Raw genomic sequence first — 116,635 nt, 5'->3', positions numbered from 1 at the left:
ATTAGATATATTCAATTTGATTATATTTATTCAATTTGAGTTGGATTTTATAGAAAATAAGAGTGATGTCTGTTAAAAAAAAAGTAGACTGTTTTTTATTTTTTTTTCCGCCATTTGATCAAATCCAGTCAATATTTTACAAATCATGTATTAAATTTATAGGGTTTTGATTATTTGTAGTTGTTTATCATTAGATATATTCAATTTGATTATATTTATTCAATTTGAGTTGGATTTTATAGAAAATAAGAGTGATGTCTGTTAAAAAAAAAGTAGACTATTTTTTTTTTTTTTTTTTTCCGCCATTTGATCAAATCCAGTCAATATTTTACAAATCATGTATTAAATTTATAGGGTTTTGATTCTTTGTAGTGTTTTTTATCATCTCATGTATTCAATTTTATCTGATTTATTCAATTTGAGATTGATTTTTGATATTGAATTACTGATGTTTGTAAAGAGCTGCGTTTTTTTTCCTCAATTTGATTGATTTTATTTAATATTTTGATAATAATGTGTTAATATTATAGGGCTTTGATTCCTTATAGTGTTGTTTATCAAAACATGTATTAAATTTGATGTACTTTATTTGATTTGAGATGGATTTTTGAGTTGGAATGACTGATGTTAGGTTGGTCTGTGAAGAACTGGGTTTTTTTTTTGTTTTTTTTTCATGATCAATTTTTTGAGAAATCGTGATTTTTCGAAAAACTGTTTTTGATTATCATGAGGAATTAAACAATATTTTTAATTTTTATTGTTAAATTTCTAGTTCAAAAAATTGAATGTTGATAGATTATTTATGCAAAAAAATACATGTTATTATATTTTTAATGCAAAACTGTATTTTTTAATTTGTTGTTAATGCAAAAAAATACATTAACAAATACATGTTGTTAAACTGTATTATATTTTTAATGCAGTTTTGCATTAAAAAAGTATTTTTAATTTTTAAAATTTTTAATACAAAAAATACATGTTGTTAAACTGTATTATCATGAGGAATTAAAGTGAATATCATTGTAAAAAAATCGTGGCATGTTGTTATATTTTAATGCAAAACTGTATTTCTTAATTTGTTGTTAATGCAAAAAAATACATTAACAAATACATGTTGTTAAACTGTATTATATTTTTAATGCAATTTTACATTAAAAAAGTATTTTAAATTTTTTACATTTTTAATGCAAAAAATACATGTTGTTAAACTGTATTATCATGAGGAATTAAAGTGAATATCATTGTAAAATATCATGTATGATAATTACATTAGCTTGCAATTATCAATTTTATTATTAAATTTTTAATGCAAAAAATACATGTTCTTGATAATTAAGTTGTAGGCATGTTTGGAGCTTGCTTTTTTTATTATATTATCTTGCATATTTGTAATTGAGATGTATGAATATTTGACATGTGTGACTTATACAGACTTTTTTTTATCTATAATGTTGCATAAATATTTTTATTTTCTCAGTAGGAACTAATTCATATTTGTCGAAATGAAGATTTGTGACAAGTCCATATGTATTGGCATTGTGAATTACTATGCCATTGTAAATATATTTTTTATTGATACTATATCAATGTAAATTTATTGTTCTTTATGTAGTGGCTGATATAAGCTATTTCTATCTATAATGTTGCGTAAATAAATTATTTTTTCAGTCGGAATTAAAATATTTTTGTCAATAAAAGTATTTTGCATTAACTAACAAATATAACTTCATGAACTATCCCAACATATTATCACTACACATGGTGATTATTTTTCATGTTCAACTGTCAGGTTAATTTTAACCTTTTACCTTTTAAAGTTAAACCATGGCACGATCTGTAGAAAACCCTGCATGACAACATGGGGTCAGACTTGAACCCAACAAAAAAGACAAAACTATTTGTAATTACTGCCAAAGAGTGATAAGTAGTGGCGTACATAGGTTCAAGCAACACTTGGCAGGCGTTAAGGGAGATGTTTCTGCGTGCAATAGTGTCCCTAATAATGTAAGAAAGCAAATGGCGGCATTTTTAAATCGTATGTTACTAATTGTATGCTTTATTGTAGTCCATGTATGTTGATATACTTATTCTATGATAATTCTATGTTTATCCTTTTGTGTGACGTAAATTAAATGATAAATAGTAGTTCATGCAGGAAAAGAACATATCAATATTCGCATATTCATACAAAGAAATAAAAATTCTTAATAGAGTACCCTCATTTCTTATTGAATTCCTAAAAAACAATATTTATAATGAATTTTAACAATTTTTTCGGATTTTTTTGAAGCTTTAATCTGACCGATTCAGCTGATTTCCGATCCGGATCGCCGATTCGCCGATCGGGATCGAGAATCGGTTTTTGAGGTGCTCAATCCGGGTCACCAATCCGCTTTTTAAACCATTGGTTAGGGCTATAAATTTTGAACCGAAAAGATGGCTTTATAAATTAATTTAGGTAAATATCAGATAGCATATATATGTGCCCATGTGATGTGCATCAATTAGAGTTGATAGAAGAATAACTTTGAGCCCTATCCAACATACGAGTTATCCAAAGCTCTCACAACAAGGCTTCTTTTTTACATCAAAAGTGAAGACAAATCTAGATGACCGAAGGGAATTTTTGTACCAAATGCTTTTTTTTTCTAAAACCATGACTACAAGGTCGTTCCATAATATTGAAGATTGAGAAACAAAATGAAACAAAACATCATCAAATTCAAAATTTGGATTGTCATTACAAAACTTATGACTTGTTGCATTGTGGTATCAGAGTGCGATGACCCTCTTTTATCAAAACATTCATTTTCTTCCAAGCATATGATCTTTTGAGATACCCTGAAGGCCAAATGAAACCCACTACACAGCATTTGTGTGAAATTCAGTTTGGCTTCTCACACCCAAACAATAACAATAGGGTATAGTGAAGGTGATGCAGTTTAAAATTACCGGCAAAGATAACCATGTTTTAAAGAGATATAAAAAACTGAAAGAAATCTGTAAAAGAAAGCACAAACGTGGGAGTCCGAATCCTTCACCATGCACAACTAGAGTACAAAAAAAAAAAAAAAAGTACCCATAAAGGGCCACTCTCTCTCTCTACACGATATGTAAAAACTTAACTTTTATTTCCGTCCAAAAACAACCAACTTACAATGAGGCCTCCTTGATCTTTTTAAAGTTTCCTTCCTACATAATATAATTCCTTAAAACTTGCCCCTTATTTAACAATAAGCAACGTCCTTAACATATAGTTTTTTGCACTCCCTAAAAAACCTTTCTAAACCAATGCATATAAGAAAAAGTAAAAAAAACGGCTTTACTACAAGACTTATCCCTAAAAAAACGACTACTTTAAATTAAAAATAGACTCCGTAAGAAATTAGACTTAACTAAATAAAAAAAAATCCCTAGTAATCCTATTTCTAAAAACTGATCCTAATAAAATAAATATACAAATACATTCATAAAAAAATAAAGAAATAATTAAAGCCCCAAATATTTAAGAAGAATAAAAAATATTGAATCCATCCAATCTTGTTATGCATCAGAAGGGAACAAAATTATGCACATAAAACCCTCCAACACTGCATCAAACATCTGCTATCTCTTGGTTCTGTAACTTCTTGACTTCTTAATGTTGCCTCTTTTTTACAGTTAATATCTTTGGCTTTACCCCAAAGTACAGCATGTAGGCTGCCTACTACGATGATGGCACCATCCATACTAATAGTATGTTTGAGAATTAAACTTGGGAAATACAAGTAATCAAAAGCCAAAATATAGCATGAAAGTTTACAAGGGCTTACCTTCCTAGATAGAGCTGCTCATGAAGAAACAAACAAGTTTGATTGTCACAATCACTGCGCAAAGTGGACTGAACATGGCACTAAAGACTGGACCTCTTAGTGAGATGCACCATGCTTGGATAAAAAAAGATAAACCAGATCTTATGATCCCCTGTCAAGGTCAACATGGTTCAGCTTCTTGTGGTTCTTTGCAATCAAAGGAAAACATGAATTTCCTTTTTTGTGTTATTCTCATTGGATAATTAAATTAAGACAAAAACTTATTTGCTATTTCTCTCTTGTTAGTAAGAACAACCACCTCAGCCACGGTACTTGGACCGTGGCTGAGGTGAGTTACACGGATCCAAGTAACTTGCCTGAGTCCACCCCAACTTCAAAAAAAATAAAAAAAATGAAAACAAAAAAAGTAACATTATTGTTACAATCACTGTGCAAAGTGGGCTGAACATGGTGCTAAAGAATGGACCTCTTTGTGAGATGCACCATGCTTGGACAAAAAAAGATAAACTAGATCCTATGATCCCCTGTCAAGGTGTACTAGAAAGGCTAATGCCTCAAGATTGAATAGAATCTGTTAAATTTTGTAAGGGTTAGCACTGAGACAAAACTCAAACTGTTAAATTTTGTAAGGGCTGGTTCTGAGACAAAATTCAAAATTTAAATTTTTATTTTAAAAATAATAATCTAGTAATTTTTATGTGGTTTCTAAAATTTTAGACTGAAAAAACACTTCTAAATATATGTTTTGATCAAGGGAGTAGATGCGCAGAATGCTCTCACGGGAACATAATAGACGCGCTCAAATTTTCAAGCTAAAAGGCAAGACCACAGGGGAAGCCGTTCGCCTGTTGGGAAGCGTTTTGAGCGCTCATTGCTCTCTGACCGTCCATTTTAAATGATGTCAGTGGATGGTGGCGATCGATTGAAATGCCTACTTTACTATTTCACGCTCTCCCCTCTCTCCTCCACTTCTCCCTTGTCCTCCCTCTCTCTCTCTGCATCTCCTTCGCTCCACCTCATTCGCCTCTGATCTCCATCTCTCGCCCCCTCATCGCTCTCCTCACCTCTCTGCACATTGAAACCCTAACCCTATTTTTCACTCTCTCTCTCCCTCTCCCTGCTTTCCCTCACGCCCTCTTGGCACTTTCCTTTCCTTCTCCGCACCTCTCTGAGCAGAAGCCCTAATCCCATCCCTCCCCTCGCTGAAGAAATCAAGTCAAGGACGACCAAGCGTGAAGGAAGCGGCAAGAACGGGGCCTTTCTCAATTAGGTTCCTCTTTAGTAGGTCTCTTACTCTATCTTAATTAGGGGTACTGCCACTTTTCCTCTTTAGTGAATCACTTTCTCTATCTCAATTAGCTTGCGACCTTTATTTCTTTGTGATGGATGCTATTGTTTTCCTTTGTATCTTTGTGAAGCATGAACTGGTTAGGAATCTCTCTTTAACTTTGATGTTCTCGTTCCTTTTCTCTCTACTGATATCAATCTGGCTAAATTGAGTTTGAACTCTTGTTCCTCTCTAATGATTTTTGTCTCCCCCCTCTATGAGAGAATTTTGGATTCTTCTCATTCATCAGTCTGCACGAGCTCAAATTTTGTTTAAAACAAAAGGTGCAGATATTTCTTTCAGAGGGGATATAAAAGGGGTAGGGAAGGGGAGTAGACGTCCAAAACTTAAATTTTGGAGGGAACCATGGGGATTTTGTATTCTGATGGTTACAATTGTAGTAGGGCAATCAATCATAAATTTCACTCTCTATAAAAAGAAATTGATAATAAATTTTGTGCGTTAATTATTGGGTCTAGTTTTCATGCCACTTTTTTAGCAAATATGCCCATGTAAACCATTTAGATGATACAGCTCAGAAAACGAAAAAGAGTTGGTCTCCTACACAATTGTATTGAAAATTATTTCAGAGCTTTTTGCTTTGAAGATTATTTAAATTATTTGAAGCTATGTCACGCATGTGGGTCATGGTTTAGACCATTGATTTAATAAACGGATCGCCCAGCGCCTAGGCGGTCCAGAGGGCCTGGGTGCATCGCCCAGGCCTAGGCGGTCCGTCCCTGGGCGGCCGCCTAGGCGGTACGGAACCCACGTAGCGCCCAGCCCTGGGTGGCTGCCCAGGGCCTGCGCCCCGCCCAGAGGCAGAAAACATGTTTTTTTTTTTTTTTAAATATTTAAAGGTTAAGAATGATGGCTTTTAGGTTCATTTGAACCTTAAACCCACAAGAAGCCCCTTTAGACTTAAAAGAACCTCCAAAAAACTACATTTCATTAGATCAATTATCAAATCATCGAAGTGTTTCTCAAAGTTTTGGAGTTCAAGCAACCAAAGTAAGTGCATTTTTTAGATTGCTTGCTTTATTTTGAGATGCCTTCTTTAGGTGTTAGTCGGAGTGGAGATCTGGATTGGAAATATGGATACAACCCGAATCTAAATGACAAAAAATGCGTTAGGTACAATTTTTGTGAAAAAGATAGAAAAGGAGGCATAAACCGGTTTAAGAAACATCTTGCTGGTATTAAGGGGATGTTACCTCTTGTAAAAATGTTCCTGAAGCTGTCAGAGAGGAGATTAAGCAATTTTTAAGTTATGTAAAACAAAAATAAGAACAAAGTCCTTGTCATAGATCTATTTCTGCTACTCTTAAAAAAAGTGATTCGGGTTGGAATTATGGATATAATCCAAAACCAAATGATAAAAATTGTATAAGGTGTAATTTTTGTGAAAAAAATACCAATGGGGTTATTAGCCGATTCAAAAAACACTTTGCTAGTGTTAGAGGTAATGTTGCTTCTTGGACAAATGTTCCTGAAGTAGTTTGAGATGAGATTAGATATCTTTTGAATTTTGAAGAACCAAAAAATGATTAAAATAAGCATTGTTCTATGGAAGTATCTTCTCCAGCTTGTAGTCATTGGAGTGGTGATCCGGGTTGGAACTATAGTTATATCCCGAATTCAAGTGATAAAAATCGTATTAAATGTAATTATTGTGGGAATGATACTAATGAGGCATTTACCCGTTTAAAAAATACCTTGCCGGTATTACGGGGGATGTTGGCCCATGTAAAAATGTTCCTAAGGCTACCAAGGAGGAAATTATACAATATTTGAGCTCAGAGAAGCACAAAAAGAAGGGTACAATAGCCAAGACTCCTAGGGCCTCATCTGCACAGACTACACATACTAGTAAGAGGAAGGTAGAAGAAGAGGAGGAGGAAGAGGCAGATTCAGAAGAAACAGAGGGGGTTGAACATTATATTGAAGAGGGAGATGACTCTGATGATGATGGCCTCGACTTTGATGCATATGATGAGGTTTGCGCTATTGATATTCTTCTTCTTCTTCGGATGATGATGATGATTGAAGACTCATGCCTCTTGGTGCTGAGTGTTGAGTGTTGAGTCTGTTGCCTTTGTTAGACCGTATAGTTTAGTATTGATTCTGTTGACTTTTGTTAGACTGTATATTTCTAAATTTTTGTATATTTCTGTTGTGTTGGGTGTTGACTTTTATATTACTTGTATGGTTTTACAACTTAATGTTTTAACAATATGGATTATCAAATTTTTCCTCTCGACTTCTATTTTTTTTTTTTGCAAGTTGGATTGTTGGAATATGGTATATTGGGACAATGGGATTTTTATTTTTTTTCAACTGGGCAGCCGCCCAGGTTCTGGGCGCCCGCCTAGGCGCTAGGCGGCCTGGACCCCCCAGGCTGCCTAGGACCCACCTAGTGCTTTTTGATACACTGGTTTAGACTTGTGTATCTAAACTTGGATTGGTGGAGTGGATCATTCACCTCACAAATCTGTCTCAGCTTGCTAGATCGGTAGTCCGTATCGGTCTGAATTGGTCCGAATCAGTGGTCTAGAATAATATTAAAAGATAAATAAAATAAAATGAAAATAAAAATATAGGTTTATGGGGAGGAGATTTACGGGGGACTAAGAAAACATTAGAAAAGCTTCTTTTTTTTTTAAAAAAAAGAAGAATTTAGGGGGAACTGTGATGGGAACCATACCATTCCAAAATCGGTTCGATTCCGACTTCCGACTTCTGACCGATTCCCGATTTGGACTGTCCCCATCTGGATCAACAATATGGAGTGGGAATACACGAGTTTTAAAACATTGGTTTAGACTATTCATGATTAGGGAAATTCAAAAATGAATTCAACATGAAATCAGGCAGTTGGAGGTACGCTATTAACTGGGTTTAAAGTCCAAATGAAAATTTTGAAATTTTTGACACACTCCTGGCACGTAGATTGACACCTATGAGAGGATTGGAAGAGTAGTCCATATTTTGAAGAAAAAATTGAACATTCATAACTCTCCAATCGAGCAGTACACCTCTATCTATCTTTTTCTTGGTATTATAATTGCCCAGAAAAATTCATGATAAATGGGTTTTGAATATGAATTATTTTGTTTGAAGTTTTGAAATGATCCTAGGTTTTTTGTTGTTGTTAAGAGCAATAGTGATAATGCTTCACAGTAGGTCTCTGTTAATGAAATATGGAGTTTAGAGTAAAATATTGAGCGTACAACTTGAAGATATTTAACGAGGCATTTGTTTATATTTGTAACTTCAATTTCAAAATCTATACGGTGCTTTAGAAATTTGGGGTATTTTGATAGAGAAAGTTATTGATTGCAAATCTTTTGGGATGGGTTTTATTAGGAAAGTCTGTGGGGATATGGTGCTTTAGAAATTTGGGGTATTTTGATAGAGAAAGTTATTGATTGCAAATCTTTTTGGATGTAGGGATGGGTTTTGGTAGGAAAGTCTGGGGAAGGCTTTGCTGGAACTTAGTCTGCTTCTTCATCATTCTTGTTCTTGATTGCAGACTGTTCATTTGAACCCCCAAATTTGGTTAGGGCTTCAAGATTTCAACAAAACTGTCTTTCTATACTGCAACTAGCTCAGGTATGCGATCGAAACACGTTATTCCATATAGGACATTTTTTGTGAATTGAAATGCCCCAAATGTTTAGGGCTTGTATTTTAAGGAGTATTTACTTTTTGTAGTGTTGAAAATATATATATTTTTCTTTAGATTGCAGCTGTTTCTTCCAAACCACGTTTTTAGGATTATTGGGGTTCAAAACATGTCTCCTCTTCTAGGGAACTAACTTGGTTGTGCGAGTTTCACTTTCACCCTTATATCCATTTAGTGGTTTGTCTTGTTAATCTGTTGACTCAATTTTTATGTGTCAATGATAATTCAAGTATATATTTGTCTAGATGAACTGCACTCTTGTAGTCTATTGAGTATTCTCTAATGTACTTTTGTAGGCTTTTACTTGCACCAACAATTTGGTCTGTCCTCCTTTGTCACAGAGTCAATGGTATCGAAGTAAATCCAATTAGGTTTTCTGAGATGCCCATAAATGAACGAAATTTAGTCCCACGAAAGAAAACCCAGCATTTCATTTCTTTAATAAGAGGCTTTATTTTTATTAATAAAAAAGGAGTTTTAGTCATTAAGTTTACATTTTTTGTGCCTTCATTTGCATCCTTCATGAGTTTAGCTGTAGAAAGATTTCCATAGTATCCAAATATTTGAGAAACACATTTGTTGGAATGGTCGGTGCTCATTATGGAATGATTAGTGCTTGTCATTACTTTTTCAGGGTATTTCATGGGGTTTTCCATTTCTATCTTCTGACCATGTCAGAATGATTTTCTCAATTTTTTTATAAACTAAACTAAAACATTCCATTTTTAAGGGGGAAAAAACTGGCATATTTTCTTTTTGATTGGTATACAACTAGTGTAATTTTGTTATCTACGAATATTATTATGGGGTTTGACGTGACCCTAAGCTCATTTTTTCCAGGTTAGTTTCAGGGATACTTTCTTGAGTAGTTTTTAGGCATTGTATTTGCCCAAAGAGTCGATATGATCTATTTATTTCTAGGGCTGTACACAACATGGTACTTTCCTAAGGCTGTGTTACAGGTTTATAAAATTAATTCTCTTTTGTTATTGTAAATTATATACTGGTTATATCTTTACAGTTAATTTTATAGGCTGTCTGAAAGCTAACAAAGGAAATTATAAGTGTTTAGTTTTATTTTATTTTTTGATTAAAGTGACCTGATACAGGTATAGCATCTAAGTATAAAATCTGTTTGGCGTGTTGAAGTGACATGTAGGAGGTAATGTAGCAACATTTTATCTTGGTAAGGGAGTGGAGACCAGTAGTTCCTGTCTTTGCAGTTTTCACACTCTGCCTAGCCAAAGAATCTGCCAAGGCATTCTACTCTCCGTGCTTACACGAAACTAACTTGAATCTGTCTATGGCTCATTTCTCATCATAGGATTTCTTATGTTGAAAATATTGATTAAGTTATATTGTAAGAGGGGCTTGGCCCTTTTCCACCCATATCTTGATTTAGAATAAAAAATCTAGTTATTTGGCACCCATCAAACATTTTACCCGGTGATTCGAACAATTTTGTTCCCTGTTGTGCTGTGGCATCCATGGGTCCACCATGAAGTTGGTGATTTTGCGTTGGCTATCCATCTCTAATGCTGACCTGGCTCACCCTCTAGGGGAATCCACGTTGTTTGCTGCAAGTCTCCCATTCTCCTTTGCTGGTTTCTCTGCTGATATTTTTGTTCTGTATCTCCCTTCTTTCTAATAACTCTTTGCCAGCAATAGTTGGAAAGTTGGGATTTAGTGTGGTTTTCTGTGATGTCAAGTGAGGTGTTTTGGTTTTGGGGTGATAGGGTGTCTTGTGGTTGGAGATGGTTGTTGGGCTCTGGGATTTCGGTGTGGGCTTCTCTGGTTCTCTCTTGTTGCAACAATAGATATTAATTACTTCCCACCTCTGATGACTAGCTTTATGGGTTCAGGCCATGGGACTGCCTCATTTGCTTCCACCATGTAGCGGACAACCTAAATTGATCCCCTCCAATAGAGCTCCAATCATGCTTGACATTTCATCCACATTTAATGGCTATTGCCTGTTCGTATCATAGTTCCATCCATGTGGCAGGCTACCTTCAGCCTGTACTCACACCTTCTGGGGTTGAATCAAAGAGTTTGATAGATTAGGTGTCCAATGAGAAGCTCCAAAGTGGTTCCCCTGAACTGTCTCATATTTTAGAAGTATCGGTTGAATGAATCAGAGGGTAGTGAGAATAGAACGTCATCGTTTTCCTAATGATAAGCGTTGGTGAGTGACCACTTTGAGATTCCCCTTGGAGCTGTTCTTTTTAGCGAGAAGCATCCCACCAAGGTGGTAAAGGAGATTCACGCTCTATGTAGATGTTTTTGTCACCCAAAATAGCTGGTGCTCCATTCCTTGTTGTTTGTCTGCATCCAGATCTGGTTGTTTGGTTTTCAGGGGAACGGTATTTGATTTGTTTCTATAAAAGGGGTTTCATGTGGGGGTAATGATTAAAGTGTTGGTTTGTGTTAAGAAGTTGCTAACCTGCAAAGGTAATGTTACTTTGGATGTGAGGAATAGGTTTGGCTTGGTTGGGTGGCTTTTGGGCCGTAGGATAGATGTTTTTTCTGTTGTTGGAACAGGTGGTTGAGTTTAGGGTCAAGGTTAAATCAGTTTGCTGAGAGTCTTCTGTGAGGTCTCATGGGCTTGTGGCGATAAGCTGCTCACAATTTTCATTTAATGAGCACTTACTTGTGATGCATTCTTGCCAATGCCATTTCGCCCTGGTTTGCTGATTTGGATGAGCCTGCCATAGCATTACTTAAAGGGTTTTCATGGTTCATGATTTTGGTTTAAGCACCTATTTTAGATAAATTTATGTTTAGACAGTGGGAAAAGATGCAGTATTACCTAATGATCCATTTTATCAGACATACTATGGTGATGTCGAACGTTTTTTTTAAGATCCTTTATTCTCTTTTTTACCCCCTGTTTGGGAGTGTAACGTTCCTGTCTGAAACACAAAAAAAAAAATGATGCATTTGGGCGGTTCAAAGGTCCAACTTTTAAACTGCCCCGAAACATGTGTTTTGGCGGTTTGAAAAGCCCAACTTTCACACTGCCCAAAACACAAAAAAAATTGATATTTTTGTGTTTCGGACGGTTTGAAGTTGGATTTTCAAACTGCCCAAACACATGTACTAGGCTGTTCAAAAGTTGGACTCTCAAACCGCACAAATGCACCATTTCTTTTTGTACTTTGGGCCGTTCCAAAGTTACGTTTCCAACAGGGATTAAATTTAGAATAAAAAAACTAAAAAAAGACCGTAATATAATATGTCCCAAATTATGGACCATGTGGTAATAATACCACATCTTTTCCCCTGTCGGTACATAAATTTCTCTATTGTATTGCATTAGAAATTTTTTCGGGGCCAAGCTTTTTCCTTAGTTTCCAAACTCATTTAATTGTGAAGAAAATTCTTGATGTGTAGATGGTATTTCCGTTTGGCCAATGTAAATCACACTGTCTTTTGGTCGGTTGATGCAAATAAGTTACCCAATTGGTGTTTCAGAATTGGAAGTTGGAACACTTTACATAAGACCTAGTAAAGAAATCTGATCCGCATCCTTATCAAAATTGTTTTTCCCCTATTATAGATCAGGTTATGAGACCCAGTATATTTCCATGACATGAAAGAAAAAGTTACCATGAGATATGGAGGTGAGGATGCAGCAACTATTTCTGACATGTGTCCTTGTTAGGATTGTTTCCTCCCTAACATGAAAAGAAAGTGCTGCTATGAGAAATGAGGACCTTCTCTATTTTGGGGAATGGGTCACCAAATAGCCATTTACCAAACCTGTAGAGAGAGAAAAAGATGGACAGCAAATGGCTATAGCTCTCCACAAATTGATAAAATGAGTCTTACAAAAAAGAGCCATTAACGGTCACACTAGTGGCAAAAACAATGGGTAAACCTTGTAGAAAAAGAAAAACTCTGCCTCACACGCGCGCGCGCACATGCACACGCGCACACACACACAAATGTACCTATTAAAATGGTTAAAGTGATATAAATGTACATATTAAAATGGTTAAAGTGATGATCCTATAAAAAAAGGATCACACACTTTCTAGTTCCTAAAAGAAGAAGAAATGAAACCAATGAAGCAATATTTTGCAAAAACTTAGCTACAGATTCGTAGTAGAGGAAAAAGGAGAACAAAAGAAAAGCAATTGGAAGGTCTAACTTGTTGCCTTGATACCAGTGTTGATCATCATTGTCAAAGCTTTTTCCCAACTAATTGGAGTCGACTACATGAATCCTGGTCCATCATTCTATTAAGGGCAGTACCCTTAGTGAGGCCATAAGTCTTCATATCTTTTCTTACCAATATTCAAGGATGCAGCCGCCTAGGCGGTGGAGGGGGGGGGGGGGGGGGGGGGGGGGGGGGTGCTGGGCCGTCTAGGCGGCCACCTAGATCCAAAAACAGCTAGTGATTTTATTTTCTTCAAAATTTGAATCCTCCTCCCATTTTATTATCAATTATCAACTTAAAACTTAACACCTAAGCCTGAAAATTAGACAAAAAAAACAAGGTCAAACTTGAAAAAACTAGCAATGGTTATCTAAAAAATTACAAATAGGAAGTGACATTGACCCTTCAATATATTGGCTTCTTATTAAGCCAAAAAAGGTAAAATATACACTTCAAAATTGCAATGATATAACACAAAATTGAGAAAGAATATCACACATGCAATTATTTAATAAGCTTTAAGCAAATATTAACCTAACTAATAAAATAATTATGCTTTATGAATCTTACTTCGAAAAAACACATTACACATACAATTATTTAATAAGCAATTAAGAACTAAGCAATTATTAAACTAACTAATAAAATAATAATCCAAATAGACAATAACATATCAAATATGTATCACAAAGTAAGCAAAAATTGACATCATTAGCATTAAGGGAAAAAAATACAAAACATGATGAAACTATTGAAACATACCAACCTTCTTGAAGTGGACTCAATTTTGGGCCAAACCGAAATGTTTAGGATCCCAAATCTCCTCGTTTACAACCCCTATAAGCCTCAAAATGGTTGCTGTTGAATATCCTTTAATATCGTGACCATTCGAGGATTTCGAAAAAAATCTCTCAAAACATCTTCAAATCTAATTTTTTTCGAGTTGTTTATCACTCTCAAGTTCACTAAAATTGTCTTTGGGGGCAAGAATGGCCCCCCAAACCCTTATCCCCCCTTTTAAGGGGATAAAATAACACTTTTTGGCCCCTCTCGAAATTTTTTTTTGCTAAACTCTTGCAGGCTGCTTAGGCGGTGCCTAGTTCTGGCCCCTAATAGTGACCGCCTTAAGAACGCCGAGGCTTTTACTCTAGAAAGCCACCTAGACGGTCGGGCGGACGACTTTATTATCATTGTTCCTCACTATTTCTAACCATGTCCTTTTGGGCCTACCCTTTGCCATTTTTTAGTCTAGTTATTTTTTTTTTTTATTTCTAGTTGCAAATCAAGTGCTTGATAGAAAGCCTAGATTTTGGATGGATCAGAGTTTGTATACCTCTATCAATGAAATATTTGTAGTGATGTTTTTTATTTTTTATTTTAGAAAGGGATTGTGATTATATCTGAGGGCATAACCAGATCTCTAAACCTTTTGTTTTGAAGAGATCAAAGGGTGTAACTTGATCCCGGTTGTTGATTAAGATCTGAGGGCGTAACCAAATCTCAACTATAATAGAGAATGTTTCTAAAAGCATCAATTATGGAGCCTTTTGGACTTCATGTCACCATAGTTAGATTTGATGGCACAAACTATTTAGAATGGGCCAGGTCAGTTAGACTATTTCTTGGTGGAAGAGTGTGAAAAACTTGATCTAAAGGATACTGAATATGCAGACTGGGAGGCTGATGATATGGGAATTATGAATTGGACATTGTCTTATATGCAGCCTAATATGAGTTGATCCTTTATGAAATGCAAATACTTCTGAGGAATTATAGGATGCTGTTTTTGAGTCCTATTCCCAAAAGAAAAATATTGCATGGGTTTATGAATTGGAGCAGCAAACCAGTGATTTTAAACAAGTGACTTATCAGTGAAAGCCTATTATGCTCGTCTATGTTGTTTTTTGGATGAATTAAGCCATTATCAGCCCATTCATTTATGCAAAGGAACAAAGAGAGGCCATAACAAAAGGAAGATCTGCAATCTTTTGCGTAGAGTAATGTGGAATATGAATCAATTAGGGTAAATGTTCTCGGTGGAGAGACTTTGCCATCACTTGGTACTGTTTTCTCCCTTTCTTCAGATAATGTAGTGTCTATAGGTGAAACTGAATATGGCAGTTCTGCCATATTCACAAGTTTTCATGATAATCGAGGTGGATGGAAGTCGACTTGATGGACGTGGCTGTGGAAGCCCCACATCTAATGAGGACAAATTAAAGTGCACCCACTGTAGGAAGACTCAACACACAAGGGATACATGTTCGGATTTGGTTGGACGCCCAAGACAAAACTTTTCTCGTTCAAATTCTGCAACAATCAATGAAGGTACTGCTCTGGCTATTCAAGGGCAGCAAGATACTACCTTCTTTGAACATGCAGAAGAGTTGGTGACTATTCCTAAAAGAGACCTCCTTGATCTCAAGTAGCAAGCTTCCATTCGAGACCCTCCTTCCTTTAACTTTCATATTACCCAATCAGGTATATCTGCATCAGCCCATCATGTCTTTATAAAGACATTGAATTATTTACTTTGGAGCTATTGAACATATGACTAGTATGGCTGTTTCTTCTCCTCTTACATTCCTTGTTGTAGTCATGAATATGTTAAATAACAGATGGTTCTCTTATTCCAATTAAAGGAAAGGGAACTCTACATGTTACTCCGTCAGTTAACTTGTCATCCACCTTGTGTGTTTCCAATCTTTCTAGTAACCTACTATCAGTTAGTAATCTACTAATCTCACAAAGACCCTAAACTGCAGTATAACCTTTGTCCCTTCTCATTGTGTATTACAAGACTTGATGACAGGGAAGACATTTGGGCATAATTGTGAAAATGGAGGGTTGTACCTTTTTTGAGAGTCTTGATTGAGCCTTGACTGCTGCAACCACATCTTGGATAGCTAATAAAGAAAGGGTGTATTTGTAGAACACCCATCTTGGTCATGCGTTGTCTTTTACTTCGCATTCTTTATTTCCCAAAATGTTCGAGTTTCTGGGTCAAGTTCAATTGCAATGTGACATGTGTGAGTTGTCAAAGCATTGTAGAACTTCATTTCCTCTCAATATTAATAAAAAGAGTGATGTTCTCTTCTCTCTTATGTACTCTGACGTGCAGGGTACTTTCCAGTTGCCTCTATTTTTTAATTCCATTTATTATTTGTTACAATTGTGGATGATTGATGTAGACTCACAATTATCTATCTAATGAAACACAAAGATGAAGTTGCTAATATATTCCAAGATTATCACAAAATGGTTAAAACTCAATATGATGCACAAATTAAAGTCTGGCATACTGACAATGGGGGTGAGTATGTGTCAAACCAACTCAGAGATTATCTTATTAATCAAGGGATTGAGTTCCAAACAACGTGTCAATACACATTGTTGAGAGGAAAAACAGACACTTGTTTGAAGGCACTTGAGCTCTTTAACTAGGAATGAAGGTCCCGAAATTTTTTTGGTCTAAAACAGTTCTCGCTGCTGCCTTTTTAATTAATCGCATGCCCTTTCATGTTCTTGAGGGAAAATGTTGCGCTGAAATTGTTTATCCTAACTCACCCTTGTTTCTTGTACCTCCGAAGGTGTTCAGTTGTATATGTTTTGTACATATCCTTGGTCCCAAGAGGGAGAAGCTTGATGCTAAAGGTGCCAAATGTACTTTTTTGGGATATGCATCTCATCAAAAGGGGAATACATATTATGATCTTATTAACAAAGTTCGCTATGTCAACAACTCCTATCTCACCCAACCTAGTGACATTCAACAAGCTTTATTAGAATCTTTTCAGAACTTATACTCTGCTCCCCTTGACGCTAGACCCAGATTCTCGACCCTAGACTTCTTGACTCTCGATGAAGCCCAAGTTGCTTTGCTAGAACGACCTTTCTCTGAACATGAGATCTTTAAAGCCGTTAAAGCGTTGGCAAGTGACAAGACCCCTAGGCCGGATGGTTTCCTAGTTGCCCCCTGTAACGAGTTTTGGGATATTGTCCGCCTTGACTTTGTGAAAATTTCGAGGAATTCTTCCATAGGGGTATTCTAAACAAAGCTATGAATGCTACTTTCCTCGCCCTTATCCCTAAAAAAGAAGGAGCAGAGGAAATCAAAGACTGTCGGCCTATTAGCCTCCTCAATTCTTCCTACAAGATTCTGGCAAAGGTCTTGGCTTCTAGGCTGCAACAAGTCCTGCCTTCTATCATTTCTCCTTCCCAGTCAGCCTTTCTCAAAGGCAGACAAATACTTGATGGTGCTTTAGTGGCCCATGAATGGGTCCACTCGAGACACCTCACCAAGAAACTAGGGCTTATCTTCAAACTAGACTGGGAAAAGGTTTACGACCATGTGGACTGGTAGGTCCTGAACGAGTCTATGGCAAGGATGGGCTTTGGGGAGAGATGGAGGAAGTGGATGAGTGGGTGCTTTTCCAACCCTCATTTCTCTATAATCTTCAACGGTACCCCAGTTGGATACTTCCCTTCCTCAAGGGGTCTCACGCTAGGAGACCCACTTTCACCTTTCCTCTTTGCTATAGCAGCTGAAGTGTTCAGCCGATCCATCTCTCGTGTTTACCAATCTGGCCTCCTATCAGGATTGAAAACCAGTAGGCATGGACCCATAATTTCTCTCTTACAGTATGCAGAAGACACCTTGGTTTTCCTGGATGCCACCCGTATTGAAGTCAAAACCCTCAAAAAGATTCCTCAGTTGCTTCCAATTTGCAACAAGGTTCAAGATCGACATAGATAAATCAAGTATGTTGGGGGTTGCCTTGTCACCTGGTGAAATTAGAACACTCATTCCAGATTGAGAATGTAAAATCAAAGACCTCCCAACCTCCTTTCTTGGCCTGCCCCTGGGATTGGGTAAACCAAGAAAACAACAATGGTCCCTTGTCCTTGACAAGGTTGATCGACGCCTGGCAGGATGGAAGGGCAGATTTTTGTCTATAGTGGGAAGAACTACCTTGATTAACGCTACCATAGCAAACTCGCCAATCTACCTCATGTCGTTGTTCCATATGCCAGCTCAGGTGGCAACTCGACTTAATCAACTCATGAGGAATTTCCTTTGGTCTGGGCAGGCCGATGAGAAAAAATACCATCTTGTTACCTGAGATAAGGTCTGCCAACCAAAAGAGAAGGGTGGCTTAGGGGTTAAAGTTCTTCGAAAACACAATGCTGCTTTACAAGGGAAATGGTGGTGGCGTTTAGCTACTCAGCCGAACGCTCTTTGGGCGCAGGTTGTAGCACAAATATAGAATCCCCACAGATTCTTGGCTGCCAGGAAGAACTTAAGGCCATAATGTGTTAGGAGCCTGGAAGTCCCTCTTAACAGTCCTGGCCACCTGCAAGACGCACATTAGAATCCAACCAAGTGAAGGATCGAGAGTGAGATTTTGGCAAGACGTACGGCTTGGACCCTCCCCCCTTCATGACGCCTTTCCAAACCTTTTCTCTCTTGCCTAAGACTAGGATTCGTTAATAGCCCAGGCCGTAGGGTTTGGAATCCTTCATTTCAAAGGAACCTAACCGAAGAGGAAACCGCTGATTTCCAACAGCTCTTGAATACCCTCCACTCCCGATTTTTCCTTTCACTTGGAAGAGACGAAATTGTCTGGACACTAACTCCATCGTGTAAGTTCTCTGTTGCTTCGTTCTACAAATGTCTCACCTCCTTACCCACCACCCTTGATCCCCTTTCTAGAATTTGGTCCGCTATTGCTTCACCAAAAGTGTAGACCCTCAACTGGCTTGCCTTCTCACATAAGATCCTCACTGTAGATCATCTACAAAAAAGAGGGATCCCCATCCCTAATAGGTGTGCTCTTTGTGAATGTGAGGAGGAAACAAACCTTCACTTGTTCTTACTGTGTGACTTCTCCTTTGACCTATGGGGCAGGGTTTTACAATTATTTGGCATAGAATGGGTCACCCCCCCCCCCCCCCCGGTTAAAGCCCTTCGAACCTACAATCTTGACTCAAGCTGGCCTAAGGCAGGAAGAATCCTGTGGAAGGCGACTATAGCTGCTACTATTTGGATAGTATGGCTAGAAAGAAACTTAAGAATTTTCCGAGGCTCTAAACTTCAAACCATGGCACTTTTGCAAAAGGTAACCACCATGGTTACCTTCTTGGCCTCCAACCATAAATTCTTTGCGGGAATTTCAGGGACGTTCTTCCTCTCACAATGGGGAAACATCCTTCATCACCAACCACTGGGGGTAAGAAGGTTAAGCAACTGGCTACCACCAACCCAAGGCGGCATCAAATTAAATTTCGACGGATGTTCCTTAGGGAACCTTGGCCCAGCAGGAGCAAGAGGAGTTTTCTGAGACCATGAAGGCGATATACTCCTAAGTATCTCCGAATATCTTGGCCTCAAGGACTCTCACCATGCGAAAGTCTTAGCCCTCCTCCTAGCTTTGAAAAAGTTCAACCCTTCTTGGGGCCCAAGCCTAATAGTTGAAGGTGACTCAAAAAATGTCATCTCTTGGGCTAGTCGAACAAGTGATCCTCCATGGTACTTGATCCCAATTTTTTACAAGGTCCACCACATTTGCAGGGTTATGAACGTCTGGCAACATACTTGGCGGACGACCAACGATCTCGCAGACCGGCTGGCGAAGGAGGGCGTTAGAAGTCGGGGTCAGGTTGCTCAAACCGGGTCAACATTCTTTTTTGCATTGGACCAGTGGACCACAGCCAAACATTTTTTGGCTCCCTTTTCATACATATCGCACTGTAATTTTTACTATGTATGGGCACTTATAAGCCCTATCTTTGGCATTTGCTTGTAAAGTGTTGTAAGGGGGTAATCTTATAACCCAATTTTTGTGTACGATCTGCTGACCTACTTTTACCGAGAATCCCGCTAGAGGGATCTCTCGGTTTATCTTACCTTTGTACTCCTCCGTTCTATAGCAATACAAATGTCAACATTTCTCAAAAAAAAACAAACAAAGTTCTCTATGTCTCCATGGATGTTACTTTCTTTGAATCAGTTCCATACTTCTCTTCTACAAGTCATGAGTGCTCTCTTCAAGGGGCGAATAAGATAAAGTTTAGTGAAGAGATCACATCACTAGTTCCCCTTCCTATTCCCGCACCACTTTTATCTAAAGAGAATGGTGTGCACCCAGAGAAGCAGCTGAAGACATTCCCAAGGGAAGACAATGGTACAATCCGAAGTTCTAAACGACTATACCTCAAATGGTAACCTGGAATCAGAAACTGTTCTTAACTCAAGTAATTCTTTCACCCTCTCATAGAATACTAATTTGGACTTACCTATTGCTATTCGTAAGGATACACGTTCTTGCACACAGCATCCTATAGGAAACTTCATATCTTACAATTCTGTGTCCTCTCATTTTGCCTCCATATCAGCTCTGCTTTTTGTTCGAATACCTTCTTGTGTTGCAAAGGCACTTTCACAACTCAATGTAAAGCTACCATAGGTGACGAGATGCAAGCACTTGAGCGGAATAAAACATAAGAATGACCAACCTTCATATAGGGAAGAAGTTTATAGGATGTCAAAGGATATTCACAGTAAAATACAAAGCTGATGGCACCATTGAAAGGTATAAAGCAAGATTGGTCGCAAAAGGTTTCACTCAGACTCCTCGTCTGGATTACCATGACACTTTTGCTGATGTGGCCAAGTCGAACATTTTGTGAGGATCATTCTTTCACTAGCTGCTAATAAATCTTGGCCACGGCATCAAATAGATATAAAGAACGCCTTCTTGCATGGAGATATCCAAGAAGAAATCTATATGGACATGCATCCTGGTTTTCAGATTAAGGGGGACACATGAAAGGTGTGCAGGTTAAAGAGAGCAATATATGGACTTAAGCAGTCTCTTAAAGCGAACCTCCAAAAAAGAAAAAAAAAGAATGAAAAACTTTCTCCTAAAGCATGGTTTAAAAATTTAGTGATGCATTGCTGAAATTCAAAAGGAGTCAAGCCGATCATACACTCTTTGTGAAGAAGAATAGTGTTGGAATTACAACCCTTCTATTGTGTATGTTGATGATATTGTTGTGACAGGGGATAATGTGAAGGGCATTGAGGATCTTAAATCTTATTTAAGCAAGGCATTCGATATCAAAGATTTAGACCCCTTGAGTATTTTTTGAGAATTGAAGTGGCAAGATCAAAGAAAGGGACAGCCATCTCCCAGAGAAAATATGTGCTGGACTTGTTACAAGAAACAGGGATCTTGGGATTTAGACTAGTGGATACTCCTGTAGAAGTCAATCATAGACTTCTTGGAGAAAGGGGAGAGTTACTAAAAAATCCTAACTTGTATCAACGAATAGTGGGCAAAGCTGATATACCTACATAATATACATCTCTTATGTGTTTAGCATGGTTAGACAATTTATGCATGCACCACGTAAACCACATCTTGATTCAGTGTACAAAATATTAAGATATTTTAAGTCTACTCCAAGGAAAGGGATATTCTCCAATCAAAGTTACTTTGATGTTGCTATTTACATTGATGCTGATTGAGCTGGTTGGCAAACTGATAGAAGATTCACAATTGGGTACCTTTGTTTTAGGAAACCTGGTTTCTTGGAGCAGCAAGAAATAAAATGTGGTGGCAAGATCAAGTGCTGAAGCAGAATACAGGGCAATGGCTCATGGTACATGTAATGTGGATCAAAAGTGTTCTTTTGATTTTGGGGTTACAGTTAAGCTTCCCATGACTCTATATTGTGACAATGAAGCAGTCATTCATATCGTCGAAGATCCTGTATTTCATGAAAGGACTAAACACATAGAAGTGGATTGTCACTTCATTAGAGAGAAGGTTTCTGCCAAGATCATTCATACTCCTTATATGAAGTCTAAAGATCAACTTCAGTATCTTCACTAAAGCTGTTGGACGGGACGGACTACACGATATCACAAGCAACTAGGCATGATTGATATCTATGCACCAGCTTGAGGGGGAGCATTGGAAATAAGATAATTAAGCTTTATTGTATTTGATGGGCAAAACTGTCTTATATCTTTTTTTAGGACTTATTTGTCCTATTTATCTAAGTAAGGGTAGTATTGTCCATAGATTGTAATTAGGTTAAAACATAATATAAATAAAAGATGTTGAATGTTGAGGTCACATTGGACCATCAAGCCAGTTTTCTCTTATCCTCTTCTCTATGTATCTCACATGTCTCTCACTCTCTCTGTCCTCTACTTCTTTATCTTCTTTCTTCTCTCTATCTCAAGATCCTATCAAATTGTTCTCTTTACACTCTTTTGATTACTCAAGATTATTTTTTAACTCTACCCTCCATGCCCTCCACTCAAAACTATTCGAACTAATATTAAAGTGTTGGGGGCCAATCGTGCAAACTCTGGGAAGCATGATTTCCAGGGCGTTTCGCCAATCAAAATATCAAATCCAAACCTTACTTTTTCCCCATTTCCCACCCTAAGCCTAATACCCTCCCAGATAGATGAGCTCGCACTCCTAATACCACTTCATAACCCAGAAGTCCTCCCAGACCTGCCTGAGACCCTCACTTCCAACCCATCTCTTGCTTTGCTATACTTTAACCACAAGAGACCTCGCTACTGAACTATCCTCTTCAGTAGCACTCTTCCACAGTTACCGGGCCAAGAGAACTTTATTGGTCTGCCTTGACCTTCTCACGCCCAAACCTCTTAACTCCATTAGACTTGCACACGTATCCCATTTAACCAGGCAGTTTCCTTTCATCACTGTTGCATCCCCCAAGAAACTCCACCTGCAAAATCTTTCTAGCCTCTATGCAATACAATGTAGCATCTGAATTAGGGAAATAAAGATGTCTGATCTAATCAGAGTGTCCCTTCCAACAAAAGAGAAGAATTGTGCCTTCTGGGGTCCAATCGTCATCTGCTTTTTTTCACAACTGGATTCCACAGACACTTCCTGGGGGCTTCCCCAGACTCTTTCATGTCATTCAGGGAACCAAATAAATGTATGTTGTCCTTTTAGATCATCATATTTAATATGCTAACAAAAAAGAGAGGCATTCATCGGGATTATGAGCCTTATGCCATTGGCAAATATTTATTTTCCTTAACATATTCAGATGTGCAGTGGCTTTTCCTTCCCTTGAAATTTTCATTTGTGCAGGTAGTTGGCCTTCCCTTCAAATTATTAGAAGTGCAGCTGGTTTGCCTTCCATTAAAACGTGAAGTTGTTTAGGTGGCTTCCCCTTGTATATCTAATATCTTCCTGGGACTTAATACTTAAGAAAACAGGGTAAATGAAAATTTATCCCTCAGAAGATTTTGAATTGTTTCTCCCTTTACAGGAGCCATCATTCTCTCTCTGTTAAATCCTATGGTTGGATTGGACCTTACTGAACTCTCTTACTGGGGTTTATATTTGGGAGGGAGTATAAACAGTTCGGTTGGTTTAAATACGAACATTCTGCACTCTCTGCTTAATAGTACTTTTGCAGTGAAGTCCTTAGAATCAATCAATCAATGTTTATTATTCAGACTTTTGGATCTTTAGGTTCACTCAGAACAATGAAATGGATACTAAGCAAAGTAGAACAGCTAGAATCCTGTTTAAACTTCTCTTGTGAAAGTTGAGACCAATGTATTCTCTGTCCATCTCCTGCCAAGTGACTGCAGCTGGTTTGCTTGAATGAGTTCATGGTTCAAACAGTTGCGAAAACAGCTATGCTCACGAACCTTTATTTATTTCTTTTTACTGCTGTAAAAAAAAAGTTGCGACCAATATTTTGCAATGGTGTCTGCAATATAACTCTTTTATCTTTCTCAGTTAAGAATACTTGTTAAGATCTTGTTTTGGTATGAAAATTCTTTATTTATTGGGCTAATGTAGGATCAAGATGAACAAGGGAGTCAGTGGAGGTGGTCTTGGAGGTGGAGCTGGTGCTGTTGGTGGTTCTGCTGCAGGTCCCACAGCTACAGCAGCAGCAATTGCCGCTCAGAAACAGAAAACGCTGCTTCAGCGTGTCGACACTGATATAAACAACATGGTGGACAACTTTAATTTTTTGGTTGATGTAGCAAGGGTAAGTTAGCCATCCTTTATTTGTTCTAAATATAGAAAGAGGGAAAAAACCATCCTTTGTTTTTAACTACTGATTGTGATTCTTGGGGATTTTGATGGCCTGATCATTGTGACATGGAGTTCTTCTTCCTGACCATCAGGTTAGGAATTTGATACCCAAATTGTGCAAAATAGTAAGAATAATTCTCTCTTGGAAAAGTTGCAATTCTTTAGAATAAATTGTTGTTTTCTTTTGGCCAAAATTAAGACTTTTATTGTGGGTTCTTTCTTAGGAGGAGCTATTGCACCATGCACTGATTTTGGATGCTTATTGAGGTGTTGCGGATTTAAAATGCTTACCCTTGCTACCACTAGTTTCTGAATCAACCTAAAAAATGAAGAAAGTACTAAATATTTTAAATCATACACAGATCTATTTAGTTTTTCCCTTGGAATCACCCGTGCAGGTTAGTTGATGCCATTCTGTTATCCTTTTTTGCCTTTTCTAGATTTGAGAAATTAAGAGAATTGAGAATTTAAGCAAGTAAGCCTGGCAATTGCTTTATGCTTTATGTCAGATCTTTGTTTAAATTGTTACTCATCTTAAAATGGTTTTGGAGGAAGGTTTTGAGGTTGGATTCAGTGGATGAAGAGGTTTCCATCAATGGGGAGCGAACATCATACTTTAGGAAGGGTGAGACTGAACCAAGCATTCACGAGAGCAAGGGAAAAACAAGAAAAGAAAAGTGGAAGAGAAGAGATTGGCTAGGTTAGGGAGAAAAATGCTAGAGGAAGAAGCAAGGAAATAGAGATGAGGTTCCAAGGCTTGCTGAGGAAGACAGGTGGTTAAGGGCATGACCAAGTATAGGCTATGAAGGCAAAGGAGAGGGAGTCAACACTAGAATGAGAAAAGGTCGGGAGAGAGTAAAAGGCAGAACAGAGACGGCTGGCAGAAACTAGGACAATGGCTCATCCACCTCAGATAGGGAGGATATCAAGAATTCATCTCTCTTTATGTCTCTCTTAATTACTTTCTCCATCTCTCTCAAACTTCTTTACTTGTTTCTGAATCTGATTCTAGCTGTTTTCATTAGGTTTCGGAGTGAATTTCTTTGTTATCAAGTCTTATTCTTTTCATCCCTAAGTCTCTTCATATTTTTGTAACTATCGATTGGAATTCTTTGTTTACATTAACAATGAATGTTGCAACATTGTGTCAAGCTCAAATTTTCTTATTTTTCTTTCAGAGAATTTGAATTCATCCCTCTAATATCTATAACCTACAGAGATGCAAAAACAAGAGGAATTCTTCTCGTTCTTCATCTCTCCAGAATTTTACTTTCATGGAAATATTCTATACAGCTGCAAAACTTCATCAGAATCAGGGCAATTCATAAAGAATTAGGTTTTCTCAGCAAGAAATGTTGAATTTGTGAGATTCTTGGCAAAGATGGTAATGACGGTTGGTCTCCTAAAGCTACCATAAAAGCCCAATTTTGAATGTGTTGAATGTAAATAATGGTTCACTATTTGGCTCTCAAAACTCTAGTTCTGAGAAGAGAGAACCATTGCAATGTGATCATTTTGGTACTTGGCCAATTTGTTGAAAGGATATGCACTCCTAAAGTTATGTTTTTAATAGGATAGCTTTGGAAATTTAGATATGTATGTTAAGGTTAGATGGGTTTGATTGAGATACGTGTTTGATTCAATAAGGATTAGGATAGGCATAGTTTGGATGTCCCTTATCTCATTACATAGATCTGTAAATTGTGGGTTTCATGTGGATGAGAATTGGTTGATTAGATAGAAAAGAAAGGTGATTTGAAGTATTAGGGTGCGAGTCAAAGAGAATAGAGAAAGAAGAGGGCCAACAAGCCTTGTTGCTAGTAAGAATAGAGATTGAAAGAGAGGCCACAGTGCCTAAAAATAAGAGTCTAGACTCTAGAGAGAGTTCTAGAGAGGGAAAGAGAGTGTAAGTAGGACACTGAGGCCAAAAGTTTCAATTTTTTTTTGGAGTTGAAGTCCTCTTTTCTCTCTCCTCTACATTAATCTTCACCCTCCTTTCTTTCTCTCCCCCCATGAACCTTCCCCACCTTTCTCCTTTTTCCCCTGTTAACCATTTCCCTCTCTCACTCTCATGGGATAGAGAGAGAAAATGGGGGAAAAAATTGATGGGGCAGCGAAGGCTAATGGGGGGGGGGGGAGATGACAGGATTACAAGGGGAAGGGATTGGGACTGTGGGGGGTGAATACGAAAAAGAAAATGGCAATTTGGGGAAAGAAAAAGCTAAAAAAAGGAGTGAGGGGGTTACTTGACCAATTTTTCAAAACATTTGGGGGGTTTTTATGGGCTACCCATGGACTCAAGGGTGTGTATAGGACCATAAGTTTAGATTGGGTGGTGGGGGGGTGGGTTATGTCTTTTTCCCAAATTTTTATTTAAGTCGATTTCTTCGAAGAAGTGGAGAAACTCTTAACATGTTAACATCAAGTGCCATAGGTCTTGAAGTTATCACATATGAGAATTATGGAATTGGAAAATATGGTTGGGAAGCTAATTTGATAGGGAAAGGTCTTGTGAGGTGTACTCGATGGTACTGAACCTAGACCAACTGCCCAAGACAAACTTGTGGCATGGAAAATGCATAATGAAAAGGTGCTATGCGTAATCTGAATTTTGTGTGGATCAGATGTGTTCTCTAATATAAGGAATGTTGAGATGGATACAGTAGCCTTAGACCCATTAGCCACTCTACATGAACATGAAGTGATGCGAGAAATACTTTTTAAATCAAAGCTATGAGCACGTAAGGCAATGACTCCATCACTGAGTACTTTCGAAGAGAAGGATCTTTATGATCCATTAGAAGGATAAGCATCATCAACAAGGAGAATGACACTCGAGTTGCCTTGAGTTTGATGCCATGAGGTGTTGACTCAAAAATCCAAGCCAACCATGCCAAAGGCTATAAGCCTATTGCATCGAGAGGTAGCACCCATTGAAAGAAGAAAAATTTGGACCCAAGTGCATGTTCCAAGGAAATCAAGGAATAGAATGAGCCGTGTTTACTTAGTCTTGTATGAGGTTTTCTGGTAGAGGAAGATATTGTGATTCATGAAGGCCCCAAACTAATGAAGAGACCACAACCTCACAATAATGAGCAATGTGAGTCTCATAAAGTGACTAGAGCAACGAAATGGTCCTGCCATACTTGTGGGAAAGTTGGATGTTATGCCAAAGATTATTGGCATAACCAACGAAATTATGTTGCTAAGGGAAAACCAGTGGAAAAAGAAGCTTATGAGGAGAAAATAGAAGAGGCACTTTGTGTTAATCATGTGAATGAAGGAAAAGAACAATGGTTCGCAGATTCTGAATGTTTGAATTATATGTTGGATCTTTAAGATTTTCAGAAGTAAATAGAGCTATATCAACATGTACGTTGGGTTTTGAACTCAATCAGAAATATCCACAAACATATGGCATGCAATTCTTATCAAAATACCCACAAAAAGTTGCTGTAAATTCTTTGGAACTCCAGAGGATATACAAATATCACTAACTTGGTAATCCACTAAAGAATCTCAACCAAAAATCAATTGCAACTATCGATAAACTCTTCTAAGCAATTCCAATAGAATTTCCAGCAAGCATGCACTCATCAAAAACCCATCATAAACCATTCCAACAATATAAGATAATGCCCAATACCTTTTCCCTTGCTCATACAATATTTCTCAATCTTCTTGTAGTATTTCTAGATGCAAAAGACGAAGAAGAAAGTTGGAACAAACTCACCAAAGTCGTATGAATTTACAGGCACGGTTTGATGGCCTTTCTAGAGAGAGAATGTTGCTAAAAATGAGTTTTCCAACAATATATAACACAAAATAGAATACAAGTTTCCTGCAAAACAGCTGTTAGCAAATAATCTAGAGAGAAAAGCTTCTTCGAGATGCAACACGATGCTAGATTGATCCTGTGATACTGGAGGGCTCTTACAGAGATGAGAGGCACGTCCCTTGCACCCAGCTCACGAGGAAGCATAAGAGAGAACAAGAAGTTTTAGGGAGAGAAAGATAGCTCGTTCTTGGTGCTCCAGCCTTCTAAAACCATTTCCATAAATATAGCTACAAAAGGGAAAAAATAAAGAGACACATGTAGAGAGAGAAATAACAAGTGTTGCCTCTCAATAGCCACTTGTCCCTCTCTTCACATGGGTCTTTCTTATTCTCTACACAAAGCACTAGCTTATTTTAAAATATATTTTAAGTAGGGTAGAAAAGAAAAGAAATAAATCAAAATTTTTGGGCCCTTAATTTGTAAATATGTGGAAACACAATTTTCTCTAACATTATATTACACCAAGAGGCGATCACTTCGCCACCAAGGCACCCTTGTCTGACATGCTAGGAGTCATGCCAAGGGACAACCCAACTCTAGAAGTGAAAGGCAAAGGAAATATTATACTATAAGTGCCCAATAGAAATATCAAATGCCTCTCCAATGTCCTGCATGTTCATAGACTTAGGAAAAATCTCATGCCTATGGGACAATTGGTAGATGAAGGCTTTCATGTCGTTTTTGGTAAAAGAGGCTGTGAAATCCAATTAAAGATGGGAGAATCATCACCCACAGAAAGAAATTTGGTCGTTTATTTGCTAACTTATGACACAAGAGAATGGGGCATATATATATATATATATATATATATATATATATATATAGGCTAAAAGACATGACAAGTGAGAGGTAGTTTCTGGGATGCCCATGAATCAATTTGATGGGAATCATATTTGTAAAGCATGTGGTTTTGCAAAGGTTATAAAACAGCCACTTTTCAAATCTTCCTCTACAGCAAAACACCTATTTGAGATCATCTATAGTTTTGTACGCTGTTTCTTTCATTGGCAATTTTTCCAAGGACATGTGGATTTATTTATTTTTGTTGTAAAAGTATTTGGGTACTTTGAAAGAATCCAAAATGCTTGTACAGAATGGGTTCAATTTATCAATTAAGAAATTCATAATGGGCGATGTTGCAAAATTTATGTCAGTGGGATTTGATGATTTCTTGAAAAGCAAGAGGATTCAATGGCAGCTGACATGTCGAAAAAGGGGATTGCTGAGAGGAAAAAAGTGACGGATCGTGGAAGCCACTTGTGCAATGTTGAAGAAAGAACTTGCCTAAAGTATATTGGACTGAGACAATATATAATGCAGTGTACTTGATCAGTTGCATACCATTGAGAGATGGAATGAAGCTGTCATATTAGCTTCCCAAAAAATAAAACTGATATTATATGTCCTTAGGTTTTCAGATAGATAGTTTATATAAAGCGTATCGATATGGGTCATAATGACAAAGCCACAAAATGCATCTTACTTAGGTATCCATTGAAGAGAACAGTACATTGGTGCATTAATTCCGTAACCCACCACACCAATGCAAATTTCTTGATCATGTAAAAGAAATTTGCATTGGATGTACTTAGAACGTTCATATTGATGGGTTCAAAGCCACTTCCTTGATGTGAACCAAAAGTTGTAGGGGTTTCATAGAAGATCTGAGGCCATAAAAATAGATTATGGTTAGAAACTCTCCTAACCTCAGATTTAGCATATACGGTGGGATCGTGACTCAGTTATTATAAGAGCCAACAAAACTACAAATGGATGTACTATGTGAAGACAACCATCAATGAGTGTGTGTTCCATGAGAAAGAACTTCTTATCATGTTATTGGGTTACTATGATGCTGATTGGGCAAGAGAGAGTTTGGGATATAGTTTCAGTCTGGGATTTGAGGTGTATCATGGGCAAACAGGAAGCAGCTTACAGTAGCATTGTCATCTACAAAACCTGAATATAGAGCAGCCACGATGGCCACATGCAAAAGTGTGTAGTTGACCTAGTTGCTCAAGGTGCTTGGACAAGCAATGGTCTATACTGTCCCAATTAGCAACGACAACATTAGTTCAATCATGTTGCCATCATATCTAGTCTATCATGCTCATACGATCACATTGAGGTGCACTATCACTTTGTTCATGAGGTGTTAAAGAAGTCAACTTGATATGCATACTAACCAGTGAATAAGTGGCTGATCTGCTTGTCTATACTGTCCCAATTAGCAACGACAACATCAGTTCATTCATGTTGGCATCATATCTAGTCTTTCATGCTCGTACGAAGCACATTGAGGTGCACTATCACTTTGTTCATGAGGTGTTAAGGAAGTCAACTTGATATGCATTCTAACCAGTGAATAAGTGGCTGATATCTTCACCAAAGCATTGGAGAAAGAGAAGATAGTGAAGTTGGAGCTACCCTCGAGCATGAATAATGCTGGAAAGACTTAGCTCGTAAGGGGGTATTAAAAGGATAAGCATTGTTAAGATTACATTTTTAATAGGATATCTTTGGGAATATATTAGACTTAGATAAGTATGTTAAGATAGGTGGCTTTGATTATAACAAGTGTTTGAGTTCTATAAGGATAAGGATAGGTTTAGTTTGGATATCCCTTATCTCATTTCATAGGTCTATAAATAGTGAGTGTAACATAGATGGAAATTGTTGTGATGAGAAAAAAAAGAGTTTGTATGACATGAGTTCCTAGGGTATGATTTAGAGATAGAAAATAAAGAGAAGAGGGCCCCTTTGCCTAAGGGTCTACAAAGAGAAAAATAAGAGTCTAGAAGGAGATAGTGGTAGAGAGAGAGAGTGTGCGTGTAAGCAGCCCACCGAGGCCAAAGGTATTTTCGCAGAGTAGAAGTTCTCTTTTCACTGGAATTTCCCTTATGTGCATGGTGATAGATCAGGCCGTTAACAGCCAAAGTTTCCGTGTATAACAAAATTGATGAGAGAGGAAGTGCAGTACAGAGAGAATCATGGGATCTCTTACAGGCAGCTGTGGTGAATTATTGTGAAAAAGGCCGGCTACTTGAGTCTCAAGTCAAAGAATTAAACTTAAATGACTGTAATTGTGCTCAAGCTAAATGGGATAAGATGGTTTCTGCCTGCATTTTCCAGCTTTCTTTCTCTATGGGATGACTGTTTCATCAAATAGCTTCCTGTGTTTTCCTGCAATTTTACCTCAAGCATTTGCCGGCATCACCACCAGACTCAGATGCCCCCCTGCCTTTTCCTGCAAATATCATGGCACTTAGGAACTGGGTGAGAGATGATTCTGGCAATTTTTTTAGATGAGAAAGGATAGTCTATTTCCTTTGATATGAAAAAGGCAGGAACTACGCATGAGTTCCATTTTTCGATGCAAGAAGGGGTCTACAGGGGTTAGGTAGACCTGAGGGTCTGTGTGGACTGCAAATTTTACATAGGACTATATCATTTTCCTTTTTTTAAGGGATAGTAGCAACATCTACTCATGATATGAGGCACACAACTGAGACATGCACATTCAAAATGAGTGAGCCACTTTCATCAGCTACAGTGCCATACATGAGCAGGGTCAAATGGTGGATGTGCTGCTGGTCTACCATGCATGATACAGCTATATTTTTGCTGAAATTTTTATTTATTTATTCAGCTTCATGGGCATATGCCTCTTTGCCTTTATGGTTATATGTGTTTTTTCGGCGTATGCACTCCTTGTGACCTAATTACTTAAGCAACCAATCGAACCCGTGTCTTTGTAATTCAAGTTACTTTTCCATCTTTTCTTTGTGCATATAATCATTATGTCAGGAGCTCAGAATATTGGGATTCTCTTGCAGGTAAGCGATCAACCATTCAGAAACTCGCAAGAAGCATTCCAGATGGAGATTCGAGCTGCCAGGGTGGTAATTTTCTTTTACCTCTGATAAATTTTGCTTTATTGATGGAGGTTATTATTTTTGTTATTTATCTTGGCCATGGGCATTTGGAGCTCATCTCAGTTCATGCTGTTACCTAAGGAGGCAAAACAATACATTAATGCCTATGCACGCCTGCATAACTTGTACTCCTGAAGGTTCAAATTTTGAACTGGTGCCTGGAACCTTGTGACTAATTTAGCTTCTGTACAGAACTTAAAATTAAATATTGGGTTATCTTTAAATAAAATGATGTCTCAGGCTGTATTTTGAGATTCCAAGTTTCTTCTTTACTTAACCATTGTCCTGATCATGCATGTATTCCAAGCACTCGTTTGATATTGGTGCCATTGCTGTTGCAATGCTAACAGGTTCAGGCAGCCGACTCTCTACTAAAGTTAGTTTCAGAGTTGAAACAAACTGCTGTCTTTTCAGACCTCGGATCACTGAATCAGAATGTTGAGCAGAGGATATCAAAACTCGACAATCTCTCTGAAGAAACAAACACTTTGGTTATGAGGGTTGGAGAGGAGGCAGCTGCAAGCTTGAGAGAGCTTGAGTCCCACTATTATTCCTCACTTCATAGGACAGGTGATTCACTAGAGTAACATATCAAAATCATCAAGCTCAAATGCGACCACAATTTGTCAATTTAAAGGACTGCTGGTTCAACAGAGTTGTATGTGGGAATTGTATGTGGACTTCTTGGGCTGTATTCCAATCTGTTATTTGAAGGTTCAATACGACATTGCCTAGGAAGCTGGCACAGAGGATTAAAAGAAGATGCTCCATATACAGCAAACAGGAACATAGTAACGAATGGAGAAGTCGTGAAAATGTGTATTAAAGTTCTCCTTTAATTGATGCTTCGCAAAGGAATGTAACGACTGCACTTTTTAGCCAGGGGTTGGATAAAGATGCAAAATCAGCAAATATCCAAAACGTGGTAGCATGAATATTTCTTGTTCTTGTTATATGTAAAATTGAAGAGGTGCACTGATGAGTTCAGTCAGCGTGCTTTGGATTCCTATGAAAGATGAATCCTCTGTGGGTGTATGAAGATCGAAGTGGCTAAAATTGTACCTGGATACGTCATCTGATCCTTGAATGTTGGATGTGAATTGCATATGTTTCCTCCGAAATGTTGTTTTTTTTACAAAAATGTAACACTTTATTGCTTAAAATGCATCTGATAACAATCCAATTGCCAATTAGATATTACATCAAAAAATATAATAAAAAAGCAGCAAAAAATCAATAAAACTACATAATGATTAATCCATCAGCAGTTACTCCCATCTTTGAAGGAGCGTCAGCTCCCATATTGTTCTTTCGATATGCATAAACAATAATGCATTTCATATCTATAAAACAGTCGTTTAGTTCCCTTAATAATCCAGTCAAAACTTATGTAATCCATCTAATTACATTCATTGAATCTCCTTCCACTGTCACCCTCTTGTTGATTTCCTTTGCCACTTCCAACACCCAGAAGGGAGATCTTAGCTCAGCCTCATTAGCTGTATTGACTCCCACCGAATCATAATATTTCTTTAGCACTAGGCCACTGCATCTCTAAGAAGTTCACCTATCCCAGTTAGTCTAGGATTCCTTTGTGAGCTCTCATCAAAATTTAGTTTGATCTAACCATCTAAAGGAACTTCTTGGACTCCCACCGTAATCACTTTTACATATCGGTCCCTGAGTAAAACATCCACATTTTACATTAAATCTACATGAGAAACACCCCACCACTCCTCTCTAACAGCCATTCTACAACTGTTAAACTGATCTTTCCACAGATATGGTTGGCATGAAGATAGTTATAAGAAAGTAGAAATATTCTCCATTTGCCAGTTATGTGGTGAGGTTGTCGAAGTGAGCTCGCCAGGATATATTATGAACAAAAGAAGTTGTATTTGGCCTAGGATGGTTAGCATTAGAGAGACATATTTTGCTAGTGAATCAAGGTTAGATAAAAGATTCCTAGCAAGTTAATTTTAGAGATCTACGGTTGGCCAACAAAAGATCCTTCAAACAATCCCATTCTACAATTTAAATGGAACGAGAATAATCCTCATTCGTAGTCATAACCTGTGTGCTTTCATCTAAAATTAACTCCGAGGGCCTTGATTCACCTTGACATGTCCCTCTAAAGGCGAGTTTGGATTCACTGAACAGGTAATTGAATTTGACAGAACACAAAACGGCATTCCCTCTTGTAATCAAATTTAGGGGCTTCTTGGATGTTTTCTTCGGCAGACCAAGGCTTTGCCGTTACTGTGTAGTTTGCGCAATTCTCACAAACTAGAAATTATTGTGCTAGGTAGTCAAACCCAACAGCTCATAATACTGTTAGTAAGTAATTGACAGTGAGGATATTAGGCAGCAGTTTATATCTTAAAACTCCCATTTGATATTGAACAGTACGTCATTCCTCAAAACTCCCATTTGAAAAAGTCTTGCTTCCTACTTGCTACGACCTTTAGAATCTTACTAGCATTGCGGTGGACGTGGGTGAATACTTTTTGCTAGCATTGCTGCGTAGGACGTTGAAATGTGGATGGTTTCCTACTTTTTGCTCATCAATTATTTATGCTAGTCTCTACTGAATTCGAAAAAAAATTGATTCTAACCAAGTGATCATCTTGACTTCAAGATGTATGGATACGAAAAAAAATTGATTCTAACCATTAAAATTAGTACATTTTTAAACGCATTATCTAGACCTCAATTTTTAGGTTTTCAACTATTTATATATCTGCTTGATTTGCATATTTCAGAAGCTTTAAATTTTATAACGAGTGAAAATTGGTTTTTAGGCCATTGAGGTGACCAGGCACCGAAAATACATTTTTCAAACATGATTTGGAGATGCACCTTGTTTTACTTGTTTAGGGTTTGAGGCCTCATACAAACCACGCCCAGTAAGTGCTTGGGAATGCCACATTGATTCTAGAATGCTGAGCTCTATTGGGGAGCCAGTTATACAAATATTCTAATACAAATAAGATGCCTGGAATCTTCCTTCTTTTCTTTTTTTTGTTTAATACAAGATTCAAGCAACCGAAGTGGGTTTCTACAAATTTAATTTCCTGAGCATTTAATGAAGATTTATTTTCAATCAAATCAGTGTATTCAATCCTGTTTTACGTAAGAATGAAATGGAGAGATGCAAAATTGTCAAAGGCTTAGAGGTTCCCTGTGCCTCTGAAAATACATTATTTTATTTGGACACTGACAATGTTTTATTTGGATAATTTAATGATGGATAAACTGTTAACATTTAAAGAAGAAAAATACTTATGAATATGCAGGAAGATGAAGAAGGAAGTCGATATACTGATGCCTTAAACTCGCAATGCAGCAAATATGTTCACTCAGAGTTGGTAAATCTATCAAACATGTTCACTTGGAGTTGGTAAATCTATCAAAGAATGCCATAATGATGTGGATTACAATAAGGCAGTATACCGAATATCACCTCGGACTTGGCCGAGTGCTGCACACAGAAGGAAAAGGAGGAAGATTGGGAGACGTAATGTGGGGAGAGAGAGAGAGAGAGAGAATCATGGGTCCCTTTTTCTCTTTAACTACTTCTTTCTCAGTACTGTTTATAACTCACAGGATGTCTTGCTTGAATTTTTGAATCCCAATGGTAGGGAACGCCGGGAGGAAAGAAAATGGGAGTTATACAGTATTGGAAAAAGATTCGGATGATTGGAAAGTGGTTGGAAAAGGAGAAAATCATTTGGTAACTTTGGTTCAGTCTTTTTTTTCTTTTTTTTTAGGTTTCAACTTTTATTTTTAATTCTTTTATTAAAGAATTTTTACTCGCCTAGCCATTAGGGGAGGCCGAGTCACAATGCATCGTTATAAGGCGGGTTGAACTATGGGAGATATGTAAGAAAGAAATAGACTGACATTCGAGAATAAGACCTGAAAAGTTTGATGCAGGGAGAAAATAATAAATAAAATTAAAAAGATTAAGAAATTAATCCTTCTTTTTTAGTCTGTAAGGGAGGTTATCCTAAAATATTTTCACGAGATCATCTTAAGATATTTTCACAATATCAATTTCTTTTTTTATTTGCCAGTAACCTCTCTCCATAAAGAAGATCTTCGTTTTGTTCCCTCATTAAAGTTGATGATACTTTCATCAAAGTCATAGCGTAGCTGATTGAGCCGTGCATAAGCCCTTTGGATGTGTAGACAAAGATTGCTTGATGTATAAGATAAAAAAAAAGGTTTCTATAATGTTGCAACCTTATACTACATAAATAAGGTATATCTCAAACCCAAAAGGAGAGACTATTCTAAAGTTGGAAAATCTTCAAGTTGACCATCTAGGCCTCAAGATCTATAGAGAAGAAGAAAAAAATAAATTGGAGTACTAAAGATAATGCATCTTGTAATATATTATCTGGACCATCTAATTTTAAGTTTCTCACGTGCTTATAGATATTCTCGATCTGCATCTTTCTAAAAATCTTAAATTTCATAATTAGGAATAAACATAAATCTTTAAGTTGTCTTAACGTTTCAGACACTAAAAGTCCATCTTCTAACAAAAATTGAAGGTACACTTTGCTTATACAATGTAAGGTAGGCACCTTATGCAAAGAAGTTTGTACCACCATGAAACAACAGAAGAAGAGCAAATAAAACAAAGAAAGGAAAAAGACATATACCTCCCTCTTTAAGAACATAATCCAAACATATCCCTCTCTAAGAACATAATCCAAGTAAAACCCTTGATCCTATAGAAAGCCCCCAGAACCCCTCAAGTTAATAAAAAAAGAAAAGAAAAAAAAGGACTTTTAAGAACACATCTCTATTCAATAGTTTTATTATGATAGTTTTATTCTCCAATGAGCGAAGATTCAATAGATGAACTGTAAAGCTACAATGAAGCTATTAGCTCACATGAATCAGTTGAGTGGATTCAAGCCATGGATGATGAACTTGATTTTATTAAAAGAAATCAAGTTTGGGAGCTGGTTGACCTCCTTAAAAATAAAAAAGTCATTAGTTGCAAATGGGTCCTAAAGAAAAAGCTTAAAGCAAATGGATTCATTAATAAATATAAAACTAGGTTGGTAGCTAAAGGATTTATTCAAAGAGAAGGTATAGATTATGTAGAGACTTAGTCTCTAATAGTAAAATTTTCATCTATTAGGGTTATTCTAGTATTAGTTGCATATTATGATCTATAGTTATTTCAAATGGATGTTAAAACAACTTTATTGAATGGACAATTAAAATAAGATATATACATGAGACAACCAAAAAAATATGTAATTAAAGGCCAAGAAGACAAAGTATACAAACTAAAGAAATTTTTATATGGTCTAAAACAATCTTCTAAGCAGTGGTATTTTACTTTTCATAACGCAATCACTGAAATTGGTTATGAAGCCAATATATTGTACCTTGGCATATATGTCTGAAATAGTGGGAGCAATTTTGTTATCTTATCATTATATGTGGATGGCATTTTTCTAGCTGGTAATGATATTGACATGATTAACCATACCACAAATCATAGTTAAGTTCTCATTTTGATATGAAAGATATGGAAGAAGCCTCATATATATTAAGCATTAAGATAACCAGAAATAGAAGTTCGAGACTTTTATGTTTATCCCAATAAAATTATTTTAAAAATTATTTTAAAGACATGTAAGATGAAAAATTACAAGCCCATAGATACACTTGTTTGTCAAGGCTTAAAATTGTCAAAGAAATTGTGTCCATTAAATGATAGTGACAAAGCTAAAATGGAAAGAATTTAATGTGTTCAAGTTGCAGGATGTATAAATTGTGTCATGTTGTATACAAGACCTAATTTGAGTCATATATATGGTCTTGTGTTTAGATTTTAGAGTAATCCTGAAATAATCATTGGCAAGCCGTAAAAAAGATATTTAGAAATCACAAATTGTGCTTCGAAGCTGATAATGCAAGAGAACATGATGATAGAAAATTAACCTCATGATTTGCTTTGGAGGTAGATGTGCTTATTGGTTTAGTAAGAAACAAGGTTGTGCAGCTCGATATACTATGGAAGCCGAATATATTGCTTGTAACGTTGCTAGAACATATGCCGTTAGGATTAAATGCCTTATAAATGATTTGAAACTAGATATAGCTAACGGACCTAGTAAATTTTTTTGTGATAATCAAGCTGCCATCTCCTCAATTAGAAATGGATCCAGTTTCAAGGGTAATCATATTGAACTTGATTATTATTACATTTATGATATTATTGAAAAGAATGAAATAACTGTGAGTTATTTGTCATCTTCATATATGATTGCAGACCTTTTAACAAAGTAATTAAGTGCAGAAATATTATCAAAGCATGTAGCTTTGATGAGACTTATAAATATCTAAGTTAGGAAATCCCAACTGGATATTTTTCTTTAATGTCTTAGTCATGAGAAGAAAAGTCGCATTTACGTGAATACCCCATGACATGACTTTGAATATTTCTTTTTGTCTCATGAGCTGCATAATTGCACTAGCATGAAAAGCTTCATGACAATGATATGCTCATAAATGTTAAACCCACTAAGTGGTATAAACTTTATGATATTTCAATGTAATCCGGCTTTGATGAACAAGTGGGAGATGGTACGAGTAGGTGGCTATAGGGCCTCACATGTGTCATATTTTCCTCTCTTTTAATATTTATCTTAATTAATACATTTTAATATTTATTACTAAAAGGCTTCTTATATAGAGAAGATGTTTTTATCCAACAGATAGAAAATAACTACTCATTTTTTAGAAAAAGAATGTCCCTTTATCAGATATTCCAAGAAGAAAGCCAAACATTGAAAAACGGCATCCTCCCATCCCTAGGTTTTCATGGCTATAAGGAGACACAGATAAAAACACAAAATTCTCAATAGTTTTAATAAAAACCCTAATCTCTGTAATTTACAGTCTAATATCACTGCCATCAATACCTGGGAGTTTGGTGGGATCACCTCTTCTTCACAAAAGTTCAACAAATTTGGCTACATATTATGGAATTAGGTGGCTCTTCGAGTTCCCTTCAATCATGTATATGGATGCATCAGCAAAAAAACGGGTATCTCTCGTCCTGCGTTGGATGTTTTTGATGATGTAACTGTTTTATTGTGAACTGAGCGATGTAATGTCATGGATAATTAATAAAAGTACCGAATATTGTAAAAAAGGAAAAAAAAAAAAAAAAAACAACCAAACAAGAGGGAAGGCAATTTGAAATCTTTTCTTTTGCCAATTCTAATAAGAAAAGAACCATATTAGTCATTAACATCTTGAAAATATCCCACGTTGAGGATTAAAATAAAATAAAAAAAGTTAGTCTAAAGTCTTGATAAAAATGATGGAGGACTTTTCCTTAGAAAGCCCTAGAAAAATAAACATGATTGAGGGTTTTTTGTAAAAAAGCACTAACAAAAAGACGTTGTAACCTCTTTGTTTTTTTATTCAAATTACAATATTTATCTTTTTTAAAAAAAAAAATTACCTTATCTAAAAGAGTTCTCTCTTCCTTACCTGTGAATCTCTTCCTCCCCTCTCTCCAGCAGCAGTCCGTGAGTACTTGTATCTCTATCATCGTGTGAAACTCACAAGCTAAAAGGACCATCCCAAACCGTATTTATATAATGAAGTTATTAGGGAAAAAAAGAGGATGATAAATACAGGTTAGGCACAATAACTTAAAACAATGAAAAAAAGTAAGAAGAGAATTAAATGAATAAAAATAAGAGAATTAAATGCTTAGGAGTTCTTTGCGATTTTTTTATTGAAGGGGTTATTTAGGATAATGATTTTTCGGGCTCTTGGATCTTACGGTAAACAAAACGTGATTTTGTATAACCATGTTATCCCGGAAAAAAAACACTTTTGGCAACTTTTTGGATACATAATCATGTTTTCTGTAATAAAAAAAGAGGGCCAAAATATGGGTATATAAAACCAAGAAAAAAATCTGAGTTATCCAAAACATTGTTTTGTGCAAGCATGAAAGAAGGAATATAACTTGTGACAAAATTATTTTCACACACCAAAAGTGCCCACTTGATTAAATACAATTAATTACGCCAAAACATCTACACAAATTAGAGAGAGAAACCACTTCAAATTTTAAGTTTTAGAGAGAGAAAGTATCTTAAAATTTTAAAACGAGAAACTATATCAAATTTTAGAGAGAGAAACTACCCAAAAAAATTTAGAGAGATAAACTATCCGTAAAATTTAGAGAGAAATTATCTTAAATTTCAAGTTTTAGAAAGAAAACAAATCTTAAAATTTTAGAGAGAGAAACTATATCATATTTTAGAGAAAGATATTACATGAAATTTTTTAGAGAGAGAAACTATCTCAAATTTCAAATTTTAGAGAGAAAAACTTTATTAAATTTCCAATTTTTGAGAGAAAGTATTGTAAAATTTTAAAGAGGCAACTATATCATATTTTAAAGAAAGAAACAACCTAAAATTTTTTAGAGAGAGAGATTTGAAAAATTTTAGTGAAAGAAACTATCTCAAAATTTCAAGTTTTAAAAAGAAAAAATATCTTAGAATTTTAGATATATAAACTAGGGCAGTGATTTAATGCAATGGTTGTATCATAGCATAATGCAACTACACTTCTAGAAAACCATGTTTGTGGTACTTGTATGATCCAAAATTTTGCACATACATTCTTTTCATTTCAATAGTCAGTTTCCACAAAAAAAAAAAAAAAAAGTTCAATTTGAACCCTAGATATGATCAAAATGAGTCTCTTCCAACAGCGAATCTATACCATTCATTTGGTGAATTTCAATATCATAGCCTTTGCAAACTCAAAATCTTTTTTTCTTTTTTTAACATTGTTTATCTAATGATAATAAAGCCATTTGAAAAAAATTTGAAAAAGAAAAAATCCATTTAAGGCCTAGATCTAAGCATCTTATCAAAATAAACGGCCTATATTAATTGGGCTGAAAAGATACTTTTTAAGTTGTATTTTACAATTTTTCTTTTTTTGTGATTGTTCATTAGAATGAAATAAGTGTATGTTCTAAAATTTGGATAAAAAAAAATGACCCTAACATAGTTTTTCAAGATTGTTGCATTATATTGCTATACGACCGTTGCATGAAATCACTGCCCTATAAACTATATTAAATTTTAGAGATAGAGACTAAATTTTTTTAGAGAGAGCAACTATCTCAAAAATTTTAGAGAGATAAACTATGTTAAATTTCAAGTTCTAGAGAGAGAAAGTATTTTAAAAATTTAGAGAGATGAAATACTTAAATTTTTAGAGAGAGAAACTACCTCAAAATTTTTAAAAGGAATTTATCTCAAATTTTAAGCTTCAGAGAGATAATCTTAAAATTTTAGACAAAGAAATTATATCAAATTTTAAGTTTTAGAGAGAAAGTATCTTAAAACTTCAGAGAGAAATTATATCAAGTTTCAAAAAGAGAACTTACTTAAAAAAAAAATTAGAGAAAGACTATCTCAATGTTTTTAGAGAAATTTTCTCAAATTTTAAGTTTAGAGAGAGAAAGTATTTTAAAGTATAGTGAGAGAACCTATATCAAATTTTAGAAAGGAAAACTACATGAAAAAAATTTAAGATAGAAATTATCTCAAAAATTTTAGAGAGAGAAATTTCCACTATGTGAAATTTCAAATTTTTAAAGAGAAAAACTATCTCAAAATATTTGGAGAAAAACTATATCAAATTTACAGTTTAAGACAGTTTTCTCTCTAAAAATGTTGAGATAGTTTCTCTCTAAAAATTTTTTGGTAGTTTCTCTATCTAAAATTTGGCATAGTTTTTCTCTCTAAAATTCTGATAAAAATTTTTGTTATGGGAAATTTTTTTATATGGACTGTTGCATACCAAATATGTGTAAGGTAATTTTCACATGAAAATGTTTTGCACGAAAATATTTCATACCTACCGAATGTGTCCTAAATAGTGTAAAAATAAGTAACGCAAATCGATGACCCAAACGTGGGATTTTACGTAACCTGGGTATTATCTACAAGCTATCCAAACGGTCATTTCTCAATAACCAGGTTTTGGTATAACCAACGTTTGCATAACCATGTTATGATCCAAAACATGGTTTTATTTACCCTAGGATCCAAACGAGCTTTTTAGAAAGGGGGATTATATTTTTTTCCCCTCAATAGAATTAGACACCAATCGAGCTTAAGTTATAATATTAACTCAGGCAAGTTGAGACACGACGAATAATCGAGATTGTATACAATGAAACTATTTATTTTTGGTAGATAGAGGTCACAATTACTTATAACCATTCGATGTGAAATTTGATAGCTTAAATGTGTCACAAAATTCGAAAAAAATCTTTTAAACTTTGAGCTTATAGAATAAATGTAGTCTCATTGTATGTTTTTTCAGAATAATTTAATATCACATCATAAAGGTGTTAATGCAATTTTTAGGGCCTGATTGTTTTGTAATCACAAATGAGGCTCTAAATGGGCACCATTACAGCAGAGGTGGTCTTTTCGATGAGGATGGCAAAAAAATATTTTTTGAAGGTGATCCATTAGACTATAGAAGGAGAGACAAAGGTACCATAAATCTAAACCTTTTGGAGGGAAGTGACACATCCATCCAAACGTTGTGATATCAATTTTGCTCATTATTTGAGAAGGCAAAGGAGAGGTCAATAAAAATTGAAATTTGTAGGCATTCCATTCGATTGTATTGTGTTGGGTTCGCAAACGCGGTACGTCTCAGTTCTGGCGGGTCAAACTGGAACCAGCACCAGCCGATTCACTTTTAGCGGACTTTAATAGTATGTAGATGTTTTTTAAAATATTTATGTATGTTTTATCATTTTAATAAAAATTCAAAATATTTTGACCATAAAAACTTATTTACATTTTACAATCCACAACGGTTTGAAATCTCCATCTTTAAAACTAAATTTTTTTTTTAAAAAAAAATAAGGAGTTCATAGTTTCAAAATGTCGAAATCTCAATCTTTGAACTGAATTTTTTAAAAATAAATAACAAGTTCATATTTTCAAAGTGTAGAGAGCGGTCCAAAGTCCTCAGTCCTCATTCTTAGACCGAAATGCTAAAAAAAATAGCCTAAGATGGGAACCTGAATAAGTACCCCAAACCTTCGGGTACAAGAAAAAAAATAAAATAAAATAATTTGAAATACTAGAACAAAATAAAATATAATATAGGCTGATGGTGGCATCCTCAAACCAAAAGATAGTTTTATAAAATAAATAAATAAATTGTGAATGTAATTTCGAGATAAGACAGAGAAAAAATCGTATTTTCCTGACTTGGTCCGTACATAAATAACTCCAACTTCTTAGGATCCCGGTTAGCATATGTTGGCCAGTTACTCGGACTCGGACTCGGACCCTGCCCCTGGACACATAGGTGCACAAAACAGAGCACATAGACAAAACGTGAGCACTAATTATTTTTATCCTGAAAATCTTCACTACATTCTCTTATTCACATTAACTAACTAAACCAAAAAGAAGCAACTCACTCCCCATCCCATCCCATCCCATCCCATTGCATTACATTAACCTAAAACAGAAAAAAAGAAAAAAGAAAAAGAAAACAAAAACAAAATAAAAACAGAGAAGCAAAGTGCAAAGGCATAAACCCCCACGCCATCCATCAACTTGAAAGACAAAACCCTCCGACTGGACTCTCTTCCTCAGTCCACCTCTTCAATCTTGGGGCCAGCTCCAGTGCCTGAATCAGAAGACCCACGGCCATAATCCGATGGCATCCCCCCTGCACCAGGCATGCCACCCGCGTCTCCACCCTGATACATTTTCGAGATAATGGGGTTGCAGATCGCCTCCAATTCCTTCAATTTATGCTCAAACTCATCCACTTCGGCCAACTGATTTCCATCAAGCCATTCAATCGTTTCGTCGATCGCCTTCTCGATCTTCTGCTTATCGGCGGGGTCCAACTTCCCGGAAAATTTCTCATCCCTAATTGTGTTCCTCATATTGTAAGCATAATTCTCCAATGCGTTCTTGGCGTCGACCTTCCTCTTCACCTCCTCGTCCTCGGCCTTGTACTGCTCTGCAGCTTTAACCATCTTCTCGATCTCCTCTTTACTCAATCGGCCCTTCTCGTTCGTGATCGTGATCCTGTTCTTGACGCCGGCAGTCTTGTCCTCGGCCGATACGTTCAGAATGCCATTGGCATCGATGTCGAAGGTGACATTGATCTGAGGAACACCACGAGGAGCAGGAGGAATACCAGTGAGCTCAAACTTACCCAACAAGTTGTTATCCTTCGTTCTCGCCCTCTCTCCTTCGTAGACCTGGATCAGAACACCGGGCTGGTTATCTGAGTAGGTGGAGAAGATCTGCTCTTTCTTGGTCGGGATAGTGGTGTTTCGAGGGATCAACGTCGTCATGACTCCACCGGCTGTTTCGAGGCCGAGACTCAGAGGCGTGACATCGAGCAACAGAAGGTCCTGCACCTTCTCGCTGCCCTCGCCAGTAAGGATAGCAGCTTGAACTGCTGCTCCATAGGCCACCGCCTCATCAGGATTTATGCTTTTGCAGAGCTCTTTGCCATTGAAGAAGTCCTGGAGCATCTGTTGAATTTTAGGAATTCGAGTGGAACCACCGACCAGGACCACGTCGTCCACGTGTGACTTGTCGATCTTCGCATCGCGCAGGCACTTCTCGACTGTCTCCAGGCACTTGCGGAACAAATCCATGCACAGCTCCTCAAACCGAGCTCGAGTAATGGTGGCATAGAAATCAATACCCTCGTAGAGGGAATCGATCTCGATCGTGGTCTGAGTCGTCGACGAGAGGGCCCGCTTCGCCCTCTCACAGGCGGTTTTGAGCCTTCGAAGGGCACGGGCGTTACCGCTAACGTCCTTCTTGTACTTGCGCTTGAACTCCTGAACAAAGTGATTAACCAGGCGGTTGTCGAAGTCCTCACCTCCAAGATGGGTATCACCAGCAGTGGCCTTAACCTCGAAAATTCCCTCTTCAATGGTGAGGAGCGAGACATCAAAGGTACCGCCACCAAGATCGAAGATGAGGACGTTCTTCTCACCCTTGCTGGTCGCCTTCTTGTCGAGACCGTAGGCTATGGCCGCAGCCGTCGGCTCGTTGATTATGCGCATCACGTTCAAGCCTGCGATGACCCCTGCATCCTTGGTGGCCTGCCTCTGCGAGTCGTTGAAGTATGCAGGCACAGTGATCACCGCGTTCTTGATCGGAATTCCGAGATAGGCCTCGGCAATCTCTCTCATCTTCGTTAGGATCATCGAAGAGATCTCCTCAGGAGAAAATTGTTTCACTTCGCCTTTGTATCTGACCACTATCATGGGCTTATCGCCAGGCCCTGGAACCACCTTAAAAGGCCATAGTTTCATGTCAGCCTGGACCGAGGGATCAGAGAAGCGCCGGCCGATGAGTCGCTTCACATCGAACACAGTGTTTTCTGGGTTCAAGGCGACCTGGTTCTTGGCGGCATCACCGATCAGCCGCTCGGTGTCGGTGAAAGCGACATAGGAAGGTGTGGTTCGGTTGCCCTGATCGTTCGGAATGATTTCGACACGATCATGCACCCAGGCTCCAACGCAGCTGTAGGTGGTTCCGAGGTCGATGCCAATGGCCTTTTCTGTCTTAGCCATGGCTTAGTTGCAGAACGATAGCACAAGAAGAGCAGCGATATAGAGTTGTTGCAAAATTGGGGCGAGAGCTTCTGGTTTTCTGGGTTTTAACAGGAAATTTACAGTAACTTGGGTGCGAAAACAGAGCGGATTTGTTAGTTTCGTTATCGGAGATGGGGAACGAATGGACGGTTGGTTTTATAGCGAGAAGAGTTATTGAGGAAGAAGGAAAGAGAGTGTTCTGGGGTGGGTCAAGAGTGTTCTAGAGAGTGGCAGAGAGCTCTGGAAACAAGCGCTATGGTGGCTCATCGAATATGACACGTGGCTGCTACAGCGAGAAAGAGAGATGTTGGAGCCAGGAGTAGCCTCGGAGAGAAGAGAAAAGAGAGAGAGAATAGAGGGAGGCGTTCGAACGTTCGGGATAAGTCGGTAGGTCCCTTTGTGTGGCGGCTCTCTCTCTCTCTCTCTCTCTTTTATGTTAACCTTGCAGCTTTAAAAAAATACGGACCCAAACCTTCAAAACTCATTCGAATCGGTGAATCGACGATTCGGATCATAAATCGATCGATCGAATCTGCATATCAAGTTTTAAAATTTTTTTATTAAAATTTATTATAAATATTGTTTTTTAATAATCCAATAAAAAATAAGAGTACTACCGTATTAACTTTCATTTTTTTTATAATATACGAATCTTGAGATGTTTTTTTTCCCGTATGAACTTTTGTTAACCATAAAATATAAACCAACAACTTAATTAACTATAATCCAAAATTATTACAACCTAACAAACTATAATATTATATATTGAAATTGAAATTGTTGGTTTATATTTTATAGTTATTTTATTACACAAATAATAACAAATCCAAAATATCTTATAATATCAACTAATTTAAAATGTATTATTGACAATTGTTAGAAAAAATAGTACATTACATAATTTATAAAGAAAATAAATTAAAATAAAATATTTGTTCGTTAATGTAGAATTAAATTCTAAAGTGATATGAGTTAGTGTTATTTTTCTATGTTAAAATATCATCTAAATTAATATTTTTTAATATTCAATAAATGAGAACTAATATTATTTTTTGCTTTTTTAATATCCTATGAGCTAGTACTAATTTTTAATCTCAATTAACTACTCAATTAATTATTAATTATATAATAAAATAATCTCGTAAGATACTAGCGTAATAGAATTTTTATGTTTTATCTGGATACGTAAATTTAACTTTTTTTGGTAAAAGATAGAAATGGTGAGCACCTAATTATTATTTTTAATAATTTTTTCTTTTTTTCTATTATTTAATTTAATTTACTACCACCGGACGTATATTCCTCTAATTCATGATGGGCATCCACCGTCGAGGTACACCATGGTGGACTAATATGTTAAAACTTAAAACTTAAAAGAAAAGAGAGGCTTAAAGTGCATGAACCTCACATCACTTGAATAAAGCAGAGGTACGTATATAATTATCTCACATCCAAGAGATGTGGGATGAAATGGCTTAATAAAAGAATCAAGACAACAAATTTTATGCTGGTAGGCGATGTGGAAGCGAGGCGGGGTAAGTCTGATTATGTGTAACCATGACATAATCAAGTAAGGGCATATATTTTGAATTTTTAATTGAAAAATAAAAAATATTGAAAAATATTATTACCTAATTGAAAAATAATAATTTGAATTTTTAATTGCAAAATAAAAAACCAGAAAAAAAGTTATTACCTAATTAAAAAATAAAAATTACCTAATTGAAAAATAAAAAAAACTGAAAACACTGTAGCGACACGTGAATGATGATGTCATGCCAATTTTAATTGAAAAATGTTATTACCTAATTGAAAAATAGTAATTTGAATTTTTAATTGAAAAATAAAAAAAACTGAAAAAAGTTATTACCTAATTGAAAAATAAAAAAACTTAAAACACTGAAACGACACGTGAATGATGATGTCACGAGATCATTCACAGGGTGTGATATCATCATTCACGAGGCGTGAGTTACTGCAGATACGCTAATGGAATGATGATGTCAAGGGGCGTGAGTTAGTGTAGCAATACGTGAATGGAATGATGATGTCATGGGGACATGAGTTACTGTAGCGATACGCCAATGGAACCGATATGGGTGCCGATTCTCGTGTCAAACCGAACGAGTCCGGTTTGGGGTACCGATTCTCGAGTCGAACCGAGCTCTCAGTTCGGGGTGCCGATTTCCATGTCGAACCGAGCAAGTCCGGTTCGCCTCGGTGAGTTTTAAAACACTGAAGCTAACCATCAAAATACCGAGCTGGGTTTTATCCGGTCATGGACCCAAATGGGCGTTAGTGTTCGATTACATACCAGGTCATGGGCCCATTTACAAACCCCGTCATGGACGCAAATGGGCGCTAGCATTCGATTACACAAACCGGCTGTAGAAACCAGCCATGGGCCGGGTCAAATTAACCCAAACCGGCCATAGGTAAGTTCTGACTACACAAAATATATGAAAAAAATTAAAAATAAGAAATAATGTATAAACGGTAAAGTAAGACCAAACAAAACACATTTGAATGAGACTTAAAAAGTAGTAAACAATTAGATTTTGAAAAATTAATTTATGAATTGATTTTTTTCAAGGAGCCAGTTTCTATGCGGCTAAGCATACATATGAGAAATATGGGCCTATTAATAAATCTATTTTTGAGATGGATTTTTTTACTTATTTTTTAAAAGACATGGAATCTCTAACATGATCATGAATATAAATAAATAAATAGAAATAATAAAATTAAAAATTAATAATTCTAGTAAGAAAATATTTGGACGGTTAGTTTCTATTATTTTATGGAACACCTACTTGCATCCATCTTTGAGATGAATGCTTTACACTTTTTGGACCAAATATGAAGAGTCATGCGGTCCAGCATGCATGAAACAATTTTTCTTTTTTCACAATAATCCAAAAAATATGTAAAAATTTAAAAATAAGTATTCATACTTAAAATAATTAATTTATGATGGGTTTTTGTCAAAATAATCTTAACAAAAAGGTAAAAATATAAAAATAAGTATCCATACGTAAAATACTTTCCAATCTTTGTGAAAATGATATAAAAAACCATATCACAAATAGTCCCCTTAATTTTTTAAATTTTTTTTTTCTTTAAAATTCTTTTTAAGATCCTCGACTGTCTGATCAGTTGCACACCAATATAGAACCCTAGACCAATCCTGTACTATGAAGTTTATTCGAGGGATCATGTTCCAAACCTCTGTTAGGCTTCCACAATGTTTCCACAAGCTAAGTGTTTTAAGGTCTCGAGCTTTGGACCTGTCCCTAAAAGTTAAAAAATAAAATAAAAATATTGTCCAATGTTTGGAATATCAAAAGAGGCAAATACTTACCCAAAAAAACCTAAGGGCCAAATTACAAAAAAAAACCAAAAAACCAAAAAACAAAAAAAACAAAAAACCCAAAAAACCCAAAAACAAAAACAAAATGAAACAAAACAAAAAGTGCAAAAAAAGGACCAGTGGACCTGCTCATAAATTTTGGACCTCCATGTAACATCTAGAATACATATGTAAAAATCCCCTCATTTCAATGAGGTAATTCAAAACAATCTATTTTTAACAGAGTTTCGCGTACATACATCATGAATGTTTCAAATATCTTACTACATCATTAAATCACAGTCAATGGATGGACGCATATCGTAAAAAAAAAAAAAACGTATATCTAGAGAGAATGTTGGGTAAGTACCTCGAAATAGATGAAAATCGGTGCAAGTTTATTTCTACATTTTAAAGAAAGAAGTCGAATTTATTAGGATAGAGTCATTTTAGGTAAAGAGGGAATAATTTTCTATGGAATATGAAATTATTATATGCACTAATTATGCCCTTGTAATGCATGCATTTTAAATAAATGATCAAAATAATATACACCTCCAAACTTTGTCTTGAGATGCAATTTTGATGTCAAAAATTCTTAAGATGGTACGATAATCTATTTTTATCTCTATTTATAAAATTTTAAACTCCAAAAATAGTTCAAAACAAGCAGATCTATAAACACATGAAAAGGGACATTCTACATAATGTGTTGCAAAAGGTACTAATTTTAGGACTTGAAATCTCTCTCTTTTTTCTCCATATCTACACATCTAATTGCCGTGATGATCAATTAGATGTTTTTTCAATATCAAAATAACCTTTTACAAAAGATTTTAGAGGTGCACATTAATTCTACATTTTAAGGTGTCAACATTATGTAAACTTTTTCTTTTAAATAAAATGAAAAAGGATTTATATAAGGGTGAAGCTCTAAACAATCAAATTAAAGCGCACCTCAAAAGTTTACTAGAGAGATTGCTTCGATTTTGAAAAACCCTCAATTCGATATTTTGACTTCAATATAGTAAACATGAGAAAAATAAACTTCAAGTTTTTATAATTTGGACAATAGAAAAGGTAAACATGACAGAACTAAGGGGTTATTTGGGAGGATAATTTTAGAAATGAGGATATACGTCGTTTTTCCCCATAAAGAATGTTTTAATAGTCTTTTGGAGTTTAAACAAAGTTTATGAGATCTGAAATTATGTACCATAACCTTGTTAGAGAAACCGACTTTTGACCTTTATGCTTCTTTGTTCCAATTTGGTGAGCTTGAAGAATCTTAATTTCCTTCATTTTTGTTACTCCACAAATATTCAATTTTCCTCTTATGGCCTCTGTTCTTCAAATTCATAACTCACTCATGGAATTCATAGTGTAATCTTTCCCACCCTTTACCATTCACCAACATTTTTACCATTATTCTTCTTAGACCTATTTCCCCAAAGGAAAAGCACATTCGTCTTGTATCAGCTTTACTTACAAGGAGATTTTCCCTTTGCCGTAGATTGCTCGGGATTCAAATAGCAGGGGCTTTGTGGGTTTAAGTTTATATGTGGTTTATTTGCAGAATAAAGTGCAGAGTTCGGGAAAAGAACGGGGATGGTAGTGGTAGCACCCCCCTACTCTAGTCGTTGTGATTTTCATTCCCGCTGTATTATTTGACACTTTAAAAAACCTTACTTTTAAACTATTTGAAAAAACGGGTAAGGACATGTCTTCCCTACTGAATTACCCCAAAAAAAAAAAAAAAACAAAATCCAAACCTCTCGGGGGCGATCACATTCTAGTGAACCCTTGAATGACCCAATTCCCCCGTTTTTCATGTTTTTTCTTCCTCTTATTATTTTGTATTTGTACATCGGTCTAAATCAAGAATCCTCTGATTCCCTAGCTCTCCAAGGTCCCATGCGGATTTTGTAAACAATGGTTCATCACTGAAACTATTGACCTTGATGCATGTGCCATACCAACATTATGATGCACGTTATCTCCTCCATCCATAATAACAGTGGGATGAGATGTTTCTCCACTAGAGGAAACAATGGCTGTTAAATAAAGGAACTGCTCAACATTGTTGCATACATGGTGGACATGATATACCAACCATACTGCGCGTATGATACACATATCACACTATATACACTCCGATTCCAATTTCCATATGTTTTTCTTGGATGTTTGTTGGAGATAAAGCCTAAAGGAAGGCGAAATCGCACCCCTAATTGCAGAAGTGGGAAAGAATAATATTAAGTTAAACATAAGGCATGGGTGGATGCCATTGCAGAGTATCATACATCACACACCACTGCTGTGTAAGATGCTTCTTCAAAGGAAAAACTAATTTATAGCAGAGCTGTGTACCATGCTTCAAAAAGCCATGTAAAAGCAGCAGCCATAAGTGTCATCACCATCCAATTAACAGATGGACAGCAATGTAGACAGTGTGGGATCCATCTGAACATGAAATGACCTGAGGGGGAGGTCCCCCTCTCCCTATCACTGTCCATCCGCATTGATTGGATGGCACGACACCTATGGCGATAGGTTTCTATCATTCTATGGTCACATGAATCATATACACTCATTCATTCATGGCTTAAAGGCAAAAACATGAAGATTGTGATCTATTAATCTACACCCATACACCCACTTGAACAGTCATTGAGAGGCCCAGTTACCCCTCTTAACAACCAACTGTATATCCCATTCAAAATCTTCACCAGAAGAAACTGATCTCTCCTTTTCGCGAATGTTTGCGTGTCGAAGTACAGTGTGAGATACACATGAGCATGATAGTATCAAGAGTTTATACCTGCACTGTGAAGAAGGCACTGAGCGCCATGAAGACGACCACTTGCTTCCTCATTGGCTGCATCAAGAACACGTAGCTCTTTGATCTCTTCTTGCCATATTTCAATCTGGTTTTGATGAATTCTGGGAAAAGAAAAAAAAGAGATTGCTTTTTTAACGCAGAAAGAACACGGTACGCACCATTAACAAGGAGAATCATTCTAGTTACAGTAACTTAGCTGTAGACAAATATTCCTGTAACAAGGAACTTAGTGTCCGCAATAAATTTTTTGAAGAACTAATTCTTACGAGATTATCCGCTCCTCAAATTGGGTGCTTAGTTGTCTGAATAGAGTACGCCCTGCTTCTAAAAGCTCAGAGACCTGTAAATGTCATTGAAAGGTTCTTTTGTTGTGCTATGAACAGAATACCACCCAGCATTAATAATTTTTTCGTCAAAAAGGCACAATGTTCTGTAAGGAGATACCACAGTTGAAATTTTTCCGAATTATAGAACCATGAATCTCCATGAACTGGGACACCTTAGAAGAGAGTTAACCGCCCTTACTCGCATAAACAACTCATAGATCATAGCTTACATTCATTAATAAACCTAAAGGCTATTCAATGAACCTAGTTAAGACACCTAAGAAGAGTAAGAAGCAAGGTTAACCGGATACTTAAGCAACCAATCTGACTCCTCTCCATTAAATAACAGAGAAAGGAAAAACAACTTGAAAATTTCCATTCTTTTGAACTCTGAAGCAGTTGAAGAGGAATATTTTTGAGATTATGACTTGAGCAGTGTAATTTTCTAAATTAATCAAAGAGAAATTTTCAGTTTTATCTTTTTGGCTATGATATCAATCAGTTATCATCCCGAATTCCAAGAATTTTTCATTCAAGAGTTTGGACTAAAATGCTTTATACAAAAAGATTCAGATAAAGCAATTGCAGAAGAATACTTCTGTGATTCTAGCTTATACAGTCCGTAAAATATTCTGAATTGAACACTGTAATTTTCCGAATGTATAGAAAACCTTTCAGCTTTATTGAAAGGTTACTTCGGCGTACTAGTAAGAGAATATCAACTCAAATTCTTTATTTTTTCACACTGCCATCTTTTTCTGATAAAAGGATTTTCCTGAATTTTAAAATCAGGAATTTTCATATCACCAAGTCATAAAAAAACTAAAAAACTGTTTTAAGTTATATCACAGCCCAAAATTTCCAAATTACATATCTATCACTGTAAAAGGTAAATGAAAATGCCTAACACTGCAACTCATTTAGAATCAGACCAAATGCGGAGTAATCGGTTTGCAATTAAGTCGTAACACTGTAATTTTATGATAAAAGCTTTAACTTAGAGCTGAATTCCCAATATTCACTATGTATTATGCTTAGAAACGTACCTTAAATGTGAAGCCTTCCATCCTCTGAAGAATAAGATTGATGCTGTTCTCCATCTCCTCGGATCCTTTCACTGCATGCGCAGTCTCCTCTACTATTACCCTTTCCAGATCTGCTTCCTCTTCCATGGTTTCTTCCTTCACAAATCATTAGCCAGAAGAGATGAGTGATCCTCAAACTCGAACCTCAAATAGGAAAGACATTCAAAGCCAAAACTATGAAGATGAAGGTTCTTCGACGCCTGCAACTTAAATCACAGAATACACAGAGAAAAAAAATGGAAGAAAATTACCGGCGTTTTCATCCGTTTTGTCGCAGATTCTTCCTCAGAATCCATCAATGGAGCATTCCTGGGCGCTTCTATATCCTGAAATTTGAGAGGAATTGAGATGATTTTTGGAAACAAATAAGGGAGATTCTTTAGTAAACAAAGTGAAAGTAAAAAGATGTTTCAGTTTGAAACCACGAATCAAAAGAGCGAGATCTTTGAAAACAGAGTGAAATTTGAAAGATAATTTCAGCTTAAAACCCTCAATCGTTTATTTTTCAGTTGAATTGTTGAAGTTGCAGAAAAAACTATACCCGCCTCCCATGGTTCTCGAATCAGAAGAAAATTCCCGCCTCTAAAATTCTCGAAGATTTTAATTTTTCAAAGCGAATGGTATCCATGGTGGGGCCTGTGGTTCATATATTGCTTCGTAGACCATGTACCTCACTGAGCACAGAATAGTCATAGGGTTATCACCGTCCCCATCACTAAGGTTAACAGTGCAATTTGAATTGACAACGTGTCACTTTTTTAATCACCTCCGTCCGTACAGAAACCGAAGGTGATGCCCTATATGACCATACTATAGCCAAAGTTATGCTTTTCCAAGTAATTTATGATGGTTTAGTTTGCCATTGGGAATCGGCTTAGGTTCGAGTGGCCAACGACATCGAGCAATGTTACGTCTTAAGTTCGATTCGCACTACTCGTATACCCAAAAACAGTTTTAGTGCACAGGCACACTCGATAGCAATGTTAGAAAAAATCTAACTGGTAACCGTTCGGTTAGATCAGAACCGGTCATTTGTTGGTTCCGGGTTTGGATGGTTTGGATGATAAGCCGATAATTTAAAATATATATATATATATATATATAATCCAAAAAATAAGGACTTTGGTTTGTAATACCTCTTTTAATATTATTTATATTATGATAAATATTAAAAATTATTTTGGTTATTAATACTCACTTTATGTTTTTCCAATTTTTTCAAAAAATTTTAAAAATACCCCTAAACATAAATAGATTCTTTAAAATCTTTTTTTTTCATTAATTTTCAACTTCATTTGAATGTGTTTTGTTTTAATCACTTTTTATATGTTTTTCATATTTTAGTAGATTTTTTTTTTGTAATTTTTTATTTTTTTCAACAAATTTTTTATCACTCGAAATATTTTTTTAAATACTTTTTTACCGCTCAAGACTTGCCCGTTTAGGGTAATTGGCTCAGCCGGCTTTCTGAGTAGGCCGATTAATCCGGTTCCCATTTGATTTTACTAATACTGCTCTATAGCTATACTGTTAAATGGTGGATCATATATATGGTACATATGTGCTCGCAACCCAATGCAGTCGCGGTTCTCTTACATTGTCTTTAACTCGGAAGCGTGCTCCTGAGTCAGCATGTAAGGGCGCCCATGATAAAACTAAGTGCCCTAAGGGCCACCGGCTTGAATTGTTTGGACTTCGGACTTGGGGGTGACAGGACCCGTTTACGGGTATGGTCCTAAAAATTAGACCTCGCGGATTGGGTTCGGATCCAAATCTTGGAACGCTCGGTACTTTATACAAACCTCATCCATTTATAAAATATATTTAAATATATTGATATTCTAATTTTTTAGTCAGGTCCAATCTGGTCTGGTAGGGTTTGGATTCGAGTTTGGGTTTCGGTACCACAGTATATTTTCCGGCTGAGTCTGGATCCAGGTCTAGCAACTTCAGACCAAGTCGGGTTCAAGTCCCATTTTTTTTCGTGTCTGGATCCTGCTGGACTCAAACCTGACCCCGTCCGGTTGCGATCCCTATTTGGAGTTTGAAATTAAAGTTCATTAGGGACATCTATGTGACTCTCGAGTTCATTAGGAACATCTCTCACTTTTCTCTCTCTCAAAGCATAGTATTGCATTGTTTGCACTTTGAAATAGAACTTAATAGAGAAGGGAAAGGTAAAGATATATGCTTATCCTCGAGCCACTTACTGTTTGATCTAAATTCTATATTTTAGGGTATTTTATTTTTATTTTTTTCTACATATGATCTAAGTGAAATTTGTTACATATCATCGTCTCAATGAGGCGCATCAAAAGACAATATTAAAAAAATATTTTTAATAAAATATAATGATCAAAATATTCTTGAAACTTTTAAAAGCATTTTGATCATTTTATATTTTTAAAGAATATATATTTTTTTACAGGTACTTGCTCATAAGAGGAGTTGATGTTCAAAATTTAGTATCAAAATACTTTGTATAAAAAACATTATAAATAAATTAATGTAAAGGCGTGACATTATAATTGGAGCCATATGAGCCATCCATCCATTCAGGATAGGATCGAGGGTCAAGTATGTAAGTTTTTACCGTAGGGAAAGTATAGAAACCTCTCCCTCGGACTTTCAAAATAAACTTCTCCCTCGGACTTTATTTGTAGATTTACGGACGTTACACTACTAACGTAAAACGGTAAGAAGTGGAGAATAACAAAATATTTTAAGACATAAGAAACCCATAATACATCTTTAGTATGGACAGTTTTGGTGAGTCAGCCAACTCACCTATTACCATGTGGTCCCTTGTCGATCTAACATCCATCTCTAAGATAGATGTCAAAAAATATTGCATCCAATAAAAGTTATTATGGACGGTGGAGAAAAGAATTAAATAATGTAGTTTATATTTTTTGAAAAAAGAAAATTTCCAAATTTAGATTATTGTCATGGTTGAGATTTTGAACTCGAAAATTTTCGATAAGAAATCTATTTAATAAATATATTTTGTGGGGAGATCACATAAGAATAATGTGAGTCAGCTTACCCACCAAACACTTTTCTCTTAAATATTCATATCTATTATGGAAAAAATTTATATAGAGCCGAGGCTCTAAACAATCAACTTAGAGCCCACATAAAAAATTTCAGTATAAGAGGTTGTTTTAATGCCCAAATATCCTCAAATTGATCAACTCGACATCAAGATGCATGGACATAAGAAAAAAATGGATTTCAAGTTTTGGAAATAGTGCATCTTGTAACGCATTTTTGGACTGTCAATTTTTAAGATTTTCAAATTTTCATAGATCTATTTCTTAAGTTTTAATTTTATAATTAAATATGAAAATATATTTTAAGGCTATCACAAAGATTTCCAATATTGAACCACATTTCTTGACACTATTTGAAAGTGTGCTTTACTTTGATTGTTTATAATGTCGGCTCTGTACAAACTGTGCCCAAAATTACGGCAAAGGTTCGAAGTTATGAAGTATTTAAGGTTTATAGAATTTTTTGTTCAACATTTAGAAATGGCCGTAACTATTTTTAAGGGTGTGGTTTGCATAAGGCTTCAACCTTAAATAATCCAATTAAGGTGCACCTCTTAATTTTATCATAAATGTAATTTTGATATAAAAAATTTTTAGGATGGCCTGAGAATCTATTTTCATCTCTAATTATAAAATTTTAGCTTCTTCAAATCAAGTAGATCTATGAACACATGAAAATCTTGAAAATGGACAATCCAAATAATGTGTTGCAAGATACACTATTTCGCAGATTCAAAATTTTTTTTTCTTTTCATATTCATACATCTCGATGTATTTCATAGACTCAAAATCTTTTTTTCTTTTCATATTCATATATCTCAATTTCGAGATGATCAATTAGAGGGTTTCCAATATCCAAACAACCTTTTATGACAGATTTTTTAGGTGCACTTTTAATTCTATATTTTTAAGTTACAACCTTATATAAACCTTTTCCTATTTTTAAAATATGTAAAATCTATTAGAAAATAATAGTGTTTTTTCTATTTTTTAATTTCTCAAAAATAGTACAATGAGACATAAATGATAGTTTAAAGCACTAAAATAAGGGTGTGTTTTCTATAAGATTTCAACCTTGAACAATCCAATTAAGACACACCTCCAAATTTTATCATAATATATAATTTTGGTGTAAAAAATTCTTAGGGTCATTTGAAAATCTATTTTTGTATCTAATTATAAAATTTTCAACTCTTAAAATGGTTAAAATAAAGTAGATCTATAAACATATGAAAATCTTGAAAATGAACAGTCTAGATAATGTGTTGCAAGATGCAGTATTTTTGGTACTCAAGATTACTATTTTTCCAATATTCATGCATCACGATGTCGCGATGATCAATTAAAGGGTTTTTCAACATTAAAACAACCTTTTCTAATGGATTTTTTAGGTGCATATGTAATTCTACATTTTTAAGATTGCAACCTTATATAAACTTTTTCCTTAAAGTAAAGATTTATACATAATAGTCAATAGATTTGAAATAGATAGAGACAACATAAGTTATATGAGATTGATTAAAATTTCTATTTTGTAATTTCTAATTTCTGATTTTGAAAACAAATTAGTTGGTAGGAAAAATATAAGCATAGATTGCAACGCATGCTTTTTGTTCTCCCGACAGATAGGGCCCCTCAAACATTGGGTTTCATAATGAGCAAAACCTAAAACCATGAAAGCCACTAAACCTTAAATTAAAGAAACCTTGTCCCTAATTAATCTTATATATTAAACCTAAATCAACCTCATCGGAATCATCCATGAAAGCAATTGCAATGGAAGAGATTTAATATAAATGCCTTAAAAAATATAAAGAATTAATTTAATTACGATTTTAAAAATCAGCGATCCGGATCGAACTCTTCTCTCGTAAGGGAAAAGTCCATTTCATATATATATATATATATATATATATATATATATATATATATATATAAGAAATTATCCCTTGGGGCCAAAGCTAGTATTTTATTTAGAGCATGAGGAGTCCCTCTACCAAACACAACAAATCATGGGTTGGAGCCCATGGTTTAAGTTGGTTGTCTCCCTCTTATGGATGCTATGCATACACAGCCACATATGATCAATATTTCTTACACGCATGGAAGTAAATATTAGAAGTGAAAGTAATTTCACATTTTTAAAAGAAGCCGACAAATGTTTTTATTATGTACACAACGGTTACTTCTTTCTTTTTTTAACTATAAAATTTTTAGTTAGAGATATTTATTTTATTACAATGAGTTGCATTTCAAAATTTATTATGACCATAAAATTAATGCAGTGGATAACAAGACATGAGACAGATTCATAATATTTATGGATTTTTTCTAAAATAATGAAAATTGATAATGCAATAGCATTATTTTTTAAAAAAAAAAATCTAAAAAATTAGATTTTTAGGAAATTTTGGTGATTTTTAAATTTTTTTAATGCCAGCTATTGCCGATCTGGCCAATTCTCCAATCCAAATCGATTATCCACCATTTCAACACGGTTTTTGGATAGCCAATCCGGGTCACCGATCCATTTTTTAAAACCTTAGGTTTAACTGACTATAGCATCTTAACCATAGAAACTCATTTGGATCAATAGCTCGAAAAACTCCTTAAATTCATAATTAATCTTGTCCCAAACAACCTGTTTTAAAGGTCAAAACGACAAATCTTGTATAACATCAAAGGAAAAAAAAAACAAATCTTGCATATTTTGTAGCAGCAAGCATTGCATGTACTTTGTTTGTGCCTCTTGTTCAATATAAATACCTCTCTACCTCCTCCCTCTCTCTCTCTCTCTCTCTCTCTCTCTAAATAAATATAAATAAATGCCAAAACAATGGAATGAAATTCCAAAATAAATGGAATCAAATTCCAAAATTTCCTATGAACTAGGTACCAGGAAACCATAGAAAACCATGCCTTCATATGTATTTTTATTCTTTCACATGTCATCAATGGATAGATAATAAGGAAAAGATTTATATAATGTTCCAAACCAATATAAAATACAATAGAAAGTACACCTCAACAATCCAATAGAAGGTACACCTCAACAATCCAATAGAAACTAGTATTTTGAATTTGGACAACCGTCCAATTTATCATCTCAATCTCAAGTTGCATTGATATTGATAAAAAAAAAGAGAAATAATATGAAATCTTAAAAAATAGTGCATCTTATAGCAAGTTATGAACCATCTATTTTCAAGATTTTCAAGTGTTTATAAATCTACTTGATCTACAATATTTTTTGAATTTTAAAATTTATAATTAAATTTGATTTAAGATTTTCAAACTACCGTAAGTTTCCAAACACCAAAACATATTCTAACAAAATTTAGAGGTATACCTTATTTATACAACCTTACTCATATACGCATTGTGGATCAACTACCCTAACCACCCAAACTTCCAGCACATTACTAAAAAGCTACAGCCAAGCACATTCTTAAAAGGTTAATACCAAGGATGAACCTATGATTACGTTTCACAACAGTTATCATTTCCAAATTGAAAAAAAAAAACAAAAAAAGCATTCGCTCACTTGAATGGAAGTACATTTTACACCTACTCCTTGAAAAAACACTTATAAGAGGATTTTTTATAGGAAAAAATTTATATAGGTTTGCAAATAGAATTAAGGGAAATTATTGTAAATATACTTTAATTTTAATTTAAGCTTAATTGAAAAAAAAAACTAAAACTTTTGTTTACCTCGTCTACACCATTTTTCCTCATAGTCGGCTTTTTTTGGACCAAAATGACCTTTATGGTACTCTTACTACCATAATACATATCATTTTATACGGTATTTAAAATACCATCGTAACTTCAAGTAATATTATATTACCTTAAGTGCCGTAAAATTCTGGACATGGCCGTAAAGCCAATTACAGTACTTTAAGTACCGTAAAAGCTAATACTCATTATAAGCTAAAACTCATTATACGACATTTTAAGTACCGTAAAAACTAACCCATCTTATACAACACTTAAAATGATGTAAATCTTGTTCTCATTATGATTATCTATTTCATCTCTACTTCATTTTATATTTATCTATTTTTTCTCTCTATAATTCTTTTTAATATTATCTTTTCTTTCTCTATCTAATTCTTTGTTATCTCTTATTTCTCTCTCTACAATCTTTTTAATATTTATCTCTTCTTTCTCTATCTAATTATTTATTATCTCTTATTTCTCTCTCTACAATCTTTTTAATATTTACCTCTTCTTTCTCTATCTAATTCTTTTTTATCTCTTATTTCTCTCTAAAATCTCATCATCATTTCCTTAGATAGATCATGTCCTTAGTTTTATCCTCAGTTTGGCATAGCTGAAATCAAGGTTTGATTACTCTCTCTAAGGAAACGATGATGAGATTGTAGAGAGAGAAAGACTAGATAAATATTAAAAAACATTAGAGAGAAAAAGAAGATGAACATAAAAATAATTAAATATTTATCTCTTTTTCTCTATCTAATTCTTTCTTATCTCTTATTTCTCTCTCTACAATCTCATCTAAGCTAATTCTTTTTTATCTCTTATTTTTCTTTCTAAAATCTCATCATCGTTTCCTTAGATAGATCATGTCCTTAGTTTTGTCCTCAGTTTTGCATAACTGAAGTCAGTGTTTGATTAGTATCTCTAAGGAAACGATGATGAAATTGTAAAGAGAGAAAGAAAAGATAAATATTAAAAAGAATTAGAGAGAAAAAAAACAGATAAACATAAAAATAATTAAAGATAAAAGAGATAAACGAAATAAAATTTACAGCATTTTAAGTGCCATATAACATAGGTTAGTATTTACGGTACTTAAAATGTCGTATAAAGGTTAGTGTAAGTTTACAGCACTTAAAGTACTGTATAAAATGCCCTCAGTATTACAATACTAAAAGTACACTATAAAATCCCCTAAATATTACGATAATACGCCTACCGTGAAAATCATTTTGATACAAAAAAAAGAACCGAAAATGAGGAAAAAGAGTACAGACAAGATAAACAAAAGTTTTGGGTTTTTTTCTAATTAAGCTTAAATTAAAATATATTTATAATAATTTCTCTAGAATTAAAGATGCACATCAAAAATCTATCTGTTGGCAAACCCTATAAAAAGGTTATTTAATGTTGAAAAACCCTCTAATTGACCATCTCAACATTGAGATGTTTGAATATGAAAAAAAAAACTATTTTAAATCATGAAAATAGTGCATCTTGCAACATAGTATCTGTCCATTTTCAAGATTTTCATATGTTTATAAATTTATTTAATTTTAACCATTTTTGGAGTTTCAAAGTTTATAATTAGATGTGAAAAGAGATTTTGAGATAATTTTAGAGGTGCACCTTAATAGGATTATTTAAGGCTGCAACCATATCCCTTTTTTATATTCTCCAATTTAAAAACCTCAAACCATTTTTAAAACCCTATCCATTTTTAAGACAGAAATTGATTTCGTGTTGCTAAGCATATGCATTCAAAAATTGGAAATTCTCTATGCGACACTGTGGTGTTACTAATCAGGCAGATATATAGTGTATCACTTTTTTCAGATTATTCATAAAGTTGAGAAGGTTAATCCCCAAAACTTGAGGTCCTAAGAATACTCTTACACCGCCACATGAGCAAGTGTAGATTTTGATCCTGGAGGAGCATATAACGTTCTCACTTCAAAAAAAAAAATACTAGTTTTCTTCTCAAATGAATAATTTCCTAATTCAATGGATTTCCAGAAGAAAAAAATTAATGGGAAAAATTTAAAAATAGTAAGAAAAAAGGGAGAGGCTTTCTAGTTCTCCCTATATTACACATGAAGATCACCAAGTCCGCATTCAGCCAAAATTTCTGAAACTAATTCATAAAAAATGAATCAATTTCACTTGGCCAAAAAAAAAAAAAATTCATCATTCTCATAATGTCTCCAAAATTGCAGAAAATAGAAACGCTATCAAGAAGAATGCCTCAGAAATAATAGAGGCTGGCCAAACAAATCAAAAAATCAGTTAGCATGAGGCCGATGGCATCGAAGACATACTTTGGAGCAAATAATCCCCACACCTGCAAAAACATAAAATAATCAGACAAAGCAATTTCAACTGTTCAAAGAACCAAATATCCGAAAGCACAGCCTTCATCTATTTACTATCTTGACACCCAAAAAATGCCTAACAACTATAATTGGTCATACTATTTCTGTTGCCAGATATCTACAATGTTCTTGAGAACTTTCTACAAATAAATTCACAAGTTAAAGAAAGCTACTAACCATCAGATGCCTTCGTTGAATCAGCACACATATTGTCGTGAAAGTGGCTGTAATAGCAGAAATGAGCCCATAAATCAAGAATACCTGAAATCGTTATATTGTAAAAGGAGCACTATTGGTCATATTTTGATAAACTAATGGATATAACATAATAGATTGATAACAACTAAGTCTAGTATATTTAATACCAATAAGAAGCTCGTTAAGGGGAAGCAATGCACTTTTGCTACAAAAGCGCATCTACAAAAGCACATCACAGTATCTAAACTTTTTTTGGGTCTTCGAGAATGTTTCCTGCTGCTAATATAGTTCAACTTTATAAATGCACAAGCTGTAAATTGGAAGAATTTTTCTTCTCAACAAACAGTGGAAGATTAACTTTCTCCGCATTTCATTTAGTACAGGTTATGCAAAATCTTTTTATGGCACTACTGATTAATCTAGCATAGCTCCTCCTGACTCGTAACACAGGAATTAGTCACAACTGATGATCCAAATACGCCAAAACTCTAGAGCATATTAGCATGCTCCCTCGAGAGAATACTGTATATTTATACCCTCATATGAAAACGCTACTTTGGAGGGTTTTCTTATCTAAAATCTTGGGACCCATCTAAGCATATATCATTAGACGATTATTTTCACAAAAAACAAATTTTGGATTTCATCTGACCATCCCAAAATTGGACAGTCTCTATTCAATCTTTGGATGTTGAACAATCATGTTAGTCATGGTCTTACATACCCAAAATTTGGGGTCCTAAACACACTCCCAGATTCGGTTTTATCCTAGGGAGTGAATGAAGGAAATGCTTCAGCAGGTGCATAGAATCTTTTGACGTAACTGTTTTCCAACCATATGAATCACATAGTTTAGACCAGCCCGATAATGCTTTACTACCTCTCGCCCCTTTTTGAATATGGATTCTTGAACAATCATGTTAGTCATGTCCCTAGAAGTTTTGGACCTAAGTCTCTCCTGGCGTACGGTGCATCGTGATAGCATCTCTTGCCATTGCACAGATGAAAACCCCACTACCCACTCACAGCATCAAAGTATCGGTTCCTAATGTTTTTTAGCGTACCTAAAATGCAGAGGAGCCGGTTCTAAAGGTTTCCTTTAGCTGTGTATTCCCAATCCAGTCTGCAATCCTACCCGATGATGTCGTATAAAGGATATTTTAAATATGGAAAAAACAAGAGAAGCATTTTTTTAGAAACATTAGGAACTGTAATGTCACTCCCGTGAGTAGGCTATGAGTAGTTCCTATATGCAAGAGAAGTATGAAAGAAAAAAATATTCCAGGTTGCATGCGTCTATTTTGTGTTCTCATTGAATTTTCCCTGTATAGTATGCTGGTTACCAGACAAGCAGCTTCAACTATCCAGCTGGTTAACATAATTCATGCTCAGAGGGGGTCACAATGTAGCATTCATGAATTGTAAAGTAAAATTAAGAAGAGGTGTCAACAGAATTATTATTAAATCACCACGGCATATCATAAATTCATAATTTGCTTGACCTTACGGGACCAACACCAGCATGTTAGTTGAAGGAACTGAGAATTCTTAAAATGAAAGATAATTCACCCAAAACAATAACAATTCTGTACGGACATGAACAAACCAGACTAGCAAATTGATCCAGTAAGTACCTGAGTTAGTTTAGAGAAAAATACAGCCCTTCCTCTCTTATTATGAACATATGGACCCTCGAATGTGACGAGCAAAGGAAGGCCAAAAATAGGAAGTATGTGAGAAATGCCAAATGTATCAACAAAAAGAAGGATCCCTTGCCGAACAATATTGAAGTCATCAAACCTGAAGAATGCAAAATGTGGAAACATCAGATATTTTGTTTGTAACGTTGCTTACTAAACAGGATCTTGATTACGTCAAAGTTCAAAGAAAGAAAGAACCGTGGTAAAAGCTCAAGATTCCAAAAAAGCTTCACAATAGATTATATTCAACTTATGATGATGTGGTATGCAACAAAAGAGCACAGGTTTATTGAGACACTTAACCAACACTCACCCAACAAATGCTGCACCATACCGTAGGCCATCAAAAGTGCATCTGCAAAATTATTGAGCATGCATTATTTACAAGAAGCAATATCAGAAAGTTGGTTTCAGGTTGTTGAGCTAAGGAACAGGCAAGTGAAAAATTCCTACAAATACTCCCAGCAAGGAAAAACTAAGGCCTCATTTGTATGCGGCCCCAATACACACTCTAGAGCTTTTGAGGGGCCGTTTTAAGTGAAGGACCATTTGTGGTGCAGGTTGTCTCTTTAAGTACCAACATGGAATCCCAAGTAGCAGTCAGTGCACTCACAAAATGCCACTGTTTTTTGAATGAGATGAGAACTGGATTACCAGTTTTCATCCAACTAGAAAAACGGTGGTGTTTCATGGGTGCTTTGACCACCACTTGACCAAAATTCATATTGGTATGTGGTGTCCGCACTGGGGTTAAGATATTTATCTGAGATTGTATACTGTGAGACCATTTATCTTACAAGGAGGTCACAATTAATTTTAGTCATTAGCTGTCAAATTGAATGGCTTGGGGTGTGTCACAACATTCGAGAATTTTTTTTTTAAACTTAAGAGTATAGTCAATGACATTCTTATAACCACTAGATTTAAAATCTGATAGATAAGAGTGATTGTGAGCTCTTTGTACCAAAAGTAAGTGATCTCTTTGTATACTTTTCCTATTTATTTTATGAAACTGTCCCATCTGTGCCTTTCAAGTTCTGCATAAAAGTAAAATAAAAAAAATAGTGTATAAGGAAATAACAAATAGAGGTCATCACATATATCACAAAAACTCAAGAGATTTGTGGAGACCATGTTGAGAAAATGGATAGATCAATAGACCTACTCAATAAAAAAGATTAAAAAGAATGTGACCATTAACAATTGGGAATATTCTACAGAGAAATCAATTAAAAAATGTCAAGAATGATACATGTGAACGATACAATCTCAAAATGCAGAGCTCTGCATGGAAATAAATGGCATTGCATAAAAAAGGAAAGGAATATACACAAAAATAGGAAGCTAAAATCATGGAGCAAGGAGACTGGGATACATCACAAAAATCTTACCTGTGACCTGCACAAAAGAACAAACTCACGGCCAGGAAGCACCATTGTGTCACTGGAAGAGGGTCATATAGCATGTCATTGTTTGTATTCTCTAGCTTTTCCTTCTTCTGTGCCACCTTCTGTGTCCTAATTATACACCATCCTGTCATGAAAGAATCAAATTAGTAATCAAAAGCATAGGATCAATTATGGAGAGAAGTTTATCATGTTATTGAGGAAGAGTAGAAATTAGAAAGGACACACAAACAACACACGTCCAATGCGAATTTGGGAGTAGACATTCTTGTGTTCTTTTTTGTACTGTACGCGACCCTCACTAATAAATTACAGCCATATCATTATTTCCACAGGTTAAAAGCACATGCAGATTCACGAAAAGGCATGGTCCAAGTGAAAAAAATTATACAAATATACAGCCAAGTGCAAATTAATTTACTCTAGGGAAGAGTCAAGTACCTTCTAGAATGGATATCAAAGCAATTCGTGGACCTTGTCTCCCCAATAACATCAAGATTACTAAGCCCCATGCTGTTAACATGGTTATTGCAGCAATATGTATGTCTCCTGTACATTTTGAAGTCCCCTCTTTCCTCTCAAATACTAGACAGCATGCCAACAATAGCAGCAAACCAAAACCAACTGAATAAACCACCAGGGGAAGTAAATTTTTCTCAAATGAAGTAATCCTTGGTATAGCCACCACGTTGCTTTCTAAAACCCAGTACACTGGAATGAGGATATAGCTCAGAATCACGAGAGGAAGAAAGCCATATTTCAAAATCCTCCATTGAGAGCTAACAGTAGTACACTGGAAGGACCGGAAGACCAAGAAAGCTAGAACACTTATTGGCATGACTTCGGTAAACAGCATCCAGAAAAATTGGCCCATGTCACTGACGTGTACATTTACAGATATGCTTGTAGATGCTGGAGTGACATCCTTTGAAAATCCATTTTCCCCCGTGAACCCGAGTACAACATTTAGTAAAAGAAAAGAAACTGCCTGCAAAACTCCCATAAAATGGATAACATCTTAATGTAAAAGTTTTGCATCAACCAACACATTTATATCCTAGGAAAAAATATATGGCATCAGGATAGGCAAAGTGCATATGATTACTGATGAGGAAACTAAATTAGAGATACACTCACAACTAATACTGTTGACTCCTCCAGAAGTACCTCCTTCAAATTAAGCACACCAATTGTAGCCAAAAGAAAACGCGCTACACTTCCTTCTGTCACTAATCACAGAAGATTAAAAGAAAACTTAACAGTTAGCAGGCATTACTTTAGTGGTTACCATTTAACCATTTATTCATGGAAAACCTAATACGTCTGAAATTATTAAAAAAACAAACATGTGAGAGAACTTACAGATGTAACTGTTTGAAAGCAAACTGAATGCACGTATTGCCACCAAAAAAAGAGCAATCATACACTTCATAGAATATCCTTGCTCCCCTGTGGAACATTCTTTTCTAATCTTTTCTGAATAGTGATTGCTCGATGAACCCTTCTTATTTACTTCAGAATCAACATTCCAATCTGAACCACTCCCTACATTACACCAAGATAGCACCAAAAAGCCAATGGCCAATAAAAGCACCAACCAACTGACAATGTAAACAAAGGTCTGCTCATTTCGAGCAAATATTGCACTAATCACTAATATACTTTTCATCAACTGGTCAGAAAATGCATAAAGCACTAGCCCGAAAATCACAGCCACTGTCATAAAGCTCAGGACTTTGTTACTGTGTGGTTTCTCAATAAGGCCACAGTTGCTTCCTTTTATAACCCAGATCTGATTTCTTGCCCTCTTGATAAATGAAAGGTGGATCACAAGTGAGACTATTAAAATGCTGAGTCCAATGCCCATCATCATTGCATCAAACTGGGTCCACTTCGAACGAGCAAGCTCAGAAACTTTCTCCAGGAAATCTTTGTATGCATCAATTTGAGCTTGGAGAATAGAAATTTTAGTTTGACAGGTTCCATTACCCATTTCCTCATTCAACAAGACTTCTTTTTGTGTAACATTAGGCCAAGTAGCTTGTGCTTGAGCATATAGATTTTCTACTTGAAGGAGGTCTTCAGCTGGAAATCCAAAAATTGATGAAGTGGAGTACTGATTGATATATCTTTTCACCTGGGAAGCACCAATAATTATCAGTCTTATTGGTGACTGCAACTAAGATCATCAGTAACAGAATAGCAGCCTATACTTTTCACAAGCAAGAAAATTATTTTAAAATTTTTTACCACTTTTAATTTCAAAGAAAATGCCGAAATGGTTACCCGTTAAGAGAAAACCATTAGCCTATCAAAGTAATGGAAAAGGCCTTTAAAGTTCAAAAGAATGTTTGTCTGTTTCCACGAGGAGCTTATCTCAGAGTTACCTTGACAATACATTCAGAACCACCTTAACTAACCCAAAATAAAAAAATAAAAATACAATAAAGAGCAGATTGAAACTTTTGCTAGATAAGGTCAGCAAGAGAGACAGGGAGATTAAAAAAGGTAAAGTTATGAATTAACTACACAATAACAAATAATTTTTACCTGCCAACTATTGATACAAAGAACAGCAGCATACTGTTGCATCCACAACTCCAAATTTGAACAGTATGCATTTTTGCTTGTAGTAGTTATAGTAGTGGTGCCTTGGTCAGTCCATGTATTGGCAACTAAAGCATATAATTCAGGATTTACATGCCCAATACTGCAAATAAGAAAATGAGGGAAAAAGGAAAAAACAAATCAATTAAAAAACACAATACCAAAGGAAAAGGCCAATGGTGTTATGATAAAGGAATAGAAGCAAGTCATGCAAACAAGAAAAGTAATTCCATAAATAAATAGGCAAAGGACTTCAAGATAATACCTTCCAAAAGGAAAAGGAACACCCATAAGAGCTGCCACTGTTGCTGCAAAATCAAGCTGTAATGATGCCAAAGTGAAACGGAGTAATTATCATTTGCTCAGAAGCGTCTATTCCTGTAGCTAGGCATCAAACAAAATTCTTTAAAATATCTAACAAGAAACCAAAGCTGGAAAAATAACCTGTTCAACAGAGCTGATGCACATTTTCCTCCCGTCCTAGTAATCATAATGCATATAATACAGACCGTCAGCTAAATGAAGATATCCAAAACTCTAGGAGTGTAACTGTTGACAATTGGTTTTCAAAATAAATGCCTTCTATCAAATAATTGTTCAGGAAGCACAATGAAAATTTTTAAGTAGACAGATGATCCACATGAAATCATAGATAAATCGGGATAGAAGCCCGGAAATGCTGCCAAACTAGAAATCCAGCACAATTGCACAAGATCAATAATGATAGTTTTAGACACTTAATACTCATCCCAGTGTCCACTAATTCGAGGATTCCATCAAAGACAGCATATCATCATCATCATTATAGCCTTTTCTCAATTAATTGGGATCGGCTACACGAATCCTGGTCCGCCATTCTACTCTATTAAAGGTCATACCCTCATTGAAGCCAGAAGTCCCCATCAATGTTCAAAAAGACGGATTCGGGCACCTAGGTGGTTTGGGTGCCTGGCCACCTAGGCGGTCGGGCGGCCTCCTAGGCGGACACCCAGAGACAGGGTGCCCTCATGAAATTCAATCCCCCCACCCCAAACATCGTCCAAGTGAGATACAAATTCAATTAATTACCAAAAAAATCAATCTTTTAACTACAAATATGTAAATATATCGTAAAAAGAAAAAAAAAAAAAAAAAATTAAAATAAAAAACACATGATTCATAACATAATATGTTATAGCAAAATAAAATCAAAACCCTCTTTCAAATATGATAATATTTTAAAAATATCAAAATCAAATCGATGTCGGTGCCAACCTCGTCTATTGGGTCGCCAAAAATTATCAAAATCAACTACTAGAAGCTCCAAATCCACCCACGAACAATTGCCTTCGTTTTAGGAAGAAATCGAAAAATAAAAAATTTATTGATCCTTCGATAAATCACAAAATAGTGGTTTTTGAGAGGTTTTTCTCACCCTAAAGGCCACGGATTTTCTATTGGGGGTTTAGAATACCCCCTAAAACCCTTTTTCCCCCTTTATAGGGGAAATTACATTTTTACCCTTACTAAGGGTTTTTTTTTTCTGTCCACACATAAGTTGTCACGGGGCGGTGCCTACGTGGTGCCTTGACCGCCTAGGTGGGTGCCCAAAAATATGGCACATAATGACCCCGCCCAGACTGCGCCTAGGCGTTTTAAAAAAAATTTTGCCTAGGCTGTCAAGCGGCCGAATTTTCGAACATTGATCTCCATATCTTTTTGGACTACTTTCAACCACGTCTTTTTAGGCCTACCCTTTGCTCTTTTCAGTCTTTCCACTTGAACTAACTCGCACCTCCTAACAGGTGCACTTAGTTGGTGTCACACTAAAATTCTCCCGAATAGGTTCATTTTAAATTCTATCCCTTCTTGTCTTATCACTCATCCATCTCAACATCCTCATCTCAGATACACTCATTCTATGGGTATATTGTTTTTTGTCTACCCAACATCCCGCCCTATAAAGCAAAGCTGATCTCACAACTGTCCTATGGAGCTTGCCCTTCAGCTTCATTGGTATACATCGATCACATAAAATTCCAGTTACATATCTCCACTTCGCCCACCCAGCTCTAATTTTGAGTGCGACATCTTCTTCAATCTCTCCATTTTCCTAGATTATCGACCCAAGATATTGAAAGTACGGTCATTTTTTTACTTCTTGGCTGTCAATCTTAACTACTTCCTCGTCTCTACTCATATTATTACTAAACTTGCATTCCATATACTCTGTCTTAGTCCAGCTAATTTTAAAACTTTTGGATTCTTGGACATCCCTCCAAAGTTCTAACTTTGTGTTGACACCGTTACGGGTCTCATCGACCAAAACTAGGTCATATGCGACCACCATGCACCACGGTACCTCATCCTATACGTGCCTAATTAAGTCGTCCATAATTAAGACAAAGAGGTATGGGCTCAATGCTGACCCTTGATAGACCTATGGTCACTGAAAACTCACTTGTCTCTCCACTAGTTGTTCGTACACTAGTTAGCGCTCCATCATACATATCTCTCACCAAGTCGATGTAATGTCTGGAGCCTCCTTTCTCTTCCAATACCCGCCAAATCAAATCTCAAGGTACTCTATCATAAGCTTTCTCTAGATCAATAAGGACCATGCGGAGATCAAATACAGCATATATGCAAGCAAATCACCAACATCTGAACATGCGTACCATGGAACACCCATTACAAGATTTGTGCAACAGTGAATCACCATTTAAATTCCGCAAACACCATTTCCATTATTCTTCTGTTATTGTCAATTGTACTTCAGAGTTTTGCAAGATAAACATGACAATTTCAGGTAAAGTTCTAACTACAGAATCCCATGACTTGACTCGTATCTCAATCTAATAAGCTTATGAGTTAAACTGACATGCCAAAGTCAACCTATTCATGATGAACTGCTGCACCCATTCCCAAGGAAAAACTTAATGGGGCCAGCCCATTCCATTATTAGGCCCTTAACAAAGAAAAAAATTACAGCTGAGGTGTTATTAATTTTGTGTAAAAAAACTCTTAAGTGGGTGCACCCTGAAAATATATTGGGTCCAGGACAAATTAGGATACTTCATAAAAGAAAGAAAAAAATTACCATATCTAACTCGCAATGAGAGGTGTCAAAAATGGATGAAATTGGTGGAGGAAGTTGTTTCAAGCTCATTGCAAAAAGTGATGTTTCAACCTGCAAAACATACAATCAGCAACAGAGCAAGAAAACCAATTCATAACCAAGACGATAATTACGAAAGTCAAATGGTATCCACCTCTTCAGCAGTTCCTCCACCATGATCACCATTCAAGGTCTGGCCATGATCTCCTATAACAAGAAGAAATGTATGTTCATGTAAACCTCCAGGTCCAGACTGATTCTGCAGTATCTCTACAACTTCCTGAGAGAAAAGACAAAAAGTTATATTCCAGTGCCTGGTCTATGGCCTGTGACCTGTTATGGATGGTAAACTAAAAATGGACTGCCTCAATAAACACAAAAGTAGAAGGTCAAATCATATATTCAAGCTTGTCAAAACCCACTAAAGATGTTAATATACTCTTGAAATCTCTGCTTCATGATATCCTTTAATAATTATATTTTACCAAAAGATTTCAGAGGTAAGTCATCATGATTTCAAAGTATCTGTTTACCCCTGGTTTAGCTACTTTTTCTATTTCAGACTCTCCTAATTTGACATCATAAGTTACACGTACAACCCGTGAGTTGTTCATCCTTCATTTTGTGTTGTAATGGCCTATTTTCTTTTGTCGACAATTAAATTCCAAGTAATACAGTGTAATGCTTTGTTGACCATATCTCACTATAATATATTATCATTTGAATATGAAAAAACTTAGATAGAAATATAAAATCTTAGATGGTAATGTAACACAGCATATAGAGCCTACCTTGAGAACTTCATTGTATTGATCCAATTTTTCTAGCATGGGGGTGGAATCCACGCCAAATATATGACCCGCATGATCCTGCATCAGGAAATAACTGAAACAAATCAAATTTCAGTCACCAGCAACGCAATGAAAAAAAAAAATGAAAAGGTTGAACAAAGAAATATCTTCCTTGGAATGTAGAAGAACGAATTATTATCTAATAATCAGCTGATAATTTATAAAATTGAGATGCTCCTGACAAGATGATCTCCAAATGAAAATGACCTAGCCATGATGCAAGACAAAATTATTCTTATTTGTTTAATTCAAAGGATATATATTTGGAAAAAGTTTATGTAGAGCCAAGGATCTAAACAATCAAAATTGAGCCCACCTCAAAAATTTCACTAGAAGAGGTTGTGCCCAAATATCCTCAAATTGATCATCTCGATATCAAGATGCAAGAACATTAGAAAAAAATGGATTTCAAATTTTGGAAATAGTGCATCTTGTAACACATTTTTGGACCGTCGATTTTCAAGATTTTCCATGTTTTCATAGATCTGCTTTTCTAATTAAAGAAGAAAATATATTTTATGGCTATCACAAAGATTTCCAGTATTGAAACCACATTTCTCTACACTATTCGAAGGTGGGCTCTAATTATATTGTTTAGAGCCTCAGCTATATACGAATCACACCCTATATATTTTAGTCTTAATTTGATGATTTATTTTTATGATTTTTAAGCTTTTTAGGGATTCTATGATCTGTTTGTATTTTAAGGATTTTAGGAGTTGTTTAGAAAAGTAATTAGTGTTTCTTGAATTATTTGTATTCAAGGGTAAAAATGCCATTAAGAATTTTACTTTAATAAGGGCCTTCTATTTCAATTAGAATTAGGATTTCTGGGATTCTCAGTAAATTCTTCTATTATAAAGAGAATTTTTACAATAAACTAAATCCAAGTATGGGATTCTACATAAAGGTAAACCAATCTAAAATATTACACAAACATGGATAAGTTCAATATGTGGCATGTTGGGAGCCAAAAATTCAAAAGCCAAAGTTGGAGTGGACAGATTATTATAACCTTTAATATCAAGATTACCCACAATTAGTAGCCACTTATTTTAACTTAAGTATAAATGAATGACTATCAAGATTGCCTATAATTAATAGCCACTTATTTTAACTTAAGTATAAATGAATAACTATTTTGCCCCTCTTTTAATTTAGAGAGAGAGCAAGGGGAATTTAATATTCAACTCTCAGCTATTTTAACCTTTCTACGAATATTTTGGATGGCCATGGAGAAAGCATTGAGAGTTCGTTGGCCATGGAGAAAGCGTTCAACGCTCATTGCCCTGAGAAAACCTTGGAAAAGCTCAATAATTTCTTACATATACTATTCTACATTTCTTATGGGTCTTAATGGTAATGCATTTCTTTCTCTCTCTAAACAACTCCGTGGAAAGCTATTTCTGATTACTTTTGGACCCATTCATCCTTTTTGGACAAATAGTTGAGTTGAAATTTGAATTCCCACCATTTACTCTCTCCCATTTCAAAAGGAAAGAGGGGCAAAATAGTCATTCACATATTTACATAAAAATAAAGGGTTACTACTTGGGGGCAATTTTGTTATTACGGGTTACTATAGCCTACGTAGTCCTTAAACATCAACTCTTCGTTTTTTTGTCCCCGACATCTGTCACGTGTTGTACTGGTCCATGGTGGTGTAATATTTTTACATTAATTTATGTTTGTGTAAAATCATGCACTTGGATATATCCCGTTTTGAATCTTCAACACGGACTGCACTTCATGAGCTATTCGCAATGAATCCGTAACATAATTTAAATAGATGTATCTAGGAAGGATCCGCTTTGAAGCGACTATTCCCTAGATACATACGTAATACCTTGGTTTTTCACGGTTGAATTGATTTAAAAAAGACCTAAAGTTAGGGATTTCTCAATAGGTAATGTTGCTCCAATACCTAACGAAAGACTTATTGCGGTACCGAACAAAAATTTAAATTTCCTTGTTATATAAATAAGCATTCTATTAGGGTTTTTATATTTTGAGAATCTAAGTTGAGTTTTGACAGCTTTCTAATTTAACCAGTACAAAGCCATTGAAGCCTGACTTGTATGCTTCCTCTTTGATTTTCCAATCAATAGATTAGTTGATTTTTCTTCCCTGTGAAATTATTTCCACATCGAATGATATCAGAGCCAAGTATTCGTGGTCAGCAAAGGTAGGGATCTTCGAACAAATCTAGGGTTCGCTGAATTCAGGCCAGAATGTGCTGATTTCCGCTGAGGGTTTGCTAATTTTAGTTGAGGGTTAGCTGATTTCAACATACGGGTTGCCGATTTTCTGCCTGTGATTTCGATGAATCCATGGCAGCAAGAAGGGGTTGAGGAAGAGGAGCTCTCATAGATCTACCCCGTAATACCAAAGATGAAGAGATTGAAGATCTCAAGAGGTAGGTTCAGCAACTTGTACAACAACTCGTAAGCATCACTCATGGGCAAGACAGTGATCCTTCCCACCAAAAAGGTGTCAGGTACAACCCTTTTCACTGTCGTGCTCCACGTGAGGAGTCAAGTGAAGAGAAAAGCGATAGAAGACCTAGATGTAGGAGACATCATTTTAGGGCTTTTTATTTAAAGGTGGACATTTCTGATTTTGATGAGCATAATTTGATTCACAACCAAGGGAGAGGTAATCTCCCTGCTTGTGAGTACAATTGGGTTCGCGAAATTGAGGAGACTGACAATGGAGAATCTTTTCTTTCATCAAGGTATTTCCAAAAGCAGCAGGATATAGATTTGGATTCACCACTCATCTTCGACACATGCTCAAATGAAGAACAAAATCTTCAAGGAGATATGATCTATGATGAACCGACCTTTGACAAAGAAAAAGATGAAGGGCTCCAAGGAGAACCAATAGGTAAAATTATTGGTTCGATGATCGAGTCCAGTGCACATCTCAAAAATGTTTCCTTGGTATGTTCTAGGGCTAAACAAAGAAAATTCCAACAGGATTATGTGGCTGAATTGATGCAATTTTAACTAATTATGAGATGAAAATAGCATATATATCACGGTTATTCCGTCAACATAAAATGACCTTTTCCTCAAGGGTTTATGAAAAGTGTTTATGAACATGTTAACTAATCGCAAAGACCTAGTTCCAATGCACAATCTTTGTGTTTTAAATAAGCTAATAACCCACAGGCCTAAGAATTCAATGCATAACGTTCAAGTTCAAGAAAGTTGTGGGACTAATGCAAAATTCATCTTAGCCTACTTCAAAACTCAAGGACGAGTTTTCTCCACCAGGGGGGTATATGCACGACAAAATTGTTTTTATTTAGATTTTTGTTTAATTTCAAAGGATTAGGGTTTATTTTCAGGATTTTAAAGTTTTCTTAGGGGTTGTAGGGTTTTTTTTATATTTTTAGAATTTTAGGAGTTGTTTAGAAAAACTCGGACATGGCTAGCCCTAACCTAGTCATGCTAGTCCCAAGTAAAGGAGAAGAGTTGTGTTAGGTAGGGCAGCCAGCACAAAACTTTGCCACATCTTTCCATGAATCATGAACCTATGTTATACAGTAGGAGTTGTTTAGAAAAGCAATTAGTTTGCTTATGAGATTATTGGTTTTACCAGCAGTTAAAATGTCATTACAAATATTGTTTTAATTATGGCTTTTATTTCAATTAGAATCATGATTTCTTGGGTTCTAAGTAAAGCTTTTTATCATAAATAGGGTTCTGTTTGGGCTTTTTATTCATAGTTGAGTTTTGATATCTTATTTCTAGTTTAACTAGTGCAGAGCAATTAAAGCCTGGCTCGTAGGCTTCCTCTTTGATTTTCCAATCAATAGATTATTTGATTTTCCTTCCTTGTGAAATTCTTTCTGCATCAATCTAACAAATCTTGTTAAAATCAAAATTTAAGCACTAGTTGACGATCAGCACACAAGCACACAAATCAACAAGGAAAAGGGTTTCAACTATGAGGTAGATTCATGCATACCACACCAAGGAAATGTGCAATAAGGACATCCCAATCCTTATCATACAAAGCTGGAAGCAGGTGTTCAATCACACCATCATCAACCTGAAAGAGATTCCATTTATAGTACTCATTTAACAGGAATGTATAACCGAAAAGTTATCTGAAAAAAAAAAAAATGAGGAACAAAGAATACAACAAATTTAAGTACATACAGTGTGAAGGTCTTTAACATTAAGTGAAGGAAAAGGATATGATTTGTGGAAATGATTAGGAAACAATGGTAACCAAGTATCATCCCCCATCATCTGCAAACGCTTCCCATTCTGAGCCAACTGCAAACACAAAGATGTAAACCCAGCTTTTCCCAGCCAAGTGTTAGATAAGTTACTCATCGAAAGGAACACATAAGTATACTACCCAAAAGTCTCAATGATGCCATGTTTACATGCAAGCAAGGACCAACGGAAAAGATCCAGAAGGGAACCTGATATATCAAGTTGTCCTCAATGATTGCAGGAGCCCCAAAGCTATTCCCCACGTCAATAAATGTGGGTAGCCCCCCAGTGGTCAAACCCTGTTACAAAGTGAAGAAAAATTAAATTACTCTAGGAAAATTGTTTTTTCAATAATTTATGCAAATTAACCGGGAGAAACAGTCATAAATGGCCCAAGACATCACATAAACAAAAGTATTGTAGCTCAAGGGAGAAGCAATTTTTTTCACTTTCGGTAGTTAACAACCCTATTTGTTATGGAAACATCAATAATCAATGCAAAGACATCATAATATTACACCCTTCTTGGTTGCGTCTAAGAACTGCGAGGTATTCCTAGATTCCTAAAGTACCTCACCTATTTCATATAATGGCAAGAGCAATCTCTGCCCCTTGCGGCAAGACTTATTGGCTCCGTGATCTTGCAGTCAGGCCAGGCATTGTTTCTTCATAGACAACAAATTGAAAATTTGCAACCCAGTAATTCATTATAATTCTGATCTTCCATATTGTGATTAAACCAGTGTTGTTTATCTATATTCCCATGACATGATATGTTTAATATGTGTATATTAGATAGTCCTCATAATAAAATAAATAAATAACCAACTTTGGTACCCAAGTCAGTAAGAACCCAAACTCATACCAGAAATCTTCATACAAATTGATTGAATTTCAGGACTGCAAGTCCTCCCAACCATACACACACAAACAGGCATGCATGCACATGTACATACACATGCACATTAAAAAAAACAACCACTCAACTTGATAAATAGTAAAGTTCTAAGATATTCACGAAACTATTTGCACACTCAGAGAGGTAATCTTGCCATTCAAAATGAATGAAACTAGCCATTCAAGTCTCAAGGACACACTACATCAACACCCTAGCAAGGTCCTGAACCCAACGATCACACTACCGATCAAGATCACAAATCATATAGCAGCAATTAAAGAACACAGGTGATATGATAGAAGACTTGAGAACACTGTGTGACTATCATTGCATGCATTTCGTGTACACCCTTGCAACGTCGTGAACCCAAAGATCACACTACTGATCAAGATGACAAATCATGTAGCAGTAATTAAGGAACACAATGCAGTGATGCAATAGAAGACTTGAGAAAACTGTGTGACTAGTTTCACTGCATGCCTTTTGTGTACAACTGCATTGCCCTTCTAGGCTCCAAAGACCACAACAAACCTAAAAAGAGGATAATAACAAAAGAATGTATACTGCAATCCAACAGACTGTAGGAAAAGGAAAACAACAATCTACTGGGTCATCACCATCTCTTGAAATGAATGGGAACAGAAGTCGATCCTAACCGGAACATGACATGAACCCTATGCTATGTTCACTCTCATTACAACACCATCCATCTCCATCATTTCGACAGACACTGGTGACTCAGTAAATATATGTTTCGCCCATTATACTATAGTACTAGATATTCTAGCAGTTAATTGATTATGCAATGTTGATGAAGATAGCTAATACAAAAACATTTTAAACTGATGACTTTGAATAAACTTTTGAGCTTTAATAAAGCCTGCTTAAACCTCATCCATTTATACTAACAAAGATAAGCACACACCATACAACACAATATCATCTCAATGTAATAAGGATTATAAGCACCTTTAGACGCTGAAGAGTGGTCGTGGGTGGGTCAGAAATGGCCTTGAAAATCTTAGCAGAAGAACCATTCTCATAAGCTAGGTCCTGAAGAACTCGTAAGCGATCCATCCATGGTTTTGCCTCTGTTAGAAAATGTGTGGATGATCTCCCATCCTATATAAGACGCCCTCCAGTAATCAACTCATGCATGCATACAAGTGAGGTATGACATGCTTTTCATCAATAAAAAGAGAAAAGCATACTATGACACAATGAAATATGGGAAAAACATCGCCCACTGGGTTATCACAATTCACTAAAATGATGGACCGTGATTAAGAGTGTGACCCCACCATGCGGTCGTGTCCTATTTTGGTGAGTCCCATTCTCTCGCCATCACCACCCATCATTTTAAGGGACAGTGATGACCCAATTGACTATGACTTTTCCAAATCCTTTCGATTGTAGAAAACTGTCCCTCATCAAATTGGTACTAAAGCACTTTTTTTGGGGGATGGTGGGGGGGTGGGGACATGATGCAACATATTGAAAAACATAGCACAGAGGGGCTTGTCCTACTTCCATAGAGGAAAGGCTTATTCCTAACTAAATAATCAATGACCTTCCAGAATGGGTTGTGAAAAAATGATAGGCATGGAATGCTTACCCTCGAAGAATGCACTGGGTGCAAGGAAATCAAACCTGCAAATCAATTCACAATGTAATCAACCAGATATCCCAAATGTTCAATTGTATAATTTCAAATACTAAGCATGGCAGGCACACCACCAATTCAAAATTTTAGAAATGATGACTATAAGCTCTCGCAGTTCGATTGCACCGACGGGGAATAACAGCTACAGTTACATTACGAACATATTTGGTACAATTTTAGTCCCAAGAAAGCTCCCAAATTCTACAAACCCAATACTGGATATTTATGTTTAATAGTGGAGAAACCTCCAGCAAGTATAAAGCAATAACTACAAGTCTCAACCATTTATTGAACTCTACATTCAATTCGAACAAAAATTAAACTGAATAGTTAAAGAAAACAACTACAACCAATATCTATCCATCAACAGTTAATACAATATGACTTTTTCGATCGAATTGATTAAAAATATGAAATTTTAGGTAAAAGTGACAATGTAATCTTAATAAATTTCAAATCATAGAATGTAATAATAGGTCAAATGAAACCATACAAAAGTAAACTTAACAGGAAATAGATAGAAATCAACAGGAAATTTATCAGAAAATGTTCGTTACCTAAGAGCATCGATGATGATGATTATGACTCGATCAATCGCTGGTTTAGTCCAGCAGTGTAGGGTTTTGTTAGTCGATGGATCTATAAATGAATCTGATGAACATGGGGAGCTCGAGAGATCAGAGCATGAGCTAGTAGACGAGAGCTCTGTGCGTGTAAGAAGAAAGCCTCTTGTGAATAAGAAAATGGCAGCCGTGTGAAGGAAGAAAATGAAGAAGAATGGCCATATCAACCTCCACTTCTCCAAGCTTTTCCCCATTTTCATGGAGAATTGTTCAGAGATCAATGGCTCTGTAAAAATTTCATTGGCACCTCTCTCTCTCAAAGTCTGTCCGTTATTTCTCAACGAAATTATATAGGAAACTTCCTCTGTGCACGGAAAAATTATTACGGAAAGCTCGTTCACTAGCATATCTGTTGTCGTATCACTAAAGAGGATCCTGATTGAATCTGGATCGGCCATAATTCAAAAAAATTATAAAATGAATAAAATAAAATAGTGTTTACTGATAAAAATATTTGATAAGTTTTAAAAAATAAGAGTGAAAAAAATAAATAAAAAATAAATGACAGCGAGACCCAAAACATCTCGGAACCAGTTTGTTGTAACTTAAACCCATCCCAATCTAGAACGAAAATCACCGAGTTTTAAAATACTAAAATGGAAATTAAAGCTGCAACCCCAACTTTTTGGTGAAGTGCATGTCTAATAGTTCACTTACGTGCGGTGCACGAATGCCGTTACTTGTAGCATATTAATGAAATATTTAATGATCAAAAAAATCTATTAATAAAAAAATTAATTAATCACAAATTCCTTTTAGATAATAAGAACTTTTTAACTATTTATCATTTCTATAAAACAAATCCTACTAAAACTTTGGTTTTTTAAAATCGTGTTTTAAGATATTCTCTCTTTCTCTACTCTTAATTTTAAATATTTTTGCATCAAAGGGATATGCTGATATTATATAAGAATAATGAAACTGAACAATCTATGTAGGCCCGTAATCATATTTATAAACCACATACCTTAACGCCTTTAGTGAAATCCAAATAACCAAAAGAGAGATGAACCGACTGCCCGTTAGCTCTTCCCCAAATTCAACTATATTTCCGAATTCTATGTCCAAATAATAGAAGGTTAGATTTGGTGTACGTTTTTTTTATGTAGCCTGATAAATCTTTAAAATATAGTATCACGGTAGTGGTGCTTTTGAATCCATTAAAATAGGAGAGGGAAAAATATCTATGGAGCTCAATATATAGATGACAAAAATGATCAATGAGATTAAACTATCTTATGATTGTTTTTTTTATGAATTATTTATTTATGCTTTTTAATATGACTTTTAACGATTTCTTATGCTTTAAAGAAAAATTATATCCAATTTTTATTACCTTCAATATTATTTGTAATTTTTAATTTATTAAATAAATTACTTAGTCGAATTTTTTGAAAAAAAAAAAAAACGAATACTACATTTTCTATGCAACTTACATGCAACCTATCTTTTTTTCTCACTTTTTTCCCAAATACACTTCCTATGCAAATACCCCCAACCAAAAAAAATAAAAAATAAAAAACCTAAACTACCCTCCCATGTCTATCCCATCAAAATAGGGGTTTTGGCACTGTGTAGATGCGGTCCGGTAGGTTTTTGGCACTGTGTAAAGTGAGGTCTGACAGTAGGGCTCCAACACTGTATAAAGCACGGTTCGACAGTAGGACTTCGATATTGTGTAAAGTGTGGCCCGTCAGTTGTAAAATGAGGTCTGACAATTGCAAAAGGGCTGTCTGATAATAGATTTTACTGGAATCCAAGGCTCCAGCACTATGTAAAAGGTGGTCCGACAATAATCAGCTTCGGTCCAATAGTTGTCTTAGGGTGGTCCGGAACTTGTGAGCTCCGACAATGTGATGGTGCTCTGACCAGTTAATTTGGCTTTAATGGACAAGGTTTTGGAGGGGTGGATATAGAGAGAACGTTGGTTAGGGTCGAGGTAGTTTAGATACCGTTATACCTCTCATAATCATTATAGTATTTTAAGTACCGTGTTGTCTTCACGAGCATTCAACTACTGTGAACGCTATCTTGGTTTTAAAAAAATATATAAAGTGAAAAAAGTATTTTTTTTCTAATAAACCAAAATTAAAGTTTTTTTCTAACAATTTTCCTAAAACTAAAAAAAGTTGAGACTGAAGTTCGTTTTCCAAACTTTTATGTTTGAGAATTTTATGCGTCCCCAAGGTTTTTCATGCGTGCCTTGCCCATCTCCTCCAAAAAAATCTACACTTTTACATGTGCGAAATCTCAACCACCCTCCAAAGTTTATTTATTTTTGGTAATTTAGTGGGGAAGACAGGCCTCTACCCGTTTTTTCAAATAGTTTAGGAGTTAGTATTTTGAAAGTGTTAGTGGGGTGGTATCAATGAAAATGAAAACCACAACGTAATGCTTACAAAGATCATCTTTAAAGATAGTCGAATTACACAAGATTTCAAGGAATTGATTATTACAACAATATTATTTCATACAACTATTGCTCCAGCTACTTTGTTAAAAAAAAATGCTTATAATATATTTCTGAGAATAATACAATAAGGTTATTTTCCTTTGGCACACGGAGTTCAATTTTAGCTAGTGGGTATAAAATATGGTGGTGGAGGTTGTTTAATTGACATGACACAAAGTCTAAAAGAAAATTATTTGAATTATGGAACAAACCCCAAGCTGATTCCACATGTGATGTGGGCAATTCTTACCTCCATGCGCAATTCTATATATTTATTTGTAGTTTGGAATCGTCAAGATTATAATATAATAAAAAAGGAAAAATTTATATAAGGAAGCAACCTTGTAGACCTAATAAAAAATACATCTTTCTGGCATGGAATATATGGCAAGTGGGAGTAGTTTCACCATTTTTCATGAATTTATAATGCCAAATATCAATCACATAATTAGTGATAAAACCTCACTTTCCATATACCATCATTGGGAGGGAATCATAATTCATGTTGGAGAGAGAGAGGGCTTTCTAGTTAGCATTGGTGTGCTTTTACCACGGAGAGAGACAAAGGGAGGCCTTGTTCCTTTATTTGGGAGAGAGTTATATTTTGGCGCCAGCATTCAAAGAGAGGGGAAAAGAAGATGCAGCAGGGCAATAACAGTGAAGCGGAGGTCGGCCCCTCTGTAAAACTTGCTCTCGCCATTGCTCTCCTGCGCTCACGCAATTCAGATTCCTCCAAAGATGTTCTGCACTGGAAGAGAAAGGTACACCAAATGTTTCATCCCTCTCTCTCTAAGGTTTAATCTCCCCTGTCTCTTCTCCCCTCCATCTCTCTTCTATCCATCTCTTTCCATCTCTCTCTCTCTCTCCCCACTCTCTCCATCGATCTTTCTCTCCATCGGTCGGCTCCTCCGCGGTCTTTCTCGCTCTTTATGCACAGAGGACAGTTGCTTGATCGATCTACTCTAAAATCATGGCTGGACCTATTTTACATATGCTCACTTGCTCCTTTACCCCAAATAATTATGTTTGCTTTACAATTTTGTCTAAATGTCTCGGCAGACTCAGAACAATGCATTGCCTCCTTTAATTTCTCATATGATCTGAAATCCATGTTATTATCAACCTCACATGTATTGAATATGATTTCGAAGGCTTAGGATTTTGATTAATGGAGCTTGCTACTTGGCTAAGCAGAGACCTGACTGGTTTTCATGTATGATAGTTCAAAATCATTGTTCAAACGACCACGTGTTACATTTCGTTATGTAGATTCGCAAAAATAAGTGATCTTGGGCAATATAGTTTCTCATTTTTCCTTTGAGTGTATTGCTGGTATAGGACTAGTTGGTGCCACTCACTCTGCAAGGGGCAGTCTATGTAAGTGGCAAACTTATTTTTACAGTCATATTAGTGTTCGATGTGTTAATGAGAAAACTCACTCATCAATTTCTGCTTTCTACAATATATGCCTTTCATTTATATCATATTTAAATGTAAAAAACAATGTGCTATTGTTTCTTAGCTATTAGCATTTTAGACATAATTGTGTTCAATATGCGTTTACAAATGTGTGCTTCCATGGAGTGAATTATAGGCAAAGGAAAGAAAAAAGGAGTTGATGAAGCTCGAAGAAGAACTCAAGGATGTACAAGGTTGCCACCCAATCAGTGTGTGGGCATCCGTTTGTGTGTGTGTCAATGCATTTGTGCTCTGCATGTTTTTAAGTACATTTCATCTTCTTTCTTTCTTTTTTCTTTGACAAGGGAATTGTTCTCAACCATCTAGTGAATGTACTTTCCAGATGGAATTCAACGTGAGATTTTCTCTCAAGGCCCTTCTTGCAAGTGCCATTTCTTTGAGGATTGTGGGAACCTGAATTCAAAACTTTCGTCCCAGGGGGAAGATGGCACTGCATTTAGGGTGAACCAAGTTTTGTGTCGAAGGTTTCTAAGACAAGGTGTGATCTAGTTTTCTTTCCTCTTAATGTAAATATTTGTTTGACTGCAAAAGAAAGGGATTTGTAGGAGTAATGCCTTTGTTCTGATTTTTTTCTAGCTCAAGCTATTGTTTTTCACATCTTGAAATTGATGTATATATGTTGACCCCTTTGTAAATGCTCCATCCATGTTCATGGTTGATCCGTCAAATGATATTAGTTGTTTTTTGTCATTTTTCAGTTCGCTTAAAGGAGAGGACAAAAAAGCCTAATGGTGCAACAGTCAGCCTGAGAGTTGCTAAAGGTACTTCTTTCTTGGAGTTTACACATGCACACACATGCACATATACAGTTATTCTGTGGTTAAGGGTTTTGGGGACGCTTTTTAGCCCCCAAAACTTGTTTGTGCTCATTTTCTCCATGAACAACAATCTCAAAAACTAGAGTTTGCGATCTTTTTTAACATAAAAGAAAATTTCGAACTTTATGATTTCTTGAGAAATTGAGAAATATTCAATCCAAAACTTTTTGAGACAAATGGTTGCAAAAAAGGTCTTTTGGCAACCAAAGGTCACAAATTCAAGCCAAGTTGGGTTGGGTTTTGAGAGGTGAGTGTGTTTAATTTCTTGATTTAAGGTTCGGTGATATTTATAAATTGTAAATATTGGGTTTTGATTTGCTCTTTTCTTTTTCAATTTTGTTATTCTTTGTGTTTATCTTTTTCCGTTTTGGCTTTCGAGTATTCGTCCTTATTGAAGTGTGGGTTTCATTTTGACTTTTTGACATTTTCTTAAGATTGGGTAACTCAATCCCAAAAGAATATCAATAAGCTCAAGCATGCTAGGTTTGTTCTACTTTATTACTTCTTTGACTGTCCAAGGATGAAAAAGGGTAATAAACTTAGTTTTTCAATTTAGTTGCCTCTTTTTAATCTTTTAGGTGATTCCTTTTTTATTGTCTCAATCAGGGGGCTGTAGTAACTAAGAAAACCCCCTGATATCATCTGCAAGTGCCCAGAGCCCCCCCTTTTGTGTGCAGGCCATCCAGGTATAAGCGGCTGAATCCGCTTTCTTGAGCACTGATAACAAATATAAATCAATTGGTGAATCTCATTTCTTTAGAAAATATAGAAGACAACCTTTTAATAATATTGAGCTTGATAGATGTAGATTTTTTATTGTACATGATGACAATTGTCATTCTATTTTTTTGTGTGCATGCTTGCTTTCTGTTGAAATACAATGCAATATCTTCTGATCCCATAGTCATATTATGGATTCTGTTGAGAAAACATGCTGAGGAGGAAGATTTCCTTATTTCGACCATCATTGTACTTTTAGATCATCTTGCACTATAAATGTACCATGTGATGAAGCATTTAAACTTCAGAGGCAGATAATGTGATGGTCTTATAATCCAAGGATTTACATTGGTTTTTCGTTGCTTGAGTGCAGAGTTTGAGGGTTATGGAGAGAAAGAACAGCTTGCTACCTCTGTAGACTTTCTTATGGAGCTTGTCAGCACGAAATTGCTTGTAGGAATGCAACACACGATAACATTGTCCACACATTCAAGTATGCATTACAATCAAGTAGGCACTGAACCATTTTCTTTTCCAGGTGGACAATATGCCTTCATTTGCTACTTTTTCACATCAAGCCGTGGACTTTATAATAGGTATCAACCTCATTTTAGTCAGATAAACCATACTCATTGTTAATTATGCTCACTGGAATGCCTATCAAATGGTGGTTGACAGACAGCTTCCATTCCTTTGATACTTGTGAGTTGTGACATGACATGTAACCATTTACTCGTCATGGTTTTAAGGCATGTTTTATATATCCACACATTTATTGTCTCTTGTTTGTTTCTTATTTCTGCAAAGTTTAGGCCATCATTTATTCCGAGTATATGTTTCGATTACTAGATCTTGGTACCGTTCTTTTTTTTTTGACAAGAATACTTAACTTTTATTGATAGAAAGATGGATCGTCAACATCGATTACAATAAAGCAGAAGAAATAACTGTCGAGTCAAAGAAAACTCCTTTCCTAGCCAAGCCATTGGCATCTCTATTTGCTGCCCTGAAGACGTGTTGAAAAGAAACTGTCAATGATGAAATCCCGTCCATAACCTTTAGCCAAAGAGACCTTAACTTCCAGGGGGGTTTAGAAACAAGTGAGCAGCCGTTAATAACATTAAGTGAGTCCCCTTCAATGATCAATGAGCTTCCCAAACATCTATCTTTCCAAATCATTAAGCCTTGAACTAATGCTTCTATTTCAGCATGGTTAGCCGTAGTTAAACCACATGGACCCGCATAGCAGAATAAGATATCACCTGCACAATCTCTACAACTCCCTCCAAAACCAGCCATACTTGGGTTCCCAAGAGAAGAACCATCAAAATTGAGTTTAAAAGTTCCAGCCATCGGTGGAGCCCAAAGAGGCCTTGGTCTAACTTTTACAAACTGATATTTAATCAGGTTCTCCAAGTTATTAAAAATATCAATTTTAGTAACCCCAAAACCTTCCTTAGTTACTCTGAACCAATTCTACACCGTATTCAGAATTCTTACTTTAAGCTCTTGAATCTCCAAATAAGTACAATGACAAAGGGCAATACAATAACAAAACAAGCAAACATTAACTAAGACCTTGCCCCTCTTCCTAAGTTTACCTTGTCGAAGCACCCAAAGGAAACCCTTAACTTTGAGGGGGATCTTCCATCCAAATATCCTGTAAAGATACAGCATAGAGTATGCCGAGCGAAGTGAAAACCAACCATCTGTTTCAGCTTCCCAAACTGCTTCATCACATGCCTCCGTTGAAATATAAGCTTCTCCCAACAACTTTAAAAGATCTTGGTACCATTCTTTGTTATGAGTTTAATTGCTCAAGCTTTGGGAGACAAACACAGTCAGCATTCTCAAAAAGAAATCTCTGAGAGAATAAGCATACTTCCACATTAACTGAGGTGCTTTTCTGAATAAATACAAGGTGTGAAGGCTGCCACAAGTGAACTGGTAGGTAGAAATACTCTTGAGCTACAATCCAATAAATTTCAAAAGATAAGGTGAACCCACTTTGGCATGACCAACATAAAAACTTATCTGCCAAAAACAGAGACTGACAGAAACAACCTTGAGTTATTTTATAATAAAGGAATGATACTGCTGTTTACTAAAAATATAAAAGAAATTATCATTGTGATTGATGCAAAACTGTTTCATCACCAAGAACAGATGCGGATTTGAAGCCTCAAGATGGAAAAAACATTGCTGTAATTATGTAAAAGGTTTTATTTTCTTCTTGTTTTGGGCAGGGTTGAATATTGGTTTTATCTGAAACTCAAATTATATATTAAACAATGTGTAGTTTGTGAACATTCTTATGAGGGTTTGGGTGTATTTTGGACAATGAATGATGAGGGTCAGCCTGTGGATATGTTATGAGGGAGTTGTGGTGCTAAAGTGATAACATCATGATTAGGAAGTTCCATAAGGGCATCAGAAAAGCAATGAGAGCCTCTGAGCATGTTGGTAAGGGGAAACTTCAGTCGACAGTTTTGTAAGGTGCATGTGATTGGATTAATTGTGGGAATTTACCTGTATTATGCATGCAATCCTATGTTTATGGACTTTCTTGATGATGATTACAAGATATTTTGCTTGATTCTTTGAGTAAATCCTTGATAAATCTTGAGAAGTATCAGAACTTCGACTTGTAATGCCTAGGGAAGTTGAGGAAGAAAAGGGGGAAGACAAAAGTGAAAAAGAAAGAAGGAAGAGGATGAAAGAAAGGCGAATAATTTGAGAGCTCTATGCCACCAAAGCAAAGGTTATGGAGGTGGTGATTGAGCAATAGCTATTAATGTTTTATCAATCATGGTCATGTCTTTACAGACTCCTATGCTGAAAAGATTAACAAGTCTATCATCCAATTTCGGGGTTCCTTTAGTGTCGTAGCTGGATCGGCATCAGAGCTGGCCTACTTGGTGCAGGAGTTGTTACGTTCTATCAGTGACATGATCATATCTAGAACTACACTTTAAAAGAGGATCAGCCATGTGATATGTTTGGTAAGCTGTTGATATGGTTAGCTGTTCCAGCTTCTAACATAAATATTCGTGAGGGTTCTTTCTAACTGTTGTTTTTCCAACATGGTGAAAAAAAAGAGTATGGGCCTGCTGTACTACCAAGTTATGAACCTCTGTGACCTTGAAAAGACATTTTAAGAATCTTTGCAAGAGCTTGTGCATCAAGCAGGGATCTCAGGAGCTAGATGTGTTCCTATTGAATTTCTATTCAAGAAAATTCTAATTTGTGAATCAATGTGAATATTGATGTCAAACTGCCTTTACGGTACTTTCTTTCTATTGCGTTTCTATGATTAAAACATATGTCCACATTATATTGTTGAGAGCTGGAAACGGATGGCCTTTCCTTTGTTTTTAGTAGATTTTCTACATTGACATCAATTCATCAACTATTAGTACTAAACTTAGACGCCTTACAATTTCCTGTGGCAGGTAGTTAGGATTGCATGCTGGATATCATCTAATTGAATTCTTTGGTGATCAGATAGTGCACATGCCTGCTTGACCTCCAGTTTCCAAGTTCCACGTCTACCGATGCTAATTTTCTGCTTTCTAGTCTACAAGAATTGAGGCCTTACTTGAGACTGCTATCATAGAATTTGACATTAATTTCAACCTTCTGTGGCTGCATGCTGCCTTACGTTCGTTAGATTTAAACTTTTGAAAATTATTAACTTCTTTACTGAAAAGGTGATGTGGTTTTCTTTTCAGCTTCAATTAAAAACTTATTGTCAAGAGGAGAAAATAACGAATTCGTTGAAGGGGTTATCAACGGCTTGATCGTGTGTTTGACGAGAAGGATGTGCATATCTACACATCCAGATGGTAGAAGTTCTAATTAAAGTTTTCTGTTGTATCAACTAGTACTTACAGACACTGAACTTTTGTTGGTTTTGTCTTACTGTAGCTGGCTACTTATAAAATTTAATAAATCTAACGATATGTTGATACCCATTCCTCTGATTCTATGTTATTCTACTTCAACGAGCTTGATGCTTCTGAGTGGCTTCGTTTCCTACTATCATGAAACCTTCACTGAGGCCTCAGGTTTTTCATTTTTTCTCTTTTAAAATTATTACGAGTTAAAGTTCTTAATAGGAAGGCTCAATGTTTTATTAATATTTTCAAATTTTTAGTTCTTTTCATTGCATTATCATATTTTATTAATTCTGTCTTGCTTATAAAGATTATTATTAACAATTTAACATATCTTCGGGACTTATTTTCCTTTCAAACACTGAATAATTATTCATATTTAATTTCAAATAATTATTAATGTTTTAATTTCACCTACATATAATCTAAAGCAACAATGATCCTGTGATCTTATTTCTTTGTAACTTGAGGTGTTTTGTTTTGCTCATTTTTGGTGGTGTCAGCATGTGGATCTTTCCTGGTTTTGTTCACATTCACTCGACTGATTCTTATTACTGCATTGATGTTTAAAGGAGCCAAGTTTGTGAGTCCTGTTTACTTAGCTTTACTCAAATTCCCCAACATAGTTATCTCCACAGCATCAATGTAGGAACTGTGAATGACTGTCTAATTTTCTTATCTAGGTTTGATTTTGCAGTATATCTAATTCTTTTTCTTTTGTGTCTATATTTATGTTAAGGAAATATTTATTGCTGTAAAAGAGCGAAATATGGAATGTGCATTTGATGTTATGGAAGGCTTCTTAACGAGCTTTATTGTAGGAACTGTTTCTTTTTCAACAAATTTTATGTTTCTTGATTCTGATGTTGTTGATGTATTACCATTTCCATGTCCTCATGGTCTAAGACTCTAAGTTTGGTTCATGTCTTGGTAACAGGATTGTCAAATCCCAATTCTGAATCTCAATTTTTTATCCAACACCTCATTCGTAAGCTGGGAAGTCAACCTTACATTGGTCTACGCACATTGCTTTCAGTTTCTCAAAAGATAGCCACAACTGCAGATGGCTTGCTTTTTATGGATCCATTTTCTGATGTTGTGCCTAATGTCCATGACAGCATGTTCTTGATGTAAGTTATACTGGTGATCGAATGACCATCATTTATTTTTCTGTGTAAGGTTTTAGCAATGTTGAAATCACTTTTTTTAAATCTTGCAGATAAAACTTGAAAGACTTGACACCCTTGACAATAAATAGGGACAGAAAATTATGCCATACAAATAACAAAAACTCCTATTGCATCTTACTCAATAAGTTAGAGATGGTCACCCAAAGGAGGCTCTACCTGTCTGAGTCAGGTGGTCAAAGTGGAGGTGCTATATGACCTTCTTGTAAGCCTCTCGGATGTAGAAGTAGAACAAAGAAGAAAAGAAAGAGAAATAGTGCCAATCAGGTGGAAACTAGGAATTTCAACTGAGATTCAATGACTTGTATGAGGATCCAAGGACCACCCAAAATAGGAACCTTGTTTCTGATTTCTAAAATTTATAGCAAAACGTATTGAATTCCAGCTAGAAGTCTTTCTATTTCCTATTTTTATGGACCTGGCTTGGCTCTCAAGCCATACTTCTCTCGACTTTCCTAGGAGCATTTCCCAAGCCATGCACAATACCTCTTCTGAAACAAGTTCTTTCCCCTTCCCAAGCCCCATATGACCAAAATGTAAACAGGAGCCCCGTGAGTTTTGTAAATTTCAGAAAAGTCTGTTACAAAGAAAATACAAAAAATATCCCGTCTTACCAAAAAAATAAAAGAGGAAAACACAATCAATGTTAACAAGGAAAACACAATTAATGTTAACAAAACTTTCTTTTATTTTCTGTGTTGAACTCCTCGGGTTAGCTGGAAGTCGTCCTCGAGTTTGAGCCGGCAATGAACTCAAGGGCTTTCAGATCAGGCTTCATCAATTCTTCTTTAGGAACTCTTGGCATTGGGCTTGCCTTCTACTGTACCAAATACTGATTGTAATCTCCATAGTGGGCAGAGACGAGGCGGCTATCCAAGAACTTCTCTACCTTGTCCCCCTTTCGCTTTGGCATATGTGCTTCCCACCGAGTGTCACCTTCTACAACTTCCCGATGATACTCATGTAGTTCAGAGATGTTGATAAATTTCATACTCTTTAGAAAGCTCGATTTTATAGGCATTTTGTGCCAACTTTTGAAGTAAATCGACAAGGACTAATCTTCTTATATTTAATCTTATGGTAAGTGCCTCTTGGGAAGTGCTCACGCCTATGGCACACCATTACCAAGTCTCCTATCTCAAAGGTCTTTTCCCCTTGGTGTAAGTCGACATCGGCTTTGTACTTGTTTCCCGAACTTGACTATAAAGGTCTTGAATGTACTCATCCAAAGCTTCCGCATCACCTCTGGCTTGCACCCCCTTGGACAAAGGGACTAGGTCCAGCCCCTTGCTTGGTGGCTGACTGTACACCACCTCAAATGGAGCCTTCCAAGTGGGCCAATAAACAGAACTGTTCTAGGCAAATTCCGCTTGAGGTAGAACTCGATCCCATTAACCCTAGCAAGGCTCCTCAACAATTCTCGAAGGCTTCAGTTGACGACCTTGGTTTGGCCATCAGTTTGAGGGCACTGCTGTACTGTAGTTGAGTGCCTAATTTTTCCCACAAGGTTCTCCAAAAATGGCGTACAAATCTCGTGTCTCGATTGGAGGTTATGGTTTTTTAATACACCATGAAGGCTGACTACCCCCTTAAAGAAAAGATTAGCCACTTGAGTGGCATCTAAGTGTTTCTGCAAGGACTGAATTGGGCCATTTTCTTGAACTTATGTTTGATTTCTGAAATTTACAGCAAAGAATTGAATTCCAGCAATATAAAAATCATCCTTTTTTTTATGAACTTTGTCTTGGCTCTCAAACCAAAGTTCCCTTAACTTTTCTAGGAGCATTAATGGACAATATCCTTCCTAAGCTATGCACCCTGCCTCTTCCTAAGCAAATTAACCTGCTGGAAGCTCCACTTTATACACATTCTCTTTGAATTTCTGTATAACATGACAAGGCCCAATGCGTCGAAACTTCAACTTATGGTACTAGCCTTGAGGAAATCTCTATTTTTTGTTGTTTGAACACATTTTTCAGCACCTTGGTCTCTGATACGGAATAAAGAGGAAGCCGGTCAATAAAGCCTACAAAACATAGGAAACTTGACAGTCTCATAATGGCCCCAGAATTGGTCAAGTTCTTCATCAGCACTCCAAAAGGCCATCTGCCAAGTTTCATCGCGATCAAACATTTCTAAAGCAGTGAACACAAAGAAACAATTTCAGAAAAATTGGCCTCTAGCACCCTGAAACGAACCCGTATAACTGGAGCTACATTTTTCGGTGCGTCAAATAGCTGTGGGACCACCGCCATTGGATCCGGCATGGTCGAAAATCCGTAAGGGCTAAGTTTCGGCTTAATTGGACACTCCAGGACAAAGTTATAAGCAAAACATTGAAACAGGAGGAGCCGCACACTATTCCTGTGTGGCCACCCTGCCCCAAAACACCATTAAAGGTTTTTGTTTTCACAGTCACGGCAGTGACTTTCGGGGCCCATATCTCACTCGTTCCAAGTCGGATCACGCTCAAATTTTGTGAGCGTGTTCTTCTCGTCGAGACGAGCGTTTCGATATGTGGTACGTCCCGTGACGACGTCCAAGCAGGGAGAAAAGCTAGAGAGAAGTTGTCGATCCGTGAAGAAGTTGCAGAAAATTCAGCACCGACACGCCTCGCTCGAGTAGTCAAATCATGGCGCTCGCACAATAGATCGACACGAAACCAATTCCATCGTGTGCGTAAGATCTAGGGCTACCATTGGTCCGAACCCCGTATATGATGGACGGTCAGATTTCACGCATGAAGCCGACGGAGTGACTGAAATTCTAGCTTCGAATTTCTAGATTCCGGCCAAAATCCAAAAGTTGCGAAATCTTTGTTCGGGCTCCGAATCGCGTCCTGTTTGTTGCCATGCGATCGTAACGGCATGCTCATTGCACTACCACGAAGAAATCATGGAAAAACATCAAGGAATGAGTGCACTATCGATCCGAAGTTTTCAAGATTCATGCAAATTTCAAGTCTCGTGATCGTGGCCTAAAAACACGATCCACGGCTCGAAATGGGTATCAAATTGATCGCCGTGCCAAGCTCTACAAGAAAACAATCATCTTTCGATCAAACGGGCATCAGAACAACCCCGGATCAGTCATGGAAGATCGCGCAAGTTCTAGGGTGGCGGCAGGGACTGTTTCAGAATTCCATGAATTGTTAGGCAGGAGCAAAAAAGTCATTTTGTACCCTATTTTCTTAATTTTTTTTAATTCAATTAAATTGTAATTATCTTCAGTTTAGGTAGTTTTTGAGCGTTCACCCATGTTTGGGCTCAATTCTATATAAACATGCTAAATCTAATTGTAAAAGGACCTTTGATCATTCAATAAAATTTTAATTTTTGGCTTCAGTTCGTGGGTATGTCTTGGAGAGAGAGAGGAGAGAGAAAAAAGAACCAGTACCTCTCGATAAGGTGATTTTCTCTCTCCTCTTTTCTTTCTCATTTTATCTCTTTTTCTCTCTATTCTTTTCTCTCGCGTCCCTTTTTTTCTCTCGTCTCTATCTCTCTTTCTCTCTTCTTTTCTCTCTCCTCTCTCTTTCTCTCTCCTCTTTCACAGACGGCAGAACCCCATCACTGTTTGTGTTTTTTTCTCATTCTCTTCTTTTCTCTTCCCTTGTGGTCTCGCATGACCACAACCCTCATCCCTCGTCCCTGTGGTCCCTCACAACAACGACTATCTCCTCTCCTTCCTTGTGGTCTAGCAAGACCACAATTCCCCTCTTTTCTCATTCTTTTATCTCCTGCAAGTCCATCAGCTCCATGTGCACCTTCGGGTCTACTTCCTCTACCTTTTTCTGGTGGTCCCTCGTGTCTACCTCCTTTTCTCTTCTTTTTCTGTGATCCTTGACATTACCCCTTTTGGTGCCCCTTTGCATCCCTTCTTTCCCTCTCACATTCGGTGGTCTCGCGAGACCACCATTTCCAAAAACTCTTTAACTCAGCGCTGTCTTTGTAACCTTCTAACTTCAGCACCGTCTGCGCAACCTTCTAACTCCATCGCCGTCTCATTCTTCCAACTCTATCGCCGTTTCATTCTTCCAACTCCAATGCTGTCTCATTCTTCCAACGTCATCGCCACCTAATAACCCATAAGTCACCTCTCTCTCCGATTCACGAAAAAAAAAACAATAAAAGTACTCTCTTTCTCATCTAAATAATAAAATAATCCAATTGCAAACCTCTCTTTCTCTTATATTCTTTATTTATTCCATCTTCTTCCAAGTGTCAAATCTTCCCTCCATTCCTGTTAACCAAGTCATTACCCTTTTATTATTATTATTATTATATTTCCTTCAACCTATTCCAATAAGCAACCCATTCGTTTATTTTATTTTATTAAAACATTATTTCTCTCTCTTAGCTAATTCATTAGTTTTATTTTATTAAACATTCTTATTTTATTAAACAGTCTTTCTTTCTCCTAGCTAATTCATTAGTTTTATTTTATTAAAACATTCTCTCTCTCTCTCTTAACTAACTTATTTACCTTATTTTATTCAAACACTCTCTCTCTCTCTTTTAACCGATTTATCTCTTTTCTTTTTTTTCTATTTTGCTTTACCTCCCCTCATGTCACCCATTATACCTTAGTTCACTTTATCCAATTACTTCATTTATTTTTACTTTATTTTTTTTATCCTATTCATTCATTCTATCTTCATTCATTTCTATTTACTTTGTTTTATTTTATTTTATTTTATTCACTTTATGTCTTTTTATATTATTTCCATTGCCCCATTTTATTTTATTCATTTCATTTATTTTATCTTACCTTATTTTAATTTATTCCTTTACCTTATTCTATTTGCCCCACTTATTTTATTTTAATTTATCTTTATCTTCTTTATTTTATCTACCCTATTTATTTCATTTTTATTTTTCTCACCTCATTCGCTTTATTTCATTTCCTTTTATTTTATTTTTTATTTTATTTTATTCCACTTATTTTATCCTACTATCCCTTAATCTATTTTTATTTATTTATTTTATTTTAGTTAGCTCATCTTATTTTATTTTCTTCCATCTCTTTTATTTTATTTTACTTCATTTTATTTATTTCACTTCACTTCATTCCATTTTAATCCTAATTCTATTTTTTAATTTTAATTTTATTTTATTTTATTTTATTTTTATTCATCTCTCTCATTTTTCTTTCATCCTGTAACAAGGTGGGGACCTTGCCCCACTTGTCGTTACTTCTAATTTATGTGTGTGTGTGTGTGTGTATTTGCAGGAAATGAGAAACAGGTCAAGGGAGGCAATTCCAACCCGGCCATAGGCTAGGGGGACATTCCAACGTGATCTAAGAGGGCGCCTACGCGAGCCAGCTCGAGCGTGTCACGGACCCATGTGAACACTGTCAGGGTTCCGGTCTTCTTGGACTTGGCCCTGCACCTCTTTTGCATGCACACTGCACCACTCGGGGCGACCTTGAGGTTACCTCAGGACACTGTCAGGGTTCGGGTCTTCTTGGATTTGGCCCTGCACATCCTCGGGGCAACCCTTAGGTTACCTGGGAACACTGTCAGGGTTCGACTCTTCTTAGACCCGGCCCTGCACACCCCTTGCATATGCACTGCACTGTTCGGGGCAGCTTTGTTGTTGCGCTTGCCCGAGCACACGAAGGGGAACCTCCTAGTTCCCCTTCCCAGCACATGTCTGTTCGCTCTGTGAGGGATGGTCACACGGCCATTTCGTCACACACACTTGCTCATGGCACGGGGCCTCTTAAGGCCAGACACGCTATTCAAGCCCGGGTTGACCACCAGGTCACCTGAAGCCCTTTTGTAGAGGGCGCACATCCGCTAATCCCCCTGTCCACCCAGAGCATACCTGTGCAATGTGCACACATGCACAGATCCAAAACTTCCCCTAATTCTGAGGGCGAAGAAGAGGACATCATGAAAGACTTCTCTGCCGAAGATGAGAGCCCTTTCCTTCCCCTAACTCCCCTTGTGCGAATGATGCTAGAAAAGCATCGAATGAGGAGAACACCAAAATGGTTACTTGGGGCATGATGAAGCCGGTTATCTATGAAGGTCCAAGGGAGCCCACTTGGGGCAAGGGCAAATCTACTGAAGGGGCCAAAAGCCAGTCTGGCCCAGTGACCCCATCAATTCTGAGCCAATGGCGCCATCACCCGAACCCATTCTGAGTCAGGACACCGAGAGCAATGGCTTCTTCGAGCTGATTGAGCTCTTGGTGCCCTAACTCGGAATGGATTTGGCTGTCTGATCGGGTGATGGTGCCATTTGGCTCAGAGTTGATGGGGTCACTGGGACAGACTGGCTTTTTTCCTGTCAATAAAATAAATGAATGGGTTGGTTATTGGAATGGGTTGAAGGAAATACAATAATAATAATAAAAAAAGGGAAATGATTTGGTTAAGAGGAATGGAGGGAAGATTTGACACTTGGAAGAAGATGGAATAAATAAAGAATATAAGAGAAAGAGAGGTTTGCAATTGGATTATTTTATTATTTAGATGAGAAAGAGAGTACTTTTATTGTTTTTTTTTTTTTGTGAATGGGAGAGAGAGGTGGCTTATGGGTTATTAGGTGGCGATGAGGTTGGAAGAATGAGACGACGTTGGAGTTGGAAGAATGAGTCGGCAATGAAGTTGGAAGAATGAGACGGCGATGGAGTTGGAAGAATGAGACGGCGATGGAGTTGATAGGTTCCACAGACGGTGCTGAAGTTGGAAGGTTGCACAGTCGGTGCTGAAGTTGGAAGGTTGCACAGACGGCGCGGCGTTTAGAGTTTTTGGAAATGGTGGTTTCGCGGGACCACAGAACGTGAGAGAGAAAGAAGGGATGCAAAGGTGCACCAAGAGGGGTAATGTGAAGGATCACAAAAAAAGAAGAGAAAGGGAGGTAGACACGAGAGACCACTAGGAAAAGGTAGAGGAGGTAAACTCGAAGGTGCACATGAAGCTGGTAGACTTGCAGGGGATAAAAGAATGAGAAAAGAGGGGAGTTGTGGTCTTGTTAGACCACAAGGAGAGGAGAAAGTTGTGGTCGTGAGGGACCACAGGGATGAGAGAAGAGGAGAATTGTGGTCATGCGAGACCACGAGGGAAGAGCATATAAGAGAATGAGGAAAAAACACAGACGGTGATGGGGTTCTGCCGTTTGTGAAAGAGGAGAGAGAAAGAGAGAGGAGAGAGAAAAGAAGAGAGAGAAAAGGGGAGGAGAGAGAAAAGAAGAGAGAAATAGAGATGAGAGAGAAAATCACCTTATCAAGGGATAATGACTCTTTTTTTCTCTCTCCTCTCTCTCTCTCTCTCTCTCTCTCTCCAAGACGTACCCATGAACTTTAACCAAAAATTGAAATTTTATTGAATGATCGAAGGTCTTTTACAATTAGGTTTAGCTTGTTTATATAGAATTGAGCCCAAATATGGGTGGATGCCAAAAAACTACTTAGATTGAAGATAATTACAATTTAATTGAATTAAAAAAAATTAAAAAAATAGGGTACAAAATGATTATTTTGCCCCTGCCTAACAATTCATGGAATTTCTAAACAGTCCCTGCTGTAGCCCTAGAACTTGCGTGATCTTCCATGACTAATCCGCGGTTGCTTTGATGCCCGTTTGTTCGAAAGATGATTGTTTTCTTGTAGAGTTCGGCGCGACGATTGATTTGTTACCTATTTCAAGTCATGGATCGTGTTTTTAGGCCACGATCACGAGACTTGAAATTTGCATGAATCTTGAAAACTTCGGATCGATAGTGCACTCATTTCTTGATGCTTTTCCATGATTTCTTCGTTGTAGTGCATTGAGCATGCTGTCACGATCCCGTGGCAACAAATCAGATGCAATTTGGTGCCCGAACGAAGATTTCACAACTTTTGGATTGTTGTCGGGATCTAGAAATCCAGCGCCGGAATTTCAGTCACTTCGTCGGCTTCGTGCGTGAAATCTGACCATCCATCATATACGGTGTTCGGACAAATGGTAGCCTTAGATCTTACGCACACGATGGAATTGGTTTCGCGTCGATCTGTTGCGCGAGCGCCATGATTTGACCGCTTGAGCGAGGCGTGTCACTGCTGAATTTTCTATAACTTCTTCACGGATCGGCAACTTCTCTCTAGCTTTTCTCCCTGCTCATACTTCGTCACGGGGCGTACCACATATTGAAACTCTCTTCTCGACGAGACGAACACGTTCACAAAATTTGAGCATGATCCGACTTGAAACGAGTGAGATATGGGTCCCGAAAGTCACTGCCTGTGACTGTGAAAACAGCCCCCTTTAATGGTATTTTGGTGTAGGGTGGCCACACGGGAATAGTATGTGGCTCCACCTGTTTCAATGTTTTGTTTATAACTTTGTCTTGGCGTATCCAATTAAGTCAAAACTTGGCCCATAAGGGTTTTCGACCGTGCCAGATCCAATGGCGGTGGTCCCACAGCTATTTGACGCATCGAAAATGTAGTTCCAGTTATACGGGTCCATTTCAGGGTGCTAGAGGCCAATTTTTTTGAAATTGTTTCTTTGTGTTCACTGCTTTAGAAATGTTTGATTGTGATGAAACTTGGCAGGTGGCCTTTTGGAGTGCTGATGAAGATCTTGACCATTTCTGGGGCCATGCTGAAACTGTCGAAGTTTCCACTATTTTGTAGGCTTTATTGACCGGCTTCCTCTTTATTCCGCATGAGGGACCAAGATGCTGAAAAATGTGTTCAAACACCTGTAGGTAACCATAACGAAATCGCGCTCATAAGCCCTTAACGACATCTGTGTCGATCAACACTCTCGTCATAACGTGCTGTGTTAATCTTATCAATGTCCTTTTTTGTATTTGCCATAGATATTAGTAACTAATTCGAAACTGCAAATATTTTAGATGTAGTAACAATAGTCCTTCAGGAGGGATGCCTATGCAAAGCTTCATTTATAGTTTATAAAATGTTGGCTTTAGTTAGTCATTGCTCATAAATGGCAATTGCATCTTAAAATTATCATTGCTTTCTCAAACTTTAATGCCTTGACAATCTCATCTTTAGCTATCAATGACATTATTTTGAGTTTCTTTACATGGTAAACAGGATTCAACTTACAGAATTTTTAGTCACAGACAATATTTACATGTGGGCAACTGATGGAGTTCTTGAAAATGGTATGTACTTCACCCCCTATTGGGATGCTTCAACTTCATACATTGATGTTATGTAACTCATCTTAATGAAAGTTCAGGTTTTGTGTTTCATGATAACCACACTATTGCACTGTAAGAAGTTTAGTTTCCTTGTTAACTTATTGGAAAAAGTATCCATCTCCTCAGGAGTTCTATTTTCTTCCATTGTGTAGCTCTGTTTCCTCCTGTTAGACAAAATTTCTCATATCAAGTAATGCAAATTAATTTGCTTGACTTAACCTGATGTGATGATGACAAGTTTAGTTTTAACCCAGAATTGCATGTCAGTATATGTATACCTACATGGGAAACCTTGAAAGTTTTGTTATAAATCCTGATATCTCAACTGCACAGTCAGAATGCCCCTGGTTTTTGTTTTCTTTGGTCTCCTAAAGTAGTTTATCAACAAACTATGTCACCTGCTAGCATAACTAGTTGTGGCCATGGTTTTACTCAAACTAAATTTTTCATCTGTAGTAGTGATTGAAAAAATTTCCTTCAAGTCAGGTCTTTTCTAAATACACTTCAACCATAAGTTATTAAGAATCAAAGTTCAAAAGGCAGAGGTGGCGGCCAGGGGCTCTGACCGCCTAGGCTTGGATTTTGGGGGTCGTATGTGTGTTGTGCGTGTGCATGTATGTAGAGTGTGTTTCTGCCACGAAATACTTAAAATATCACGATCATCTTCTTTTTTTCTTTTCTTATATGTAGCGTAAGAGAGATAGCGCATGTGGATCTGTGTTTGTGAGAGAGAGGTCTTGAACACTGGGTGGACATTATTTTTTTTCTTTTTCTAATATTGGAGGTCATCTTCTTCGTAAAGAGAGAGCATATGGCTCCATGTGTATTTGTGTGTATGAGAGAAAGAGACCTTGCATCAAACACTTGGATGTCATCTTCGTTTTCTTCTTATATATAGAAATCACATGGGCCCATGGGACTGTGAGAGTGGGGGAGAGAGAAAAAGGCCTTAAATGAGAATTGACTTTTTATTTTATTTTTTTAGGGTTTAGGGTGGCACAAATTGGGCAACCAAACCCAGCTAGGTGGGCGCCTTGAGCCTGCCTAGGTGGGCGCCTTGGGCATGCTCACCTAGGCTAGGCGGATCGTTGGCCAGGCCGCCTAGGCAGCTGGGCGGTCGATTTTTTCAATACTGTTCAGAGTGCAAAGTAAAAAATTCTGAACCAACCAATATGCTCGTTTTCCTCCACAATCAGAATCTCTATAACATCATATAGACTACTCAATTTCTTTTATATGAAAATTTGAGTTCATTTATGTTTACTTTTTATTAACTACCAAAACTCCAAATAGGTTTTAAGCTCCTGCTACAAAAACAGAAATGGCTACTGTTGTGCTGTTTATCATCAATGACGCTATTGAATTTATTTAAAATGGGTTAATGCAGGTCTATTTGAAGAGTGGGTGAAATGGATAGGGCAAGCAAAGAAGGCATTAGAGATTCTTGAAAACAGGAATGGTCTTTATGTTCTGTATATGGACAGGGTAATTGGAGAATTATCGAAACAGGTTAGTCGGGTATCTTGCCCCGAGAATAAAAAGCTCCATATGGATGTTCTTGATTTTCTGTTTCAGTGATTCTTGGGCATATTTCTTGAAGAAATTTCCCTATTTTCTGAACAGATTGTTTGGTTGATGTATCGTAAATAGCTCTCGGTGGAGAAGTGATATCTTGATTTGTTGCTGATGCATATTCTTGTTGTTTCCCTAGAGCTTGTGTTTCTTTTTCCGTTGTCATAGCTGGATTTTGATTGATGCACCATTGCTCTGTGTATTGTGCTGCCAAAACCTTGATGCATGTAACAAAGAGATGTGTGCATCAAATGATCAAATCCAGCCCATCCTGGCAAATGTGCTTTTTTTTCCTTCTGAAAAGCTTATGAATACATTGCTTGATTTTCTTTTAAAAATATATTTCTTGAGTTTTTCCTGCAATATTTACAGGAAAATTCTATGCTTAAGGTAACTATAAGTTTAAACGCGCTAGTTATAAATTTACAAATAAGGATATGACAAATATCATGTACAAAGATAATTGAACTTGAAACATATGGATAAAATATATTCTTTTAACATTTTTTTTCTACATTTTGAAAGTTCTAGCCGTTTGGTTTTTCGGTTATTTTTAAATTTTAAATTTCCCCAACATTTTTTAGAGATTTTCAAAGAAGGAACCAAAATTTTGAAAATCTCCAAAATAGTACCTCTACCTCAATAAGAAATTCCTAAGACTGAGCTTTTGTCAATATGATCCAAGCTTAAATGGATTAAATGATTTATCCGAGGATATCTTACAAACTCAATTTGTAACTAGTAATTCAGATTAGGGTGTGGTTTGCATAATAAGGTTGCAACTGTAAACAATCCAATTAAGGCACACCTTTAAATTTTATCTTAAGTGTAATTTTGATATAAAAAATTCTTATGATGGCTTAAGAATCTATTTTCGTCTCTAATTATAAAGTTTTAAACTCATGAAAATGGTTCAAATCCAATAGATCTATAAACTCATGAAAATCTTGAATACGGATGGTCCAGATAATGTGTTGCAAGATACACTATTTTGCGGACTCGAAATTTTTTTTCTTTTCATATTCGTACATCTAAATGTCGGAAGGATCAATAAAAGAGTTTCCAACATCTAAACAACCTTTTATGATGGATTTTTGAGGTGCACCTTTAATTCTACATTTTAAGGTTACAACCGTATATAAACTCTTTCATTCAGATTATAGTGTACATGCTCTCATGTCCCTTATTTTAAAGTGAAATTAAAACAGTATAATTTACAAACTCAGTGTATGACAGGTAATTTGGGTTCGGTCTTTCGGTTGTCTACTTGACCGTTAAAGTAAAATTACCAAAGAATGAGATACCAATAAAAAATTATTAAAGAATAAGACACATGCCCTGTGTATAGCGAGTAATTTAATTTTAGACTGTTGCCCTCCTGACTCTCTCTCTGTCTTATGCATACCTGATCCATGTGCATTGCACGACAATGCAGTAGAATTCAAATTTCCAATTGATTGGCCCTCCAAACTTTATGCTTTTCATTTAATTATTTTATATCTGAATTGGTGGATGGTCAGGAAGCAAAATAAATGGACCCATTGCATGTGTCTTTACGACCATCGAAACTAGGATCCTCTTCTTATCAAAAGTGGACCCACGTTGGATTTGTCCAGCTCCCACTTAGAAATGCCTTCCCTCCACCATTGGGTTGCATATTCGTTGCTACAAATTTTTTACAGGCCCTCTCTACTTTCTTTGACTTTTTGCACCCTGTTGGCATCCCTTTACTCTTCCATCTTCCCCCCCCCCCCCCCCCACACACAACACGCACACGAGATCTAGATCTCTCTCTCTATATATACATCAACTCAAAAACCACTAGAAACAGCCATCTCTCTCTCTCTCCATCTATAAATCCTTAGAGACGATTCTTAGTCAGCTCAAAACAAGCTCTCTCTCTCTCTCTTACTCTACCTCTCTCTCGTGCATGTATAAATCCCTGAAAGTGCTGTATCAGCTCAAACACGAGTAGCTTGAGCTCGCAGCTACCCCAACATAGAAAATGCAGGCCAAGTGGGCTGCATGTGCCCTCCTCATCCTATGTTACCAAATCCACGTAAACTCAGTAGCAATGAATGCAGTGAAGCCATCGGTCTCAGTCGGAGATTTCCAGTTCTCTGAACATATTATCAAAGGTATATAGTCTTGCCTTAAACCTCCATCTCTCTACAAAAACAAGATAGATGGATAGCTCTCTCTCTCTGTCTCTATGGACATGTAGGTTTATATTATTACCAAGTCATTCATAAGATTGGATTTTGAGGAATGTTTTAGAGAACGATTCAGGTTCAAAAGAGACCAAGAAAATATGTGATGATGAAGTGAAGGGGGCAATGAGGCGTGCATTGAAGGCTTTGGCCGGTGGTGGTGCACATGTCATTGGTGGTGGAGGTGTGCGTACTCACCCAACGGATGGACATCATGGGGAAGCATCTTGGCCTTCCCCTAGCTTTTTGCTGGTCCTGATTTGCTCTTTTTCTCTCCTCATTTTGCTTTGAATTCGAACTGTTGCAAAAGGCCAGGTCTATATCTGCAGGAGATTGTCAGTTTTCTTCCTCCTTCCATGTGGTGGTTTTCTTTAGTGGTTTTTTCGATTGTTTCTCTTCGTTGTATTATTTTGCATAGATGTGTCTGTGCTTCTCTCTCTCTCTCTTGTTTCATCACTATTATTTCATGCAGTCTGCTCTTGGGATTGTTTGCTTGTTAGTAAAAGCATTCCTCTGAGTGCAAAATAAAAAAGGTTGAAATAAAAGGCGAAAGCATGTAATTTTGAAAGTTGAAAGTGAAAGCATATATTCACATGCATATATTCTAATAAGATATGATTGTAATATAAGAAACGATACTCTATTCCTTGTACAGAAATTAATAAAAGAGAAATTAAATTTATGTATTTTTGTTTTAAATGTTAATTATCTTTCATTAATATGAACAAAATTGATGTTCAAAGATTTTACACATCAATTTTGTTCATATTAATGAAGGACAATTAACATTTAAAAAGAAAATACAAAATTGGCAGTATCCAATTGAGATCCATTCTTCGCTAGCAACCCCTTATACTTTTATGCACATAATTGACTTCTTTTTTTTCTCTTTCCGCACTTTAATTCAATCATCATCATCTGAGTTTTATTTCACTTAATCCAATAGGCTTATAAAGGCGCTCATTGGGTCCTAAGCATAATGTGGTTATGGCCAACTCCCCTGCCATTATAATAACTCAATACTGGATGCAATTGATACCTTGGACTACGACCCTGAACTGGAACAAAAGAAAAAGCGAGCAAGACATTCCCCTTCTCATTCCTTACCAAACCACCAACATACCCCAGGTTTTTTCTCGCATCAAAATAGAGTTTTACCTACCCATTTGGAGTCTCTGCTACTCGGTTGTGCTACATAAATTAACTTCATTTATGCATCGAGTTCATTGCGGCATAAAACCAAAATTTATTTTCTCCCTCAAGTGCACATATTGGATTCACCCCGTAGGTAAAATCCTATTGAAGAGTACTTTATATATATATATATATATATATATATATATATAAAAAGGAAGATACTAGAAAATGCCTATAGGCGAAAATGAATAGTGATTTTGTCTACTCTCATTACCGTCCAAACTTCATCGCACAGTCACGATTGTATGAAAGTGTTTTATTTTTTATTTTTTTTCTACAAATTGGAATAACCTGAAATTTGGAGTGTATGGGCTTACCAGAAAACATGAGCCTAATGACCCAGATTGAATCTGGGTCGATCTAACGATCATGGATGCCTGATAGTGTTTGAATTTTAATTTTTTTTTCTACGAATCGAAATCAATTGAAATTCTAGATGTGTGTTGATAAAAAATAGGTGAATATTCGAAAACTATTACAAAAATATTTTACATGAAAAAAAATGATCGAAATACACTTGTAAATTTTTGGGGGTATTTTGTTCATTTTTAATTTTACAGATTATTATTTTTATATTTTTATTAGGTGCGGATTGATGAGAAGAATATTTATCTTAAATTTCAAGTGATTTGGATTTGAATTTTATTTATTTTTCTAAAAATTCAAATCAGTTGAAATTGTAGACGTGTGTTATTAAAAAATACATGAATCTATGAAAAATATTAAAAAAACACCCCTATAAAGTTTCGGGGGTATTTGGGTCAATTGCTTTCACATAAAATATATTTTTAATAGATTCAGCTATTTTTTAAGAACACACATCTAAACTTTCAAGTGATTTAGATTTGTAGAAAACAAATTAAAATTCAAATACTACCAAGCATCCGTGATAGTCAGATCGGCCCAGATTCAATCTTGGCCGTTGGCGCATTTAGATTATCTACACTGGGCTGCGGACTTTATCTTTTTTCATATATATATATATATATATATATATATATATATATATATATATATATATATATATATATATATATATATATATATATATATATATATAGGAAAAGTCTTCCCAACGCCTATAGACAAAAATAAATAGTAATTTCGTCTACCCTTATCACTGTCCAAAGTCCAAAGTCCAATCGGAATGACCCTGAAATTTAGAGGGTATGTATATCTTAGTGAGGCACACTTAATAAAAATATAAAAACAATAATTCGCAAAACAATATTAACCAAAATACCCCGAAACTTTTTGTGGGTATTTTGGTCAATTTTTTCATGTAAAATATTATTGTGATATTTTTTGTAGATTCACTTATTTTTTATGAATACCTGTTCCAAATTTCAGGTTATTCCGACTTGTAAAAAAAAAAATGAAAAATGAAACACTACCAAACAATCGTGACTGTGCGATGAACTTTAGGCGGTAATGAGGGTATATATATATATATATATATATATATATATATATATATATATAGAGAGAGAGAGAGAGAGAGAGAGAGAGAGAGAGAGAGAGAGAAGTGATATAATGCAACCGTTGTATTATACTATGATGAAACTGTGAGGATTCTTTTGAATCAGATCACTTCTCAAAAGGAAGGTGAGAAAAAGTAAAATTGCATAATGTGTGAGGTAATTAAAATTTGTTACATAAATAAAAAATATAATTCCATCTTAAAGCAAAAATAGTGCTCAAAATTATAAATTTAATTTTGGTCATGAGGATTTTTTCTTAAAAAATATCACTAAAATCATTACTTATGAGTGACAAGTTTTTTCTTTTTAAATTTTTTTTTGGCATTTTGTTGTTTGAAATTAACTAAGTAATTATTTAATATTAGCTATAAAAATTTTTTAAAAAAATTTAAAAATTAAAATGAGAATTTATTTCTATTGTAGTTTTGAATAGTACAAGGTTTATTTATTGTAGTTTTGAATATTACAAGGTTTATTTAAGAGGTGAGACATTAAAAATTGTTGCATTAATATCAAAAAATTATCTTAAGTAAAAACACAGTTCACAAATTTATAAATTTAATTTTAGACATGAAAAATTCTTTCTTAAAATAACATTTCCAATTTATCATTTGAATGAAATTGTTTTTTCTAAAATCAAGTTTTTTTCCAAAGGGCAACATACGTACAATTTATTATTTTTTATTAATAGATGTTCTATTTTTGCTTTGAGTTAGAAGAAAAAAGTTCTATCTGACAGGAGAAATAGTTTTCAATTATGAAAATCGGAAAGAGAATTTATTTCAAAATCACATGATATCTATAAATTTACTGGTTAAAAATATAGCAAGTCATTCTTTCTATTGCTCTTTTTAAATAAAAATTTAAAAATTATAAGTATTTTTTATAATTTATTATCTACTACTTGTAAGATGTGAGGTGACTTTGCTTCACATGCATTTAAGAAAGGATAAGGTTTCTATGAATCAGCGGACACATATGTACGCATGCGGTCCCTCTCTAAAATACATTTTAAAGGCAGCTTTTTTATTCAAATTAGGGATTCATGATCTAAGGCAATGTGATGATGAATATGAACATTTTTTAAAAAAAAAATTAAAAATTTTGAATTTTTAAATCGTGCTCTTTTATGGGGAGTTTTCTGCACCATTCATGGGTATTTTCGTCCAAGGTATTTTTACACAAAGTCCATCTTTAATATTAAAAATGAACGTTTTTGGGTTGCACAGATGGTATTTAGTTTCGGTATATGCAATTTTGTGGAAACAATTTACGACTTTTCAAATTTAAAATTTATTATGTATGACTCTACGTGGATCTTAAAGAAAGGGAAAAGATATATGGACCACATATATTACGCTCACACAGGAGCATATTATATAACTACTCCATTTGGCGGAAAGAGCGACTTTGCATGCAAATGCGAAATCTTAAAATCTATGTAAGTAATTGTTTTTGAGGAAAAAACTTCAGTGTGCATTCTTTCATAGAGGACGTCGTATATTATGTTCCTAGGGAGCATATACTTTATATATACTCCCTCGGGCAAAAGACTTGCTTTATCTATATATTTATTGTTTTTGAGGAAAAGCTTTAGTGTGCATTCTTTCATAGAGGACTACATATATTATGCTCCTAAGGAGCATACTTTGCATGCTCCCTCAGGCAAAAGACCTATTTTAAAGGCGTATTTATCACTTTTTATTGCCTTAGTCAGTGGTATAAATTCATATTATTTCCTAATATTTATTTCAACAATTATAAATTTCAAAAGGTTGATTTTTCAAAATTATTAGGAATATTTTTTTGTGAGTATAAATTTTAACACTTAGGGTCTTGAAATTTTGTTATTAAATATAATAAATATATAATTATTTTATAGATGAATAATAACATTAATTATTAGACAAATTTAGATTTAAGTTATCGAAATTTTAAATAATAAAGTGAGTACATAGTATTTTTATTTAATAAGAGCTTTAATGTTACTTAAAATTGTAACTACAAACAACAAAATATAATTATGTAATGTCGTTAATTAATAAACAGACAAAGTTAACCCCAAGGCATCAAGGTACCACCCCCATCAATCCAACATGGAAAACTTCGACTAGATGGGACGATTCCCTCAGGCTCAATGTCAATTGAATGACCAAAATACCCCTAACAATTTGGGAGTCACTCACAAAGGCTCTGACTTCATTGGCAAAGGTGCCAAAATTCAAACCTCCCGACCAACCTTGATCAGAAATAGATAGATGCCGGACACGCGGATCAAATGGATAGATGCCGGACCTCTCGAATGACGAAATTATTGGCCTAAGTCAGATAGGGTTTTAGCGATACCTATTTGGGGTAGATGACCTATTGTGTCCATCACCGCCAACGTTAAACTGCTCGGTCGGCTCCTTGGTCGCATGAGCTTAAACTATGAACCACCTCTATTTTTTTAACATTTTTCTTTAAAAAATCCCACTTCCTTCTAAAACCCCGACACTAAGGGAACCCGGTTAAGGAATTTCTTAAAGAAATTCCTTGTGTATATGATTTCAAAAAACTGTAATTTCTTTGATTCAAATTGTAACTCAATGTCAACATTTATTCAAAAACTCACCACCCCTAATTTCAAAATGTCTCCTAAAAATGTTTTTAAAAAACAAAGGACTCAAAACAACCCCGATAATGATCATCATAATGCACATATGGTCACCCAGTCCAAAGGTAATGACCATGGCAAGTGAATACTACACAACCCTTTTCTCCCATCAAAGCAAGAAAACAAAAGGAAAAGCACCCAATTCTCAAGTTATCACAACCCTAAAGCCCACGAATACACATGGGGCATGAGATCTTCTATGACTCACTCAATCGGGATTTCTTTGCCATTCTCACCTAAATCATTTCACTTAGTTATTAAAACTCTTGACTTTATTGGGATACTGGTGCACTAGCAGTCGACCTATAAACGGAGGTTATTACCTGCCGTCGGGTCGCTTATGTGACCAACAGGCACCATGGTCTTATGATGTTAGGATTCTGAAGAACGACGATGTTTCGATTCCTCACCACCCGATTATATGCCTCAAGTGTCTACTTCTTTGCCGTCAAGTGTCCCATGGCTTGAGACGACATAAGCATCAAAGATGGGCAACTGTACACACCTCGATCCCAATTGAAGAAACTGTGGGAGACCAAAGTACCCCGGGCAAATCACCCTGATACTTGAACCACGTACAATCATCTTGACCCATTCATAAACTGGCCCCTAGGAGCCCCAATATTGCTCTGACAGAGCTGAAGGCACTTGAAGAGCAAAGCGAGGAAGACCAAGGCTCGGGACTACCAAGCCATAAGCAACTTGAGAGTAGAAAGTTCTGCTCAATGGCACCAAAGCAGTTCCCAAAACCAACATGGAGGTGACACAAAAGGCACAAGACACAGAAGCAATCTGATGGAGAGAGAAGGGTCTGACATCATTGCCAATGGCGCCCATTCCAAGCCTTGGATGGTCAAAACTAGGAAACAACCTAGACATACGGCACAATGTTGCGTGTCAGTACGGACTGACATGTGTCAAAAGGTACTGACATGTCAAATATCAGTACATAATCGATTGTCGACCTCGGATTCGTCGAGAAAATATCACATCAGCTACTAACCATATGAAAGAGCCGGAACGACGGCTTGACACCATCGCAGCTCATAAGGGCATCGAACGAAGTTGGATATACTTTGAATTCTAATTGGTCCATCAAATGTACGGAAGAACGCTCGACGGACAACACATGGCAGATTTCACTGTGAAGCGGCTTCGACTGGCGTCAGCGCCATTGCCAGTGGTGCCAGACCTCTAACGCTTTGCCCCCAGAATTGTGCCCGTACTAAGTCACATGATTAAAAAGCATTTAAGGTGCATTTAATTATGTTGACTGCATTTTACAGTAATTAATTTGAGTTTGGCGCCATTGCCAGTGTCGTCGAAGCATGTTTGAAGGGTGATAAAAAATGAAGGGCTTTGATTATACAAAAAGCGATCCAATGGTGGTCCTAAACTCGTTTTGCCTATAAATAAAGCATTTGTCCTTGAGTCCAGGGTTGATATTTTACATTAAGCACGTAACTCAGTCGATCAGGATTTTTGGCATTTAAGTGCGGAAGCTTTGTCAGAATGAACCCAGACCAAATCCGAACTATACCTGGCTTAAAGCAAGAACCTTATACCTTTCAGGCTACACTTTAATCCGAAGGAGACCTAGATAATTAGACTTTTCGAGCCCTCTTCCGCCTATATTCTCTTGCCTTGTGAAAACCCAAAGGATTGGGAGTGACCGTGCAACCATCTACTTTGAATAGGTACCGATTATGAGCGTCAGGCCTAAGGGTCCATCCTAAAGTTCCTTCTCTCTCTCTCTCTCTCTCTCTCTCTCTTTAATTTTATTCATGTTATCCATGTTTTCCTTAATGCTGATTTATTACTTTATTTTATCTCTTTCCCTCTAATTTATTTTCATCTTAAATGCTTTTGTTAGTAGTTGTGAGCTTTGTTTTTTTAGTTTTGATTTCCTTCCCCTCTTCTATTTTTAAACACCCTTCATCAAATTTCTCTCTTCAATAAAATCTATTCCAAAACATCTCTTGAACTTCAAGGCTAAGGTGTACAGGAAACCGGTTTTGTCGGCGGTTCGAGTGGAAGAAGGTCTTGCGGCCCGACTCTCGCCTAGAACATAATTTGATGGGACCCTGTCTCTATCAACTCCTTTGATTTGTTTGCACCTGAAACCAAGGCAGGGATCAAGTTCCTATCCCCATTTTCGAGTATAAACAATATGTTATATGGAATTCCTAGATATATTAGAGGATTGGAAATCTAAAAAGGGCGTGAATAAATAAAGAGATTTATACAAAGACGTATATTTAGTATTTTCATATATTTTAATATATGATGGGATAACTTTTAGGAAGCTGAAAGATTCACTTTGTTACGAATCAGGATAACTGAACTAAATATTAGATGGCTCATATTTCTCACCCTACAAGTCTCCTATGATAATGGTCTGGATCTAATCTGCATAAGGATGATTATCCCTAAGGAAATCCAAACCTCCTAAAAACTTTATAAATAGGGGTTCTCCTTTCTCAAATCTCTACAGCTCTCTCTTTTTTCTCTAATATCTCCTAGGGTGGCACACTATCGCCTAGGGTTTCCTCTCTCTCTCTCTCTCTCTCTCTCTCTCTCTCTCATCTTAAAGATCTCATCTCTCGTCCCTTTAGTTAAGAGAGATAGGGGAGGCACTCTCCTCTTAAGAGATCAAGAAGGGGCAAACCCACTCATATGGTCTCTAAGGCATTGAACCTTGATCCATATTGTTCCATGCTTTTAGATTTAGTTAAGAGTTGTAACCAAGGCTTTCCCATACTTGGTAGATCTGAGATAGACTATTGATTATATGCGCCATTGGAGGAGGAAACCTGGTGTGGGATGTGTTAAGTTTGGTTGATAGCATATTCCAACATTTTGCTTTGTCGTTTGCAGTCTTTTATTTCTTATACTTTCTTATTCTCATAAGCATTGTGTTGGTTTTATTTATTGAATAAAGAATGTGTAATTAGTGGCAGCAAGTGAGAACCACTTTTGGTTATTTATTTATTTATTTCAAGTGAGTTTTATTATACTTGGACATTTATAAATGTTCTAATCGGTGAGAAAAAAAAAATATTAAAAATTATACACACCATGCCAGATCACCTTGTTCAACTATAATTAGGTTCAAACCATTAAGTGTTGAACTAGTTGGTAAGGCCAAACTACCGAAATGGTGAAGTCAAGGCAATAAATTACTCTGGATTTTTTAATTTAAAAAAAAAAATCCGTAGGAGGATTTCTCACAAGAAAAAGGGAAATTATTCATGAGGCGGGAACTACATTTCTACATTTGCAGTCCCCAAGGTGCTATATTTAAAAACAATTGAAACTAACGATCCAAATGTTTTATTAATAGAATTCTTATTTTTAATTTTTTTAATTTATTTATTTTTTCATATTCATGATCTCCATGTTAAAGATTACATGGCCATGAATATTAAGTCAAAAAATCCATCTCAGAAATAAATTTTTAAGAGGTGACCCATTTCTACATGGACTCATAGAAGGAAAAGTTTATATAAGGATGCTACCTTATAATGTAGAACTACGGATGCCCCTCAAAAATCCATCGAAAAAAGTACTTTTAATGTTTAAAAACCCTTTGATTGATCATCTCGATGTCGAGATGTACGACTATGAAAAATAAAAAGATCTTAAGTCTCATAAATAGTGCATTTTATAACATATTATCTACATCGTCAATTTTCAAGATTTTCATATGTTTATAGATCTACTTGATTTTAACCATGTTTGAAATTTAAAATTTTATAATTAGATATAAAAATAGATTTTGAGATAATCCTAAAAACATTTTACATCAAAATTATATAACATGATAAAATTTGAAGGTGTTAAGGTGAAGCAATTGCCTCGGCTTTATGCTCATTTCCATCTTGTGACTACAAATACTAAGGTCGGGATGAGGCCCTCGAAGGGCTCAGAGTTGAGCTCCTACCTCCGTCAGGGTCTGTTTGATAACTTGGAAGTAAGAACATAAACTGGAAATTGGAAGTTACTGAAGAATTATAAATTAATAGTTCTTGATGATTTCTTGGTTTCTGTGTTTGATAACATTCATGGGAAGTTCAGAAGTTCCTAGTTTTTAATAACCTCCTCGGAAGTTAAAGAAGAACTGTGTATCTGTATTGGATTAGCTTAAGTAATAGGCAAGATGTAAATATTAAAAGTGAGACATAGATATTATTTATTTATTATTAATTTATTATTAATTTGTAGAATATTATTTTTTGGAATACAATATCAATTGAAAGTAAGGTACAATATTGGTTTTCTATAATAACTTGAGCACTACTTATATTCACCACTGATGCATCCATATCCCAACTTAAAAAATATATGTCATTCTCAATTAAAAAATATACTTAATTCAACAATAATCTGTAATAGTTTAAACATACATAATTGAAAATACAAGCACTAAGAAATCAGCCCATTCAAACACACATACACAGTGCAAGCAGTAAGAAATCAGCTCATTCAACAATCACCTGTAATGACTTGAGCACTACTTACATTCACTACTGATGCATCTATATCCAACCTCAAAAATATACGGCATTCAATAATAAACCAATATTGTTGTTTGTCCCTTAAAACATTTGTGTGTTCTCTCTCTCTGTGTGTGTGTGTGTGTGTGTGTGTGTGTGTGTGTGTCTCTAAGATTATAATGGCATACAACATTTATATGTTATCTAGTAAGGCATTTGTGATGCATGTCAAGCAACATTCACAATTCATGCATCCATATATAACTATATACAAAACCAGCCCATTCAACAATAACATGCAATAGTTTAAACATACATAATTGAAAATGTAAGCACTAAGAAATCGATTCATTCAAATACGCATGCACAATACAAGCAGTAAGAAATTAGTCCATTCAACAATCACCTGTAATAACTTAAGCACTACTTACATTTACCACTGATGTAACAATAACCTATAATAGTTTAAGCATACATCATTGAAAATGCAATTGAAACAACAATAACCTGTAATAGTTTAAATCTACATAATTGAAAATCAATAAAAAGGCAATTTAACATAAATATACTTCACACGAAAAAGATATATTGTGCTATTTCAACATAATAAATGGGCCAAATAACTTCTAGCGACTTAGGTAGGAATCTAACAACTGCGTCGCTATGGCATCTCGCACACTAACACCAACATCATGATCAACTTGCCCCTGAGTCAATTTCGAGAAACCATCATCTCTATCAATTACTAGTTCACTCTCAACCCTCTTTCGAAAACGCAACTCTCTTATGCTATCGGCTCCTTGTGTCATCATGATGTGGTTGTGCAATATTGCACATGTAACAACTACATCAATCTGTGTTCGTAAAGGATACTATATTTGATTCCTGGCAGACCAACCGCCTGGGGATCCTTAAGGCTACCACACTATATACAAATCACTAGTTTCCTAATCGTCTGTCTCAAAATAGAAAGCAATATATATTTTTTAACTATTGTCGGTATACAATTTGTTGAGTCTTTTTACAAATATGAAGTGGAATAGGCATTTAAATTTCATAAGTAGGTTGTCGATGACTTTCTTCTTAAACCGATTACAAACTCTCTCGCTCTCTCGCTATTCATCACATACACGTGCACACACACACATGCACACTCATATCTATCGGAGGCTATCACAATTGTGGATTTGGTTTTTTGTATTCTATTGGATTGTGCTGTAATAGCTTCAGCAAAACATACAAACACACATGCGCAATTAATTGATCTATATGCAAGTAAAAAGAAACCAATCCATTCAACAATAACCTGCAATAGCTTGAACTCTACTTAGACATACATTCACCACTGATGCATCCATATCCCAACCTCAAAAATATATCTCATTCAACATTAAAACAACAGTGTTGTTTGTCCCACAATGTTTCCAACATTAAAAAAAAAAAAATTTAGACAACAATTAGAACTTTAATTAAAGGAAAAACTAGATGCTTAGAATGACAGCCTTGAGATGCCAAGATTCCTTGAGGAAGACATCAGCACCTATTTCTTCCCCCTTTCGCATGGCTTCAATCCGAAGCATCTGTGCCAAATATCTTCTCCAATCCGTTGAAGTATATAGGCAAAGACTTGGCTATGTACTTTATCACATAAGTAAACTCATGTTCCATTATTGCCTCATGAGGTTATGTGCCATAAGAAATGTGTATGGGAAGCAATTATCACACCTTGACCAAGGGGTTGGATATCCTCAGATTCCGCCATATTTTATAAAACTTGGTAGAGAAATACTTCTTTGATTAACCAATTATTCAAATTCAATTCACTACAAAAGCAAATCATTTTAAGATAGGTCCACACAAAAAGTTGAAGACCAAGAACTAACACAAAATTACAGACCAAGACCAAATCAGGGGAAAAGATGTCAGATAAGCAAAACGAAGAAGTAGGCAGGGCAACATGAGTCAAAACACATAAAAAAAGTTGAATGTAAAAGCTCTTGCAGGCACTTAGTATTTTTCAAGAATAGACAAGATCTAGATCATGTCCAACTGAAAATCAGAAAGCAATTTCACGAAGCTAGATTACCCTTGAGATAATTAGCATGCTATGTAAGACCCAATCTTAATCAAATGATGACTCCATAAGCCAAAAATGAGTTTTAACACTTTCAAGTCTCATAGATAAAAAATTGTAGCTACTGAGTCTACAACTTAGTCAATTGTACAAAATACCAGAAAATAGTTTCCGAGGCAATTGAAACTCCAACAAATCAAGCACAAGACAACCAAATTCCAATCTTCCCAACTTTGATCATGTTGCTGTTAATATTTTTAAAACACTGCCTTCAGATTCTATGAGAATCACAAGAAAAAGAAGACAACTACAAGGGACATGTATGAATTCTGTCATGGAGATACTGATCTCTAAAATTCTCGGCAAAAGAAAATATTAAAAACAATCCATGTTCTTAAAAGAATTGTTTGTATGCTGCTATCATCGACATACTTCATATTAACGATCAGTGCGATAATTAGATCCATATTAAATGGCATGCACAAAAATCCTTAATAGATAAAAATTGGAAGGTCAAATGGCATCACAAATTACTGCAATACATACACATACAAAATTGAATGGAAAACACCCAAAGCATATGCTACTTTCCATAGATCATGAAAAAAATCAGTTTTAGTAAAATTTGGCAAGGTCCACAATTCTCTAATCAGTTGTCTTTTCCCTGTTGAAAGTTAACATTTCGAGCAAAAGATTCCAAACTAAAAAGTATTACCATTTGGCAACAAAAGTCCACAATTCTTTAATCAACTGTCTTTTCCCTGTTGAAAGTTAATGTTTCGAGCAAAAGATTCCAAACTAAGAAAAGTATTAACATTTGGCAACAAAAGTCTACAATTCTCTAATCAGTTGTCTTTTCCTTATTGGAAGTTAACATTTTGAGCAAAAGATTCCAAACTAAAAAAGTACAAAAGTTTTCAAGGTGGAAGAAGATGGACTAGCAATGGCAAATGTGATCATCCAAAATAAATAAATAATGTGGCTACATGAGTAGAATCCCAGCTCTTTTAAGATGCATATTTATTATCATACATGATCAGGATACTCAAGATAATGTTTCATATTTTATGAAATGATTAGTAAATTCCTGTAGAACATAGTTCAAAGCATTATCCTTAACTCAAAGGCTTTCATGCAATATTTCTAAGAAACAAGTTATCCTTCTAAAATTAAAGAAGATTATCAAGGAATCAAGAGATCATGAAAAAAAATGTAGAGCTAATTTCCCTAAACACACACTACAACAATCCATTCAAGCTGGACTGTTATTACAATATAAAATAAAACCTCAAATAACTCTTTCACAAAATAGAGATCAAGAAGACAAATAAAAAGCAAAAGCAAAGTTTAGAACCTCAATCAAGCACTGATCAATAGAAAGGGTCCATAAAACTGTCAAATAACGCCCAAAACCTATAGAGCTATCATCTACCACAGTTAAAGAATGTTGGCACGTATGGCCATAAGGCCTCGTGTGACTTTACTTACAATTGTGGGAATAGAAGTCTATAATTGTGGGAGGAATGCTATGGTTATCCAACGTAAACCAACGTTCATATGAATGTTGGATAGATATCCCTAAGATCAAGGAAGACCTTTATCAGAGACCCGTTGGAAAGATAACGTTAAAGCCATTTTATTCTCCCTATAAAAAGGGA

General features: G+C 35.9%; 5 protein-coding genes and 1 long non-coding RNA gene across 48 annotated transcripts; 3 read left to right on the top strand and 3 right to left on the bottom strand.

Moving 5' to 3' along the window:
• The first annotated feature begins 4,574 nt into the window (after nt 1–4,574).
• Nucleotides 4,575–32,991, top strand: LOC18421798 (mediator of RNA polymerase II transcription subunit 22a). Of its 9 annotated transcripts, none has more exons than XM_011622257.3 (5): nt 4,575–5,093; nt 8,590–8,751; nt 23,858–24,050; nt 31,772–31,837; nt 32,221–32,991. In XM_011622257.3, the coding sequence occupies exons 3-5, from the start codon at nt 23,865–23,867 to the stop codon at nt 32,455–32,457; spliced, it is 489 nt and encodes a 162-aa protein (XP_011620559.1). In that variant the 5' UTR covers nt 4,575–5,093; nt 8,590–8,751; nt 23,858–23,864; the 3' UTR covers nt 32,458–32,991. The 9 variants fall into 9 exon arrangements, with proteins under 9 accessions (XP_011620559.1, XP_020518315.1, XP_020518305.1 ...); XM_011622262.3 differs by having other exon boundaries at nt 4,660–5,122; nt 8,672–8,751; XM_020662633.2 differs by having other exon boundaries at nt 4,701–5,097; nt 8,672–8,751.
• LOC148779570 (uncharacterized) lies at nt 24,403–24,774 on the top strand. Its single transcript, XR_016045779.1, has 2 exons — nt 24,403–24,495; nt 24,653–24,774. It is a non-coding gene; the product is annotated as an uncharacterized LOC148779570 (long non-coding RNA).
• Nucleotides 32,992–43,301: 10,310 nt separating the features above from the next.
• On the bottom strand, nt 43,302–45,996 carry LOC18421799 (heat shock 70 kDa protein 5). The gene has a single exon (XM_006826599.4). It carries the CDS (start codon nt 45,528–45,530, stop codon nt 43,572–43,574), a length of 1,959 nt encoding a protein of 652 aa, XP_006826662.1. The 5' UTR covers nt 45,531–45,996; the 3' UTR covers nt 43,302–43,571.
• Nucleotides 45,997–51,505: 5,509 nt separating this feature from the next.
• LOC18421800 (knotted 1-binding protein) lies at nt 51,506–53,773 on the bottom strand. 3 transcript variants are annotated; one of them, XM_020662759.2, is made up of 5 exons: nt 53,695–53,773; nt 53,405–53,479; nt 53,115–53,249; nt 52,009–52,082; nt 51,506–51,843 (listed from the first exon to the last, which is right to left on the bottom strand). In XM_020662759.2, the coding sequence occupies exons 2-5, from the start codon at nt 53,447–53,449 to the stop codon at nt 51,708–51,710; spliced, it is 390 nt and encodes a 129-aa protein (XP_020518418.1). In that variant the 5' UTR covers nt 53,450–53,479; nt 53,695–53,773; the 3' UTR covers nt 51,506–51,707. The 3 variants fall into 3 exon arrangements, 2 of the variants coding, with proteins under 2 accessions (XP_020518418.1, XP_020518421.1); XM_020662762.2 differs by lacking the exon at nt 53,695–53,773 and adding an exon at nt 53,576–53,655; XR_016045778.1 differs by lacking the exon at nt 52,009–52,082.
• An 8,128-nt stretch (nt 53,774–61,901) lies between these two features.
• Nucleotides 61,902–80,227, bottom strand: LOC18421801 (Alkaline-phosphatase-like family protein). 20 transcript variants are annotated; one of them, XR_016045776.1, is made up of 20 exons: nt 79,511–80,134; nt 78,906–78,940; nt 78,260–78,381; nt 76,602–76,691; nt 76,330–76,449; nt 76,136–76,219; nt 72,101–72,178; nt 71,464–71,589; nt 71,292–71,381; nt 68,657–68,692; nt 68,478–68,533; nt 68,156–68,315; nt 66,968–67,742; nt 66,743–66,828; nt 66,047–66,593; nt 65,591–65,732; nt 64,513–64,554; nt 64,134–64,299; nt 62,479–62,562; nt 61,902–62,270 (listed from the first exon to the last, which is right to left on the bottom strand). XR_016045776.1 is itself a non-coding variant. In XM_006826601.4 (20 exons), the coding sequence occupies exons 1-20, from the start codon at nt 79,972–79,974 to the stop codon at nt 62,175–62,177; spliced, it is 3,405 nt and encodes a 1,134-aa protein (XP_006826664.3). In that variant the 5' UTR covers nt 79,975–80,227; the 3' UTR covers nt 61,902–62,174. The 20 variants fall into 20 exon arrangements, 17 of the variants coding, with proteins under 17 accessions (XP_006826664.3, XP_088709779.1, XP_088709782.1 ...); XR_016045777.1 differs by having other exon boundaries at nt 78,260–78,412; nt 79,511–79,618; XM_006826601.4 differs by having other exon boundaries at nt 66,743–66,834; nt 79,511–80,227.
• Nucleotides 80,228–82,654: 2,427 nt separating this feature from the next.
• MPS1 (multipolar spindle 1) lies at nt 82,655–103,641 on the top strand. 14 transcript variants are annotated; one of them, XR_016045771.1, is made up of 12 exons: nt 82,655–82,789; nt 83,623–83,680; nt 83,830–83,985; nt 84,206–84,268; nt 85,419–85,498; nt 85,584–85,641; nt 88,777–88,890; nt 89,445–89,524; nt 89,681–89,758; nt 89,879–90,071; nt 99,182–99,252; nt 100,679–100,982. XR_016045771.1 is itself a non-coding variant. In XM_088853643.1 (10 exons), exons 1-10 carry the CDS (start codon nt 82,667–82,669, stop codon nt 100,867–100,869), a joined length of 1,008 nt encoding a protein of 335 aa, XP_088709769.1. In that variant the 5' UTR covers nt 82,655–82,666; the 3' UTR covers nt 100,870–103,641. The 14 variants fall into 14 exon arrangements, 11 of the variants coding, with proteins under 11 accessions (XP_088709769.1, XP_006826665.1, XP_088709776.1 ...); XR_016045772.1 differs by lacking the exon at nt 89,681–89,758; XM_088853643.1 differs by lacking the exons at nt 89,445–89,524; nt 89,681–89,758 and having other exon boundaries at nt 89,978–90,071; nt 100,679–103,641.
• The last annotated feature ends 12,994 nt before the right edge of the window (nt 103,642–116,635 follow it).

The sequence above is a fragment of the Amborella trichopoda genome, chromosome 12 (assembly GCF_054954075.1).
Source record: "Amborella trichopoda isolate Santa Cruz 75 chromosome 12, AtrichopodaSantaCruz75HAP2 v2.0, whole genome shotgun sequence".
Classification (NCBI taxonomy): Eukaryota; Viridiplantae; Streptophyta; class Magnoliopsida; order Amborellales; family Amborellaceae; genus Amborella; species Amborella trichopoda.
Note: the sequence above shows the minus strand (reverse complement) of the source record. Positions and strands in the feature narration are given on the sequence as shown.

Excerpts from the sequence above, each read along its gene's own strand:
- LOC18421798 (XM_011622257.3), top strand. The coding sequence starts at position 23,865 with ATGAACAAGGGAGTCAGTGGAGGTGGTCTTGGAGGTGGAGCTGGTGCT. Across the intron at positions 24,051-31,771 it reads TTTTGGTTGATGTAGCAAGG|GTAAGCGATCAACCATTCAG; the intron begins GTAAGTTAGCCA and ends ATTCTCTTGCAG. Across the intron at positions 31,838-32,220 it reads AGATTCGAGCTGCCAGGGTG|GTTCAGGCAGCCGACTCTCT; the intron begins GTAATTTTCTTT and ends CAATGCTAACAG.
- LOC18421799 (XM_006826599.4), bottom strand. The coding sequence starts at position 45,530 with ATGGCTAAGACAGAAAAGGCCATTGGCATCGACCTCGGAACCACCTAC.
- LOC18421800 (XM_020662759.2), bottom strand. The coding sequence starts at position 53,449 with ATGGATTCTGAGGAAGAATCTGCGACAAAACGGATGAAAACGCCG. Across the intron at positions 53,250-53,404 it reads CAAAACGGATGAAAACGCCG|GAAGAAACCATGGAAGAGGA; the intron begins GTAATTTTCTTC and ends TGATTTGTGAAG. Across the intron at positions 51,844-52,008 it reads TTTGAGGAGCGGATAATCTC|AATTCATCAAAACCAGATTG; the intron begins GTAAGAATTAGT and ends TTCTTTTCCCAG.
- LOC18421801 (XM_088853653.1), bottom strand. The coding sequence starts at position 79,974 with ATGGCCGATCCAGATTCAATCAGGATCCTCTTTAGTGATACGACAACA. Across the intron at positions 66,594-66,742 it reads AGGAGTCAACAGTATTAGTT|GCAGTTTCTTTTCTTTTACT; the intron begins GTGAGTGTATCT and ends GGAGTTTTGCAG. Across the intron at positions 62,271-62,478 it reads TTCAACGAAGGCATCTGATG|GTGTGGGGATTATTTGCTCC; the intron begins GTTAGTAGCTTT and ends ATGTTTTTGCAG.
- MPS1 (XM_006826602.4), top strand. The coding sequence starts at position 82,667 with ATGCAGCAGGGCAATAACAGTGAAGCGGAGGTCGGCCCCTCTGTAAAA. Across the intron at positions 82,790-83,622 it reads TTCTGCACTGGAAGAGAAAG|GCAAAGGAAAGAAAAAAGGA; the intron begins GTACACCAAATG and ends AGTGAATTATAG. Across the intron at positions 88,891-89,878 it reads CATATCTACACATCCAGATG|GATTGTCAAATCCCAATTCT; the intron begins GTAGAAGTTCTA and ends TCTTGGTAACAG.